General features: G+C 40.7%; 2 protein-coding genes and 1 long non-coding RNA gene across 15 annotated transcripts; 1 reads left to right on the top strand and 2 right to left on the bottom strand.

Moving 5' to 3' along the window:
* Window positions 1–7696: 7696 nt before the first annotated feature.
* Window positions 7697–20924, bottom strand: MSRB2 (methionine sulfoxide reductase B2). Its single transcript, XM_037509845.1, is given in 8 exon segments — window positions 7697–7879; window positions 9509–9635; window positions 9637–9654; window positions 15922–15945; window positions 15947–15996; window positions 16701–16801; window positions 17091–17143; window positions 20914–20924. Coding segments are annotated over 8 exon segments (549 nt in total). The 3' UTR covers window positions 7697–7714.
* Window positions 20925–25779: 4855 nt separating this feature from the next.
* Window positions 25780–36030, top strand: LOC129145784 (uncharacterized). Of its 4 annotated transcripts, none has more exons than XR_008551831.1 (4): window positions 25780–25821; window positions 30364–30563; window positions 32327–32824; window positions 33058–36030. It is a non-coding gene; the product is annotated as an uncharacterized LOC129145784 (long non-coding RNA). The 4 variants fall into 4 exon arrangements; XR_008551830.1 differs by lacking the exon at window positions 25780–25821 and adding an exon at window positions 26721–26859; XR_008551829.1 differs by lacking the exon at window positions 25780–25821 and having other exon boundaries at window positions 30228–30563.
* A 23807-nt stretch (window positions 36031–59837) lies between these two features.
* Window positions 59838–123466, bottom strand: LOC119244752 (armadillo repeat-containing protein 3-like). 10 transcript variants are annotated; one of them, XR_008551825.1, is made up of 23 exons: window positions 122217–122459; window positions 118486–118534; window positions 110898–111015; window positions 107320–107445; window positions 103998–104066; window positions 103407–103582; window positions 100891–101085; window positions 98938–99121; window positions 93456–93608; window positions 93254–93359; window positions 90296–90406; window positions 85013–85262; window positions 84559–84695; window positions 83356–83524; window positions 80456–80556; window positions 78068–78187; window positions 77254–77292; window positions 76779–76943; window positions 74731–74893; window positions 73287–73414; window positions 62915–62981; window positions 62505–62639; window positions 59838–59893 (listed from the first exon to the last, which is right to left on the bottom strand). XR_008551825.1 is itself a non-coding variant. In XM_054695139.1 (21 exons), the coding sequence occupies exons 2-21, from the start codon at window positions 118531–118533 to the stop codon at window positions 68992–68994; spliced, it is 2658 nt and encodes an 885-aa protein (XP_054551114.1). In that variant the 5' UTR covers window position 118534; window positions 123402–123466; the 3' UTR covers window positions 68637–68991. The 10 variants fall into 10 exon arrangements, 9 of the variants coding, with proteins under 9 accessions (XP_037366608.1, XP_054551116.1, XP_037366609.1 ...); XM_054695139.1 differs by lacking the exons at window positions 59838–59893; window positions 62505–62639; window positions 62915–62981; window positions 122217–122459 and adding exons at window positions 68637–69091; window positions 123402–123466; XM_037510707.2 differs by lacking the exons at window positions 59838–59893; window positions 62505–62639; window positions 62915–62981 and adding an exon at window positions 68637–69091.
* Between the last annotated feature and the right edge of the window lie 20713 nt (window positions 123467–144179).

The following is a 144179-nucleotide window of genomic DNA, read 5'->3' as shown; positions in this document are numbered from 1 at the left end:
GTGTCTGGCCTTCCTTTTTTTGTCAATAGACCAGTCGCATGCATGCCCCTCCCCCAGGTGAATAGGTAGCTAATCATGGTCTTAAATTCAAAGAGCATGCTTTTGCAGCCTCAACAATTAAAAGTTTTTGACAAGCATTGCCAACAAAAAGGGCTACATTGGCTCTTTAAGACAGATCCAGTTCTTAAAATGCACATCATCATTTTTGGAACTTAAATGGCTTACACTAATAATTCTATGTAGTCATCTACAGGTTAACAGTGTTACAAAACTAATGTATTAGATGACAAAAAAAAACAGCAAAATACTAAATAATGACAAGTAAAGGAGCTTTATTATCTCACCAGGGGCAACTATTATTAATAATTCTATATAAATCCACCCAGACCTTTTCTATATGCTCACACAGAGCTTTTGTTGTTGGAGTTTTAGAAAAATTGAAACTATAGCAACAAACATGCTGGGTTGTAACCCATTTCTCACCTGTTTTTAATTTCACAATAGATTTTGAACATTTTCCGCTGTTGTTATATACATTTATTCTAATTCTGTGGACATCCTATAATTTTTAAATCAATCTCCTGTTGTTGAATTTTCAGGCTTTCCCTAAAATTTTATCATTATAAAGCAACATTACACAAAAAAGATACTTGTGGATCTTTGTATATATTTCAGAATATTCTTTCAAGGAATTGTTGGTCAAAGACATTTTATATACAAAGCTTTCATGTATTTTCTGGAACAACAGTTCCTTGGTCTCCACAAGGACACCTGGGGTACTTTTTTCCCCAGACCCTTGCTAATATCCTTACACTCACTTTAAAATCCTTGCCGTTTGATCAAGGCATTTTTGTTTAATGAGCACTATTATTTAATGGCTCACTACTTTATTAGTAGTGAGCCAGAAACTTTTTTCTTATATATTTTGCCATTTTTTATCCCTGAATTTGAATTTCATATTTTGAAGAATTTCCTATTAGAAGTGTTTCACTCTATTGTAGACACTATTCTTATTGACCTTCAAGTTGCCCCATCTTTGGTCAGTGTGCACACTTTCATGTTAGATCCTGGGTGCGTTTGACATGGGCCAGGTGTTTAATAACATGTGTGCTGTCCTATTACAACAGGATGTTCAGGGCTCATTGTAGGGTAGGTAAATGATATCAGGCTTTTCTGCCCTCCCGCCATTAATATTGATGATGGATCCTTGTGGTCCTGAATGCATGCCTGATGGCAGACACCTGGAGTAGGGTGTGGGCATGCGCAAGTGGGTACACCTGGGCTAAGGCTGCGCTTATAAGGGTGGCGTCACGGGGACGCCAGCAGAACCACAAGAGAGAGCAGAGAAGCAGAGAGCCCAGAAATAGTGAAGACTTGTTGGGGGCTGGGAGGCTGGCAGGCCTCCCTGGCACCCCTTGCCATCTGTGTACCTGGTAAATCCCAATAAAAGCCTAAAAAGCCACTGAGGACTCTCTAGGACTCTCTCCTCCTTACCCTGTCTGCTCGGGTCATAGAGAACCTGCTCTGTGTCCTCCTGCTATTACACTCATCTTACACATTTCCTGCCCCACATCTGGAGTCATCCATTTCCCCAAGGAGCCCTGGTTCTTTCAATGGGAAATACTCAGACATTGAAAAATGTGTACTGCCACCGAATTGTTTTTGTTTTGGGGGCCTCTATATGAACAAAGTTAGGAAATAATTTTCTAAGATTTTTTTATAATATTTAAGATATTTTGAGATAAAATATGAAATGAATTTTATGGGATGACATACTTGTATTTCCAACTCAATTGGAAAACCATGAAGTCTTTACTTAAACGTACCTAGTTTCCATCTGTTTCTCCTTTCTTCCCTGCTAAAATCCCGGTTCCCAATGACACTACACAATATTGATATAATAAAAACATGCTACTGAAAACAGTTTAATCATTTTTTGCAGTTCTTTTTGTTCCTAGATAAGAGCCCACTATGAACTATGGAACACAGTCAAATCACCATGTTTAAAAATTGGTAGCTGTTAACGTGCTGTTGAGTTAAGCTCATTTTTTCATTTTGTTCTTGATTATTTTGCTATTGCTTTTTAATTTTAATTTTTTGTAATGATGTAAAATATGTTCATGATTCTGACACAAATCCACAAAAGAAGGTTAATTTGGAGCCATCTCCCTCGTTCTAGATGGATAGTCCCACACTCACACACTTTCTCCATTGTGCTTCATTTCACTGCACAACACATCCTGGGAATCAGGCTGCACTAATAGAGATGGTCCCATTTCTCTATTGTGTGGCTGCACTATGGTTTCATCCAGCCTTTACCCTGTGGATGGATATTTGGGTGGATATTTGTAGTCTTTTGCTTTATAAACAGTGCTGCGATGAATGTCCTTATATCATCTCCTTTTTGACACTGTGTCTTTGGAAGTAATTTCTAGAAGCAAATTACTGGGTAAAAGGGTAAATGTGTTTTGGGTAGATATTGCCAAATTTCCCTGTATAGAGGTTGTGCCATTGTGTGTTCTCAGACCTGTTTCTCCCTAGTCTCACACCGAGTATGTTAGCAAATTTAGAGACTTTTGTTAATTTCATAGATGAAAAATATGATCTCAGTGAAGTTTCAATTTGATAAACATATTTTTTACCATTAAAATGAGAGTGAAGAGGTAAGGAATGTTTTGTTTAAGTAAACGTGTCTTTAATTTAGCTTTATGCCCTGATGCACTAGAACTCCCACCAGCACGTCCCTGGTGAACTGGTTTCTTACTAAGTCACTAGTCCCAGAGTCGTGGAGACTTGAGGGCAGTGTTGGTGACCCGGAGAAGCATGTTCTCTGGAAAGGTGTCAGGTTCAGTTCTAATGTTAATGATGCGCTAATAGATTCACAATCTCGGGAGTGCATCTGAAGACTTAAGATGCCTCTGGTGATTCCAAAAGGAGCAGAATTGGTGAAGAGGCCACTTCCGATCAAAGCCAGGCCTGAGACTGTGCAATCAATCAAGCAGCCGTGTTGATATAGTAAAGGGTAGAAAATAGATTATTTTAATTGCTAATTGTTCTTGAGACCCCTACCAAGATATTTTTTTAAATGTGGCCTAAATGTTCTCCTTGACAGGCACAAGGAAGGAATTACAGTTTATTCAGATGCTGACATGCTGCTGATTGAAGTACAAAGAAGAGTAATCAAGGTGGGTTTTTTTTTTAATATGGCTTTTAACATTTACAAAGAAAATGATTTCAAGGAGTAGAGCTAGAAAGAAACAAGCTGTAAACAGTTACCAATCAGCCAAATACTCCTAGTTACTAAGAATATTCCCTCCACCCTCATCTCTCACCACCCCCTTCCACAATCAGCATCAGAAATGTAACAGGAATTATTCTTTTGTTCATAACTCTCAGGGAAGGGGATAAAGGGTCAAACCTAAGGGCATCTTGCCCTTTGGGAGTTCAGGATCTTGTCTTGGATAACCTCATAGACATAAACAGCCCGATGGGGCGGGGGTGGTTGGTGGAGGTGGTGGAGGTGGGCTGCTCCCAATTTTGATGAAATGGGCAATCTCCCATCCCTACTACCCAGGACTAGAGGAGGTGGAGCGGGCTCAATTACTGCATTTTAAGATGCAGAGAAAGGCCAGAGTGTAAGGAGAGGAAATCAGGTGGACAAACCTGGGAATTGCCCATTCTTTGAGGAATTCCTTGCTTATTGGTGTCTTGAGATGGCCTTCCCTGGAGTCCTGAAGCCCCAGTGCCTTCTCGTGGGTGACTTTACAATGTCAGTGGTTAACAGACAAGGAATTTCAAGGTCACTGGTAATGTGATGCATTCCGATCGCCCTTGTCTCACAGGGAATGGATAATGCTACTTACGGCTTCTGCCAGGGCAGAATCAAACCCTGATTACCCTTGAGAACATCCTCTCAGACCAATGGTGTGTCCAAAATACCTTTAGAGTCCTAAGTCTTAATCCAGGAGGTTGCCTCCTGGGTTGCATTCTAAGTTTGACATTAAAGCCAAGTCTAACTTTACAATTCAGAACAAGATGCAGACACTGGTGAGAGGTAGGTGTGAAAGTTCTGGATATCAGGTTAATCTACAAAGTAGCTAATACAATTAAAATGACTAAGGTTTTTTTATGTGGCCAAAGAAAATCATGCTTGGAGAGTAGATCAAAATAATCTTTTATTAAGTTGCTACCATTCCTCCACTAGATTACTCAACATGAGAGTGGCTGCACAGTTAGGACTTGGTTTGAATGGCAGAAGCCTCTGGAAATCTGGATAGACAAAGGCAGAAATAACTGTTTCTATTTTTAGGAAGGGTCCTTCTTAAATGAAAATAAGGTTGAAAACTTAACAGATGTGGCAAACACTCTCCAAGTCTGGCAAACCACCTTAGGAAAGAGTCATGTTGGCAAGAGGGAGCCTTTTCTAATGAGTCAGTATTTTCTGCATGGGTCTTCCCCCCATCCTTCCAGTCTAGAGGATTCCATCTGAGATTCTATGAGTGCCAAGGGCTTTTATTCATAATCTCTGACAATTAGATCAACTACAATTTCTTTTTTATAATTGTGGACGATGCAAAGAAGGGGTGGGAGAATGGAGCAATGACAGCAGGTTGCTGTGTGGAAAGAAACAAAAACAGGAGCCTCCCAGGTGTCGCAGGGGGTTAAGACGCAGCACTATGAGGCTACCTGCAGCCACTACAGCAAGAGTTCAATCCCTGGCCAGGGAGGTGACCCACATGGCACAGCAGACCCCTCCTGTCTCACCCGCTGCTCCCCACAGCAGTGTATTTCAGTGGATCTGCCTGTTCTGTTCCCCACTCTGGTCTCTAGTGAATCCTCTCACCTCCCCACTCTGCCCCTAACACCTCTGGCGTGTGCCCCAGTTCTTGTATGCATAAATAAATAAATCTTTTGTAAAAAAAAGAAACAAAAAGGGACAAAAATGGAAATCCACATTTAATGTCAAGGAAAAATGGCCACTATATAAGTACAGGACTATTCTTCCTGAGATTCCTTCTTTTCTAGAATAAAAATATTTCCTCAAGCTATTATACAGGGATAAAAGTAAAGCATTAGAATCTAACTGACAGGCAAATGAAATTGTCACCAGGGACTTTTAAAACTGATAGCATAACAGCTAGCAAATGGAATTTGCGGTCCCTAATAAAGATTTATATTTTTTATAATATGATGATGAATAACTTTTAATGATGATTTATATTTTTGTAACATGATCTCAACTGATCTAAATATATTACATGATCTAAATATATTACATTAAATATATTTTAAAACCCAATAAAATCTGAGAGCCAGAATATAGCACATAAATTGTATTCACAACCAACATCCAGCACAAAGTATCTTGATTTATCGAACACCACAGGAGGAGTCAAAACGCTATTAGGTCTTCATCTAGAACTGCCATCTTTCATTAATTTTCAAAAACAATGAACACAAAGGGAGAGGGGAGAGGAACCTATTCTAAGTTCTCTAGGTCATGTAGAAAGCATGGAGCTATTTGGCCACATACACAAGAATCTGCAAGAAAGATGACATTGTGGACATAACTAGGCACTATTCAAAAAGGGATGCCCCACACATCACCATGGCAAGACTGGCAGAATCTACAGTGCCACTGAGCATGCCCTCAGCATTGTGGTAAACAAACACGTTAAGAGCAAGGTTCTCACCAAGAGAATCAATGCACACATTAAGTCATCTAGAGCTGAGATTACTTCCCGAAATATATGAAATTCATCAGTAGAAATCAGGATCTAAAAGACAAATTAAAAAGAGTTCTTCAGGCCTCCCTGGTGGTGCAAGGGGTTAAGAAACAGCACTATGAAGCTATCTGCAACTACTTTAGCACATCCCTGGCGAGGGAAGCACCCATATGGCGCAGCAGACCTCTCCTGACTCACCTGCTGCTCCCCTCAGAAGTGTATTTCAGTCAATCCACCTGTTCTGCTCCCTGGTCTGTCTCTGGTGAATCCTCTCACCCCTGCACCTCTGCATGTATAAATAATGAAGAAGAGAAGGTATAAATATGAAGGTGGATATAAATGAATGTCAACATATACATTAATAATGATTTGTGGAGTTTAAAAAATACATGACAATAATAAAACAAAATATGGACAGGTATTAATGGAATTTGTGTTCTAAGGTTAGCATTGTTGGAGTAGAAAAATTAATAATTTTTTATATGACTATAGTTAAGGATGCATTCTGTGATTTCCAAGGTAAAATTTAAAAAAGAAACTTTAAGTAATGTATACCAATAAAGAGAAAAACAGAATAAGTTTCCTTTCTGTCCAAAAAAGTCTCAAAGAAAATGATTTAAAATTTTCAATAGCAAATTATTCAAGACTCAATTTTATTTTTATTTATTTATTTATTTATTTAAAGATTTATTTATTTATGCATACAAGAGCTGGGGTTCAGGCCAGAGATGCAGGGGGTGAGAGGACTCACCAGAGACAGAGTGGGGAACAGAACAGGCAGATCAACTGAAATACACTGCTGAGGGGAGCAGTGGGCGAGTCGGGAGGGGTCTGCTGTGCCATGTGGGTTGCTCCCTGGCTAGCTGGGGGATCGAATTCGTGCTGCAGAGGCTTTAGATTGCTTCATAGTGTGATGCTTAACCCCTTGCGCCACCAGGGAGGCCCCCCAAGACTCAATTTTAGAACACTACTTCCTCTTAGTGTTGGTCTAACCAAATGCCTACCACCATGTGATTTAATTACTTTTTGATTTAGAGCCATTTTTATGAAAGAACAAATTCACAGACTTAAAAGGAAAAAAATTTGATATTTTATTTGAGCATTTTAAAATTTAATAACCACTTTTATTTATTATCACTGAAATCTAACAGACTGTCATTGTAGTTTATCTATGAGTAAAAAGGTTGAAACTGGAATGTTCAATACATTTAAAATTTTAGGGGAGGGCCTCCCCGGTGCACAGCGGTTGAGCGCTGGGTTGAGAAGCTGCCCGCAGCCTCTGCAGTGCCGGTTCGATCCCTGGCTGCTCCCCGGCCCCCGGAGGAGGTTCCCACATGGCGCGCAGACCTCTCCTGCCGCCCGCTGCTCCCCTCAGCAGTGTACTTCAGTCCTTCTGCCTGCTCTGCTCCCCGCTCTGGCTCTGGTGGATTCTCTCACCCTCCCGTGCTTCTGACTGTACCCAGTGCTTGCATAAATAAATAAATAAATAAACAAACAAACAAATAAATCTTAAAAAAAATTTAAAAATAAAAAAATTTAAATATAAGGGGAAAAAAATCATACATCCTGTTGATCATCCTAGCTGCCTCCCAAAGCACAGCTCGTCCACATCCTTCTCCCGGGTGCCATTCTCAGTGCTGGTACGGCTGATGTCTTTAATCTGCTTTCTTTCCTCTTTCCATTTGATCCCTTAGCTATATTATCTACAAAGGACTTAACTTGCAATGGAAGTTCAGGGTAGTTTCGTAGGGATTTTTGGCTTATAATCCATCACCTCCTAGTGTCCCAACAGTGATGCCTTCTGGACCCAAGCAATGCCTGCACAAGTCTATTTGATGGAAATGGCTCTGTCATTCTGTGAAATTCTACAATCACTCCTAGACCAAGGTTGATTCCAGATAAATACATTAGGGAAATTGTGACTTGCCTGGTGCCAGCTGCAAACTTAAACTCCTTTGACAGTAAATAAAACAGGTCATTCCTGTGAGTTATGAAAACTGAGGGTGTAAATGAGGGAGTAGCAAGGGAAAAGGGTCTCTTGGACAGAGTCGGCTTTTCCTTGGCTTGAAGTTCAGTGCCACACTGTTGATGCAAAACCTCTGACCAGCAGGTCCAGGTCTACCAGGAAACATGTGGCCAAGGTGGGCGTCACACTGCAAAAGAGAGAAGCCAGGGTCATTTCTCAACTGAGCCAAAGATTTTTGTGTGAAACCAGATAGGTGAACCCAACAGGGCACACATCCCCTACCCATCTTCCCGTCCTCCACGCCCCCCCACTCCAGTGTCTGTCATCTGGTGGTGGAAATTCTACCCCAATGAATGTGGGAGTGCAGAAACAGAGGAGTGGCTCAAGAAGATGTAGTGTATATATACACAAAGGAATACTGCTCAGTGATCACAAAGGATAAACTCCTGCCATTTGTGGCAACATGGATGGAGCTAGAAGGGATTATACTAAATGAAATATGTCAGGAAGAGAGACAAATACCAGATGCTTATCACTTCTATATGGAATATAGAGAAACCGGACAAAGGGGCAGATAAAGCCAAACTAAAAAACTAGCCATAGAGGGCCTCCCCGGTGGCGCAGCGGTTGAGCGCTGGGTTGCGAAGCTGCCCACAGCCTCTGCAGCGCCGGTTCGATCCCTGGATGCTCCCCGGCCCCCGGAGGAGGGCCCCACATGGCACGCAGACCTCTCCTGCCGCCCAATGCTCCCCTCAGCAGTGTACTTCGGTCCTTCTGCCTGCTCTGCTCCCCGCTCTGGCTCTGGTGTATTCTCTCACTCTCCCGCGCTTCTGACTGTACCCAGTGCTTGTATAAATAAATAATAAAAAAAAATCTTCAAAAAAAAAAATCTAGCCATAGAAAGTCCACTATGGAACTGACACATGCAGACGTGAGGGGAAGGAGAAGGAACAAGCACAGTGGATTACGGTGGTGGATCATGGGTGCTCTGGTTCATGGGAGAGTTGTGATAACATCGCCAGAAGGGGAGATCCTGTGCTTCCAAAATACGATGTAAACCAATGTTATCTCAATCAAAAAACTAAAAAAAAAAAAAGGAATAAAAAAATGCAGAGTACATTAGTGCTAAGTAGCTCAACTTTATCAGTGAGACTGTAAGTTATTTAATGTAGACCTTGACTGGCTTATCTATAAAATGGGGATCATAATTATACCTACTATTTAACAGAGTTGTAATAATGGATAAGATGCATGTAAAGCATGAACACAATTCCTGGGTAAGTTCTCAATAATGCGTTAGCCAGTGTATTCTTAGTGTTTTTTCCTGAAGATAACACTGTGCTGTTTATCTGCTCACCTCTCGTGTGTCACCAAGCGAGGACACTGAGTACCCAAGGATATCAAAAGGAGTGTGCTGCCTGGAATGAATCCACTCTCTCTGCCAGGCTCACAGAGGGAAGAATGTGCTGATGTCACCGCAGTGTGGCTCTGTCTGGGCCACATGCTGCAGAAGGGGATGCAGGCAAGAGATGCTGCCTGTCCCTGTTCAAAATCATGTGAAGGGCTGTCTCTCCTTCTTCTGGAGCCTCCTTCTGCTCTCATCTCTGGAAGTGAGAACCAGGAAAAACTACTCAGTGAGTGGGGCAGGAAGGACTTACCCGCAGTGTCCAGGATGATGGGAAAGAGGGAGCAAAGGCAGCCCAAGTGGACCCCGATGTGTTTTAGTGACAACAGTCCCCCAGGGAATAACAGGACATGAGAATGCCCGTGCACCGGGGCAGTGTCAGGGAAAACAGCAGGTACAACGAACACCCACCTGCTTGCAGACCACCTCAGTGAACAGTAATCCCAGGAAGGTGTCCACTTGCTTCAGGATCCCCATGTTACTCTCGTCAGAGCCAGATTTACCCTGAGCCTCAGAAAATGAAGGCCATCCAGAGCCGGCAGTGCTTCTCCTCAGAACTGGAAAGACATTGACACGTGCAGTTGCTATAGAGACTCTTATTAACGTTCCAGCAGCATGTCAGGCCACATTCTCCTACTGAGCAGGACCCGACTTCCTCTCTCTCCTGCCAGATCCCAAGGCCAGTTACTTGAATCAGTGGATCCCTAGGAATTTTGCCCGCTGCACCGTCACTGTGAGAGACATGGCCTCATCACAGTGAAAGGATTGCTTGTGCCTTTGATGCTAACGGCTTCTCCTGCAATGTCTGAGGAGGACCTAAAAACACTGGCAGCTTTGTGAACTATGTGGCCCTTTAGAAAGCTCTAATCAAACCCATGTGCTCTAACTGTAGAAAAGGGGAAACACGAAATGAAAAAGCAGTCAAAGGGGCCACCAAGGATGGCACATCCCAGGAACAGGAGAGCTGATGAAGCGGCCATTTTGGGTGCAAGACACTGTGGACCACCTGAGACAGGAGCATGGCGGCCTGCAGGGATTCACAGCTGCCGCCAGGACTTCCTTGTCGTGGAGTCAGGCAAGCTGTGTGGCCTCTCCCAGATACTTCTCATCTGTAACATGGGAATAATATCTACTTTATGGAGATATTTGGGGGACTTAAGGAGATACTCTGTGGAGCACATGGTAAGTGCTCTTGAATGCTGGCTGTAATTAGTGTTGATGAGGAAGCATCCTGAGTGAAGACTCACCTTTTGGGGAACACCCAAAAGGAGGAGGGATGCTGAAGGCTGTGGAGGCTGGAGGAGGTGGAGCTGGAAGAAGGCAGCAAGCAGATCTACTCACCTAAGACCCACTCTCTAAGTGCTTTGAAAGAGGAGGCCCCTTAAATGGCAGCAGGAAAAGAGGTTTTTAAATTTTAAATAGTGGGGAGATGGCTGTCTGTATCTGAGGAAAAGAGAGAACTACAGATTACAATTCATTTCTTCTTAAGACAATCGAATCTTCTATGTGCTTCTGCATACACTCTGCTATGATGTAGTTTTGGCTTAAGTACCAGAAAAGGATGTGGTCTCTGAGATACGCTATTTAAAAAAGAAGAATCATGTAAAGACCTGAGACCATGCTCTGAAAATCAAAGGTCTAACTTTTAGGAGTAAGGGCCTCAACTTCTGAAAGACACGGGTGTGAGTCAAGGCTCAGTATGTTACATATAGGTGAACTTGGCAAATTATTGAATATTTTAAAGCCCCAATGCTCTAATTTATAAAATAGTAATGGAATTATTACATCACAGGATGGTTGAAAGGATTAATTTAGATACTTTCAATCTATATAGTGTATCAGCATAATGTTGAACAAATGGTACATACTTTAGTACTTATTTTTTTTATTTCATTATTACTGATTTTCCATGAAATATGAGGAGTCATGAGTCCAATTATAAGAGTCTTCACATTCAGTTTTGGTGCTTTGAAATCCTTTTATATGGTTTCAAAAATACTCATTTGAACTGGTCTGGCCTAGGACAAAACTTCTTAAGTATCTGTAATCATAGCCTTTAAACCCTCAACATTATATATAAACTAGTGATCATTAAAGGAATTTTGATGGAGAATTATGAAAATAGTCATTTTAAGATTAATAAAAATTCATTTAAAAGATTTTATGGGGTGGCCTCACTGGTGGTGCAGGCAGTTGAGCGCAGCGCTGTGAAGCTGTCTGCAGCCTCTGCAGTGCCGGTTTGATCCACCAGCCTCAGAGCAACCTACATGGCAAGCAGACCTCTCCTGTCTTGCCAGCTGCTCTCCTCAGCAGTGTATTTCGTCAGTTTGCCTGTTCTGTTCCCCACTCTGTCTCTGGTGAATCCTCTCACCCTCCCGTGCATCTGGACTGTACCTCGGCTCTTGTATAAATAAAATAAGTCTTTAAAAAATAAATAAAAGATATTATGGGAAATAATAAACCTTTATTGATGCAATTAACAGAATCCAGAGATTTTTCCAGGTAATGTGAGAAGCCCATGATACATAATTTAAGACTGGGAATCTAGATATTAAGGCCAATTAGTAAATCCAATATACATATTTAAATGATTAGCAGTTAAGGCCCATCCTTGAAAAATTAAAACCATTCTGGACCATCTCTTCTAGCATATACTTGGAGGTGATTTCTTTGTTTAGTTTGTTAATGTATTTATTTGCTTTTTTCACCTTTGTTTTGAAGCGAAAATATATTATTGAGCAAATGAATATAATAAAGATTCCAGCAGAACTTCCAGCCCAGGTGCAATGAACACTCCAATGCAGGCATAATCAACAAGTTTGTTTACTTACAGCTCCTTCCCTTTCAAGATTCATGGCCAGGGCCTCAGCACTCTTATCTACAAGGTCGGGCAGCTGACCAGCTGGTTTCTCTCTCCAAGGCCATCCCCGAATGCCTGCATCTTTCCCCCCTTGCGTTGCCCCCTTGTCTGGGGACTTTACCACAAATGGTTGTGTCTGCTGAAAAATGATGTTATCAATGTAACAGTTATGGACACAGTTGTGTATAAAAGGAACACTTGGTCTTTAAACCAGTGCTCAGAACTTACAGGCCTACCCAGGTCTGGGACCTCATACATGAGTAATAAAGTTTCTCCTGACCTCAACTTTCCTGAAGTACTGCTTGTTCTTCCTCTGCCTGGGTAAAAGGCTAGAACTTATTTCTACAACAGTTTCTGGAAATTCCACAGCCCCAAAACCAACAGTAGAGGCATTCAGTGATGACTGGCCCCCATAATACCTTGGAAGAACTTCCATATCCTTGAAATACTAGGAGTCAGCACACACACAGAATTTCAAACAATGTTGCCAAGCTACTTGTAACATGTAGGCTATCAGGATGTTATCTAAAAAGTGAACTAATTTCCTTCCATTCTAAGCTTTATGACCATGAAATATGTGATTCCACAATAGATTTTTTAAAAAGATATATTTATTTATGCATACAAGAGCTGGGGTACAGGCCAGAGATGCAGGGGGTGAGAGGATTCACCAGAGACAGAGTGGGGAACAGAACAGGCAGATTGACCAAAGTACACTGCTGAGGGGAGCAGCGGGCGAGACAGGAGCAGTCTTCTGCGTCATGTGGGTTTCTCCCTGGCTGGCCGGGGATTGAACTTGTGCTGCAGAGGCTGCGGATTGCTTCATGGTGCGTTGCTTAACCCCTTGCGCCACAAGGGAGGCCCCCACAATAGATTTTAATAAACACTTCCAGAATTGGCAAATGGGGACGGAGGAAGAAGGCGGCATACAGAGGAGCCAGGTGAGGGGGTAATGTTACACAATTCTGAGGCTAAGGAAGTGACAGTCTGAGATCCCCAGGGGAGTGACAATGTCTTCAGAGTGTTCTTGGCCTAGGTTTGAGGTCTGGTTCAGAAACCCAAGGTTAGCGGTCTCTGACGTAGAGTCAGCAGCTCTCCCAGAATACGTACCATATTGGCAGGCCCTGGAAGCAAGGCAGCAGGCAGGAAGAAGCTGCCAGGGAGCAGTGGCCCCACATCTAGTTGGCTCTATAACTTCCATTTTGGGTGACCGACTTTTCATTTCCTTTTGACTCTATGCATGCATTTGAAGGGATGTTTCTCTTTTTCTCTACCTGCCTCCCTATTATTAGGCCGGACACTGGAAAGAGACAGACAGAGGGAAAATAAGGACCAACAAATATATATTCCTGAGACTATCCTCTTTAATGGGAAGCTGGGTCAGGAATATAGTCTTCATGTATGAACTCTCATTAATTAGACTCTATTCTTAACAACTCCTCGTTATCAACATACATGCAAGTATAGAGCCCTCAGGATCTCCCTCTAGGGCTCTATCAACACTAACATACAACGTGAGTGCTTGTCAGGTATCACTCTGATACTTTTATAAGTGTTAACTCATAACAATGTTCGCATAACAAGTTTATGAATTCAGTGCTGCTATCATGCTCATTTTATAGGCAAAGATATCAGAGCAAAGAGACTAAGAAACTTGCCCCGGCTACACAGCAGTGGAGCCAGGATGCACATCCAGGCAACGTTAACCACTTGACTGCTCTGTCCTAAAAACAAATAAATGTTTAAGAAGAATACGTTCTAGAACAGAAAAGAATCTTGTGAACACATTCTTTTTGCTTAGTAGCTGCTGCTGCAGTGGGAAAACATAATAGGAAGAAGCCCAAAAAGAGTTTAAGAAAATGGAAATGTGTCAACTAAGACTAAGTGATGAGAAAAGAAACAAATAAGGTTAGTGAATTGACATTTCGATAAACTGGCCATGGGGCAAAATGGGATTTTGGAGAGAATCAGCTGGTTTTCCAATTAGTCTTGGTTGCTTTACTGCCTCTAGGCCCTGGGGTTAGTCACATAGTATCTTTAATTTGAACTAGCATTGTGCTAACACAGTAGCATGAAGTTTAAATTAATTAAAATTAAAAATTCAACTTTTAATCACATTTGGCGTGCTCAATAGCCACATGAGATTAGTGGCTACCATACTGGGTTGAACAAATATAGAACATTTACATTTACAGAAAGTTCTACTAGGAAGAACTTTCTGCTCCAGTCTCTCAGACTCCTTCCTGCTCCACCATTCTCTGATTTCACGAATGCACCTGCATATTGGCCATGGGGGTATGGTGGGCACTGTATAGGCAGGAGGGCTCATCATTACTAGTGCAGACACTGGAACACCAATAAAATACAAAAATTAAGAATATAATAGATGTAGGTGAGTGCTCCTACAAGACTGACTTATCATGTTTTGTCTTCGCAGTCCAGTGACAGAAAGAACTTCTGTCTGGTTTCTGCACATGGCAGTCCTTCACAATTTTACAACCTGGTTCTTGGGCTGCATACAGGTTGTGCCTAAATTCTCCTCCTCCTCCTCTTTAGCAGAATCAGAAGTGAAGGAAGAACTAATGTCTCAGAAATTTGAGTCCCACATTTTACTGTGGCCAAATAAACCATTTCTCCCAGTTTTTCCAGGTGTAGGGTAAGGAAAAAGTATCAGGTTTTTCTGCCCTCCCGCCATTAGGATAGATGAGGGAACCCTGTGGTCCTGAATGCATGCCTGATGGCGGGCACCTGAAGTGGGTACACCTGGGCTGAGAGACTGAGTTTATAGGGGCGGCGTCATAGGGACAGCAGCAGAAGCCAAGAATGAACAGAAGCTGAGAGAAGAAGAGAAGCAGAGAGAACGCCAGAGAGAGCCCCTATAGAGTGAAGACTTGCTAGGGGCTGGGAGGCCTGCCAGCCTCCCGGCCCCCCAGCGCCCCTGCCTGCCATGTGCCTGGTAAATCTAAATAAAAGACCTGCAAAAGCCACTGAGGACTCTGACTCCTCCTTTACCCGGTCTGCTGGATCAGAAAACCTGCACTGTGTCATTCCTGCCGCTACACCAGGCATTGTTGGGCTGGCTGCCATCTTGGATATCTCTTCATGAGCCAGCGAGTGAAGGGATCAGGCAAAGGCCTAACCTTCCCTGAATATGGAGGAAAATCAACCCTAATTGTTCCTCATCCTTGCACGTGGGCTCTGGCTTCCAAGTTCGGTCCACATTAGCAGCCAGGAAAGCCAGACCTGCTCACAGCCCAAAGGACATAATAAGGCGCTGCCCTAACAGAAGATTCACTGAGCTGAGCTGACTTGTATTTTATTCTAAACTCATTTAGGGTTGATTCAAAAGAAACGAAAACATCTTTGAAGTTCTGGAAAACAGGACTTCAAAGATGCTTTTCTTCCTTCTTCATCAAATCTACTTTTTAAAGACTGTTTGCTGCATGTCTAAACAGAAAAGGTTTTGTTGAGAGATTTCAGATCCTGATTGACTTAAAAGGGCTTTGAAATCAAGAGACAATTAAATTTACTTATAGCTACATAGAAAAGGGCATGGTATTCACTACTGTCAGGCATCGTGGGCAATCTATCCTCATAAAATTCTACATTGCCTAAATTAAGTTATAAACCCATTTTCTCTGGGAGAGAGCTTTAATCACATGGCCAACCAAATACTATTACAGTTTAGATTTCTTTAAAAACTTCCCCAGGAAAAATCCCTATTTCTCAGGGATATAGAAAAGAAGAATAAAGGCTAAAAAGTCTTGTTACCTTCTCTGAATGCCAGAAACAGCAAGACAGGCAAATATCTTATAATGGAAATCTCTCCTTATAGCAGCAATGTCAAATGAGAAGTGCAATTAAAAATAATACAAGTATGCATTTATCCAAGGTCTCAAATAAGATGGAGTTTATGAACCTGGAGTTTTCTTGTTCTTCAGTGCCTCCTGATGCCTCACCTCACCTGAACAGCGGGCTGTCACAGCACACAGTGATACATTCCTGATTCCTTGTTATCCAGGTAGATCCCACTGAAAGGCTAAAATAAATGAGACACATCATGTTTAGGTTTCTCACATCCGCTGGAGATGATCTGGCAGTTTTAAACCCAATATTAAGCACCTTAATAAAATAATTTTTGTACAAATTTGACAAAGTGCAAATGAGAGAAATTACAGTACACCCAATGAAGCAGCACACGGGCTGATTCAACCCAGTGCTTATTGTGCCGAATATTCAAATGATGACTTTAATTGTGCTTCGTATTTACATAGCACCTTTTATTCAAGAACATCAAAGTCTGAGAAAAAGGCCAGAGAATAGTCCTCTGGATTGCGTAAGATTTTGTTCTCCAATTCAAGAGTTAATACAGCAGGAATCAAGTTCACTGTCTGAAACTTTGAAATCTCCAATTAAAGGTAGAGTGTAAATATAGACAAAGCACAGCTCAGTGAGGTGGGTCTGTAGTTTTAATATAATATACTCCACGTGGTGGGGTATACAGACACTTATTAGCCTGTAGTCAGAACAGGTGAGGGATGGAGGGCGGAGCGGGATGTGTGCAGGGGAAGGCTACAGGCTTCTATAACTGGATGGTGCTGATGCCCGGAGCAGACAAGGGAGGGACCAGATTTGCAGAGTTGCCAACCAAGAATTAGGTTTTGTAGTCAGATCTGTTCCAATGCCCCCACCCCACACACCCCAAAACACCTAATCAGAAAATGGTAAATGAGTATCACTCACCGGTTCAGTTCCTTTTTCTCTGGTGACATAGAATTGCTCTGGAGTTAGCTTCTTTTGCCATTCACTCTTGGGGAGAGTTGGTTCACGCTTTGTAATAGACCCTGTATTGTTAAATAGAAATTTTTTTAAAGGCACATGGCCTTTTCTTCCTTAATTTTCCTCCTAGGGTGTGCTAACCCCAATAGAATAAGGCATTCCCTGCCTCTCTTTCCCTTCCTTCCTTCTTCACAGGGACAATAAAGCTCTGGTACAAAATGCTTTAATTGACTCATTATATTAAAAAGAAATGAGTAATAAGTAGAGAGGCAGTTTTCCAGTCCCCCCTGGGGCATAGAAGCTAAAGAAGTAGCTGAAAAATGAAACAACGCAGAATAAATTCTCCTCAGGTACCTAAGGGTAGAAATTGATCCTCTCTCCCAATTCTACTTTCAAAGGAGTAGTTCCTGTCAGGAGACAGCTGGGAGTAGCTGAGTGATTGCAGAGAAAAGATCGCTGAGCTGGCGGGTTATTAAACTCCTCTCCCTTGCTGGTTTATAAAAGATATCTCTGATTTTGTTTGTCAAGGGAGGTCTTATTAAAAATTCTTGTGTGGAAAAAAGAAGAGACTCCTATAACATACAGTCCTAAGGGGGAAACTGAGACCTGCTATAATCTCGGCTTCATGGTTTTGGTCGACATTTTGTCTGCCTTTTTTCTATTTCCTTTGGTCTCCATCTTACTAGTTTTATTCCAGTGAATGTAAGCAAAGTGACTAGAACAATACTGTTTAGCTAAAGGGGAGCTGGGAAACTTAATGCATATGCAGATGTTTTCATCATTCAACATTAAGAACTTGAAAGGGTCTTACAATCTGTTCAACTCTTCGATTTACAAATGAGAAGAAAAGAGGCCCCAGGGGTTTCATATCCTGCCCACAGCATTGAAGGTGAAATATTTAACACTGCTGATGTCACCACCCATATATCAAACACATCAGAAAATCATATTTGACATTCATTTTTGTTTACAACAAAAAAGTCCTAAATAATCTTTCAGCAAGAAAAGACTACCATCTTCCTCACCAGTTTTAATGCCACGCAATATGCTGTTTTCAGTAATACACATAGATTACTCATGGCTGTTTGCATTTTATTTATTTTTTATTTTTTATATTTTTTAAGATTTATTTTATTTATTTATTTGTACAAGTACAGGGTACAGTCAGAAGTGTGGGAGAGTGAGAGAGCCAGAGCCAGAGCGGGGAGCAGAGCAGGCAGACAGACCAAAGACACTGCTGAGGGGAGCAGCGGGCGGCAGGAGAGGTCTGCGCGCCATGTGGGACCCTCGCCAGCGGCCGCGGATTGAACCTGCACTGCAGAGGCTGCGGGCAGCTTCCTCGCAGCACTGTGCCACCAGCGGAGGCCCCTGTTTGCATTTTATTAAAGGAATCTTATCTGTTAAATACATTGAAAGTGTTCTTTCTTAGATACTTAAAATAGCGGCTGTTACTGCACGAGAAAGTGACAGTTGTCCTTTGAACTATGCTTCCATAACTCAGATGTCTTTGGGTTCCTTTTTCTCTGGATATCTGTGATTTGCACAGGCTCTCTCTCCTGTTGGTTGTATGGTCCTTGAGGTGGGCTTTGATTTTCTCTTCTTTAAGGGAACCAACTCTGGGTCATGTGGTCACTTACTGGTTGTCTCCGTCTGGTTTCACAACTTTTCTGACCAAAGTCAAACACTGCAAATTGCCACATGTGAGCCAGCCTCTTTTTAATAAATACCTGTTCAATCTTAGGGAAGCTTTTAAGAAGTGGGATGAGAAGGATTCACAGTCACTTTAATCTGCAGAGCCAGCCTCCTTTCCACCTGCTGCCTGGGCTGTTTACGTCTTATGCTCAGGACGGTTTCCTAGCAGAGTGTCTCTAGAAAGATAGCTCTTTGACTCAAAAGATTATTTTCTCCAGGATATTTTTTTTTTAAAGATTTATTTATTTATTTATTTATGCAAGCACTGGGTACAGTCAGAAGCGCGGGAGGGTGAGAAAATTCACCAGAGCCAGAGCAGGGAGCAGAGCAGGCAGAAGGACCGAAGTACACTGCTGAGGGGAGCAGCGGGCGGCAGGAGAGGTCTGCGCGCCATGTGGGACCCTCCTCCGGTGGCCAGGGAGCGGCCGGGGATCGAACCGACGCTGCAGAGGCCGCAGGCAGCTTCGCAAGCCAGCACTCAACCTCTGCGCCACCGGGGAGGCCCTTCTCCAGGATATTTTTTAAGATTACCAAGTTCAACATGTGCCAGACACTGTGGACAGTGTAGCCCTTCACCACAGATTACCTGTCATTTTTCACAGATGCCTAATTGCTCCTTGAGCTTTTATGGTTTCCTTGGCATTCCTTTACTGATGGATATCTGGGTGGTAGCCAGTTTCTGTTCTCAAGAATAGTCCTGTTAAAATCATCTTTGTACCTAGGGGCCTCCCTTGGTGGCGCAGGTAGGTGAGTGCCGTGCTGTGAAGCTGTCTGCAGCCTCTGCAGTGCCAGTTCGATCCCGGCCAGCTGGCAAGGGTCCCACATGATGCGGCAGACCTCTCCTGCCGCCCGCTGCTCTCCTCAGCAGTGTATTTCATCAGTTTACCTGTTCTGTTCCCCGCTCTGTCTCTGGTGAATCCTCTCACCCTCCCACGCATCTGGCCTGTACCCCGTTCTTGTAAAAATAAATAAATAAATCTTAAAAAAAATTTGTACCTATAGCTTTATCCTTTCTTTGATTTCTTTCCTTAGAATATATTCTCAGGAGAGTGTGTCTGGTAAGTTTCACACCTTCGCTTATGTATTGGTGGCTGGTCAAGTTTTAATATTACTGAAGAACTTCATTCCTGGGAATTCACAAGGTTGTTTCTGACAGCACCAAGTGCAAACCTGGAGACTTTTTTTTTTAAATAAATTTTATTTTTATATTCCCCATACAATTGCAACCCCCTTATTTTGATCCCAATCCCTCCCCTCCCCACGCCCCACCACCCATAGAGTGTCTCTGGTTCATAGTTGTTTGTTGATTTTGATTTTCACTTTCTTATAGTTATTCTTTTTCCTGGTCCCTTATTTAAGTTTTCTAGATTCCTGCTATGAGTGAGACCATCCGGTATTTTTCTTTTTCTTTCTGGCTTATTTTGCTGAGCATGATTCCTTCCAGCGCCATCCATGTTGCTGCAAATTGCATGTGTTTATCTTTTTTGAATGCTGAGTAATATTCCATGGTGTATATGTACCACATCTTCTTGATCCAGTCATCTATTTTTGGGCATTTGGGCTGTTTCCAAAGCTTAGCTATTGTAAATAGTGCAGCTATAAACATCGGGGTGCAGGTGCTCTTTGGAATTGATGTTTCTGTGTCCTTTAGGTAAATACCTAGGAGTGGAATTGCTGGATCATATGGAAGCTCTATGTTTAGTAGGTCCAGAAATCTCCACACAGCTCTCCATAGTGGTTGGACCAGTTTGCACTCCCACCAACATGGCAGGGGAGTTCCTTTTTCTCCACATCCTCGCCAACATTTGTTGTTGCTAGTTTTTTTAATATGTTGCCATTCTCACTGGTGTAAGATGGTATCTCATAAACCTGGAGACTTTTGTGCTGAAATCACTGTCCTGTGAAAGAGAAAGATGAGAGCTCTAGCCCATCAGGCAATAAATGTCATCAGGTTAGCTAAATAGAGACACCAAGAGATCCTGAAGGTCCAGACTGTAAGTTATTTTGGGTCAGGTACCACTCCACTTTACCACTTCTTTTATTTATTTAACACCACATTTTGAAAACTTCCAGGGATAAAAAGTTCCAAGCCGCTGGGTCCATGTTCAGAGGAGTGAGGTGTTTCTAAATGTCTTCAATGGACACCCAACAGAATCGGATTCAAAGACAAAATAGTGGGGCAGCTGCACATGAAATCCATCCCCGGAGGGCGGGTGCTACGTCACCCCAGGAGCATTAGAAATGATGCAGTCACAAACGTCTCTAAGATAGGCATTAACAAGTTTAACAAGTTTGTCTTTTTTTTATAGGGGCAGGGAGAGGGGCACCCCAGACCCCGCAATCCTGCCTGCTCTAAATAGATTCTGCCATCCACTGCATCAACACAAAACATATGAGACTTTAATGGGAAGGAACTTTAATACAATTAGGAAACAATACAGGAAAGGCAAAGAATATAGTTTCTAAATCAAGCACCCAAAGTTACCCGTCCCTCATGGGTAAACATCCACCCAAGCAGGATTGGTCCAGAGCAAGGCCACAAAGCCTGACACAAGTCTAAAGCCCCTTCCAGTGGGGACACACAGAAAAGGATCAGAAACAACCAGACAAGTCTGGGAGGAAAAGAGCAAAATCAAAATCAAGACAAAACCCGCCATTGTTATCCTCCCTACAGGTTTCTCACCAACATCTGTTTCAACCAGTCCATGACCAAAAGGCAAGCGCAGTTTCTTCAAGTGTCTCTCAGCTCCGTGTGCCTCCTCCAGACTTCCTTCTGGCTGTCCATCCTGCTCCCTTCCTTCCTCAGTCCCTTCTCCAGCTTCCTCTTCTCCCTGCTCAGCTCCACCCTCCCTAGGGCGGGGCAGGAAACCTGGAACCTCCCCCTTTCCTTGGGACCACCCTGTTACATTTCCCCTAATTCCTGACAGGTTTGTCTTCTTTATGACCAGTCCCTCAGATAAACTTTAACAAGTTTAAAAGTTTGTCTTTCCCCTATTTCTTGCAATTTCCCCCTTGCTTGACAGGTTTGTGTTTAGATAACAAGTCCTCCTGCATTTCAAAGAAGAGGGTGTTTGATGAAAAGCAAGGTGGTGTCCTCCTGTCTCCAGGCTAATGGATCCCTTCCCTCTCCCCTTTGCAGACTCTAGTTCATCTCCCAATATTTTTCCCTTTGTATAAATACCCCCGCACTCTGCCAAAGAGCAGGACAGTTATCTTTCAGACATGAGTCTGCTGCTGTCCTCATTTGTGGACAAATTAAACCACTTTTCTTTTCCTCAAACTCTGTTTTCTTTTATTGGCTGAAGGAAACTGAGTCCAGCGTTAGTTATAGGGAGACACCGAAAACCAAATGGAAAAGAATTTAAAATTCTACACAAAGTTGAAACACCTGATTTGGAAGAGAACCCTATTCTACATTGCAAAATAATTGAGTTCGCTGTTCTTTACTTCATTAAATTGGTAATCATGACTCGATAAGCTAAATCAGTGAATCCATCTTTAAACAGGAAACATGTCTCATTGGCAAGGAGAATCAACTCCTTTTATGTAAATGAAGAAGATATCATAAAGGTAAACTAAAGAATACATTGAACGCCACTTCTGAAAATTCAGTGAGCATGGATAAGAGTCGCGCCCTCGGGTGAGCTGAGCCCACAGGGGACTGGAAGGAGGTTCAGGCTGTGGGGTCAGGGGCCGTGGGTCTGCGAACCCCGAGTAGCCTGCTCGGCCGCCATCTTGCGACCTGCAGCGCTGCCTTCCCGCCCAAGGTTGGAGCCAGCTGGTCACTCAGTCAGAGGCCAAACTTAGAAGGTGCCTTTTGAATCCACCCAGAGGTCATGACCAGATCGCTCAGGGAAGGGCGAGCACCACAAAATGGGGCCGGGAATGCCCGCCCGCCCGCTGGGGTGGCAGGGCTGAAGACCAATGCATGACAAGGGACCTCAGAAGCTGCTCAGCACCCACCTTGTTGATAAGATGGAGAATGTGATTTCCATGACCACACCCCTTCATCCTGCTGCTGAGAAGTGCCTGGGGCCAGACTCCCCACCCCTGACGCTGCCCTTGATGGAGCACATTTTCTAGCTTCATCCCTCCTTTCTCTCTTTGTCAAAAGGGAAACTAAAGTGAGATCCACACAAACTTAAAAAGTGGGCCTCCCTAGTGGTGTTATAGAGCAACTCCGATATTAAACGGGTTCCTGGCTGTGGGTCCTCACCCGCGCGCTTTAAAGGGACTTATGAATACTCTACTACAGAGACTTATGAATACTCTACTACACACAAAAGGGTTAATAAAAGGTTTATTTACAAGAGAAAAAGAAATAAGGAAAATGTACAACTCAGGGAGAAAATAGGGAAATAAAGTCTTTAATGCGTCCTACCCGATCCGACGACCTGGAAACCCAAAGTCACTCTCAGAGCTGGCCGGACGCTGCGAGCTGGTGGAGAGCCAAAAATGGGGGATCCTCCAAAGCCCACATGTCTGCCTTTTATATCCACCTGGCTGCTTAACCCCACCCTCAGGTCCCAGCCACCTTCCCTTTGGTGGTGATGGGATTTGGAGTTCCCATTGTCTTTGACTTTGACCTAGGGTGGGGGTGGAGTCCACAAAGCCTGTATGGAATTAGCTTTGGGACATCCTTTTCCCCCCTAACAGTGGCACAGGGGCTAAAGAGTGCTGTGAAGTTTTCACCAGCCACTGCAGCAGGAGTTTCATCCCCCTGCTGCCAGGGAGCAACCCACATGGTGCAGCAGACCTCTCCTGTCTCGCCTGCTGCTCCCCTCAGCAGCGTATTTCAGTCAGTCTGCCTGTTCTGTTCTCTGCTCTGTCTCAGGTGAATCCTCTTGCCCCTCCCCCCCACCTCTGGTCTGCACCCCAGTTCTTGTATGCGTAAATAAATCTTAAAAAAAAAAAAAACAACAACCATCACACACAAAAAAGGTGACCAACAGAAAGGGATAAAGTGTTTGCACACCCTGCATCTGACAAACACTGACACAGATGCACACACCCAAGAGCAATGAAACCAATGACCCCGATACACAGCAGGCAAAGGAGTCCCGCAGTCACTTCTCAGAGAAGAGACCCCCATCGCTGTACACATGTGCAGACACTTTGAATAAAATGAACCGCAGGAGATGAGCCTGACTGCTGTGAGATGGTCCAAGAGGGAACATACCATGACTTCTGAAATGCAGCAGTGGGCCAACCCAATTGACAACACCTAAGCAGACCCCATGCACCTCCCGGTGCAAAGACAAGGCTGGGAAACAAGGATGCCCAGCCCAGAAGGACAGGAGGGGTTGCTGGATCGTTCATGGAGTGACCCCTGCCCCTGGGGCCCAAGGTGGGGAGTTCTAGCTCTTTTGGACCCTTTCCTGAGTTGGGGCAGCTCTCGAGACTCAGTGGCCCTGTTTTGGGCTAACCCTGTTGGGCTGGGCCTTTACCCATGAGGGGACGGGGAACTTTGGGTGCTGGATTTGGAAACTTTGTTCTTCCCCTTTTCATTGTTGCACACTAATTGTATTAAAGTTCCCCTCCATGAAAGGTCTCACGCACTAGAAGATGCCATGTCTTGGTGTGGTGGCTGGCAGAACCTATTTAGAACGGGCAGGTTTGGGGTGATGGGGTGTCCTCACCCTGCCCTGCAACACTTTGTAGTAAGTAAGTGAGAATGACAAAGACAAATATCCGCGTTGACATAGCAGGTGAGAAAAAAAAAAAGTAAAATTCCTAGAAAAACAACTGGACTCTAAGAAGCAAGTGAGGTGAGCCCCGTCAGGAGGGCCTATGTGCGCACGTTGGGGTGGGGGAGGGGCGGAGGGTGGCGTGGAAGCTGAAATACTGGCCTGTTTTTGTCATGGTTATTTGGTATCCCGCCATAGAAATGGTAATTTGATTTTCCCCTTGGTTGAACACCTCCTAAGTCTGGGGAAACAAACTGATCAGCAGCCATGAGGGCAATGGGAAATAAATAAATAAATAAAAATTGCACGAACATGAAATCCAAAGCAAAAGAGTCAAACAGAAAAGACCCCCACAGGGCCTTCCTGGGGGCGCAGGGGTGAAAGAAAGCGCAATCAAGCTCTTGCCAGCCACTGCAGCAAGAGATGGATCCCCTGTCGGCCAGGAGCAGCACATAAGGAAGCAGCAGACCTCTCCGGTCCCACCCGCTGCTCCCCTCAGCAGGGTATTTCAGTAGATCTGCCTGTTCTGCTCCCCACTCTCTCTGGTGCATCCTCTCACCCACCCCACCCCCACCTCCGGTCTACACCCCAGTGCTTATATACACAATAAATAAATCTTGAAAAAAAAAAGAAAAGACCCCCAAGGTGCAGGCAGGGGCACACACTAAACCCATCATGGTGTGAAAACGAGGAGCGGTGTCAGGAACAGATGCCAAACAGAAAAGTCCACCGGATGGAAGCAGATGCTCTCGCCCAGTGGGAGCAGGAATATTCTGGTTAAATGCAAAATGGAGGGTTGTGATGAGAACACGCGGGGTGCTGCAGGGAGGGTCACTATTCGGTGAGGCGGGCTCTGAGAGTGAGACGGGGGCACCTGAGCTGCTGGGAAAGTCTCCCGGGTTTGCAGTCACCTGAGCCTCAGTCACTTTCCCAAGGCCTCTCCCCAAACACAGACAAGACACCGCGACCCTTCATGGAGCGAAGCCCTGAGCAGATCCAGGGCCCGCGCCGTCGTGGGGCTGAGTGAGCAGGAGTCTAGGGTACAGGCAGCCGCTCCTGCTCGGGCGCCAGGGCCCCTGCGGCCATCACCTGGGCCCTGCCCGCGGGGGCGCTGGGGCAGGTGAGGGCGCACACCTGGGAGCGCGGGGGGCGGAGCAGATAAGGAGGCGTCCCCGCGGTCGGGCGGGCTCCGGCCCCTGCGAGAGGGGGCGCGCAGCGGCGGGCAGAGGGGGAGACCCCTCGGCAACGCCGCGGAGAGCCCAGACAGTCACGATCCCCCGGGGGCTGGGGGGTCTGCCCCGCCCTTCAGCCCCCGCACCTCAGCCGGGGATCCCGGCCCTTCAGCCCCCGCCCGCCCGCGCTGCGCCCGCCCAGAGAGCCGGGGAGTCTGGGTTCGCCGGAAGCCTCCCCCGCGCCCGCCTCCTGCCCGCCAGCCCCCGGGCGCCCCGCTGCGATGGGGGAGAGAAGGCGAAAGGCCCACGCCAGCCCCGGGAGCCCCAGGACCCTCCGCCCGTGTGCCCGGAGCCCTCCGGAGCCCCCCTCCTGGCGGCAGGGCCCGGCGCGGACCCGGACGCGGCCTCGGGAGAGCTCGGGCGCAAGCGGGGGGCGGGGGGCGCCTCCTCTCCGCGGGGCTCGCGACCCGGGCGGGGGACTGTGCGCACCGCGCGGCGATGGACCGACGTGGGGCCGCTCGGGGCGGGGCTGGGGTGAGCGGCCCAAGAAGCTCTGCCCGTGGCGGGAGGACGACCCCGGAGGCCCCGCGGCCCCGCAGGAGGCGGACGCGGCCGGGAGCTGCGGGAGGAGACCTCGGGGAGGGAGGGAGCTGCCGGCGGGACCCGCCCGGGACCCCGGGCCGCAGACGCCGCGGGGAGCCGGAGCCCGACGCCCCTTGCGCTCGCCCGGGCACCCGCCGCGGACGGACGGGGACTCAGGATCCCGACAGAGGCTGGGCACTGGGGCGGGTGGATGCCGGGTCTGCGGTGCCCTGGGGAGGAAGGAAGGAGGGGGTCATCTGTGCGCCCCCGGAGAGGAGAGTCGGGGTGCCCTTAGCGGCCCGGGGGGAGGTTCTCCGCAGCCGGCGGGAGAGTCTCAAAAAGCCGCTCAGCCCAGCCAGGCGGGCGCGGCCCGGCCCCTGAGTGTGGGGCGCGCAGCCGAGGACGCTCGCGGAGCAGCTGAGCCCCCGCGCGGCGCCCGTGGGTGAGGCCCGCCGGCTGCAGAGTGAGGGGGAGGTGCGGAGGAACCTCAGTGGGGCCCTGGCCTGTGGGGGAGCCCACGGCGGAGAGGGGCACAGGGGCGGCCCCGCGGGGAGCGCGGTCTCCACGGCCGGGCCGCCTCACCGGCGAAGGGCGGGCCTGGGCGCGGGGGCCGCCTGGCAGCCGTGGTGACGAGAGCCAGGGGCGGCGGGACGGCAGTGAGTACCCCTGGGGCTGGGCGGTCACCCCAAGAGAGCTGAGTGTCTCAGACCTCAGAGTGCGCGCAGCTGGGGGGTGCGAGGTGGGGTGTGGCCGGTGCCGAGGCCTGGAGACTGAGCAGTGGTTCCCCTGGGGGGAGCTGGGCTGTGGGGGACAGTCGAGAGCGATCATGGGGGGTGGGGGGGATTTGAAAACGCGCTCCTCCTTCTGCCCTCAGGGGTGCCCTGTCTGGAAGTGGCGGGTTTCTGCTGTGTCTGTCGTGGTGTTGGGCTCAGTTGCGCCGCTCTCCTGTGTGGGTCGTGGCTGCAGGGCTCAGTGGCCAAGAGAAACCAGGTGGAGACCGTCCAGAGTCAGCAGTGGCGGGGGGGGGGGGGGGGGGGTGTTGGGGGGGCAGGGACGGAGGGGTAACGGAGGATCACTGCCTTTTGGCGTTTGCGCTGAACGCCTTGGTGGCAAACCGGCGGCTGTGAAAATAAGGGGCCTTTGGGAGTGAGCACCAGGTGGGCACCTGGCGGAAGGTGTGGCATTGGTGCAAGGCAACCTGACCTCAGGGGCTGGAAAATAAAGGTGGCGACAGAGAGCAAGGAGCAGAAGATGACCAGAGCGGAAAATAAGGGGAGGGGGGAGGGGGAGGGGCGAGCACAGAGCTGAAAATAAGGGGGTGGGGGGGCGATCTGGGTAGGTGGGGGCAGGGTGTGTGTCCCCTGCTCTGCTTGGTGGACCCCCTGGTGTTTCATGGTCACCAGCCGGTGGCCTTGAGCAGCAGCTGCCTCTGCCAAGGGCTGTCAGCTGAGAGAATCCCTGGCCCCAGGCAGGTCTCCGACAGGCAGGCAGCCTGCTGCCCTGTGGTGGGAGAGAGTTGGCTAAAAGGAGCACCCGCATAGGCCCAGGTGGGCAGAAGGACTGATGCCTTGAACTTTTTGTTTTAATCATGATTTCAATGTTGGCTAAATCTCTTACACAACTCAGGTTTGCTAAGCTGAATAATCAAATCATCTTGTATGGGCCTCCCTGGTGGCGCAGGGGTTAAAAACAGTGCTATCAAGTTTTGGCCAGCCACTGCAGCAGGACTTAGATCCCCCACCGGCCAGGAGCAGCCCACAAGTCACAGCAGACCTCTCCTGACTAGCCTGCTGCTCCCCTCAGCAGTGTATTTCAGTCAGTCTGCCTGTTCTGCTCCCCACTCTGTCTCTGAGGAATCCTCTCACCACCATCTCCCCTCCCACCCCTAGGCTGCACCTCAGTTCTTGTATGCATCAATAAATAATTTTTTTTTTTTCAAAGAAAAGGGTTCCTCTGCGGGGCATCCTACAAAAGCCATGGCTAACACCTGTGGGCTCAGGGGTGGTCTGGAAGGGGGACTCCTGAGACAAGGTCGAGGCGTGAGCTGATGGCTTATGCTGTGTCACGCCTGGCATGGGACATTCTGGGCAGAACGATGGAGGGAAGAGATCCAAGATGTGCACGTGGGGCATGTGTGTTTGCAGAGCCTGGTGACAGCCTTTCCATGCAGGCCGCGCTGAAGAGTCGCCCGGAAGGGTGAAGAGAGTACACACAGGCCCATGTAAAACTCATCACTGCCCCCAAGTTGCCAGAGATAAGCTAAACTAGAGATAAACTGACAGCAGTGAATACTCCAGCATACCTGTTACAGTGCAGGGAGAGGGGCACCCCAGACCCAGGAAAACTACCTGCTGTAAATTGGTTCTGCCATCTGCTGCATCAACACAAAACATGTGAGGCTTTAATGACAAGGAACTTTAATACAATTAGTAAACAGTACAGGAAAGGCAAAGAATATAGTTTCTAAATCAAGCACCCAAAGTTAACCATCCCCTCCTGTGTAAAAGTCCACCCAGGCAGGATCGGCTCAGAGCAAAGCCCCAAAGCCTGCCACGAATCTAAAGCCCCTTCTAGTGGGGACCCACAGGAAAGGGTCAGAAACAACCAGACAAGTCTGGGAGGAAAAAGCAAAATCAACATAAAAGCTGCCATTGTCACTTCCCCATGAGTCTCACCCACATCTGTTTCAACCAGTCCAGGACCAAAAGACAAGTGCAGTTTCTTCACATGTCTCTCGGCTCCACGTGCCTCCTCGAGGTCTCCTTCTGGCTCCATCCTGCTTCCTTCTCCATCTGCTCTGCAGTTACTTCTCTTTAGCTCCACCCTCATTTTGTAACAGGGTGGTCCCCAGGAAAGGGGGAGGTTCCAGATTTCCTGCCCCACACAAAAGGAGGGGGGAGCTGAGCAGAGAGAAGAAGCTGCAGAGGTTGTGAACTGGGTGACACAGATGTGGGTGAGAGACCCGTGGGGAGGTGACAATGGCGGGTTTTGTTTTGATTTTGATTTTGCTCTTTTCCTCTCAGACTTGTCTGGTTGTTTCTGATCCTTTTCTGTGGGTCCCTACTGGAAAATGCTTTAGACTTGTGGCAGGCTTTGGGGCCTTGTTCTGGACCAATCCTGCTTGGGTGGACTTTTACCCATGAGGGGACAGGTAACTTTGGGTGCTTGATTTAGAAACTATATTCTTTGTATTTTCTGTATTGTTCACTAATTGTATTAAAGTTCCTTCCCATTAAAGTCTCATTTGTTTTGTGTTGATGCAGCGGATGGCAGAACCCATTTAGAGTAGGTAGGTTTGCCTGGTCTGGGGTGCCCCTCCCTCTTCCTGCCCTGTAACACTTTGGATGGGGCAGGGACTCTGGAACTTCCCCTTTTCCTGGGGACCACCTTGTTATAGACCCTCCTGTCTGGAGAGACCCCAGCCCCCCGGCAGGAAATCTAGCACATTGCCTCCAGGCAGGAGAGACCAGGCCACACTCAATGCTCAGGTGCCAAAAACTCTGGCAGCCTAACCTTTTAAAGACCTGCGCTCCGGTTTTGGAACGTGACTCTTGGCCTGCAGAGCGTCCTCACCTCATGGACTTTAAATAAAGCCCGATTTTGTCTGATACTCTTGGCCTCCTTTTTTTTTTTTTTAAGATTTATTTTTATTTATACAAGAACTGGGGTACAGGCCAGAGTCGCGGGAGGGTGAGAGGATTCACTACAGAGAGAGAGGGGAGCAGAACAGGCAGACGGACCAAAAGCACTGCTGAGGGGAGCAGCGGGCGAGACAGAGGAGGTCTGCCTCGCCATGTGGGATTCTCCCTGGCTGGCCGGGAATCGAATCAGCGAGGCAGAGGCTGTGGACAGCTTCATAACGCTGCGCTCACCCCGCTGCGCCACTGGGTAGCCCCCCTTTTTTTTAAAGATTTATTTATGCATATAAGAACTGGGGTACAGGCCAGAGGCGTGGGGGGTGACAGGAGTCACCAGAGACAGAGCGGGAGCAGGACAGGCGGACTGAGGGAAAACCCTGCCCAGGGGAGCGGCAGGGAGGCCTGGCCTGCGGGACTGAGCAGCGATGCCCACGCGCAGCGCGCGCTCAGCGAGTCTCCAGGAGCTGGATCCCAGAGAGGCCTTTTGGGAACCGGGTCCCAAGGCTTCCCGAGCTCCCCGTGGACTCTCTGTTTGGAGGAGACTGGGCTCTGGGGCTCCCCGCGGGTGTGCAGGTGGCCGCCAGCGGCCACGCGGGGCCGGCAGGACGAGGTCGGTATGGGCTGGGCGCTGCCACGAGAGGCCTCCGGGCTCCGGCCTGCCCGCCCCGCCCTCCCGGCCTGGCTCTCCCGCAGCCCCCATGGCCCCGCGGCACCGGCCCCTTAGGACCTCCCGGGAGGTGCTGGTCGTGCTCAGACCCGCGGTGCCATGGGGACAGGGGAGCCCCGAGAACAGTGATGATTTGCTGTTGGTAAATTTTGTCTACAAAATTTGTTTGGGGCACATTTTCCATTCCAGTTCTGGATTTGGTTGATTGCTGGTCTAAGACAAGATTCCAAGGCGGACTCCGTGGTGGCCTGAGCGTGGAGTCTCAGCCGATACCAGCCAGAAGGCCTGAGGCCCAGCCCTAGCCGGGGAGTGACCCACAGGGCGCAGCAAACCTCCCCTGTCTCCCCGCTGCAGTGGATCCGCCTGTGCTGCTCCCCACTCTGTCTCTGGTGAGACCTACCCCCCCACCTCTGGCCAGCACCCCAGTTCTTATATGCATAAATAAATCTTGAAATGAATGATTAAATATCGTTGTTGCTGCTGTTTTCTAATACTTATGACAAAGCTTCCCAACAATCTAAATTCAAGTAAAATTTGGTAGTCTGTCACTTGGTTGATCAGAGGAGATTTTGTGAAAGCTCAGTAGAGTTCCTGAGACACTTCCGGAGGTGCTCCCTCTCCTCCTGGGAAAGGCATTAGACAAGTTTGTCCTACTTGGTTTACCTATTTGGTTTACCTAAAAGGGAAGGGCCTCCCTGGTGGTGTGAGGCATGAAGACACAACCTATGAAGCTGTCTGCAGCCGCTGCAGTGGAAGTTTGATCCCTGGCTAGGGAGCTACCCACATGACGTAGCAGACCTGTCCTGTCGTGCCCGCTGCTCCCCTCAGCCGTGTATTTCAGTCAGTCTGCCTGTTCTGTTCCCCACTCTTGTCTCTGGTGAATCCTCCCCACCCCTCTGGCCTACACCCTAGTTCTTGTATGCATAAATAAATAAATCTTAAAAAAAAAAACTAAAAGGGAAGCATTTGGTTTTCTGAAACTTGTATAAAAGCTTTCAGTATCTGATCTGTATACAAATTGTCAATTTTTTATTTTTGTCCTGCAATATTATATACCTCTTGGTTTAATACCTGGAAAAATTGTTTCCAAAGGAAATTGTTTTTAGAAAAAGACCTCAAATGATTCCACTTGATGGACCTTTTTTAAAAAAATATTTATGTATGTATGTATGTATGTATGTATGTATGTATTTATACAAGAACCGGGGTATAGGTCAGATGCGCGGGAGGGTGAGAGGACTCACCAGAGACAGAGCGGGGAACAGAACAGGCAGATTGACGAAACACACTGCTGAGGGGAGTTGCGGGCAAGACAGGAGAGGTCTGCCGCACCATGTGGGACAATCACTGGCTGGGATCGATCCAGCGCTGCAGAGGCTGTGGACAGCCTCACAGCACAGTGCTCAGCGACCTGAGCTACCAGGGGAGGCCCTTGATGGACCTTTTGACAATGAAAATTTCCTGCAAAGGACTAAATAGACAGAGATAAACCTGATTTTTGACATGTTTTGCTTGACATAATACTGGTGACTTTTTTTTTTTGCATTTTGGTCTTGACTTAAAGTTTGTTTTAACTGACTAGGCTTCTGCAGCAATGTTACTTTTTTTTTTTTTTAAAGATTTATTTATTTATTTATTTATTTATTTATACAAGCACTGGGTACAGTCAGAAGCACGGGAGGGTGAGAGAATTCACCAGAGCCAGAGCAGGGAGCAGAACAGGCAGAGGGACCGAAGTACACTGCTGAGGGGAGCAGCGGGCGGCAGAAGAGGTCTGCGCGCCATGTGGGACCCTCCTCTGGTGGCCGGGGAGCAGCCAGGGATCGAACCGGTGCTGCACTGCGGGCAGCTTCGCAACCCAGTGCTCAACCGCTGCACCACTGGGGAGGCCCCAATGTTACATTTCTTTGATAAGCAGAGCTAATTTGTGTTTGCATTTTCCCTCCCCTTAATACCAACACAAATGAAAAAGTGGAAGTAATTTTTACTACTCATGGCAGTGTCTATTTTTGCATAAGTTCAATAGGGAGTTTTGTCTGCTTAACCTAGAAAATTGGGAACGTGTCTCATTGTGTGACTTTGATTGAAATTCTTCCATAAAGTTAAATTTGAGCTGAACCAAGAAGAGAAGAACCTGCTGCTTTGTTTGTAGGGCTCCAGAGACCTCCAAAAAAGGTGAGGAAGCTGCCTCCATGGGCAGGACTGGACAACCCAGAAAAAGAAAAAATCCTGGTAACCTTGAGAAAAGGAAACCCCGCGTGAGTCTGATGAAACCAACTTTGTTCCTGGAGCCTGCATGGACCCAATGTCAAGAGTTCACTCTGATCCTACATGAGTATTCCAGCAAAGCCATTTAAAATTGCTGTTTGGTTATTCTGCCCTGTGGTTTTATGCAAAAGTAGTCTGAAAGTAGATTTAGTTTACAAATATTTTGCTGTACTGTTTGATAAAATTGGGGGTCAGAATGGAGAGAATTTGTTTTTAGATAGGTTGAACCAGTTTTAAGATTTTTTTTTTCTTATGGTGATTTAGATATATTTGCTGTTTTGTTTTGGCTAATGCCTCCTGATGTTTTTCCTTTTGCCATAGACTGACAGACTAATTTCCAGGAATGAAGGACTGCCACACTGGACATTCATGGACAATACTGGTAAGTGGTTGTTGCTTCTCTAGCATACAATGAAACCCTGCAAAAAACTGTCTCCTAAGCCTACACCCTGGGATCTGCACTTAAGAAAACAACAAAGAAGGAGTCTAGAGGATAACTTGCCCCCATGGGTACTTTTTGCAAAGTTTTATTTACTTTTAGATTCTTGAATTGCAATTGCTTTGGCATAACAACTGCTGAGCAACATCTCATTCCTAATTTTTCTGGCCTCACAGCAGTGGAACAACTTTTTGTCCCAGAGGAACCAGGTCCTGGGCCCTGGGACGTAGACCATCCATTGTGAGGACCAACTTGGCTGGGACCTTAAAACATTTAACTTGGGGGAGAGGGTATGTTATCACCTACAGGACCACTTTGGGTTCCAGCAGAAAAGGACCAATCTTATTCCAGAGCTCCAGCCATCAGTCGTCCAGCCGCCACCCAGGATACCACCCATGAGTCAAAAAGGAGAAAGGAGGATCCTTCCCATAGACTGCACAGTCCTTGGGAACATCAGATCAAGACTTGATGTCCTTGAGGCTGCTGTGTGCTGACTTGGTGAACACCAGCAGGGCACCGGACTCAATTGTGATTTGTTGTGAGACCATTCTATCTAACTCCTATTGCTTTTGGTACAGTCCCTCCTGAGAAGCGGTTCAAAGACATCACGATGCATTCCATAGTAACCTTGGACTCCATGTCATGGACCTTGAAGAGAGACTACAGCAACAATTGACACGGTTGCAGCAGGAAGCACAAAATGCCACATTGGCACATTTGAATGACATTGCCTATTGGCTGAATCCAACAAAACTGTATTGAGATATTGGAGTTTAGATTTTGTTTGGTATAGGTTTATTGTTTTTGTTAATTTTTACTTATCATTTTAAAAGCCCTGTCTGCCTGTTGCAGAAAACTCTTTTTGCTGAGGCCAGGCTGATCTCCCTGTAAAAGGGAGCACCCCATCATTCATTATACTAACCCTTGTTTTTGCATACGTTACTCTGCATAGTCCTCTACAAAAGCTAATGAAGAAGCACGTGGGAGCAGAAACAACTAAACATTGCCACCATATTCACTGTCAAGACTGTATTAAAAAACAAAATTGGGGGAAATGTTGCAGACCTCTAAGGCATGAAATGCTAGGACAAGGAGAATGTTGGGATCGTGACTGGAAGACTGGTCAACACGGGCTGGAAGAATGGCCTGTGTCCAGAACATGATGTCCTTTCCTGTGTCAGCAAAGCTAAGCCTGAGAAGCAAGCAAGATTAGACAGGGAGTAGAATATACCCAATAACGCAGAGCCTGGGGCTGTGAATGTGTGCCTGAACAAGGCCAAACTCTAAGAAAATGATTCATTGTCTAGTAACTAATGGGGGAGGGGAGAAGGCGGTTTGTATCAATAAAAATGAGTTGCATTGGGCACTCGGGATGCTTGAGCTCAGAATGAGAGGTCTTGTGTCCCCTAGGTCCTGCTTCTCTTAAACCCTATTTTGTGTCTGTCATTTCTTTATTCCAAAGTTCTTTCAGGTTCTTCTCCTCAACCTTGCTCACTGGAGCTGGTCTCCATTAGTTAATGATAACAAATGCCTTGTAAAACCTTCACAAGGAAAGGAGAATATTTTTGTGGACGATTTGGTTTCTTTTGTGTGGCAGCTTTAAGTTATTCCTTGTTTAAATCAGTATTTTTTAGTGGAAACAACTTGACCCAAAACCTGTCAGAAGTTTGAGACCTATTAAAACAAATTTTAATGAGAACCCGTGTCTTCTCTTGGTCAACACTGTAGTCTAGGACTAAGATAAGATTTCAGTACGAGTTGCTCTGAGTCCTGATATTGCCTCCTGGGTAGGTATTTTTGGGGTTTTCTTCATCGTAAGGGAGTGAATCATCCATAGAGATAAAACTATGGGCTGGCTGTTTTGGTGGTAGCACATTAGGACAGAGGAGTCGAGTAACTTTGTTTTTATGTAAGCTCAGGAGAGGACCAACATCTATACTGTTAAACTCCACATGTTTCTTTTAACTTTTTTTTGTAGTTACATCAATGAGTAAATTTGTTGGTATAATATTCACGTTTAGTTTCTCAGTTACTAGAATGTGCATCCTCACAAATATGGAAATAGTTTATAAAGTGAGACTTAAATAGTGTTGAGTTAATTGCATCCAGGTTATAGGGAAAATAAAACATACTGGAAAATGAAAAAAATTCTCCAGAGAAAATATTTTATACAAATTTACACAGCCTGGTTCTCCTAATCACTAGGAATCATGGTCAGTGAGTTCACCAAGAGGTCAATCCTAATTGCTTTGAGGTCATGAAGAAGTCAGTGAGTTCACTGAGAAGTCAAAATAATTACTTGGGGTCATGCAGAGGTCAGTGAGTTCATGAAGAGGTCAGTGAGCTTGGTGTAGACTTCAGTGAATTCAGAGTTGGTTCTCCTAGTCACTTGGGGTCATGCAGAGGTCAGTGAGTTCACAGAGAGGTCAATCTTAATGACTTGGGGTCATGCAAAAGTCAGCAATGTCACAGAGAGGTCAATCCTAATTACCTGGGGTATTTTTTTTTAAGATTTATTTTATACAAGAACTGGGGTAGAGGTCAGAGGCATGGGAGGGTGAGAGAATTCACCAGAGACAGAGAAGGGAGCAGAACAGGCAGATGGATGAAAACACTGCTGAGGGGAGCAGGAGGGGTCTGCTGTGCCATGTGGATATCCCCCCGGCAGGCAGGGATGGAACCCCGAGCTGCAGAGGCTGCGGACACTTCACAGTGCTGTGTTCAAAGCCTGAGCCACCTAGGAGGCCCTACGTGGGGATCTTTATTTCACCAAGAGAGGGCGCTCCTAATGCATAGACTTATTTAGCCTTATTCTCCAGGGAAAACTCCAGCTATTTTTCTTCTGGAAAATTTAAAATAATGAAAAACTTCAAAGAGGAAGTCTTCATGTCAAATACATGATCTGTAGAATTTCCTTTTTTGTAATATGTAGTGTTCATATTTTTTAATTTAACAGGAAAACCGTACATACTTGCTTATTGAAATGATTCAATGCTATTTCTTAGAAATCTAACAATGACAAAAATTATACTTTGAATTTATTTTACATAGGAAATTAGTTAAAATGTTTTCAACATCAATGACACCATGATAGGACTATAAATCTATCAGGAAGCAGTTTAGAGTTTGTCTTAAATCCCATTAAGCTAATATATGCTAGTTAATAGATTGTTTAAAAAACAAAAATTAGTATTTGCAGAAATATTTGTAGGAAATTATAGGTATCAAACTGATTAAATTGTAGATAGGAACTTCAAATTCTTGTTTTATTTTAAAAGAAAGTAATATATAATGATATTTTTGAGTCCAGAGACCTAGACTTTTTATGACTAATATTAAGTGACATGAGCAGTCTGGGCCATGTAATTGTTAAAAAAAATTAAATTGTCTATTTTAATAAGATAGCTGTTTTAATAAGATACAAAGTTTATTTCTGAATCATTCGATGTCATTTTAAGATTTGTATTGGAAGCATAAACCAGTAGACGGTATAAAAGCTCTTGGTTTTATTGTATTCTATTCTAATGTTAACACTATATCGGGGTGAACATATCATGTTTATATAATCTACAGTCTCCATCTTTTCCGTAAGAGCAAATGTCTAAGTGAATATTGGCTTTTTAAAGAATTACACAGATTCACTTTTGGGTAACAATTTTTTATTATTCAAAATACATAAAAATTTACAATCTATTTAGTATAGTTCAATCGTGCTAAACAACTTCCATTTTATTTCCTTCTTCAATGAATTTGACTAGTCTAAACATTACATCTAAATGTAATAACAGTTTTTGGTGTTTTGTGGTTAGCTTATTTCACTTAGAATAATGTCCTCAAGTTTCATCCATATTGTAGCATGTGTCAGAATCATTTTTTTAAAGCTGAATAATATTCCATTGTATGTATATCCCATTTTGTTTATCCATTTATCTGTCAAGGGACATTTACATAGCTTTCACCTTTTGACTCTTGTGAATTACGTTGCTATAAACATGTACAACAAATACCTGTTTGATTCTGCTTTCCTTTGTGAACTGCTGTCATGTGATAATAGTTTTAGATATCATATGATCACATGACATCATATATAATATCATAGATAAATATCATATAATGGTTTTTAATATTTGAGAAACTGTTATACTTTTTTTCATAGTGTCTATGGGTAATACACTTTTTAAAAATATGAATATCCTTTCTTTTATCCTCTCATCTTCCCACCTAGGCTGTGATCTTAAGCTTCTGGTGGGGCTAAGTTAGGATACTCTGTGACTGTCACCAACTTACTGAAATACATTTTATAGGTTTGCTGGACTGCTTTCCCACATGGCCATTTTCATTTAATGATTTTTTCTCTTAACTGTGAAGCTTTAGTCTATGTACTTTTTGGACCCATTTTTAAAAAAATTTTCTTATGTTTGAAACTGTTATCAAAAAAACAGTTGAATGTGACCATGCCACACTCTGTCTTTGCTACATTTCTTTCAATGTTCATATTTTCTGCTGTCATTTTCACAAGCAGAGCCAAATTTTCTATTAAAACAACCATTTTTGTTTGTAGTTGCTTTTGTTTTTTGCAAACATGTATTTTTTACAACCATGTGTAAGTTGATATCAATTGTCTCTTTGCTGTTAATGAGGTCTAAGAACCTCTCTTAATAAAGTATTAATAAATATTACTTAATACTTCATGCATTTTCTTATTTGCAACATAGTGTTATGTTATTGACCACAGTTTTCTCATTGTACACTTGAGAAATATTTTTAAAGCCACTCAACTGTTTCATCACAATAGGCAACATCTAAGGCTTCATTACTACATCTATGAATTTATATAATTTTAACAGAATCAATTAATGGTTATATAATTTGGAATAATGTCTCCTTTATTTTTAATTTTTAAATTATTTAATATGAAACATCAGTCATCATTAACTGGACACCTCCATCCTTACTCCCAGCCAGCCTCCATACTCACCCTGTTTGATCACCTCAGTTCTGTTGACATCCATTGGCTTATTTTTATTTTGTTTTGTTCATTAATGTGTTTTGTCTCCTTATTAATCCCCTTGAGTTCCTTCCACTTGCCGCAAATGGCAATATCTCATCTACTTTTTATAGCTGAATAGTACTCTATTGTATGTATACATCACATCTTGGCCCACAATTCTGTCAATGGGTTGTTTCCATATCTTAGCAACTATAAATAACGCTATAACAAACACTGTGGTGGATATAACTCTTGAAAGTTAATAAATTCACATTTTTAAGAGATACCCAGAAGTGGGATTGCTCTATCATGTGGTTTTATTTTTATTTTTATTTTTTGGAGAACCTTACATACTTGGTCACACCAAGTTACATTCCCACCAATAGTGTATGGGGTTCCTTTTTCTCCGCATTCTTGTCTACACTCATTGTTATTGTTACTAATCTTTTTTTTTTTTTTTAAAGATTTGTTTATTTATTTATACAAGAGCTGGGTACAGTCAGAGACACGGGAGGGTGAGAGAATTCACCAGAGCCGGAGCAGAGAGTAGAACAGGCAGAGTGACGAAGTACACTGCTGAGGGGAACAGCGGGCAGCAGGAGAGGTCTGCGTGCCATGTGGGACCCTCACCCGGTGGCCGGTGCTGCAGAGGCTGTGGGCAGCTTCGCAACCCAGTGCTCAACGCTGCGCCACCGGGAGGCCCATTACTAATCTTTTTTATGTAAGTCAGTGTCACAAGTGTGAGATGATATTTAATTGTGGTTTTGATTTGCATTTCCCTAATTATAGGGATGATGAAAATTTTCTCTTGTTTCTGGTGGCCATCTGTGCGTCCTCTTTGGAGAAGTATCTATTCAGAACTTCTGTCCATTAAAAAAAATTGTTGTTGAACTGTAAGAGTTATTTACAAACCTTGAATATTAGCTCTTTATCAAATGTATGCTGTAGAAATATCCTCCCCCATTCAGCAGGCTGTCTTTATTTTGCATGTGTTGATATTTTGCTGTGTAAAAAGCTTTTTAATGTGATATAGTCCCAATTCATGGCGTTTTCACATCCTGCCTCATCTCTAAAAATGTCTACTTGTTGATTTGATCAGACAGTCCCAAATCAAGGACAAAGCAGTAGCTTTATTCATCATTGATAACTAGTAAAAGAATAGAGGGTAGTTTGCCCCTTATTTTCCAACTTAACTTCAAGCCCCGTGGGACCACTTACCACTAGGCATAGGGGTGGGTCCTGGAAATGGGGCATCTAGGTGGATCCCATCCCTGGTACCATGCCCAGTAGTTGGGGTGTGGGCCTATTCTTGTGTGTGGCACTGTCCTTTGGATATGGGGACAAGAGATGTGTGCTACTCCAAGGTCTGTGTCATCTCCCTTGGATCTTAATTCATCCACTGGATAAAATGGAGAGTACCCATAAGATACTGAGGAGGACAGAGCTGTAAGGTATTCCTGGGTCTTGGAAATCTTGTATAGACCATCTGTCAGTCACTAGTACTGTTATGTATATTAGGAAAAAACTATTGTGATAACTCAGATATTCTCAGACTCACTGTTAACCTAACCAAAATGAGAATTAGATGAGAATTAGGTCATTAGGAAAATCATCTAAAACAGTGGTCTCCTAGGGATGAGCAGGAGACTCTGTTGAGGATGTAATATTTACAATTTGTTCTTTATCATATGTTAAGTTGAAAGGAAAGCAATCTTACTGGTAGTATATACTTTTTAAATAAATTTACACATTTTGTTTGGGATAAAAGTGAAGAAAAATTTTAGTAAAGTAGTGGGACAAGATTAAATGTTTTAGATCTCTCTGATCAAAGATCAAGCTCCAGGTATAAAACAGATACCTTGGATCCCTCAGTGGAAGTCCTTATATGAGCAAGCTATCCCACCTGTGCACAGCCTATATTGTAAGCAAATACAAAACTGTGTTTTTAAGTCACTTTGCGATGATTTGCTATACTGCAAAAGACAATGCATAAAAATGGCTTTACAGAAGAAACCTACTACTTAGGTGAATGCACAAAGTTGATTATAGTTAAAGTGAAGATGTTTGAAGAATCATAAAAATCATGTTAATAGGGCCTCCCCTGGTAGCTCAGCTATTGAGCGCTGGGCTGCGAAGCTGCCTGCAGCCTCTGCAGCGCCAGTTCGATCCCTGGCTGCCGGCGAGGGTCCCACATGGTGCGTAGACCTCTCCTGCTGCACCTGCTGCTCCCCTCAGCAGTGTGTTTCATCAGTCTGCCTGTTCTGTTCGCAGCTCTGGCTCTGGTGAACTCTCTCACCCTCCCGCACTTCTGACTGTACCCAGTGCTTGTATAAATAAATAAATAAATCTTAAAAAAAAAATCATGTTAATAAAAAATGGTAATAAATGTCTTATAATTTCCAAACTATCTTTAAAGGGTAAAATTGCTTACCAAGTATGTGATAATTTGAGTTAATGATCCTACCTAATTTTACATCCCCTAGCAAGAGATCCCTCCACACCTCTGACCTGAACCCCAGCTCCTGTATGCATAAATAAAAAAATCTTTAAAAATAAAAAAAACAAAGAACACAAATGCACTAATCTGAAAGGAAACCTGGGCTTCTATGCTCACTGCAGCACTATTTCCGCTAGCTAAGATATGGAAACAACCTATATGCCCCAGAACAGACAAAGGAGGAGGCAGCAACTTCAGTCTGCACACCACCCACACCCTTGGTTGCTGGGTTTCCCTGGTGGCCCCCAGAACAGATACCCCTATCCTCTGTCCTTTGTCTGTAGTTGAAGATGTTATCTGAAGAGATGGCTGAGGCCATTTTGGCGGTTACTCAGGTTTCCTGGGTCTTCCCCAGGTATGCAAAGAGGTATCCATGTTTATTAAAATGTATTTTTCTCCAACTAATTGGCCTTTTATTACAGGAAGTTCTCAATCAAGAACCCTGCAGGATAGAGGGGAAATTACTTTTCCTCCCTTACAGGATCCTGACTCATACGCAGAGGAGTATACAAAATGGGAGACAGAAGGTGTTACAGGGCAAACCTGAAGGAAAGGGTTGACCCATGTTAGGAGTCCTCACCACATGCTTAAGAATCCAGGCAAGGCCCCCAACAAGCAAACAGAGATAAAAAAAAAAATTAAAGGAATTACCTAAGGAGTGAAAAGAGGGAAAGCTAAGTGAGAAAAGGAAAGGAAAATTTAGTGGTATGTAGCATGTAGCAGTGTTAGGGGGTAGACTAAGAGGCACCCTGAGACCACCAAACCTTGCACACCCTAAATCATTTCTGCCATCTGCCACATGAAGACAAAACATACTGTTAGTGTGAAAGACCTTCAATAGAAAATAATTTTAATAGGATTGGTGTGCAATAGAGAAGAGAAAGAATAGAGTTAAAATAGTTTCCCAGTGAAACACCCAAAGTTACCCTTCCCCTGTGGGTAAAGTTACCCTTCCCCTGAGGGCTGAAAGCTGCCATAGCCTAAGGCACCTTCTGGCAGGGGGCCCAGGAAAGGGACAGGTGGGGCCATGTTTGTTTGAAAGGAGCAAAATCAAGGTAAAGGCTGCCTTTACCTTGTCGGCCTCCCCATGGGTCCCTCACTCACATGTGCTGCAAATGTCTCCTTCCATGTCCCCAAGTCCCTGGTGCCACTCCCAGGCTGAGAAACAGCCGAGAAGTGCAGCTTCTTCTTCACTTCTGCTTGCTCTGTGTGCCTCCTCCTACTCTCCCAAGTTCCTTTTAACTTCCCCTCCTAGCTCAGCAACACCTTCAGTAGGTGGGGCAGAGAGCCTGGAACCTCCCCTTTGTAATCAGGGTGCTGTCTGTTCCCCCCCACCCCCAGTGCCCACAAGTGGCTGCCATCTCACCCTAGATACTGTCCAGTGTCCAGAAGTCCAAACAAAAGGCCACTCGTTCAAGATGGTGCTGTCCCACTAACACCAGCAAACAGCGGGCCAGGCTCCAACTCACCGCAGCTGGAAGTGCTCACAGAGGCCCGCTGAGATGATGCCAGGGCAGCCCCAGACCCAGTCTGAAGACCAGGCTGGACGGCCCTGGATACTGGACCAGACAGCAACAGAGGCAGCTGCACCAGGGGCAGCACTGGACAGTCAGAAACAATAGACAGCTCTCAGAGGAGACGTGGACACAGAGTGCTGGCCACCTGTCGACAGTGTTGGATGGCACTGGCCAGCAAAGCCCATCACCACCGGTCACCAGGAGGCAGCGTCACAGACACCAGTGTCAACTGCTCCTTGTGAGCTGTGGAACCACACCAACAGCAAACAGCTCTTTGAGCACCAGGCTGGAGCCTGCCATGTTAGACCAGGTCTCCACAGGCCTCACTGCCGTTTCCTCCTCTGCCAGAGGCTGCTGAGGCTCAGGGTGACCTGCCACTGTGGGCTCCAGCGGGGCTGCATGCCCTGGGCGGTGTAGCAGGGGGACCACTGACTCTCACTCTCTCAGGGGCTGCCTCAGCCACCATCTCTGCGGCAGCCTGACCCCTGAGGCCCACTGGTGGGGGAGGTACAGTGCTGCCTCCCTCCAGGCCACTCTGGGGCCCGGCAAGAACCCCAGGGGAGGTGGGGGCTGTGCTCAAACCTGCATAGTGGTGGAACCTGTCTGCTGAGGTGGCTTCTGAGTGTCCTGCTGTTTCCCACTGCAGCGCAGCAGCCTGGAAGCTGCCCAGAGGTGGTGTTTCTGGCCAGCCCCGCCAGGCCTGGGCTCCGGAGGGCCTCCCACAGGCAGCTCGGAAAGGCGCAGGGTGGGGAAGCTCACTCAGGAGCTGCTGCTTTACCATGGAGCGTAACCCCTTGTGTCACCAGTAAGGCCTCCTATCAGTTCTTTGTTTGTTTACAAACAATTTTAGATCACAACCTCAAAATCTGGTTTATTTTTTTTTAAATTAGAATTTATATAGGCACCATTTATAACACTTTTAACACAGCAACCCTCTGGAGATGCCAGACACAAAGGCAAAGACACAGACACAAAGAGATCTTTCATTTAGAATTTGGGCCATTTGCACTAATTTTTAGAGATATTTTACCAATATTTCTGACAACAACTATTAATTTACTTGTTTTAAATTTTACTTTATATAGTTTTTACATCATTTTTCATTTTTGCACAATGTATGCATTTTCATTTTGGTTATAGTCCCCATACAATTCCCACCCCCCTTGTTTTGATCCTACTCCCTCTCTCCCCCCATAGTGTGTCTCTGGTTTATAGTTGCTTGTTGGTTTTGATTTTTACTTTATTACAATTAGTCTTTTTCCTGGTCCCTTATTTAGGTTTTCTAAATTCCTGCTATGAGTGAGACCATCCAGTATTTTTTTTTTTTTTTCTGGCTTATTTCGTTGAGCATGATCCCTTCCAGCTCCATCCATGTTGCTGCAAATTGCATGAGTTTAGCTTTGTTGATTGCTGAGTAATAATTTACTTTTAAATATTCCTTTTTAACTAACTCCTTCAGATAGGAAAACATTTTTCAAGTTATATTTGTAAGAATGTCCCTTAGGTTCTAAAGAAAGTGGGGCAGAAAATTTCCTATCAGTTTTTTTTAGAGATTTATTTATTTATGCATACAAGAAATGGGGTACAGACCAGAGGTGTGGAGGGTGAGAGGATTCACCAGAGACAGAGTAGGGAACAGTGATTGAAATACACTGCTGAGGGGAGCAGCCAGTGAGACAGGAGAGGTCTGCTGAGCCATGTGGGTAGTTCCCTGGCTGGCTGGGGATTAACTCCTGCTGCAGAGGCTTCTGACTGCTTCCTAGTGTTGTGCTAAACCCCTTGCGCCACCGGGGAGGCCCTCAGCATTTTATCTTAAAGAGTTTCTTGAATTTTCCGTGAGAACAATTTTATCATTATATTATCTCTCTTCCTTTTCAGTCATGTCTTTAATTTCTTACTGTGTTTTCTTGGACCTCTAATAAATGTTGAATGTAAATAACAATGGCAGCCATCCTTTTGTTCCTCTAAAGGAAATGCTTTTAACATTTCTCTAGTACATAGGATGTTTATTGTAAATTTTTGGTAATCTTTGCCAGGATGTGTAAATTTCCTTCTATTCCTTATTTAGTAAGGGTTTTGGTCATGAATGTGTATTGAATTTTATTTGCAGGTCTGCTAATCCTGTTATAGAGCAACCCCGATATTAAACGGGTTCCTGGCTGTGGGTCCTCACCCGCGCGCTTTAAAGGGACTTATGAATACTCTACTACAGACACACGCAAAAGGGTTAATAAAAGGTTTATTTACAAGAGAAAAAGAAATAAGGAAAATGTACAACTCAGGGAGAAAATAGGGAAATAAAGTCTTTAATGCGTCCTACCCAATCCGACGACCTGGAAACCCCAAAGTCACTCTCAGAGCTAGACGGACGCCGCGAGCTGGCCGAGGGCCCCAAAATGGAGAGAGCCCCCAAAGCCCACGTGTCTGCCTTTTGTATCCACCTGGCTGCTTAACCCCACCCTCAGGTCCCAGCCACCTTCCCTTTGGTGGTGATGGGATTTGGAGTTCCCAGTGTCTTTGGCTTTGACCTGGGGTGGGGGTGGAGTCCACAAAGCCTGTATGGAATTTGCTTTGGGACTGCCTTTTCCCCCTAACAATCCTAGGCGGCCTGTTTGGCCACCATTTTGTTACCTACAGTTCTGCATTCCTATACAAGGTCAGAACTGCCCTGTCAATCGGTCAGAGCCAGACCTCACAAGGTGCCTTTCAAATCAATCAAGAGCACAAAGCTGGATCGTGCTGGGAAGGCTGTGCATCATGAGGTATGACTGGGAACGCCCAGGGGGCCAAGGACCAGATGTTTACATGGGACCCCAGAAGCTGATCAGTGGAACATCTTGTTGATAAGATTGAAACCATGGCTAGGGAACTAGGGCTTGATCTCAATTACAATACTTGATCTCAATTACAATCAAGCAGATGAGAAGTGCCTGGAGGGCAGACTCAACCCCTGACACTATAGATAACAGAGCACATTTTCTAGTTTCACCCTTCCTTTTCTCTTTTTCCTCCTTCCTCTCACAACTGATGCTGTATAATTCTTCTATCATTAAAAAGGCCAGGATCTTACTCTTCAGCAGCATCCTGCTTTATGTAGCCTGCTCCAGGACTCCCCATTTCTTTATCAGTGTGGTGTTGCCCACAGCAACACTTGTATCTAGTAAGATGAGCTTAAGGCCTTTCTCTTTTACTATGTTAATGTAGTATGCTACATTAATAGGTTATCTATTAATGTTAAATCATTGTGGAAATCAATCTTGCTATCAATCCAACTAGGTCATAATGTATATTTTTTAACTCATTTTGAGATTTGTGTTTCTGCAACAGGGTGGTCCCCAGGAAAGGGGGAGGTTCCCTGCCCCACCCAAGGGAGGGTGGAGCTGAGCAGGAAGAGGAGAAGCTGGAGAAGAGACTGAGGAAGGAAGGAAGCAGGATGGAGCCAGAAGGAGACCTGGAGGAGGCACATGGAGCCTAGAGACACGTGAAGAAACTGCGCTTGTCTTTTGGTTGTGGACTGGGTGACACAGATGTGGGTGAGACCCGTGGAGAGATGACAATGGCAGCTTTTATCTTGATGTTGATTTTGCTCTTTTCCTTCCGGGCTTGTCTGGTTGTTTCTGACCCTTTTCTGTGGGTCCCCACTGGAAGATGTTTTAGACTTGTGGTAGACTTTGGGGCCTTGTTCTGGGCCAATCCCATATGGATGGACTTTTACCCACGAGGGGATGGGTAACTTTGGGTGCTTCATTTAGAAACTAGACTCTTTGCCTTACCTGTATTGTTTCCTAGTTTAATTAAAGTTCCTTCCCATTAAAGTCTCCTATGTTTTGTGTTGATGCGGCGGATGGCAGAACCCATGTAGAATAGGCAGGTTTGCGGGGTTTGGGCTGCCCCTCTCCCTGTCCTATAACATTTCCAGTATTATATTTATGGGATTTTCACATTTATATTCAAAACTAAGCTTATTTTGTAATATTCCTTTCTCATAGTGCTATTGCCTGATTTTAATATCAAACTTAAGGCTAACCTTACTAAATGAATCTAGAAGTTCTATGTATATTGTTTAGAAGCAATGTGGCTATATACCATAATTTTAATGGTTTTGTTATAGGACAGGGAGAGGGGCAGCCCAAACCCCGCAACCTGCCTATTCTAAATGGGTTCTGCCATCCGCCGCATCAACACAAAACATAGGAGACTTTAATGGAAAGGAACTTTAATAAAACTAGGAAACAATACAGGAAAAGCAAATAATCTAGTTTCTAAATGAAACACCCAAAGTTACCCATCCCCTCGTGGGTAAAACTCCATCCAAATGGGATTGGCCCAGAACAAGGCCCCAAAGCCTGCCACAAGTCTAAAGCATCTTCCAGTGGGGACCCACAGAAAAGGGTCACAAACAACCAGACAAGCCCGAAAGGAAAAGAGCAAAATCAACATCAAGATAAAAGCTGCCATTGTCACCTCCCCATGGGTCTCACCCACATCTGTGTCACCCAGTCCACGACCAAAAGACAAGCGCAGTTTCTTCACGTGTCTCTAGGCTCCATGCGCCTCCTCCAGGTCTCCTGGCTCCATCCTGCTTCCTTCCTCAGTCTCTTCTCCAGCTTCTCCTCTTCCTGCTCAGCTCCACCCTCCCTTGGGTGGGGCAGGGAACCTCCCCCTTTCCTGGGGACCACCCTGTTACAGTTTCACTATTGTTTGGATGTATGGATGGTTTATTTACAAATTGAAGGAAATATGTATACAGTTCATTAGAAATATTAATTATGAAGATGATAGATATTTAATAAAAACCATTTTAAAATATTATTTTCCTGATCTGTCTGGTTCTGTCCCCATGTATCATGGCCAAATTGTTTAGTTGAGATTCAGTTTCGTCTCCAGAACACTATTTCAGATGATCTGGTTGATCCAGGAGCTTCGGGTTGGTCATCTTGTCTCTATCCCCAGACTCTGCTAGTTAATTTTCTTCCATTAAAACATGAAAGCTTTCTCTGCCTCAGTAATCCTCTGAGTCCTTTACTTTCTGAGGCAAATTTAAATTTGTGTCTATGTTCTTCACGGGAGCCAGTCTTTATCTGACATTCTAGAATGATCCAGAGAGCTGAATTCTAACTAATTATGATTTCCCTGATAGTTCCCTCCTCTCCCCCAACCCTCTTTCCTCTCATGAACCTTTCTGTGTACCTATGCAGGACAGTTTCCGTACACTTTCCACATTGACTTTTTATTCATATCTTTACAAGTGCTCAAGCCTGTCTTTGAATCCACATATTGCCCTACTGTGGCAGATGTCTAGATTTTCATCCTGCATTTTAATTTTACTGGGTTAGCTGAACAAAGAAACATCATTAATGTCTTTAAGCACCTTCAATAAGTTCTTCAAAATCATGGTGGCAAATCTCTGAACATATTTACAGGGCCTGGTGAATCTTCTTTCTCCAGATGGCTCACCACAACAAGTTAATCCCACTTTATGTTACTGGTAATTGAATTCTCCCCCGAGAAGGAAATTGCATGAAATCCATGAACATTTGATGTATGGATAGTTCGAAACAGCCTGACTTGGAAAAGATTAAAACAGCCCTGTATTCCCAATCCCTCAGACCTCCTCACCGGCAGGACCTAGATTTTAATCTGCTCCAGGTGGCTACACTCAGGAAGGCTTATAGCTCTCAGCGTCTTCAATTAATGCCAAGTGTAATCAAAGTTGGCAGAAAGCAGGGTGTTCTGGCACATTTAAGGAATGGGCATGGAACCTCTCTGCCAAGCCCTCAGAGTACTATCTTTTGGATTGCACTTTTCATAATCAAAAGCTACTATGATTAATGAGCTACAGGCAATGGGCAATCCTCTATACTTAAAAATCAGAACCATGGAAAAAAAAAAGTAAGAGAAAATTATTCCACATAGGCTTGGGTTTCTTAACCTCAAAGGCTTTGTGCAAAGTCTTTCTTTTAGGACCTTTGCCATCCAGACAGCCGAGTTTGATTGGGTGGTGGTATGTCTGAGTGTGAGAGAGGTTGCTTGCTGCTCTGCATTAGTCAGTTTATTTATTTTAATTTTGCTCATGAGCTCAGAGGCATTTGGAATTGGCCACATTTAAAAGTAAAACACAAAACAAAACATTCGATTTGGGAAATAAAGTGATCACTGGACTCATCATTGCTGTTTGGCCTCTGGTCAAAGGCAATATGAAGCAAGATGTTTCCAGAGCTTGTCTAGGCTTTGCTCTACAATGGAATCTGTGATCCTTTTGCCACTATCTTCAGAAAGTTAAAAGGTCAGTTTATACCCCAGACAAAAAAGGAAGTTCTATCTTGGAAAAAACTAGGAGTTGAATAATGATTATGTTTAGTTTGATGACTATTGGATTTAGAAAATCAAGTTTTCTAAATTCCAACAGGAAAGCAAGGGAATTGAGTTACAAAGCAGATGAAAAAGAAACTATCATTACATTTAATGTCTATTTAGAAATTCTACAAGGAATGTGGAGTAAAACTCAACTCTAGAAACAGTAAGTTTGACTTATAACTCTCTTGAGGTATGTAGCTTGGCTTTTTTTATTAAAAGATCCTAAAAGAACAAGAAACTGTTCATATGTTTTGACTACAGTTAAAACTTACCAAGTTTTTGGCTTTTCTCTCAATTTTATAAGTTACTAAAATTTATAAATTCCCAAGATTTTATTAGTCATTGTAAATGGTACCTTGATTTCATTACACCTTGTTTTTAAAAGCTGGAGAAAAGGAATCTTAATTCTGTTTTATCACACATGACATAAAACTCTTTGTAATGACTTTGTTTCATGAGAGTCAACATTAGTTGGGTGGATTCTAAATTTTCCACTGCACCGTTTATAGATGGTGATAACAAAGCACTTGGAATTTAAGGTGTGCGTATTCACTGCACAGAAGCAGCATTAGAATTAATCTGTGGAATTATCTATAAAGGAAGAATTTGCCACAATATATGAAAACCAGAACCCTCCAAGTGCTTTGGCAGAGAGGCCTGTAGGAGGGCTATTTCCCAATCTGCAGAGATCCACAGATGTGGCTCTCAATTCTGTCTCTGTTGTCTCCCTCTTTGGAGCTATCAGTCCCCAGTGTCCTGTTCCACTATAAACAGCAAGAAAAGAATAATATGGTGTTCCCTTTAGCATGGCTCAGGCAGATAAAAACATCTGAAAATATGAGTAAATGGGAAATCAAAAGGAAACCAACAGAATTAAGCCTCCTCCATTCACCTACCTGGACCTTAACCTAATAGAGCTGCACCTATATTCACTTTTCCCTCCAGGGCTTCCCTTCCACATCACCTTTTCCAAAGTGCCCTCTGGAACTCCAGGTTTGAGGCATATTTATGTCTACAATAGCTAGACATAGGTGATGCCAGTGTCTTTTGTTCTAATGAGATGACTCTGGGAGGACTCCGGGATGGAGGTTGGTAAATAGGCAGACCAAGCCATGGTAAGAAGCATGCCATTCCCAGCCCACCCGCATCCTCTGAGGATGGGAGAGAGGCTGGAAATGGAGTTAATATTACATCATGCCTGTGTGAGGGAGTCTCCAAAGAAATTCCAGTAGTATTGGTTTTGGAGAACTTTCAGGTTGGTAAAGAACGCCACTTACCAGGAGGACATCCCAACACCATGAGGGTAGAAACTTCTGTGTTCTGCACCTTCCTAGAGTTGGCCCTCTGCATCTCTTCATCTGGTTGTTCATCTGTGTCCTTTATCGTGTCCTTTAATAAATTGGTAAATGTAAGTAAATATTTTCCTGAGTTCTGACAGCTGTTCTAGCAAATAATTGAATCCAAGGGGGAGGAGGAAATGGATTTATTGCCAAATCAAACAGAAGTTATGGTTAACCTGGGGACCTACTACTGTGATTGGCATCTGAAGTGTGAGGCAGTCTTTGAACTAGGGGGATCTAATATTATTTCCAGATAGATAGTGTTAAAATTAAGTTGAATTATAAGACAGCCAGATGGTATTGCAAAATTACTTGGTTTGGAAAAAAAGAAAGACCCACACATCTGATGTCAGAAATGTTGTGTAGTTGTAGTATGAGAGTAAAAGGGAAACACAGGAGGGAAAGCCCAGGTAAACAATGCTTCCAGAACACTTGCTTGTCTTATTTTCTCCCTAGTTCCATACTTGTGTTCATTTGAACAGTCTTATTTCTTACTATTTAAGAATAGACTCAAACCCTGCCATTTCCTTGGAGAAGGTTAAAGGACTCCAATTCAAAATCCTTATTTTTCCTGAGCCTTTTTGTTCATTTTCTAGTCTAAATAAGTGCCTTAAAAGAGGGAGAGGGATCAGAAGGAGGGAGGGAGGAGCACAGGGGACTGAGGTGATGGTGCACGGGTGCACTGGTGGAGAAAATTCCATGGGGACTATACCTGAGGAGGGGGGAAGCAAATGTTGTTTAAAAATGAACAATGGAACATATTTTTATGTTCACTTTTTTTTTATAATGAATGCATACATTCTGTTTAAAAGTATCCATTCTACTGCATTTGGTAACACCTGAATAGGCATGTCATCGCAGTCTATTTTGATGGCATTCTACCTTACTTCTCTTTCCTTATCCAAATCTGTCTGGGCTTTTGGATGACTGAGTTACAAACTGAAAAGCAGAACATCACACGCCATTCTCTGAAAGCCAAGTTCATGTAAATCTAGTCATTATCCACACAGGGTATCATCTATTTTTATGCCTTTGTAAATAAATAATTTTCACTTGAATAAAAGTCATTTGCTTCTTGATTACTCATTATTTATAATTTTATAGCACCTTGTATTTTCAACTGATGAATCAAAGAGACATCATCCATAATCTCTCAATCTGCTACCTCATTTAAAAACTTAAGTCATCGGGTGGTTTCGTGAATATAAAGATCGAAAAAACAACTACATGGACACAATAGAAGACATAAAAATTTGAATGCAGAAAAAAGAATGTAATGGTTATGAGAGGGAATAGGGGAAAAGGTGAAGGGTAGAGAAGAGGGGCAGAGAGAGCATAGGCACACGTGGTTTGGTGGAAACTAAAAAAAAAAAGAAAAAAATTAATTTTAAAATGAGAAAATTTTGAACAAAATTTGAATCAATTTACAATGTATTTGTACTTATTTGCAAAAAAATGAAAGACTTGTCAGACTGACTTAAGTCAGTGTTTAGTAAGTGCTTGTGAAAGGTTATAAAACAATGGATATGATATTCTTTCATTCTTCATGATGTCACTAACCAAGTTGGCCAGTCAAGGTGTAGACTTGCCTGAATGAAAACATAATTTTGGATAAGATGGGCGTGTCAGGGCCAGTTTTATAGAAGTGCTATTGGAGGTAGGTATGGAAGGAGAATTTACAAAGCCGAAAGGAAAGTGTTCAAAGCAAGAGTAGCAGAACAAACAGAAATAGAGAGAGCAAACAGACTATCAGCGTGGACTACATTAAGTGGGAAATAAATAAGAAACAATAATATCTAACGTACCTAAATGCCAAGCACTTTACTGACCCCGACGCCTACATATTTAATTTCTTTAACAGTGAGGCAGTGGTTATTTGACTTCAGTAGGAAATAGATATTATTCTTTTCCCTGTTTCATAGCTGACAAAACTGAAGTCCACAGAGGTAAGTGACTTGCTCCGGGTTCCATAGCTCACAGTGGCGGTGGTGATTACAGTTTGATAGTCCAGCAATCTGGCTCCACTTCATGTATTCTTAATCATCATGCTCTAACGCTGCTTCTCTAAGTGGGATCAGATATGATAGGAGGCAAAGGTTTCCATCTCTTCTTATTAACTGAGTGAAACTATGGGGCTGAAGCCAATTTAGCACTTTGCAAATAGCACTAGATTGTGCTTTCAGCTGCTTTACAAACCAGAAGGCTGTGAATACGTCTACCCATTTATTTTACATTTCAGTTTTCAATCAACATGGAGCTCCTTCAGTGTGACCTCATTCCAAGTTCTAGCTTCAGGTCTGGCTCCTGACCTATATTATTTTAAAGTTGCTATTTAGTTGTGGGTGCATTTCATCACTGAGATAAATGTAACTTCTCATTTGGAATTTCTATCTTCTACTTTTTAGAAAATGTGAGATTTGAAATAGGACTTGCTTTAGAGGCATGAAGGAAAACAGCAGTGGATACTGGATTTCTGCTTGAAAAGTACTTTCATTGGCATAAATGTCTAGCTTAACATACTTACATCTAAGTTAATATGGGCTCATAATCATTTCTGCTAGGTGACTAGGTGACCAGAGCTCCTTGCAACCAATGTAAAATGTGGTTTTAGCAGAACTCTACTGTCCAATTTTATTCCGTTTTGACAAATGTAGATATTTGAGATATCTACATCTGAGAGGATAAAGCATACATTGTAGAAGAATGATGTAAAATATATATATATAATTTAAAAATTTTAAAAAAACCTGAGATATGAATACATCTGAATTTTTACCTATCATTTACAGGTATGTCAATTAAATATAAACAAAAAAAATGTGACCCTTCAGGTAAGAAATCTGAGGATAACGAGATTCTCAACAAACAATATCACTATAGTAACCAGTATTTAATTAGTCTCAGAAATGCAATAAATTTAAATACTTTAATCCACCAAAATTGTAGACACTCATTTCTAGAACTAACATTTTTTCCAGGACCTATATATTATATGCAAGAGTAAGAAGACCCTTCCTGTTAGAAAGCAAAAGACAAGGGTGTACTTGAAAAATAACAAACAAAACCAAAAGCTAGTAGAGAGAAAGTAGTAATAAACATTGGAGGAAGTCAATAAAATAGAAACCAAAAAGAACACAAAATAGCAATTAACAAAGAGCTGGTTCTCCAAAAAAGATAAACATTTCTTTAAAATTGACAAACTTCTAGCTTTACTCACAAAGAAGAGAGAAAATCTAGTAAATAGAACCAGAAACAAAAGGAAAAAAATTACCACAGATACCACAGAAATATAAAGACTACTGTGGACAACTATATGCCAATAAATTTGACAATCTAGAAGAAATGGACGGAACTTTAGAATAATATAACCTACCAAGACTGAAATTCAAACTTCAATAGACTGATCAAAAGTATGGAAATTTAAATAGTAATAAAAAATCTCCCAAAACACAGACATCCAGGAACAGATGGCTTTTAGTGAATTCTGCCAAACCTTCCAAGAACTTACATGTATTCTTTTCAAACTCTTCCAAAAGTTTGAAGAGGGAATACTTCCAAACACATTTCATGAAGCCAATATTATCCTGCTACCAAAAGCAGATAGGAACATCACAAAAAATAAAATTACAAACCTATATTTTGATGAACATAGATGCAAAAATTCTCAACAACATACTAACAAACCAATTGCAATAATACATTAAAAAGATCATATAACACGACCAAGTGGGATTTATTCCAGGGAGCTGGGATTAATGTTTTTAATATACACACATCAACTTATGATTTTTTTTTTTTGCTTTCAACTTCCAGTGTATTGGTAAAGCCAACATCAGAGAATAAGCAGTTCTATCTAAATAAGCTAAAGAATTGATAGTTAATGCTTTCAAAGATTGTTGTGAATTATTAACCACTTCTTTTATATTTGCCATAGTTTGGTAAACTTTAGGGTTTGATGGCAGGAGGGATGACTACTCACGGAAGGATTTGCAAACTGATATGTTAGATGATTTTCTAGCACAGTACGTCATCTGGCTTTACATTCTCTCACTTCACACTTCCAGTAAGTTTCATCACCATATTTTCTACCAAGTACATATATGTTATCATCTACTATTTTAGGACCACCATGTCTACCACATAAATAATTATGAGTCAGTTGAAACCAAACTTGTCAGTTGAAACAAGACTTTCAAACCATCTTCAAATTATTTGTGGAGTGAGGTGGGATATAAATATGGAAATAAAAAAAAGCAAATATGTGACATTTGACAGCCTTCATTTTCCAGCCCTATCATTCTGAGTTCTAGAAAACAGCATCTAACTATCCATCTTTTCATCTGTGCTTGGATGAATAGCCAGCTATATATAGTAAATTGCAAAGCATCTAAGCCTCAGTTTCTGACAAACAATTCATTGTCACAGCTGCTTTTTGTTGATACAATGAACACAGGACTGCTGAGAGATGGACTCACTTCTCCAGTTTTGAGCAGGAAGCATCATTCTCTTCAATACTGAGGGGATTCTTACTGAGAAGAGGTGTAAGTTCAGGTCTCCAAATATCCTTCCTACCCACCCATGAAGGGAGTGAACTAGCAGTTCATTCAGAGTTGCTTCCTCAGTGGGTTCTCATTCACGTGCATACTTCTTGTTCCTGCTACATCTGGGCTCAGTTGGAAAGGCCAGTTCAGAGCTTCATCTGCTTCCTTCCTGAAATCCTAAAATAACTTTCTTCCCCTCCCACCTCTCAATTTTGAAAAGTCAAGACCCTCTACTACATAATCTCATTAGACCACAACATACATAGTCTTGACACTCTAGGAAAACATGGCCACTACTCTCTAAAAATCCAATCTCACCATAACATATAAAACACATGATCTAAGTTAAACAGTTGAACAATAGAAAGTTTAATTGAAAGAGTGTGGCATAATCTGTAACAGATCCAGAATTTATACCTCCACCAAATTTGAATGTGTTCATTCTATCTTTTTTTTGTGTCTTTTTTTTTTTTAAACAATCCAATCACTAAGAGCCCCACCTAGGCAGTTAACGGGGTGGGTCTTGATATATGGCCACCATTGTTAACTACAACCATGGAAAGTTATCATTGAGTGAGTATGGGGCCAAGTTCTTTATTGATGTGGTCAAACCTTCGAAACCCTGACTGTAGAGCTTGTCGTTGAGGGCATTTTCCAAACAAAAAGTTCTCTGCTACAGCCATATCTTTTTTTTCTTTAAATAAGGAAAGGGAGAGATTTTTTTACCCCCCCAAATTTTTATTTATTTATTTATACAAGCACCAGGAACAGTCAGAAGCGCGGGAGGGTGAGAGAATTCACCAGAGCCAGAGCGGGGAGCAGAGCAGGCAGACTGACGAAATACACTGCTGAGGGGAGCTGCGGACTGCAGGAGAGGTCTGTCGCGCCATGTTGGACCATCTCCCGGCGGCCGGGGATCGAACAGGTGCCGCAGAGGCTGAGGGCAGCTTCACAGCTCAGCGCTCAACAGCTTCACCACCAGGGGAGGCCCTACAGCCATATCTTAAGCATATAACTACAGTCTACAAATCTGCAGGGCTAAGGACCAATGAATGTATGGAGAGTCACTGTAATGCAGATACAGATAGAATTGGCTACCTTGTTAAATTTAAAAATCCTGTACTAAAATGGCAAGTTAGACTAATAATGCTTCATGGGCTTTGAAGTATCTTCCCTTACTTTTGAATGTTACATGTAGGTCATACGTTTTTACTTCTGTTCTTTGTCTCAGAGAAGTTAGAGATGCCACTGATTTTGGATATATATTCAGTGTGGGTAATGAGAGGGAAAGTGCCCAAGTGTGCATTTGTTTGCCTCAAAATGCCTTCAATGTGGTGACATCTTTCACTGGAAGGTGACCCATTTCTCAACTGAGTATTTTTCCTGTTTTTACTGGCAATTCTTTTAGGGGACAAAGAAGGCTAACATGGAATTTTTTTTTATATAAATTTTATTGTTATATTCCCCATACAATTGCAGCCCCCCCATTCTGACCCCAATCCCTCCCCTCCCGCCCCCGCCCCCCTAAAAGTGTCTCTGGTTCATAGTTTTTTGTTGATTTTGATTTTCACTTTCTTATAGTTATTCATTTTCCTGGTCCCTTATTTAAGTTTTCTAGATTCCTGCTATGAGTGAGACCATCCGGTATTTTTCTTTTTCTTTTTGGCTTATTTCGCTGAGCATGATCCCTTCCAGCGCCATCCACTAACATGGAATTTTTTTTAAAAAAATTATTTATTTATACAGAACTGGGGTATAGTCAGAGGCATGGGAGGGTGAGAGGATTCACCAGAGACAGAGTGGGGAGCAGAACAGGCAGATTGACTGAAACACACTGCTGAGGGGAGCAGCAGGTGAGTCAGGAGAGGTCTGCCGCACCATGTGATTGCTCCCTGGCCAGCCGGGAATCGAACCGGTGCTGCCAAGGCTGCGGACAGCTTCACAGCGCTGTGCTCAACCCTCTGTGCCACCGGGGAGGCCATAACATGAAATTTTGTGGATTATTAATGAAGGGACTTTAATTTAGAAATTCTTAAAACTGCGTATGTCTTTCAGTTATGATGGTAGTTGACTTAGGAATGAGTACTATCCTGTGCTTCTTGGCTCACAAATACTGGAAGGCAAAGTCGGGCTTAATATAAGTAGGTGATTTTTAAAAAAAATTTATTTATTTATGCATACAAGAGCTGGGGCATAGGCCAGAGATGCGGGGGGTGAGAGAATCCACCAGAGACAGAGTGGGGAACAGAACAGGCAGCTTGACTGAAATACACTGATAAGGGGAGCAGTGGGCGAGACAGGTGAGGTCTGCCTCACCATGTGGGTTTCTCCCTGGCCAGCCAGGGATTGAACTCATGTTGCAGAGGCTGCGGATTGCTTCATAGTGCGGTGCCTAACCCCTTGCACCACCAGGGAGGCCAAGTAGGTGATTTTTTTTTTCCTACCTTCTAGGTCAGCTGTTTTCAAAGTGTGGCCCCAGACCAGCCATCATTAGAACCTGGAAACTTGTTGGCATTACATATTCTCATTTATATCCCAGACCTACTGAATCAGGAACTCTTGAGAGTGGGACTCAGTAATAACTAGGATTCTAATGGTCATTAAAGTTTGAGAATCACTGATCTATCAGTCTAGTATGGAAGGAATTATGTTACAGACAGTGAACACTCTTTGGCTTCTGATACCAGGTATATCCTTGTTCAGCTAATGCAACCTTTAAAGTGGTTTGTGGTTTTAGGGGCACAACCCCATGGTCTTTGTTCATGGTGTCAGTAATGACTTGACTATTCACAACTAGACAATGGCATCAACAAATTAGGTGGTTAGTAGCCAGTTTTCTTGGAGACATGCCTGAATGTGGGCACAGCAAATAGCTCATTACCCAACCATGACCAAAGGGATTTTGGAAACAAACAGCAGATATCGTTTCTCTAACTCCTGAAGACTCCACACTGCAGACAGAAAACTTTAGCACTTGACTCATCTGTGATTGTGATTTATAAGAAATATATATATTTAGGGGCCTCCCTGGTGGTGCAAGGGGTTAAGACGCAACCTATGAAGTTAACCGCAGCCATTGAAGCACGAGTTCAATCCCAGGCCAGCCAGGGAGCAATTCACATGGTACAGCAGACCTCTCCTGACTCACCCACTGCTCCCCTCAGCAGTGTATTTCGGTCAATCTGCCTGTTCTGTTCCCCACTCTGTCTCTGGTGAATCCTCTAACCCCCCACACCTCTGGCCAGTACCCCAGTTCTTATATGCATAAATATTTTTTTTAAAAAAGAAATATATACATTTAGATGACCAAAGTGTCATCTATTACATCATATAAAACATGAAGATATTTTACCTTCATTCACAACTCCTGGCTCATAGCTCTCAAAACCCTTGACATTTCCTAAGCCATCAGAACAATGGGCATGTCTTGTATCTTGATATTTGGTCTCTTATTTTCCGTTCCTGAGATAACTTCTGTGAGCTTCCAGGTTGATGAACATGTGGAAATTTGGTGAAAGTTCTTAAAGTTGGCATGGAAGCTGTGTGCTTTTTGCCCAAACCTTACCCTCTGTATCTCTTCTGTCTACATGTTCCTGAATAGGGTCCTTTGTAATAAATTGGTGATCTGGTGAGTAAATGGGCTTCCTGAAAACTTAATTTTTCAACTTAACCAGGTTTGAAAATCAATCAAACCTGAGTGAGGGGGAATCTTGGGAATCACTAAGCTCTAGCTGATTGGTCTGCAGCACGGGGACAGCCTGGCCTTTAGCTGGTGTCTGAAATGGAAAGCAGTCTTGGAAGTCTGAGCTTTTTACCTGTTGACTCTGATGCGGTCTCTGGATAGATAGGCTGAGAATTGAGTTGAATTGTGTTGAATTCTCAACAGACTGCTGGTGTCTGAGAATTGTGTTGAAGTGGGGAAGCCTTCACACAGCCCTTTTGCAACTGAGTTGCAGGACACCTACTTATCACCTAATTTCTCCCTCTTCTGTACTTTCTCACATTTTTAGACACCATGTCCATGGCCTTTGTTTTGAATGTGTGTCGGTGCGTGTTCACCCTACCCCTACCTGTTAACATATGTGGAATTTTTTTTTCTCAGTAAATGTCATCATTTCTCTTAATTTTCTTGCTGTCACTATGAGATCGGGGCGGGGGGTGCCTCAAATTGAATCAATTTGAACAGGTAAGAATTAGCAAGTTTCAAATAAGACCAAGGAGTAGTTACTACTTGCACAAATTTGTTAAAAAACAGTCACACTGCTTACATATTTATGCCCTGCCATTTGCCAGGAATTTTCAAGCCTCTACCAATGTTAGCATAAAATACTATCCCTAACCTGACCTAACCTGAGTTTGTAGCTGAGTAGATATGTCCCCAGCTTCCCAGAGCGAGCAGCCAGTTATGAAGGGGGAGGTACTCTACCAGCTTATTAACATCTGTTAACACGGCATTTATACAGGATTGCCTGAGTGACTGACACACCATCCCTTTGGGCAAACAAAAGTTTAAAATTTCATGATGATATTCCCCAGAGTTCTAGGTGATGATGACCTGACTTTGATGTTACAAGAGAAAATAATCTGCTTTCATCCTGGGCCGATGGCACAAGAGAGATTTTTAGCTGGAATAGCTGCCATTTAATGTGAATGGGGTCTCTGACCCTGGAGGGAGACAGAGTCTGCTCCTGGGATCCATTTGGGGTTTCCTGTGTGGCCCAGCACAGATGGTTTTTCAGAGGGAGGGCAGTATGCTGAGAATGTAGACATTTGGGGACATAACTGGAGGGGGGCAGGGTGTGGCACTAACTCTGAGCATCCAGTTTGCACAGCCTTTCAAAGGCCATTCTTAATGCTCCTGAACTTATCTGTTGCTCTTCAACTTATATTTAAGGATCAACCTGCAGGCTTAAAACACCAGAGCTGAGTCAGGCCTCAGCTGTTGCTGATCCACACCTCTCCTGCCCTTTGCACTACTACTTGCTAAGTAGTCCATTTCATTGTGTTGGGGAATCTTCCTAAGATCTCTAAACAATTAAATACTGGGACGTGCACAATAACAGCTTTGCTTAACAGCTTTCTCTTTACGCTATTTACCTTTCCAGGACAATATTTTAGAGAGTGAGGTAGCAGGAGGTGGCTGGAGGAGGTGACTTTGTTGTATCATTGGAGCAGAATCATTATTTTGTGAACCTTCTTTCTCCTAACTAAAGGCATCGCCTCTGGATGCAGTTGATTGTGTCCTAGGGATTTGGCACCAAGGAGGGCCACTAGGGGGCGCCGAGCACCACGGAATAGTTCAAAGCTAAGGGGCTGCCAGTCCTGGTGTTGGGAGGCCTCAAATCAGGGAGGTTCAAGAATTGTTCCTGAAAGGAGGTGGTCCCTCTGTTAATGGGTTAGACAGAGAAGAGCGTCTCCAGTTCCGAGATGAGAGGACAGAGAGGAGATAGGAGGGAGGGAAGGGGTAGAAAAAATTCATAAAAGGAGGCAGAGAGGGAGGAAGGGAAGAGAAGCCATCTGGAGGATGGGGGTGAAGGAGAGGGAAGGAAATGCTGCCTTTGGCGTTGGGAGATGGTGTTTCTGTGGACCATGTGCTGTGACGGGACCCAGAGGCAAGGAGCCAGATTTGACCTGAGGGGACTGGGAGGTCTCCTGGGTCTAGAGGATCTTAGCAATCCCATGGGTGTGGTCTTGAGAGTCACAACTTGCCTTGCTGACGTCCTCCTTCTGGGAAGTAACAACCATCCATTTAGACTTGAGTATCCACCTCCTGTAAATGGGAGATGAAGATGGAGGCCGGTTTTATAAGACCTTTCAGCCCTTTAGAATCACATGTGATTATGATGGACAATTTTGAACCATAAGATAACAAAAAGGGGAAGAGCTTTTTCCTATTTAAAAATGGCTCAAACTAGTAATAGTAGCTATATTTACTGAGCTCTTGCTATGCTCTAGGAAAAGCTGTATGCCTTTAAGAGCTAAAAAGAAACTTCTCTGAAGAGGAAATGCAAATGGCCGACAGGCATATGAAAAAATGTTCAACATCAGTTGTAATCAGGGAAATGCAAATCAAAACTACCATGAGATACCATCTTACACCAGTGAGAATGGCACATATTAAAAAAACTAGCAACAACAAATGTTGGCGAGGGTGTGGAGAAAAAGGAACTCTTCTGCACTGTTGGTGGGAGTGCAAACTGGTCCAACCACTATGGAGAGCTGTGTGGAGATTTCTGGACCTACTAAACATAGAGCTTCCATAGGATCCAACAATTCCACTCCTAGGTATTTACCCAAAGGACATAGAAACATCAATTCCAAGAGCACCTGCACCCCTATGTTTATAGCAGCACTATTTACAATAGCTAAGCTTTGGAAACAGCCCAAATGTCCAAAAATAGATGACTGGATCGAGAAGATGTGGTCCATATACACCATGGAATATTACTCAGCATTCAAAAAAGATAAACACATGCAATTTGCAGCAACATGGATGGAGCTGGAAGGGATCATGCTCAGCGAAATAAGCCAGAAAGAAAAAGAAAAATACCGGATGGTCTCACTCATAGCAGGAATCTAGAAAACTTAAATAAGGGACCAGGAAAATGAATAACTATAAGAAAGAAAATATCAAAATCAACAAACAACTATGAACCAGAGATACTCTATGGGGGGTGCAGATGGGGAAAGGAGGAATTCGGGTCAAAATAAGGGGTTTGCAATTGTATGGGGAATATAAAAAAAAAAACCAAACATTAAAAAAAAAAACTGTATGCCTTTAAAAAAAAGAAATTGCCATTTAATCCTATGGCCACTTAAGCCATGCTATAGTACCTGGTCAGTTGGTACTATAGTTATTCTTGTTTACAGAGGTATAGCTCACATCACAGCAGGGGTGAAGCCAGATTATGACTCCAGACATTCTGACGTACCTTGACCAGAAAGAATGAGGTGCACGTGAGAGGGTATGCCCTGAACCTAGTTAAGGAAGCTCATGGATTTTCATCTGCTCTCCTAGGATCCAGCCCTTTCCTTGAGAAGAGCATGGCTCAGGAAGGCCCTGTGACCCAAGGAAGGGAAAGAGAAACACAGAAAGAGAAGCAGCCATCCGGGTGAGGTCCAGCCTAGACCAGCCAACCTCCAGCATACCCACCCACACACGAGCTAAATAAATGCTCACCAATTCTGTGTCACTCTGATATTATAGTCGCTTGTTACACAGAAATGGCTGCTAGAAGGAATTTAGAAAACCTAAATAAGGGACCAGGAAAAAGACTAATTAATACAAAGTAAAAATCAAAATCAACAAGCAACTATAAACCAGAGACACACTATGGTGGGGGGGGAGAGGCAGGGAGAGGAAGGATTAGGGTCAAAATAAGGGGGGGGTGCAATTGTATGGGGAATATAACCAAAATGAAAATGCATACATTGTGCAAAAATGAAAAATGATGTAAGAATTATATAAAATATTTAAAAAAATGCTAGATGTCCCCATCATGAGCCTGGAGGAAGGAGAAAGGCAGATAGGATAGTAAAAGAAAAGCCCATTCCCTGCATTTGGAGAGGAAGTGTGATAGGGGTACAGGGTCTGAGATGCCAAGCTTCTTAGCTCCTCACTTTTGATTGTGAGGTGTCAGGAAAGCAAGAAATATCCTACAGATTTGGGGAAACCAGAGAACACCAGGAACCAGTGGTCCACTTCTGGCTATAGCAGGTGGACGCTGTGAGCCCTGATACACCTGTTCTTCGCCCAGCACCATTTGGGCCAGATTAAATAGCAATTGTTGCCCCTGCCTCTCCCCAGTGTTCTTATGCTTGGTGGGGGATCTAATACTCACTGTCAGCCCCAGCAAGAAGGGCTGAAAGAGTCAGCAGACTGACAGGACTGGGGTTAGATCAGAGTTGCCTGAGAACACAGGGACTGTGAGGCCAGAGACAAGGAGCCCCAACCTGGCATCTGCATGCTGCCCTCTCCCCTTACAAATGCCCAGATGCCAGTGGTCTCCCCACAGAGCCCGGGACTCTGCAGGCCCATGAGCACCCCAATGCCATCCTGCGGGCAACTGGCGTGGGAGGTGATGAAGGAGAGAAATCGCCACATCAAGTATTTTTATCTGAAAGATGCTGGGTTCAGCCCCCAAAGATATATCAAATGTCAAGAGGCAAATCTCAGTTCCTCCCTTTCTACCCTGGCTAACGGCGAGGGCTCTTAAGTTTAAACCAATTCTGAAGAGTGGTTTGTTGTTTCTTAGAAACTCATTCCTTATAACACTGGTTTCTGTTTTCTTCAAACCCAAAGGTGTTAGTTTCCAGAAAACCTGAAATGCTTAACCCATCGAAGACTTCAGTGCACACACATCTGCTCACCACACACACACCTGCTCACTGCTACCAGCTAAACCATCTCACTTCAGCTCGGGCTGTCGGCGCCTCTCCACAGGCTGGTTGAAGGTGGGCAGGAACGATTCTGAGGCAGGGCTGTGTGGTATTATCCATATGCTCTGTAACCCAGACTGCATTTTTTTCATGGCAGAGGGAACAGAGGCAGCATCAGTTCGTGATTCTGGTATCCTATATCCCGTTTTTTCCCACCCTCGTTCTGCATTTCAATGAAAGGCAGGGCCTCACAGCCCCTGTGTTTATTTGGCCAATGTCATTGGAGACTGCCACGGGGTGATTTGTGGTGGGAGAGATGTGCTAACTGGACCCACTCTGCCATTCAATACCCCAAAATAGAAACCTCTTCCTGCAGGGTTGAAAAAGGAGCTGAGTCTTTTGGAAAGTTTACCTCTTTTCCGGAGGCCTCACAATTTCTTGGTTGCAGCTGGTAGAGCTCTCAGAGCAGAGGAGGGACCCTGGGAAGAAAAGGGGTGCTTGTTATCCAGCTTAGCAGAGTGCGGGTGCCTTTCTGGGACAGCCAGTCCCCTGCCTGGCTCTGCTCTTCCGCAGCAGCTCGGGGTGGAGGGGTTGGGGAGCAGAAGTGGGGGGTGCAAGTTCAAGACAGAAGAATTCCCAGATTCACTGAAATCTCTAGGAATAGCCTCAGATAAAATTACCTTTCCGTTCCTATACATTTTATCTTCCTACATGCCAACATCTTCTCACGAGTATTAAGTGCCTCCCACCATGTTTGGAACTTAATATCCATTGGCCAAATCTTTCCTCAGAATTCATTTTCCAGGTAAAATGAGATGTTGAGGATTAGCAACATCCCTACTCATTGCTCTGGCCTTACGATCAGCTTTTGTTGGAAAATGCTTCGTTTTGTGACTTAGTGTTTATGTATGATGGAAAGAGTTCTTGTGATTTGTTCCAAATGAAGTTGAGAGCTGAAGGGATATATGAGAAACGTCACATCTAGTTCCAAGGCTTCCCTTCGCTAACGGGGAAGGAGTTCTAACTGGCAAATTATAGTCTCTCCAAGTGTGAAACAAGTTGATGGGGTGAGGGCAAGACTCAGTCCTGGTGCCTGGCCTTCCTGGGAGGCGCTGGGTGACTTACAGCAGGGAGATATTTAGGCCCCTGCTCGCCTGCAGATGTATCTCCGTGAACTACGGCCTCCCCATCTGTCCCAGCTTCTAATTACAAATGCAAAGATAGAGCTCATTGACAAGGCCATCATAAAAGGGAAAATATAAGTGATTTAAATGCTGCTCTAAGCCATGTTGTTCGTGTTTCACACACTCCAGGCAAGGAGATTGCTCTGTCCCTCTGCTGAGAGTTCTGGCGTAAGCCAGTTTCTGACTTGGCCAGTCTGTGGGAGAATCCCTACAGCATCGCAGAGGAGGAGGGCTTCACTTCCATCACAGAGATCCTCCCAAATGATTCTGCCCAGGAGAAGAGGTCCCCACTGTGGTTTCTGCTCAATCCTACAGTCTGCCATGATTTGTGGATTACTTGAACTCCTTGGGGAAATAGATCATGTGGACACAGGACTGTGAATCTGACTATGATGACGATAAATTATTTTCTTTTACACAGCACCACTGATGAAACAGGGGGGTTTATCGTGAATCGTCATAGTAAGGAGATGGAAAAAGGTACCTGCACACACACAAAGTATAAATTCAACTTCCTTTTCTTTCTCTCCTCCTTCCTCATTTCCTCCTTTTTGTTGCAGCTCTAACTACAGAAGACTTTAAAAGTTACCTGGAGTGACAGAAGCATGGGATGGAGGCAGGAGCTGCCTGGAGACACCTGTTGTGCTCTCCTAGCTGTCAGTGATTACATAAAAACAGGAGCCTCACGCCTCTTAGGTGTCCCTGGGGATGGCCCCCACCTGCTCTGCCTCCCAGATCTGTGGAAACTTCCTGTGGATTTGGACATGACAGTGGTTGGTAAACTGGAAAGCAGTTGCAGGAGCCTGTGCTCTCTGACCAGTCCTTTCATCACAGGAGAGTAACTGAGCCCCTGTCGTGCTGAGGGGAGAGAGCCACACCCTGCACTAGGCCCCAGAGCTCACCTGCTCACTTGGCTGCCACGCTCTTGGCTCCAGGGTTCTGGTGATCTCTGGAGGAGGGGGTTGGGGCTCAGTACAGCTCTGGTGAAGGCCACAAAAGAGAAGGCTCTTTCTTTTTTTTTTTTTTTTATTTTTTTTTTATAGAGGCATGTTTTATTTATTTATTTGTTTGTTTGTTTGTTTTGTTTATACATGCACTGGGTACAGTCAGAAGCGCGGGAGGGTGAGAGAATTCACCAGAGCCAGAGCGGGGAGCAGAGCAGGCAGAAGGACCGAAGTACACTGCTGAGGGGAGCAGCGGGCGGCAGGAGAGGTCTGCGCGCCATGTGGGACCCTCCTCCGGTGGCCGGGGAGCAGCCGGGGATCAAACTGGCGCTGTAGAGGCCGCGGGCAGCTTCGCAACCCAGCGCTCAACCACTGCGCCACCAGGGAGGCCCGAGAAGGCTCTTTCTTAGCTCATAAGAAACTAGTTTGTCTGGTTTCACACCTCCCTCCCTACGAAGTGGAAAGAATTTTCCTGGGAGTGCAGAGACCTGTACTCAGAACCAGCATGGCCAGGAACTTGTTATAAACCTTGGGCGAATCACAGCAGGAAAGGGCCGAGGAGGGATGACACTCGAGAGAGGGGCTGCTGTGCCTGATATGGGTTTGACTGTTTTATATTTATTCATCCATTTAATTCTCACAACAACCTTATGAGGAGGGAGAGATTTTCACTGCTATTTTCTGGGGAGTCACTGGCCCCAGACCGCTGGGCAATGAGTAGCAGGGCCTGCAAATCCTGCTGTCCTGTCCCACGTCTTCGTCCATTGCCAGACGCTGTCTCCCACCGTGTGGAAGTGGATGATCATTTAAAATTTGCTTACATCTCCTGTAGAAGTTTTAGAAACTAATCATAATGAAATACTTCCCAGGCATTCTGTGAATTACGTGTTAACAATTTACATCTGTGGCTAGGAGACTAGGGAGTGAGTGATTCTGTTGCTTGAAAGAGTACAAGTATTGCTCACTGTGGAAACCATATTCCAGTCTTGAGATTAAAAATAGCGTAGCGTGGGTACCCGGCCTCTATGGGAGCCCCTCACTGAAATATCTCTTAGACCCAAGAATGTGAGTGATTAAATATCCAATGTCAGGAGTATGTAAAGACTAAGGGGTAAATCAACTTCATCAAGTCAACCCTTCTTCAGAGCAGGGGAGGAAAGGCCTTTTTTCTATTACCACCCCAGGTTTTGCGCCTGCGACTCTATGGATTGGGCCAGTAAAATTCAAATTAACAGGAGAAAAGCATAGGAATTTATTTATATACATTTTACATGACACAGGAGCCTTTATTAAAATATGAAGACCCCAAGAAAGGTGAAACCTGAGCATTTTAAAAAATATTTAGTGAAGTAACAGCGTTATGACATTGGGTAAGTTGCAGGTGTGCTTAATTATAAATCAACATCTGTATAATCTACTTTAAGTTCACCACTAAAAGTCCAATTTTACGCTTCACTATACGATTAACCCCTTTTACCCAGCTGACCCAGCCCCACTTCCCCCTTCCTTTCTGCTAAGCACTAAATTGGCTTTTTAGTTTAAAATTTTGTTTTATTTAGTTCATTGGTTTGTGCATCATATGTGAGTGAAATCATGTAGTGTTTGCCTTTCCCTGCCTCACTTAATTTACTAAACACAATGCCCTTTATGTCCTCCCATGTTGCTGCAAATGGCAGGATTTCGTCTTTATTTTTATAGCTCAGTAGTACTTCAGTGTGTGTGTGTGTATGTGTGTGTGTGAATCTGTATCACATAATCTTTATCCAAACATCTATCAATGAGCACTTAGGTGGTCTCCAGCTTTTGGCTCTTACATATAATGCAGCAACGAACTTGGCAGTGTGTATATATATATATATATATATATATATATATATATATATATCTTTGAATTAGTGGGTTTTTTAAATATATTCATTCATTGGATAATTAGCCAGAAGCAGAATAATTGGATTATATGGAATTCTGTTTTTAATTTTTTGAGGAATCTCCATACTGCTTTCCATAATGGCTGCACTAATTTACTATCTCACAGTGTACAAGTGTTCTCTTCTTGCCACATCTTCTCCAGTCTTGCTGAAACCTGAGTATTTTCATAGTACTTTGCTAGAGAGTGGAAAGTTGTGGAAAACATAAGGACAGAAGAGTATAAACAAATCGTAGTAGTAATGGGACTGGGGGAAACATAAGCATTCAGATTCCTTTCGGAATCCCTCAGGCTGTGGAGATAAAGCACCTTTCCTTGGAGTACAATGAGGGCACCAGTCACAGGAGGATCTCTTGACCTCTTTCAAGGGAGACAAGATGTCAGGGGGACCTATCTGAACCTTTTTTTCTAACTCTTCTTGCTAAAAGTATGCATTATGCCAACACACTATATTTTAGCTCTGTCATTGGTTGACAACAAAATAAGACTAACAGACTTTAAAGCTTGTGGCAAATTGCAACTAAGACTTTCAGTATGATATGGGCCTCAGATTTCAATTTATTTCATATAGTTTTAAAATCTTTGTCTAAAAATGAATATAATTTTTTAGAAGTTTGGTTTCAAGTTTAAAAAAAATATTGAAGGGCAGTAACTTGCAAATCTCTGCAGACTGTCTTTAAAAATACTTTCTAATTAAAAATGTTACTAACATTGGTCTACAACACTGTATACATAGGAGCCCAACTCTTCAGGTGATTAATGTCTTAATAACCACACATGGGCATGGAAATATGAGCTGAAGGAACACTGGATTCACTAAGGCTTCTTTGTGGACATTTCTAGTTCATAGTGGCACTTGGTGGGTTTTTGAGTTTTCTCCATGTCATCTCTTTGACAGAGATGACAGATGACAACTGCATGAAAAACAACAGAACGTGTTCCGGGGTGAGATGCCCTCCTAGGCCTCAGATTCAGGGCTCTGTAGCTCAGGCCAGTGAAAGGCTGATGGCAAAGGTTTGGGTTCTCTCCTGGGTGGTTTATGGTAAGACTCTGGGCTTGATTCCCAGCTGGACACCATCTTTCTCCCCGGCTCAGGCAGGTTTCAAGATTATTCACTGCCATGCTGGAGCCTGAAAACAAGCTTGCAAGGAAACAGGTGGTGGGCATTAAGAGATTTACCAATGCCTTTTTTATTTCTTCATTTCCTTTCTGTGGAATTTCATATTTGTGAACATATTCTCTGAATGCAATGGTGTAGCTGTGTCAGAGCCAGCAATCCCGAATCTCAGGGCACTCATTTCCTGAAGAACATGCATGAGAAGTGAGCATTTGCACTCTCTTATAAATGTTTTTAATTCACCAATAATGTGTATATAGCCAGCAAGCATGATTCTCAGCCTGGAGAGGGCTGTTGCTAAATTTTGTGTTGCTCCTTAAAACCAGCTAGGATGGGTTCCCTGTTATTACCTTTGAGAGGGGCTCTGAAGTCCTTTTCTGGTGATTCTTGGCTCACTTTTTGTTTTTTATTTTATTATTGCCTTAGTTAGCTAGGGAAAATAATAATGGCATGAGGAAAATCTCATCTCATACAACAGTTCATTTTTTTTCCTTTCATCCTAGTTCTCATAGGAATAAATAAATAGCATGGAAAGGACACAAGTTGTGCTTTCTATTCTGTTAGAGTCTAAGGAACCAGGATTTCTTTCTCTCTCTCTTTTATAAAATAAGATTAGTTTTTTCCTGGAAAGCTAAATAAATGAACTCACACAGCTAGAAAATTGTGTATACAGGATAATGATGATCAGCGATTTAGCAGATAAATTACTTGCTAATACAGACATAAACACATTCATTGGGTTTTAAATTTTTTTCTTTTTAAAATTTTTCCTAATTTTTTTTCTAAAAGTAAAGTCTATCTATCAAATGAAAAGAAAAGATAGACACCAATTCAGATTTCTCAAAGAAAGGCTCCTATAAATAAACTAATTGGACTATCACTTGATTTGTCTGTCAGATATGTAAGTATTTAGAACACTGTTTCAGCTGCTCTCATCTGTAAGATTAATGACTGCTTAAGAGTGCTTGATTCCATTTGTATGCCGGCTGTTCTTGTATAAAACAAACTGGGACTGTCTCAAGATAATCGGAGTACACTGTCTGCAGGATTTGGTGCCTGATACCTGGGAACTAGAAAAGGCAATTGAGGCTCTTAACTCATGGTTGAGACACTCATGACTGAAACACACTTAGAGCAGTTGCTGATTCCTGGGGACTTGTAAAAACAAGCACCTCCCCTTTTGCAGGTTCTGATTGGTGGAAAGATCTGAGCCAATATGGAGCCTTATGCATTGTTAACAAATTAACAAGAACCTAGGTGGTTTTAACTATGCAAACTAACAGTACTTCAGCGTTAACTACACAAATTAGTAATGCATTAAAAGATACAAATGCAAGATGAGTTATTCACAATCATAGACAAGCTGGAAATAATGTAATGTCCTTTCTCAGTGAAGTAGTCACTCACAGGCAAGGTGCTGGTGATAGGGGAATGAAAAAGAACGTAAAAGGGGATGATTTCACATACAAGTCCCAAAGACAGTGAACATTTCTGTATTTTCACTTCCTGTTGCACAAGTTCAAAAACAACTCTGCGATCATTATATCCTCTACATTGAAAAACAAAAGAAAATCAGTACCTAATGAGAGATGTGCATGGTTTTCTTAACCACACAACTGCTATCAAACGTATCTAAATGAAAATGAAAACTGATGAAAATCCCATTTTAGTATTTAAGATCAGCTAGTTGAAGGCAGAAGGACAGTCAACAAACATTGCTCAAGCTCTCGCTGCATTAGTAACTGCCAGTAAGGTATACGCCAGATCTGAAATAGTTTTCTGTTTCAAAATATAGCTGTTACCAGTTGCATATAATCACAGGAATGCTGGGTAGGGTAAGTTCACATAACCATGTATCCATCATCTCTATTTTATAGATGAGAAATTCCATAAAACCTTGTATATTGCAAGAATCAGTGATGTTACAGAGGGACAATTCTCCATGAGTCTGTCACATTTCTGCATGTTTTACAAAGATTCTTGATTGCCTTTTATTCTAGGCTATCTTTTCAAGGGTGTTAGGGAACAACCTTGGGAGATAGAGAGAATGTCTTCCTCTGGTGAAGGGTAGGAATGTTTACTGTCCATTATAAAGATTGGATTCTCTAAGCTCAGGGTCTCTCCTGAAACACAGCCCACTGTATTTGCAGGCATCCTTTAGAGTATACCAATGTTACCCCCATGAGACTTGGGAACAAGGAGATCTGACACTATACTGGTTCATGATGCATAAAAAATACATGTAAATATTTGTTATTATTTATCTTCACTTTCTAGAAGAGTAAACTGAGGAACACAGTTTGAGTAATTTCCTCAAGGTCACACAGGTAGAAAAGTGCAGATGTGGAAATTAATCTTAACTCGGACTCCAAAACCTGTGCTTTTAACCACTGCTGTTATCTCCAATAATAAAGGTTTACTGGATTTATAAGTAAAATCTTCACTATACAATTTCTTTACCTTTTACAACAGTGCTTTTTAATTTTTCAGTTCAGATTTGTGGTTTATTTATTGGCCATTCCTACAGAGCTCTTCGTACGAGTTCCACAAGAGCCTTATTTAAATTCACTCTGCTAATATTTTCACACCTGACATTTTGATGGTTGTCCTTTGAAATTGTATTCTTAAAATAATTATATTCATGGCTTTAAAAGTATAAGCCTAAACAAAGCTTCTGCTAGTGATAATAACAGACAGGTAATTTAAAATAAATAGTACTTCTAAAATACTAAACTCTAGATAATATGATTTGTTACTATTGCATTGCTCTAAGTATATACCAAAAACAGTGATTTTTTTCCATATAGTTTTCATTGTCAGTTCATCCTTCTCTTAGTCTTTAGTTACGTTAACAACATCAACAATTACCCTCAGTATATGGATTACAGCTTTTCTGTGAATGATAATAAGGGAAAATACAGCACTTTCTGAAACCCCCTATGTCTTATCTCTAGATTGTTACCTTTGACAGAGGAAAACTCTAGTGAATGCTTGTGAATAAAGAAATTACTATTTAAAGAACTCTGTGTCAATAAAAAGGTCAGTATTCATTTGATTTTACATATTATTTTGAGCTTCTAGAAAAGTATTTTTCATGTATGACAATGCTGCTTCTTTGACAAAGGAAAAAAATCAATGTAAGTTTGCAGTGCAAACTTAAATCCTGATTTATGATACCTGCTCAAAGGCTGGAAGCCTGTGAAAAGGGTTCTCTTTAGTTGTTCATAGCTATTTTTAAAATGTGAGATATTAATTTTAATGTCAATGTCTGGATTTCCAGAAGAGAAACTGTAGATTTTTTTCTTAATATAATAACACGATATCTTATATAAGTAGTTTGTGACAACACAAGAGAAGAGTTGCCAGAATTTCCACAGATTTAAGGATTCTAACTCAGCTCTCCCTGGTTGCAGATATACCCCATTTTTCCTTGGTCTGGTTCTGACCATATTATTCAAACCCAAAGCATATAATTATTGAAAGACTTCCTTAGTGTTTGACAGGTAATGTGATACAAGATTTGTCTTAAGCTACTTAAGATTTGTTTTAAGTAAGATCTGGGTATCACTTGTTACCACTATTCAAATACCCTTATCTTTGCCCATTTTCCTACTGTATTGTCTTTTTTTCTCATTGATTTATAGGAACTCTTTTTTTTTTAAGATTTTTTTTTGTTTTTAAGATTGATTTATTTATTTATACAAGCACTGGGTACAGTCAGAAGTGCGGGAGGGTGAGAGAATTCACCAGAGCCAGAGTGGGGAACAGAACAGGCAGACCGACGAAATAAACTGCTGAGGGGAGCAGCAGGTGCGGCAGGAGAGGTCTGCATGCCATGTGGGACCCTCGCCGGTGGCTGGGGATCGAACTGGTGCTGCAGAGTCTGTGGGCAGCTTCGCAACCCAGCGCTCAACCACTGCGCTACCAGGGGAGGCCCAGATTTATAGAAACTCTTTATTAAAGATATGAATATATATGTTGCAATTATTTTCTCCTTGCCTGTAATTTTGCTTACATTCCATTTTACTGAAGAGAAATCTTTTTGATAATGCTGTATTTTTCTAAGCAGGAATTTAAAAATTTTATTTAGCCAAATTAGTCAAATATGTTCTATGGCTTCTAGTTTTTTTTGGTCATGAATAATCTCCCTCTTGCCAAGATTTTAATTTTCTCGTTGACATTTACACATTTACTGAAATAGGCTATCATTTCCCCTTTGAAAAGAAAAACTATTTTTGGCAACACTAAATTCACATTGTAAATGTGGATATGTGTTATTCCTGTACCAGACTACTTTACATATTATAGCTTTTTGATACATATTCCGATATATAATGGAAACAATTCCTATTTATTTTTCTATTTCAAAATATTATTAGTATTCATAGTTTTCTTTTTCCAGATAAATTATACTATCTGTTAAGTTCCAGAAAAGAAAATGAGTTGTGATTCTAATTGAAATGGTACAAAATGTGTATATTAACATTGGGAGCACTGAAATCTTTACATTGCTGAATTTTCCATCAAGGAAAAATGAGATAATGTTCATTTATTCAGATTCCATTAAAATATTATAGTTTTTTATTTTATGTGCTTTCTTTTTATAATAGAATGGCTTATTGTTATAACTGCACTTAGCTGGTAACACAGAATAAATAAACTTCAAAGATCTGTCTGAGAACAGAATTTAAACTCATTCCTGTTCAATAATTATCTAGAACCTAATTGAAAGAGACACAATACTTAATTGTTTAAAAACTAGAACAGCAAAAAAAAAAAAAAATGTGGTTTTGGCCTGCACCAGGCTAAATAATGTGGTGTTTATTATTATTATACTGTATTATACTGTATTATTATTATACTGTATTATACTGTGTCATAGTGGCTGTGCATGGAACTTTTGCCTCATTCCTTTTATTAGGCCATCGGACTATGAAAACTCTTTTCAGAACTTACTAGGAGGTTGTTTTTCAAAGATGTATTTTCTGTGTTACATTTATCATGTGTATGAAGCTCTCAAAGAGGAATTCCTCTGGTCTTTGTTCCTTCTGAGGAACTGCTCTGTGATTTTAGCTAGTAGACCCTATCATACATCATGTAACTGATAGCATTTTCCTCTGCACTGGCAGCTTGAAGCGCAGAGTCAAATTTTCACTCACCTGTAACAAACCATAGGTTTTTCATGGATGTATTTGAATTCTAGGCTTATTACTTGCCTTTAAACTAATCACAGTTATGGCTGCTATTATTTTATTTTTATTTTGTTGTATCATATATATCTTTATAATCCACTTAAAATACTTTCTGGATCAAATCAGACTTGAAAGTGCTTAGACATGTTTATATCCCATAATCCATGCTCTAACTAATTCATGAATATGCATGATCAATTTAAGTGCCACACTATTTCATATAAAGAACACTTCTAAATCTTTTATTTAAAGAAAGAAAATAAAATAAAATGGTCAACTTCATATAAAGTGTATAAATAAAATTTTTGCTTGAATCCCTTTTGTGTTCATTTGATAGTTCAGAAATTTCGGTAAAGTTCTGCCTCTCTACTTCTTAACTTTATCAGTCCGCCTGGAGAAAACATGAGGTCAACTATGTACCTTTCAAGGGGTGGGACACCCCCAATCACTCCCTTACGAGTTTCACTCAATAGCTTAACTTCATTCCAGGCTCTGCCATACTCCCCTCGAGCCAGAGAGCAACCTACGCCAATTTTGTCAGCCAGAGCCTGTGGGAGAAAACATGAGAGCAACCAAGAGTGAGAAGGAAGAGAAGCAAAGAAAAATCCTTTGTTGTAAGGCCTACCTTGGGTGAAGGTGAAATAGGCAACTCTTGCAAAGAAGTGCTTAGAAGGGAGGCTGAAAAAATGTGGAGTATTGTGATAAGAAGCAATAAAATGTACGAAGATATATTTATAGAGCAGGAAATCCAAGGAAATAGCAAAGACTGGTAGTTAGATTCCAAATAGAATTGACTTGTAACTGGAGACAAGATACATAAGGATGAAGTGAGGTGTTTGGGAGAGGGTGGGAATTTTATATATTCATTCTACAGTTCAGAAAGCATTTTCTCAGGTCCATTATATATCAGACATTGGATATGATGGAGCAAAAGATCAACCCCTCTCTGAAATGTAATCTTTTTCTAGTGGCCTCCATCTCAGTGAATGCTGGCAGCATAACCACTTGCTTACCCAAATGAATTGAAATAATTTTGCTCTTCTCATGCAATACCTCACTCCACACTCAGGCAATCACTAAGTCTTAGTTCTAAAACTCCCTCTAAATTCATGACCTCTTCTGCCTCCTCACAATCATGGCTTTGGTAGATCTGAGCAGAATCTCACTCTTTTAGGTCCAGAGTAACCTTCTAGTTGCTCTTCCTGTCTCCAGTCTTGCCCCTGCTCTATGTCATTCCCCATTCTGTGCCTGATTCACCTTTCAAAATTATGTTGCCCCTCTCCCCTATTCAGATTTTCAGTGGTTTACCTGGTGGTATCCTTTAGTCTTATGTAACTCTTCATTCAAATTCCTCTAGATTCCACAAATGGATGATGGACTCTCAAATCTGTTATTCTGTATAAAATGTTTACTCTGCTTAGAATGCTTTTGTCTTACTTCTTTACCTGATGAAATTCTAGGTAGTCTCTAATACTCAAGCAATGTTTCACTTTTTCTCCAGAAGCCTCTCCTGATATCTCTCTGGAGTCCACAAAGTTCTGGATAAGATACACCTGGTGTGCAGCTTAGTATCTGCATACTCTCAGGCCCTAAAAAAGGCCTGACCTACAGTAGGTGAATGACAAATATTGAATGAAAATACTTCTAATAGTTTGGTGAATACATATGTATATATGTATATATATATGTATATATATGTATATATGTATGTGTGTATATATATATATGTAGAGCTATATACTATATGTATGTCAAATGTAAGCACATCTAAATGATAGGATATTTATCCAGCAAAATGTTACCATCTAGCTCACTCCATTATGATAAAGACAAAACATTTTTCTCATAATGACAAATTAAATACCTTGAAAAGCAAAGCTCGATGGTAGAAGATTCCTTTTTTGATGAGCCCAATTGGTATAACATTGGATTTAAGTTGAAATTTTAGTTCACTTATATGATGTTCCCAGTTGAATTCGTTAAGTTTCTCTTTTGAAACTTTACCACCCATTTTTTCTGCCACATACCTGTGTCAATCAAAATAAGATCAGACCAATCAAGTTTAATATCTCACTTTGGATGCTTTCAACGTAGTTACATGTATAAAAACTATTCCCTCTGACTTTGTTTGCTATGCTTTTTAAAATGTATTTAATACAATGGGGTTAGCGTTATAATTAAAATATTTAAACTGTCACATATAAAAATAAAATTCTAACAATTCCACTCAACACAAAGTATTGTTAATATTCCCCAATACCTATGACAAGAAACAAATCATATTATATGAAATTTGTAATCAATGCAGTTTTTAAATGTCATCTTTCCCTTGCAAAGTATTTTTAAATGTTTAAATATAAAACCCAAGGCTTGTACAAATATATGGTCCTTCTTTTAAGAAGGTTAAAAGACCTTTTAACAAAGGTCCTTGACTTTTTAGAAAGTCAATCTCAGAGAAAAAACAGATAATTTTTAATTACATTCAAATACTTTCAAGTTTAATAATTTTTTTGTTTTAATTTTTTCTTTTAATTTAGAGAAAGACAAAGTATCTTAACACTGAAGTTAGAAGAGAGAAGAAAAGGCAAAAAGGAAAAATAAGTAACTTAGGTGGGGCGTGGGAAGGGGTATATACTTAGCCTGTGGGTTTCTCCTAGTATTAGGCTGTCACTCAAGAAGTCAGTCAACACACTTGCAAAAACCCTATCAACTAAGGCTACTACACTCTTGGGGCAAAGACTGAGATGCAGATTTTAGAGAAAGAATTTCCACTTACTGTATGTGGAACTAAGTGAGAAAAGTGATGTTAAAAAGAGAGAGAAAATGAACAAGAGAAAGGTTGGGCAGAGGGCAGCTGTGCTGACCCTCTGCTCCGCCCAGTCAGCGTGCCTATGGTGCTGAGGAACCAAAAGCTTGGGGGCAGATCTCTGTCTCTCTTGCCTGGTGTGGGGTCAGGGTAAAATACAGTGATTATTTGGAAATGATGGAAAGTGTTTCTGGCAGGAACAAAGCCTGAGGAAATTTGACTCATGGTGAAATGAGCTGAATGAGAGCTCGGATGAGTCATCACTCCTCAAGGACATCAGGAAAACTTCAATAGCCAAAAATGTTCTCTCCCACTTCTGACTGAGAAGTCAATAATCTGGTGGCTGTTTCTTACAGATGTCACATCCAGGTTGCTGATAGGAACCCACTGCTATTTGCAGTAGTACAAGGCCCCACAGAGATGGCAGCTGTTATATCATGCAGCAGCAGCTCCTCCCCAGTTAGTGTCAATCACGATGCTATCATCCATTTCTAGTGATTCCTAACCCCTCACACCTCTCATGGGAAGTTTGCAGCCTCTTCTTAGTGGCATCAGATTAAGTGCTGTAATGAAGAAGGCCATGTCGCTGCCTTACCCAGAGCTCTGAGTGTGCCCAAACAGTAAAACCCCCCTTCAGAGCAATGCCAAGCACAAAATATCTGACTTATAACAATAGGGTAGGAATGACTATTTTTGTTAGAGATTAAATTGTGAATTTATAAATAATTTACAATAGGGTTTTTTTTTAAATGTGAGACCCCTCCCCCCATTTAAGGAATAATTTAATTTTCAGACTTTTAATTCATTCACAAGAACTCAGGATTACACTGAAAGATGTTTTTAATGGTTTAGCTTGAGAAAATAACATAAGCATTTTTTCTATAACCAATTTCCAGCTCCTTGCTCTGATTTTTGTTGCCTAAAATAGAAATTAAGATTTTTTTGGTCAATTATTTGTATTTCTACTTCAGAATCAGAGGTGAGGTGCTACAATGTTCTATTTTGTTATGGTATAGCTGCCTGAAAATTAGCTAAAAAATGCAAGCCATTAAAGTAAATTTTTTTTTCAAAAATTAAAAATGTTTATGTACTTATAGACAACTTACTTTGCAAGAGTCTCAATCTGTTCCTTAATATTCGTTATGGGAAGTATTGATTTGGTCACTTCATGCACATAAACACAGAAGTCAGGGTCACAGGGAGGGTAACATTCTTTTTCAGGGCTTCCTTCTCCAGTATATTTTTCTTCTTCTTTCTCTCCTTTGGCTTTCCTTTGAGAGTAAACAGCAGCAATCCAAATCACAAAACAAACAAATATTAAATGTTCTGTGAGTTAATCTCAAGAGCACTACAGAAATACAGTATTTTATGACTCAACAATCATATCATATATAGTTTTCAGATTTTCAATGGTAGTTTTATACTTTATATATTATATAGGAGCCATTAATTTTCAAGATGGCTACATGATAGTTACATATTATAAAAACCATATACTGGTTTTCTGCACAATTGCTATGATGACTGATTACACAGTGAGTATATAATAAACATGCACTGAATTGAAAAAAAATAGATTACCTTTCCAAGGCAGTTACATCTTGCTTTGGTTGTGACTTTCTGCAAGCAGAATTTGTATTATAAATTTTAAAGAAAATTATCAAAAACGTGGAAAAAATCCAAAAGAAAATAATGATGGTACATAATTTTTATGTCATTTGGAGGGGCAAAGACTTCTGATGTTTATGGAGGCAAATGTACTTAGTTTAATATATGGTAAAATTGGAATGTACTTTAAACAGTAAAACTATTATTTAATTAAAAGGTAATATTAATAAAAAATTCCTGACTTAGAGAAGGTATAGTTAACAACATAATTTTTTTTTGTAGTCAAGATACCAATCTTTAGAGAAAAGATTCTCCCCAAAAGTTATATAGAGCATTGTCCTGTAGAATGTTAACCATTTTTTATGTAAGTCATCAATCTTTTTCTAACATTCCTTAATTAAATTGGTTATAAATATCTAGTTCCTTAAATGTTCTTAGAACCAGTGTTGATATTTCACTGATCCTATCATTAAACACACTTTACCCTGTCTCTCTTACCGAATAAAGGCATAGAACATGAACAAGATGCACGCAAAAGGTATTTGAAGATTCTGAAAAGTAAGTAGTGACTGGAAGAGTAGTGCAGGCCATCAACTGATGGTGGATTTAAAGAGTAAAGGAGAGACAAAGCTACTTTTTTAACGTATCTTATGAGTCCTGCCACTTCAACATACTGATACCATAAGGGAAACTTACCATTTAAAAACTAACCCATCCTTTCACTGACTTTGTTATATAATTAAAATATAATGTGATTATAATTAGAATATAATAATACATTTCCTACCTTAATGCTCTTTCTTTGATGGCACTTTTGCTGCTAAGAGCTGTATTTCGTCCTGAAGTCGGTTCTGATTTCTCTTCGGTGGGAGATCCAGTTCCAGCACTATAATGGTAATTGTTTTTCCTTATCATTTGAAGGAGAAACCACAGTTTCAAATAGATGAAAAATAACGACATGTTACATTTACAAGGCATTTAATAAACTACAAGGCATTCACATTTTTTTAATATGCTTTAATTCCTTTCACCATTATGAAGCAGACTCCAGGCAAGAGTCCATCTACAGCCAAGGGAACCAAGCCTGCTCCTGGACACGAGGTGCTGTTGTCAGGTCTCTCTGTAGGTTCACAGCAGACACAGTGTGAACCTAGGTTTTTTGACTCCCTTTTCAAAGCCTTTTCCACAGCAATTTTAAAAGCATCTGTGAAATCATATCACTGGAAGAATAAGAATCAAGTTGCCAAAATCCAAAACCTACATTTTTTTTTTTTTGTTCCTAAGTTTAACAGGAGAAATATTTGAGTATAGACAAAACTTCATTCTTTTACATGGGCTTTTCTTTACTGATGCTCCTTAAAGAAACTGAAGAAATACTTCATCCATAACCAATGACTAGATGGAGGTGGGTAATTAAAATTTTACATATTTGAATTTATGTTCAATTAGATTAATTTGTCAGCTTTGGCTTTGTCCTATAAAAGATTTTTTAAATCATGTTTGGATCTGATTTTTTTTTTACAGTAAATATTTTATTTATTTTTTAAAAGATTTATTTATTTATGCATACAAGAACTGGGGTATAGGCCAGAGATGCGGGGGGTGACAGGATTTATCAGAGACAGAGTGGCGAACAGAACAGGCAGACTGACTGAAATACACTGCTGCGGGGAGCAGCGGGTAAGTCAGGAGAAGTGTGCTGCACCGCGTGGGCAGCTCCCTGGGCGGGGATCAAACTCGTGCTGCAGAGGCTGCAGATTGCTTCATAGGTTGTCTTAAGCCCTTGCGCCACCAGGGAGGCCCAACAGTAAAAATTTAAAGCATAAAGGAGAGGTTAAGAAAAGGCAAATAGAATATTATAGAGCTCTTTGTGAGCCGAAAAGGGAATATTTTTATAAAATATACAGATACAATAGCATATATGACATCTTAATATCTTTTGAGGTCTTTGATCTGCTTATGTCTTCAGTCAGAAGGCTTCAGGTCCTGACTTTGTGTGTGTCTGCACAGGAAGCATTGAGTGTCCTCACAACATGGCAGCTAGCTTTCCCTTGGCTACAACTATGAGAAAAATAACAAGTGTGGGCACTGCAAAGTCTCTTGTGATGTAAGCTTGGAAGTCATATTGTCATTCCCTGTTGGTTTCACAATTCAGCCCTGTTCAATGTAGGACAGGACTACATCACAGTAGCAAGATGTAGGAAAGTTCAGGAACTATTTTGAGGTCTTTTTACTACAACCATGATGCTTAAGTCTACTTGTGAGAACAGTTGATGTGGAAACAGCAAGAGTCTGAGAGTGGAACTGTGGAGGGGCCACAAAATGTTTTTGGGGTGAAATTGATTAAAAGGTATAAATTCAAGGTCATAATTTCATAGAACACCCATGTATTGAGCAGATTTTTTTCCTTAGAAATCAGAAGACTACGTCCTCTGGTTTTCTGCTCACAATCATACACTATTTGTCATGGTGAAAAATGTAGGTCACTGAACAGTCACTTGAATTAGCTATTATTGGCAGTGATAGTACATTCTCTCTTTTTAAGTTTTGAGTGTAGTTATTATCTGGCTTTTTTTTACTGATATGATGTCAATTTACATCATCATTTGTGTCTTAGAGGTATAGGGTCTCCCCCTTCAAGTGCTGGTGCTACATCACACCCACCACCAAAGCACACACAGTCCAGCCCTATAGACTGTTGTGCTCCTTTCCCACTTTGTTCTCACCCCTCCTATTCAGTATATGACCATATTAAAGAAGAGTGTTGAAGTTTTCTTAGTTCAACTATTTATTTCTTATTTTAACAAGAAATAGTAGTGTAGTTGTACACCTGCATATATTCTGGAGACTTGTAAACATGTTTCATCTTATTTTGTCCCAATCAACTTATACCTTCTTCATTTACTTCATGTTACCAGGGATTAAGATGTCTTGACTGCAGAAATACATATAAAATCGACTGATAACATGGGGGTTAAAGGAAAAATGATGGTGGCAGTTCAATTCTATGGTCTTTGTTATGGCGGGTTATGGGTTTATGGACCAGTGTTTACTTTCATGGTAGTGCTATATTTAGGAAAAAGGAGATACACATGCTGGTATCTTTATTCACGTGATGATGGGCAAACAAAAAATTACATGCTTCCCTGCATCCCTCTTCCCTCCAAATACTCACACATCAGAAGGTTTACTGTTAATTAGGAGTATAGTACGCAGACCACTTGGTTCTTGCAAGCAGAGTTCCTTCAAAGGCAATAGTTTGGTGCCACGATTTATCTGTAGATAATTTAAGGACTTATAAGCAATATCTGCATGGGCATATTTTAAAAAATAAATATTGATAGCATATGTTTTCAACGGTTTATGTTGTTTAAGTTTTTTTTTTCTCTCTCTCTCTTCTTCACACACACACACACACACACACACACACACAGGCTTATATATACACACAATTAGAATAGGAGCTTGAAATGTGTGGAACTCTTGCCTTTGGGCAGGATATATATCTTTAGTTTCCTACAACCACTATTGCTTATACTCAGTTGTTTCTCACCACAATTACCACCTTGACACCTGAAAATAGTTGAGTTTGTAAATCCATCTATATACAAAAGGAAGAACATACTGTCTGTAAAAAATAAAATATTAGTTGACAAATATCAGGATGTCTAAAAATGGGCCAAAGTCCTGCACTGATAATTCTACCAGCCTGATGAACAGAGTTAGATCAGAACACAGTCTGAGGTCTTTTTCCAGTCAAGTTACAGTTGGATCCCTTTTTCATCCAAGATAGTTATCCTAATCATTTTAAAGTAAAATCGATGATGACACTGAGCCCAGAATTCTGCCATAGTTTCCAACTTCATTCAGAGTAAAGGCCAAAATCCTTCCCATGTTCTAGAAGACTTCTCTCTCCTTCTCTGATAGAGTCTCAAGTCTCCTGCCCTTCGGTTCATTCAGCTCTAGCTACACTGAATTTGCTGTTGCTTCCATATGCCAAACATGTTTATATCTTACATCTGCTGCACTAGTTGTTTCCTCTGCTATAAAGCTCTTCCCCCTAAGTATTTTATTTCCTTTAGGATTTTGCTCAGATATTATCCTCTCAGTGAGGTCTAACTGACCACAATGTCTAAAATTACAACCACCAACCCCATCACTGTAAAGTTCCTTTACAGTGCTTCTGCTGTACTGCTTCCATCCACAGATCTTATTTCAACCCTGTGATATAATCATGTATCTCCCTTCACTAGTACCATAGGATAAGAGATATTTGTCTTTTTTGTTCACTGCAATTTTAAAAAAATGAAAAGCACAACAATGAGAAAAATCCAGTGGGAGGATAAAGATCTCCATTTAGGAATTAAATTGGAATTATAATTTGCCATTCTCCATAATCCAAATATCCAAATCATAATTCTTCAAAAGCTCTGGTCTGCTTCAGGCCAGGCAGGCAGATTTGAGATTTTCCTCTTGCCTCCTTGCCAATGGACCTGCCAATAAAACACTCTTTTTCAAAATCTGGTGCCACAACATTGGCTTTTATGCCTACTGGGCAATGAAAACTGGTTCAGTAACATAGATGTTTTTCATTTTTCACAATAACTCTAATTCTGTTACGAAGATAGAGTTTTCCCTGCAAATATGAAGCTATATATTTCTTTTATAGGACTGTCTCTTCTGATTTTTTGAACAAATTGTTCGCGGTGAGCTTCCATTGCCAGACTTACCACTTTCTCTCAATCCTACACCACCTGACTGACAAAGCACATAACCTTTCTACCTCTGAATTTTCTCATCATCTCAGGAAGTACGGTTGATCCTTGAACAACACAGGTTTGAACTACTGCAGATCCAGACATTTTTTTTTCCTAGTCACTGGATTCTACATTTGGGGTTTGGTATTCATGGGTTCAATCATCCGCAATGATGGTTATCTAAACCTACCCAATTAGAAGCCACAGATACGGAGTGCTAAGTCATAACTGAATTTTCCACTAAGCATGGCAGTGAGCATACCTTACTCTCTTGTTGTTCAAGAATCAACTGAAGGTATTTTTGATTGTGCTTTCTGAGATCTGTCTATTCCCTCTATCATTCTTTTGAACTATTTTTTCCCTTTACATTCATTCTCCTGCAGTTTCTCCCTGATCTTAGGCGCTTTTAGTAAACCTTAATTTTTTTTTGAAGGTTGTGTTTTTGCCTAAAATGGGATTTGTGGGTCTTAAAAATTTCCCCAATTCTCTTTGCTGCTTTTGTTTTCCAGAAGAAGTAGAAAACATTGTCTTTAATAGCACTGTGGAAAAGTCCTCAAGATTCAAATTTTGAGTTTCCTATTTCTCAACACTAATATTGAATTACACTATATGTTTTTAAAACCATAATTGGAAAGTCAGCTGAGCAAAATACTATTCTTCTATATTACATTTTTAAATCCAGTATTATAATTTGATTAATTTCACCAAGACTATAATTAACAAAATGAAAAAAATACACTTCTAATCTCTGAACCAGAACACTTAAGATAACAGAATCCTAACACTGAAAATGCCCCTTCTTTTTTATTTTCTCTGAAACTTGAGAATAGCATTAGTAAGTTGATTTAAGTATAAGTATTCAGATTCCAGCTTAAACTATGTACAGAAGGGCCTCCCTGGTGATACAAAGGTTAAGCATAGCACTGTGAAGCTATCCGCAGCCTCTGCAGCATGAGTTCAAGTTCGATCCCCACATGGCGCAGCAGACCTCTGCTGTCTCGCCCCCTGTTTCCCTCAGCAGTGTATTTCAGTCCATTTGCCTGTTCTGCTCCCCACTCTGTCTCTGGTGAATCTTCTTATCCCCTGCACCACTGGCCTGTATCCCAGTTCTTGTATGCATAAATAAATCTTAAAAAAAAAAATGAACCATATACAGAAGTAAAATGTTACAGCTGGACAAAGTGAAGGATAAAATTCTGTCAATTTCCTGTCTAAAAAAAGATAAATTGTTAGTTGGTGATAAAATTGCAATGTAGTTGCATTGTGATTAAAGAAGAAATTATCACACATTAAAATATAATTTAGTGCTGCCACTTACCCGACCATAATCATAGAATCCATCACTAATTATATTACTTGATGACAAATAGCCCGTCTGGCTATATTTCAGAGACAGGTTGTTGTTGAGCAGTTTGTTATAAGCTGCCTCACTGAATTTATTTTGTCGAGTTACTGAAAGATTAATCTCTTCAAGGATATCTAAAGTTCTGTCAATTAAAGAAAAAGCACTAATTGTTTTATACAAGCAACCCAACCTTAAGTTTTTATTTATGCACTTGGCTAAAAATCTCAAAGAAGAACTGAGATGAAAGTTGTAAAGCCATCCCTAAACCTTTTAGATAAAGTAATAATGACAGAATTATGAAAACAAATCAATCCTTTTTGGGAACAATATGCCATGTAGTAACAAACATTAAAACAGTTGAAAGGGATAGTTTCAGGAGAAAAAAATTTTCATTTAAAGCAGAAGCCACATTAGATCCAACTTTTTCAGTCAAACAGGCAGTCTATACAAAGAATACAAATGGTTAGAAATAGAGTGAACCTTAAAAACCTTAAAACCTGTGAAACCTTAAAACCCTTTTTTCTGACATGCTGGAGGCAACTTGCTCATCTGCTGATAGGAAAGAGTTTGGTCAGGGAGCTAAATGCTGCTGAAATTCTGATGGAAAGGTTCGGGTGGGGAGGAGAAAAATGGAGATGGCAGTCATGGATCATCCCTTTGATTTTAGCTTTGAAAGTCAAGACACAAACAGGATTGTGTTTCGCAACAGCAAAGGGAAGTGAAAGAGAAACATTTATCAAGATGAAAAACGTGGAGGGGTGGGTCAAGCAGGTAAACTGAGTCAGTCGTGTGCTGGAGGATGGAAACTGGTCTTTGGGTGGTGAACACAGTGTCCTATGAACAGATGCTGAATTGTAATGCTGTACAATGAACACCTATAGAATATTATAAATCAGGTTACTTCAATATTTTTCATTATTTTTTTAGTAAAAATAAATTTAAAGATGAAAAGGTGTAAAAAGAAATACTGAATATGATTCTGCAAAGGTGGTGCGGTAGCTCTGGGGCATTTGGGGTGGGGCATGGGTGCCTTTTCCCCAGGCAGTCCTTCCAGAGGGAAGAATTATGCTTCCGAGTAGGAGCAGACCCTTTTTGACTTTCTGTGAGCCAGCAGCATGAGTTGCTACATTGTCTGCTCTTCATCTGCGCCAGAAACTTGACACAGCACCCACTCACCCAAGCCGGAAAAATTCAGTGGCCATCAATTCATCGCCGGCGCAGACCATCACAGCCCAGCTGGCGTGCCTTCGGACCTCGCTATTCTTGGAGCGCAGGAGCTCTACCAGGGGTTGCAGCCCCCCTAAATTTCTTAACTGAAAGTAGACACCAAAATGCGATGCATTAAGTGTACAGAATGTAAACCTTTGTGCTTTAAACTATCTCATTATTTGATTGTGAAAGGATTTCTCTATGGAGAAAAGAGCCACAGCAGCAAGAGACTTGCTGGATTGCAGGGTTACAGGGTAGACTCTTGTTTGCCAGATAACGCCAGTTGGTCTTGTAAAAGGCTGCACCAATCTTAAAAAACTTGAAAGACGGGTTGGTTCAAACACTTGAAACTGTTTCTAAGTGGTCCACCCATAAGCGTGGCCTGGGAACATGAGAGAATCCATGTTCCTAGAACTCTCACCTCTGTCCGGGCCTCAAAGTCGGAGGCTGTGGCAGCAACAGCCAGAGCCGCCTTGCTCTGCACGACGGTGTTGGCGGAATGCAGAGGGCCGAGGAGGGCCTGCATGATCCCCCGGGTCTGCATGTGCACGCGCAGAGGCTCCAGCGTGGCCATGTTGGTTAAGGCGGTGGCCGCGTAGGCAATGGCTCCATCTCGTTTGCTGGCTAGGATGTTTATTAATGGGCCAATTCCATCAGCTTCTGCAACAGCGCTGGGCACACGAAGGAGAGGTGAAACTATCTTGGTGCATATGACAAAGTTTATAAAGAAATGAGTACATAAATTAATTTTAGAAGTAAATTAAATTAGTTTCAATGAGATGGATCCAGAATTAAAAGGAATCTGGGAGCATGGCAGGCATGAAAGAATTTTCAAAATTCTTTTTGTACTTTTATAGCTGGGGTTATGGAAAAACGTATAGACTGCTTCTTAGAAACCCTACTATTTCTGTTCATTTGTAAACTTAGTGATAGTTACATGAAATAGAGCATTATATTTAATGGAGCATGAAAGTCTACTAAAATACTCCTAACCAAAGAAAACAAAACTTTAAATAGGAAGAATGAGTCAGCATGAGAACTTAAAATTCTTTAGCCCATGATCCTTTTTCAACTGTGGTCATCAAGTGCAGGCAGGTTAACACATTTGAAACCAGAAAATCATTTTGGTGATGGTGTTGTTTTTACAAATCAAACATCAAAGATTAATATCATAATATTGATATAAACAGATAATTTAGTAACACAGGCATATCGGTTGTTACATTTCCTATTTCCAGCATAAAGAGTACAGTCACCCATTGCTATAGTAATAATTTTCACAATTATAAAATCTAGAGTTTTAAGAGTAACACATGTGCCATATCCTTGCTTTGTAATACCTTAACTACTTTGTAATAACTTAAATACATTTTACTTGAAAAAATAGTAAAAATTTTTAAAAGATCACTTTAACAAATGTAGATAATTACATTCTGTAATGTTTGGAGCTACTATATGCAAATAAGAGATGTTCCAAGCAATAAAATACAGATAGCATGCTGTTTTTACAAGAATATCTCAAGTTATGTGTTAAAAATCCATTTAAATCAACATGGTAATAGAGGTAATCAAGACAATAAAAACTTGAGACTCCAGTAATTTGAACATCTTTACATATTTGCATTTAGGATCATATTAACAACCAAAATTGAAAAAATTGGTGCTGTTTGATTTAGACCATCCCCTGGATTCTGATGAAGTTAGATTGAATTTCATACTATGCTGACATTTTCTGTTTGTGAATAAGAATTGGCAACGTCAAGAACAGAAGTTATCACGGCTATCCATCAGAGAGCAGACCACAAATAAAATCTCTATCAGGAGATTGTTAGCTATAGGTGAAAGGAAGCTGTAATTATACAACTAACCAGGTCTTGAAGGAGCCAGAACAGCAGGGATTGGGTAGGCCAGAGCTGCCTTGCCTCTGCACGATGGTGTTGGTGGAATGCAGAGGGCCGAAGAGGGCCTGCATGACACCCCCCCCCCCCGACTCTGGATGTGCATGCGCAGAGGCTCCAGCATGGCCATGTTGGTTACCAAAGATTAGAGTGGGCAGCTCTGGAATGAGGGGCTCAGATGGTGTTAGCTTTAAATGAAACGTCCACCCTGGCTTATATGACTGCTCCCAGAAATACACCATGTCTTGATACCAGGCAAAATTGGTACCCAGTTCCATTTCTCCCATATTTCAGTCCTTGGCATGTACTTAGTCCTTCCTGTGGCATTCCCATTTTCTCTCTGGAAAGGCATCCCTTAAAACTAAAATTCAGTTAGATAGCTTGTATATAAAAATAATGGAAGGTCCTATATCTCAATGTGATAAGGGGCCCGCATTAAATTTCCTTTCCTGGGGGATAAAATAAACACTCAAGATAATTTTACTTTTAATTTCTCTTACATTATAAATTGACTTGAAGGTCACTTGATTTTATGAATAAGGGAACATTTGGAGGTTTTAACATAACAGTTTATAAAAAATTCTCAAATTTTTAAAGAGTTGAAACACTGAATTTTAAAATACTTGCCAGCAAGAATTTAAGTTATGCTTTCTTATAATTACTATGCCCTTAACTCTTTAGTTAAAAAATCTTGTTTTCCTTTCACTTGCTATTCAATCATTAATGCAATCAGTACCTTAAACCAAACACTTGGTAGATTTTCATCATTATAAACAATGCACAGTTCCTTTATTACTTAGTGGTTTTTTTCTTTGATAATGTTCACTTGTAAAAATGTCTTGGATGGTAAATTAAGAGTATACAATGGAGGTAATTCAAGGGCATGTTTGACAGAAGCCAGAGTATTTTAGGTAAATGCATACTTAAATATCAGAGACTTAGTGTTTTTGTGAATCAGGAAGTTTTGGGGAAATTTCAGTGCATAGGATCACACTCCATCATTTGCGCTTCTCTATTAAAATTGAGTCATGAGATCCAGGAATTTTCATCAGGTGTATCTCTACATACAGCCTTTTTACTGGGGTTGTGTCTGGCCTTGGTTCATTTCTGTATCTTCTGCTCTTTTCTTTGCTCTTTATGGAGGCAGTAAAGGGATTTACTTAAAGAATATAGCTGTTTAAAAATCCAGAGTTTCTAGTACACAGTGGAATAGAGCTTTTACTAGATTGAACATAACTGCCATCATCAAAAGACAAACACTACATGCACAGCTGGGAGCACAACTTGCGTCATATATATGTCTGCTGTGAGTCCCTGCGTGCAGCTCTGATTAAGTGTAAAAAGCACAACTGAGGTTAAGTTAACATAGTGAAAAAAATCAAGCTACTGCTCATAGTTTTAAAAAAACTAATTTCATATCTAGAATTAGAGTGTAGACTCTGTATTTTTTCCAAAGAATTGCATTAATTTTTCTTCAAACCCAAGACATACTGTTTTACTTTTCCCTGGTTAGTGTAGCATTACCCATATGAATGGGACGGAAGTCAAACTGCTTTGTTACAAAATGAGAATTAGAGGGACATATGTCATCACAATAATCTGAAAATATTTTCTAATATTTACTATGATTAACTTCCATCCAGATGGAGTTAAATCAAATAAGAATTTAACATGTAAACTGAAAAAGACTAAACACCAAATACAGGCATGTATAAAAACATCTGCTTATACCATTTGATACATGTAAACAGAAGTGAGGTTTGACATGTCATGTGTATCCAATTTATCACAGAGTCCTATTTTCCTCCTTCATACTTCTTCTATTTCCCCTTTTCTCCATATCCATTTCACCCACCAAATCCAAACCAGCACCCTCTCTTGTGGACTGATACACTCTCCTAACAGGTCTCTCCTCTCCTCTTTTAATCCTTTCTCCATCTCACAACAAAACTGAGTTTTAAAATAATGAATGTAATCATGTTTACCTCCTATTTGAAACTTCCATGGTTTCCCATTGCTCAGGATGAAACCCCAAATTTCCCCCATGGCGTCCAAGGCCCTGTGAGAGTGGACCCGCCTTCCTCACCAGCCCCACACCAGCCCCACCACTACCTCCTTCCTGTCTCAGTGTTGAGGCCTCGCTGGTGGCCTCGCTGGTGACCTCGCTGTCTCACCTCAGTGCCTCTCCTGTGCTGTTCCACTTCCTGACACCTCTTCCCCTTGGATAAATTCCATTCAGCTTTCAAGGTCTGGTATAAATATCTCTCCCTCAAGGAAGCATACTTTCACCCCAAAACTGAGTCAGGGTTCTACTTTACATGAGCTCAGAGCAGTCCTTTACTAAACATATGTTTTTTTCTTTTTCTTTCTTTTTTTTTTTTAAATGTTTTGGCACAAATGTTCAGACAACAGTAATAAACTTGAAGGAATATTTCAGAGAACTTGGCTGGAAAGAAATTCAACATAATTTTTATGTTAGTCCCCTAACTCCACAGTGCAAAAGCATTCACATCTTGGGCACTAGAATATTGTTAAGTAGAAATCAATTACACACAGTGTCTATTTCCAAATCACTGAAAATACTCTGCGATTTCATGTCTGTGTGCTTTGGCACTCATGTTCCTCTTGCTCGAAACCCCCTTCCCTTCCCCTATCCACACCTCTGCCTGAGGAACTCTAGTTTGCCTTCCAAACCGGCTCAACTGTCCTCTTTGTGAAGTCACCCACATCCTTCATGCCCCCCCCGAGTTCACCACTCACACCTGCATGATATGTCTGCACCTGGCACCTGCTCTCTGAGGCATTATTTGAGTCTTATTTATTGCCCTGGTGCTGAGAAAATCAATACACGGTTGTTTCTTGAACATGGGCTTGAACTGTGCGGGACACTAATAGATGAGTAGAAACCCCACCAGAGGAATTAGCAGAAGATGACTTAATGGAGATGAGCACTTCTGAATCAGTGCCAGTCGATAAGGAAGCTGTAGAAGAGGCAGTGCCAGAAAATATACTGACATTAGACAGTGTGCAGGGGATTCAGATTATTCAACTGCTTTAGACTTCTTTTAAAACATGGATATTTCAGAGTTTCAGGCATTGAAACTAAAGCAAACCCTGGAAGGAGGATTGTTATCATATAGAAACACTTGTAGAGAAATGAAAAAGCAAAACCGTAAGATAAAAATCACCAGGTAGCTCCATAAATTTACACCAAAAGTGTCTGCCTCTTCCTGCTTCCCCTGCCACCTCTTCAACCAACCTTTGCCTCTCCCTTCCTCCTCAGCCTTCTCAATGTGAAGGCCTTTATGATGATCCTCACTTATTTAAAAAAAATAGCTGCTCTTGAATCAGTTCAACCCCCCCTTGCCTAATTATGTAGGGAATTAATTTCCATATGGAACTGAAGAAATGGAAGTTTGCACTGTAAACCTCTTAGCAATATGAATGTCATACCGGTTGTACCTGTCAGAATTTGGTCCTTGCTGCAGTTTGGAGATTCACATTTAGCTCATCTGTAGAGCTGGTTACATGACTCAAGGGTGACCTTGGGCAGCACATCAATCTGTTTAACGGAGCTCACACACAGGGTAATATGTGGGACTCGGGGGAGCAGATGGCAATGTTGGCAACCAGAACCTGGTTCTGGTGATTACAACCATTCCCCCCAGCAGGACTTTTCATGTCTTCATGAGGTCTGTCACACTAAAGAAGGCATGTTGATGGCAGGCGCCCTGCAAGTGGTTAGGGAGGTACAATCAGCTGACTCAGGGTTGGCCAGCCTTAGAATTACCTAGGCTTAGAATTACCTGTGTGCGGGGAGCAGAGGACCTTGTCCTTTATGATAAACAGGCTGGTTACCACAGCCAGATTTGGGACACTGGAAACAGGATTCCCGACTCTCATTCCACTCACTTTTTCTACAAAGGTAATGATCCAAGAAGTCAAGTGTGCTCATTAAATTGATCCCTTTCTGAGTCTAAAATTACTACCCCACTGTTGCCCCACAGCTGCATAAGCCTGGGATACGTAGCCCCGAACTCTGGATGAACTCCAGGACTGACAAAAATAGCCAAGGGAATTTTCTTTTTTTAAGGAAATATTATTTAAAGGAGCATTTTAGTAGTAAGGGAGAGAGCTGCAATTAATTTCAGGCAAATGATTAGAATAAGGGTTCAATGCACATAATGATGAAAATAAATTGCAAACTTTAAAGAAGTCTTTAAAATTATGTGAAACCTCGTTGTTGTTGCCATATTGATGTTCCTTAGAAGGCTTGATTTTGAGACTTTCAGAATATGCTTTTATGCTACAATTACTGTGACATCATATTCCTATTCACCTAGCCTCACAAAACGGATAGCTAGTAGAATGACACTGTTTGTAAAGGCAAACTAGCTACCAATGGACACAAAATCAAGATGTAGAATCAACTTGATTAACTGCAAAATCCATTCAATATATTTCTCTATTTCTTCAAATTCACTCTGATGTTTTCCAATCCAGTAAAATCTATGTTTATAACAACAACATTTCATCAGGCAGAGAAGGAACTAAGGCTCTAACAATTGAATAATGTTTTAAAATATTATTTTAGACTCACTGGAGAGAGTTTAACATTAAATTAGTGAGTGTTTCATTCATAAACACTGCAATCCTTCCCTTACCTGTCAGCCCCTCCCCCAACTTCCATCTTAAAGGGCCACTAGGGGGCAGTAAAAAGACACAGTTCTTCTTACTGTTATAAGGGAAAATGAAAAGCTCCAAAAACATTTTCCCGGTGAAAAAACTTCATACAACAAAGACAATTATACCACTTCAGCAGTATTACATCCAATGGATATATCAAGTCTATAACATGAGTTTGGACTTCTCAGGAGACTGCCTTTGGTTGTATTTCTTTACATATTCTAAGTGACAGGTAAATCTGTCATATCAGATCTATCAAGTAAATCAAGTAAAAGTCCTACTTTATCCAGTAAATCTGTGCATATCAGACCTAGAACAGATGTTAAAATTTATTTTCAAAGAGTGATAGTACACATCTCTGGTAATCACAAGGTATATAGCCATCTGTTCTCAGACAGAGAGTGTCCTAGTACTTTGCCAACTTTAAGAGGTGTTTTATTTTTTCCCTCTTTCAAAATGATTAACTCTCCAGAAAACTTGAATATAGATAGGTTGGTATTCCAGAAAATACTAACTAGGTAAGACCTTTAGACACTACTTAAGGTGACATTTATCATTGAAGTTGAAAATCTTCCACAAAAACTATAAGGGTGGCCTGGGGGTTACATTCTAACAAGCAAAATTAATATTCAAAATACATAACTGCATTTAAAAAAATCAGACTAGCAATTTCAGGTATCCAAACGGGTATCAAATATACTTGGAAGGCATTAGTGCTAGGTTTTTGCCTTCTTCCCTTATTTCTTCTGTAAGATGAAAAAGCAACATTCTGATTTTCTAACACCCACCTCAGGCCGAAGTAGATTGTCATAGAAGAAAAGTCAGGCATCATTTAGTCTTAATTGACCTTTCTATGATGCTAAAATGGATTTCAGATGAGAAAAATCTGTGAAATAGATAATTAACTTGAAAGAGAATTTAAAGGTAGACTCCTTTGGAACTTATCATCCTTTTCCTATGAGTTTATATATAACTGTGAAACCATATACAGGAAATTTCACATCAAATCAAAACATCAATATATTCTGGAGGCCTATTAAAATATTCTAGATACTATATAAATTTAGATGCACTGAGATAGATGTGTTTTAGATAAGATCTTTGCACTGGCATTACTATACTGGAAAAATCACTGAATGTGCTATTTTTAAAAATGCTACTTACTATAACTCAATATTCTAAAATGTGTGTGTTTTCATAGGGATTATGATCATCCTGGATTTAGAAAATTACTGTGTCAAAGATTGTAGTTATTAAAGGAAAATAATTTTGTTTTGGTGCTTGTATATTTCAACTATGTTTTTATTTTGCATTGTTAAGATTTTTAGTCATTCCTTTAAGGAAAACCTCTAAAATATTTGTATGGAAGTAAAGGAAGGAAAGAAGTCAAAAAATGGAATATGTGATGGGCCACAATTCCATAAAATAACATGAAATTTGTTAACGTATTGTGATGGTTAATGTTTTTATTTAAATATTTTATTTTATATAATTCTTACATCTTTTTTCATCTTTGCACAATGTATGCATTTTCATTTTGGTTATATTCCTCATACAATTGCACCACCACCCCCTTATTTTGACTCTAGTTCTTTCTCTCCCCGCCCCTCCCACCCCCACCCGTAGTGTGTCTCTGGTTTATAGTTGCTTGTTGATTTTGATTTTTACTTTGTATTGATTAGTCTTTTTCCTGGTCTCTTATTTAGGTTTTCTAAATTCCTGCTACGAGTGAGACCATCCGGTATTTTTCTTTTTCTTTCTGACTTATTTCGCTGAGCATGATCCCTTCTAGCTCCATGTGATGGTTAATTTTATGTGTTAACTTGACTGGGAAAGTTGACCCAGGCAGCAGGTAAAACATTATTTTTGAGTATCTCTGAGGGTGTTTCTGGGGAGTTTAGCATTTGAATGCTGGTTGACACTAGGGAGGTGATCATCTCCTGCCCTCCCCTAAAGGACAGTGGCCTTGCCATAAACAGTTCACTTTTTTCTAGTATAACTTCCTGTTCCTGTGGATAAGAACATTTTGGTCTCTTGGTCTGTGGTCAACCCATAGCAAGTCAGTACTTGGCACTTACTTTGCATTAGCAGGGCTGCAGGTGGTCAGGTTAGCCAGGGCAAGAGCTGCAGCTTCTCCGACCTCTTCATTGTCACTTTTCAGCAACTGAATTAGCTGTGGAATCCCTTTGGAAAAAATTAAAGGTGACTTTACAAACATCCATGTAAACAAGAAAATGGTAACTTAAAAATGTTCAAAATAGGGTTTTCTGGCTTGCTTACCCTGGGTATTGAAAACCTTTTTGCTATCCGTATTCTCACACATTGCTGAAATTGCTTGGGAAGCAGCAATTTTAGTTCCATCGTTTTCAGAACCCAAAAGGGCTATAAGGCACTTTTCAACCTCTTGTTCATGAAAAAACTTCCTATTTTCAGCTTTCAACATCCAAAAGAAAAAATATTAGAATTTTTCTGTAAAAATTATGGAGTATACCTCCTCCTCAATCAAAATACGATGGGAATTCAAACTATTTTCTAACTTAGTGACAAGTAAACTAATATATATATATATATATATACGTATTTAACCTTTAGAGCATAGCAACTGTGCAAAACAAATATGCATATTGAATTTTTTTATTCCTATATATGATACCAATACTACAGCAAAGAAAATATTATAGGAAAGTGGCAAGTCTCAGGTTTACAAGAACTTATTTAACACTAATCATTATTTCCTGAATGGTGGTGTAGTCACACATGCTATCTTCTCATGAAGGCTAAAAATCCTGTTTATCTGACGTTTATTTAAAATACAAAACCCAAAATTTGAAGAACTACTTAGAGTAAGAACTGGTAAGCTGGATACTCAAGAGGAGAAAGTGAAAATGAATATGATTCTGTCTTAAGGAATTTATAATCTTACATCAAAGAAACCACAATTACCTCCTAAATTACATTATATGCTGACAGAGCAGAAGTTGAAATAAATTTTTTAACTGTTGAATTACCATAAGCATAATCTAAATACACTTTAACATTATTTTTTGAGAATATAATTTAATACATACCATGCTATTCACCTCATTATAAAACACTAAATTAAGAATCAAAATATTTTTAGTTTTCTTTTTGTTACCTAAATTATTTTCTTTTAATTTGGTATTTTTTTAATAAATGACAATCTTGCTACTAAAGCAAAGATTGCATTAAGCTAAACTAGAACATTAAAACCTAATTTTTTGTCTTGTGTCCTATAGTTAATTACAAATAAGTTATTATTTATTAAAAGAATGTATTGGAAAAAATTAAGCAAACAGTTTTAATGTTATAAAAGATGACAAAGACTAGTCTGACAAGCTTACAAATAATTCCTTACTAATTTATTTATAAATAAAAAACTTTTATTTATTTATATTTTAATTTTACATCATTGTTCATTTTTAAACAATATTTGCATCCCCCCCACCCCCTCAGGTGTCGTCCCCATAGAGTTTCCTTCACCAATGCACCCGTGCACCATCACCTCAGTCCCCTGGGCTCCTCCCTCCTTCACCTCCTGCTCCTCCTCCTCCCCTGCAGGATGTCTCTGGTTTGTAATTGTCCGTTTTTGCTTTGTTGTGTTTTGTACTTTTATTTTTTTACACAGCTGTCTTATTGGGTTCCCCTATATTCCTGCTGTAAGTGAAACCATCTGATATTTTACTTTTTCCTTCTGGCTTATTTCACTGAGCATAATTCCTTCTAGTTCCATCCATGTTGCTGTGAATGGCATGAGTTTATCTTTTTTGATTGCTGAATAATATTCCATTGTGTATATCTGCCACATCTTATTGATCCAGTCACCTATTTTTGAGCAATTGTGTTGCTTCCAGGTTTTACCTATTGTAAATAATGCTGCAATAAACATAGGTGTACAGGTGTTCTTTTGAATCAATGTTTTTGTGTCCTTTGGGTAGATCCCTAGTAATGGAATTTTTAGTAGACTGAAATGGTAACTCCATTTTTTGTAGACTGAGGAACCTCCAGACAGCTTTCCATAGTGGTTGGACCAGTTTGCACTCCTACCAGCAATGAAGGAGAGCTCCTTTTTCACCACATCCTTGCCAACATTTGTTGTTGTTTTTTTTTTATATGTGCCATTCTTACTGGTATAAGGTGGTATCTCAATGTGGTTTTAATTTGCATATCATTCAAAAAACTGTCATAGGTTTGATTTTTCCATTAACTTACCTTCATAAAGTCAATTTACATAATTAAAAAAGATGAGTGTGATATATGTTCTTAGGATATTTATATAAGAATACTTTGTAGCATTAAAATTTGCAAAAACATTGATACTAATTTAGATAACATCTTCATGTGAAAACAATTCATTACTTAAACATTTTTTTTTTTATAGAGGCATTTTTTTTTTATTATTTATTTGTTTGTTTTGTTTATACATGCACTGGGTACAGTCAGAGGAGGGTGAGAGAATTCACCAGAGTCAGAGCGGGGAGCAGAGCAGGCAGAAGGACAGAAGCACACTGCTGAGAGGAGCAGCGGGCAGCAGGAGGGGTCTGCGCACCATGTGGGACCCTCCTCTGGTGGCCGGGGAGCAGCCGGGGATCGAACCGGCGCCGCAGAGGTCGCAGGCAGCTTCACAACCCAGCACTCAACCGCTGCGCCACCGGGGAGGCCCCCATTACTTAAACATTTTTAAGCTAATTTTTTTCTCAGAATTATGTACAGGATTTATTGCACTAGGTATCTATTTTAAATTTAACATCTGACTTCTGTCTTCTTTTAACAATGTTTTTTAAAAAATCTCTCTTTGATAGAGGTAGTAGCAAGTTCAGATTTCACCATATTTGCAAATGCTGTTGGCCTTTGTTCATCTGATACACAGATGTATGCCAAGAGATCTGGTCATAACTAACACTGGCTAAGTTACTCAAGATTTATAAAAATAACTTAAATACTACAGGCAATTAGTTACTCAGCTCTTCTGGGAGTGTTCTCAAAAGTCCAGCTGTGTTCACCAAACCTCAAAAGCGCTGACTGCTGAGTGGTTATAAGAGATTTATAAGATGAATTAACATATTAACCATGTACCTTCACTGAACTGCTACACCAAGAAGTATTTATGTTTTAATTACACAGATAATGAAGATGGCAAGGTAATTATGTTACTAAGAGAGTAATGTTCTCTAAAAATAACATTTATTCAGCATCACAAAAATAAAAAAAGTGTTAGGTTTTATAACTGAAAATAAATCTGCATGCAATGATGCATTTCTTCACTCATTCTAGGAAGTTGCTATTGTGCTACCTTTGCTCCTGCTGAGATGTTAATGCCAGTTCATAAACCTCATGGCAACATGGTAATTAACACCTTCCTTCTTTCAATGTCAAAGGCACTCTGATTTGGGATTTCCACAATGGGGAGGCATGTTAAAACTTTACTCAACAAAGAAAATTAAAGACTGTGTAGTATGTGTTTTTTCCACCGCATTTTTGACACAATGACATGCATTATAAAGGATATTAAAATGTCTGATGATGAAGGAAAGTAAAGAGAAAACGTTGTAAATGAATACTGATGACTATATTGTTCTTAACAGTACAATGAGCAATATATTAAAACCCTAAAACTTCTGAATGGAGTTTTCTGTGGAAAGTTATTTCAAAACTTCTTCAAGATTATTTGCTTCCCATACAGAAATACTTAGTTAAACCTCACTAAGTTTTTAGAGTTTATTGATTGTTGCTAATATATAAACTAAGGCCGTCTCGTTATGTTGACCAGGCTTGTTCCCCAGTCAAGGTCAGGTCAAGCAACGGTTACTATAAAATGGATTAGATGAAAAAAATACAGGTAAGATCTGAAAAGAAAGCAAGTCTAAAGAAAGATGGGACTAGTTGGGGTCTGTCTAGGTAAATTTATCATTATGAGGAAAAGAAAACAAAATTGGAAAGTAATCATGTAGATGGGTACATGCCAATATATTGTAGGGGAGGAAAGGAATTTCCCCCTACTCTTCTGGGTTCTTCCTGGGTCTGTCAAACAATTGTCCTAACCACCCTTTAGTTGTTTCAGGATATCTTCACCTCTCACCTAGATTACTGCAGCAAGCCCCCTCCAGATCCTTTTGTGTCTAGTCTCTACGTTTCCAATCTCTACACTTTGCAATTAGGAAACCTTCTACTTTCCATCCCTCCTCTGGCCTTTATACACAGTTTCTTCTTGGAGCATTGCTGACCCTCCCGGATTCCACCAGGACCTTTTTTGCAAACTCAGTTTCTATGATTTCCTCTCAGCCCTCACTTGTAAATCACCTTATCCAAAAAAACTTATCTGACCCAAGTCCGTATTAGGTGGCCCTAATAACCCTAATAACAGGGTGATCCTGTTCTTCCATCATCAAGCCCATTAACACCATCTTGTGATTGCCTGTATATTTACCTGTTTATTGACATAAACCGGGGGCTTACTAAATTATTAACAAATGAATTAATAAATAGGTCCACAGAAGTTATAACTCACTCATAGTCACATGCCTAGGTCATTGCAGTGCTAGCAGTAGAACTTGAACACCAGAAACTACCCAGTGCTCTTTCTACTCTTGAGTCCTATCATAGATAACAGGGCTGAACAATATGAAAATGGCTCAGAAACACTAGACCAAAGAGAAGCTGAGATATGCAAAATATTTAGGTTTGACCTTGTCACATGTTTTCCCATTGTCTTGTCTTTTGAGTTAAAATAGCTGAAAGGATCTGGAGCTAGATGGCAAATAGGACAGTATAAGGTTTAAGTTAGTAGGCTGTTGGAAAAGTCATGACATATTTGATTAGCAAAATGGGTCATGACTTTTCCGACAACCCAATATTTGATAGAATAATATAAGCAACTTTTTCCAATATTAAAAATCTTAATTTTATAGCCTATGAATTTGGCATAAATTATAACTTATAAGATCCTTGTATACTAGTTTTGTATGAGACTGAAATTTGGCTTACTGCATTCAAACTTAGCCTTGAGGAAATCCACTAGGGGTTGCAAAGGAAATGTTTCCTATAATACACACATAGACATATATACAGATGTGAGTATATATGTTTAGAATATAAAGTAATTTAGACTAGTAAAATCTATAAGATTTTACTATAAAATTTAATCTATAAATTTATAAGAGGAGTTATTGGAAGAGGGAACACAATCATGTCTTTTTTTAAATAAAATACTCCAAATATAAATAAAAACTATGATTTCATCTTCAGTGCTTATGATGTAATTGATTTCTCACATTTTACAGATTCATGTCAACATATCTTGCCATTGAAATGAAACTGTGTTATGTATGTAGTATGAACATATTTTTCAAAGTTATATAACATGGAACTGCTAGTCTCTAGCTGAAACTTGAAATTACTATATAGATATCATTCCAAATGTGGATTTATTGAAATAACTCTTTGAGACTCACAAACAGCACATACCATCTGTGTAACTGCAAGATCAAAAGAAATAAGGGCTTAAAAAATAACTTAGGAATAAATTTTTTAAAATGATAGGATTATAGTTAAATAAAATAGAAATAATTATATCCTTGACAAAACAATCTCTACATTAACCCATCAGCATTGAGATGAATTTGGCCTTAATATGTATAGTACTGCTCTCAAATGGTCATATAAACGCAGACAAATACTCTACTGTTTAATAATACCAATCAAAATCAAGAACATGTATGCTTAGTTTGTATAAAATGAGACATACAATTATATGCAGCTTTAGTGATTGCTTTTGCTGCATTCTTCTGAATATCAGGAATTGCAGAGTTTTCTGCAAATGTCAGGAGCTTCTTAAGACCCCCCGTCTGCTGAATCAGCGCCATGGTATCCATATCATCAAGGCAGTTGGCTATCACTAACAGTGCTTCTATATGAAGGTCATTCAAGTCCTAATAATAAAAGTAAACACAACTGTAGAGAATTGCACTAAAAGAAATTTATACCCTCAAAATTTACCACAGGAGGAACTGAGGTCAGTCAGAATATAATGTAAGTAATTTTGTTGTGACAGAGGCCCAAGAAAGCAGTTGTGTTTATTAAAGTGACATCACTGTCCCTAACCATTTGTCTCATCTTTTCTCATTTCCCCCAACCACAAAATGTTTTATAGGTAGGAAATAATTACTGGAAACTTCCAGTGAGGATAGCCAAATGAAGTTGTTTAGACAACTACAACAATGTGATCTAGACTACACTGTCCCAATAACCTTCAGGAATAAAGGTTTGGGTCACCCTACAGATAAAGAATGAAGATAAGTCGAAATACTTGCTCAGGCAAAGGGAATATGGAATGGGTATAGGAAGAAGAGAACTGTAATTGTATAATTGTAAATGTATAGACGAGAGAACTGTAATTGCCATGAGTATTTCTTCTTAATTTTGTTATGAATGTACATGTGTGGATAGGAACTCCTTTTTTCTCCCTCTCTTATCCTCTTATGCAACAGAAGATGTACTGATGCTATAAAATAGTATTTTTATTAATTTTACATCATGGTATATAAGTTACAAGATATCAAGGTGAAGAGTATATCTGATTCAAGCACATTGCATCCTCCTCTGGGGAAAGGTCAGGTGGACATGGGGTCTCGCTACTGTCTTTGTTGTATGGGTGTCAAGTTGACAAGGAACAAACTTGCGATAGTTAATTTTTATGTTTTAACCTGGCTAGACCATGGTATCTAGATATTTCATCAAATACATTTTAGATGTTTCTGAAAAGGTATTTTTAGATAATACATTTAAATCAATACAGTAAAGCAGATCACTGCTTTTCTAAACCAGAAGATTTTAAAAGTTGAGGTGTAGTTCACATACATATATTAGTTTTATGTATACAACATAATGAATTTTGTATTTATATATATATATATATTGCAAAATGAACACCACAAAAACTCTAGTTAACATCTGTCATGGTACATAGTTATAAAACTTTTTTTCTGCTGATGAGAACTTTTAATATCTACTCTCTCAGTTACTCAGAACCTATTTAATTGGAAATGTGTACCTTCTGACAGCCTTCAACCATTTTGTCCAACCTACACCTCTCTGCACTGCCTCTGGCGATTAACAATCTATTCTCAATATTCAGAAACTTGGTTGCTGCTGCTGCTATTGTTTTAGTTCCAAAATATATGTTCGATCATACCATATTTGTCTCTTTCCGTCTTATTTCACTTAGCATAATATCCTCAAAGACCATCCATATTGTATAAATGACAAGATGTCCTTTGTTACCATGGATTAATATTACAATTATCTATCTATCTATCTATCTATCTATCTATCAATCTATCTATAACATTTTCTTTGTCCATTCACCCATCAAAAGACATGTGCACATAAGTTTCTGATATTTGGTGCTCTCATTTCATTCAGATAAATACCTAGAAGTCAAATTGCTGGATTATATTCCAGTTCTATTTTTAACTTTTTAGAGAAACCTAGATGATTTAAATAATTATTCTATAATGATCTCTATCATTCATTAGACTTAATCATGCTGATAAACAATGCCACAATAAGCAAAATCATTCACTATACCTAATACCATACTTAAATAGAACACAATTTCATTAAAAATATTTTACAAGTTATATTCTATCACAACCTTTAGGAGATACAATTCCTCATAGTTGAATGAATAACTCAATACCTTAGTTTCTAGGATCTTAATAAGTTGGTCCACTCCTTGATTGTCTCTTAGCATTACTCGTGACTCCTTATCATTTGTAACAATACCTAATGTTTTGAGAGCCAACAGCTGAATAATTGGATATTCTGAATTCAAGAGTTCTAATATAGGAGGGATTGCATTTAGCTCTGGAAGTGTAGCTCGACACTGAAAATCCTGCCATGAAATACAAATGATCAAGAAAGTAATTTTTAAGGCAATATACCATGTCAAGAATGAAGAAAATTTTTTCTCTAACAAAAGACATTATAAAATAATTTTCTCATCTTTTTATTTCAGATGCTCTTCCAAAGTAACTCATAAATATAAGCAAACCTGCAAGTGATAATACACAGTATTCACTCTAACTATGTAGACATTGTCAATAATAAGAAGCTGATATGATGTATGACTTTGGTAGTATCTATTGTTTAATACACAGCAAATTCCTATTACTCTAAGCAGCATTACAATAAAATCTATGAATGATACAATACTTTTCACATTCTATATCCTATTTTAATTATTATTTGATAATATTAACTGATGACATTAATTCCTTATTCTCTTCATCCAAATGAAGCATGCATGCCAACTGAGCATGCAAACTGATATCAGGTTTATCTCTGATGCTAACCTTTATTTAAAAAATATACAGTATGAAGGGGTCTTTAGTCTAGACAAGCTGTTCTGCATCTTTTTTTTTTTTTTTAAAGATTTATTTATTTATTTAATACAAGCACTGGGTACAGTCAGAAGCCTGGGAGGGTGAGAGAATTCACCAGAGCCAGAGCGGGGAACAGAACAGGCAGACTGACGAAATACACTGCTGAGGAGAGCAGCAGGCATGGCAGGAGAGGTCTGCTGCGCCATATGGGATCCTGCTGGAGGCCGGGGATCGAACCGGCGCTGCAGAGGCTGCGGGCAGCTTCAGCAGGCCAGCACTCAACCACTGTGCCCCCAGGGGAGGCCCCTGTTCTGCATCTTGTGTCTGTAATTATGAGTGACTGGTGGGGAGAGGGCTTGGGTGGAGTGAGCAATGGAGAAAACAAGGCAAAAAGCCAGGAAAAGTCCCAAACTCTGGCTGCTAAACATATTAAATGGAAGCATGTAAAAGAGTACCAACGGTGGAAAAGGCCCCGCTTAAGGCTTACCTTTCCTGTTTCCACCCTTCCATTTACCTCTATTGTCGGCTTCCTTCAGACATAATAATTGAAAGTCACTGTTTGTCAGGGATTGACTTGTGTGAAAAGTAACATAACTGGAGCCATATTAAAATAGGGCCATAGAAATCAATTAAGGAAAAAGCTGTTTCGCTATTGTCTTTAAACTGGAAGATGACCCTGGGACTGGATCAACCCCCAACATCCCAACAATAAGGAGAATGTCCTGTTTGAAAGGACTGATAAAGAAAACATTTCCCTTTTTTTTTTTTTTTTTACTATTACCCCTTCCACCTGTCCATTTAACTTGTGTCTCCTTCATGTGACCATTAATTGACCCATGACCTCATCCTCCATGACCTCTCTCTTCTTTCTCTCTCCGTAAACCCCCCCCCCGGATCCCTCTTCTGGACATATTTCAGGTTTTTGACTAAATCTGTGTACCTCAAACTTCAGTTCTTTGCTATTCTCAAATAAACATATTTCAGCTTGCCCATTCACCTTGCCATTCTCCGATTTGTGAACAATAATGAGTTCTATTCAGCATACTCAATCCACTAGGTTTTCACCAATAAATAAGCCGAATCCAAGATCTTATTCACTGAATAAGGTATATATAGTAAAGTTGACCTTTAAACACACAGATTTAACTGCTCGGGTCCACTTATTCATGGATGTGCTTATAAATAGATTAGGTACATAAACTGTGGGTATCATTAAATATAATAAAGCATTTCCTTGTGATTTTCTTAATAGTGTTTTTTCCTCTAGCTTACTCTATTGTGAGAACACAGCATATAACACATATAATTGCAAAATTTGTGCTAATCAACGACTTAGGTTATCAACAAGGCTTCCTGTCAACAGCAGGCTATCAGTAGTTTTCAGAGTAGTGAAAATTTGTACTTGGGCTTTTGACGGGAGGAAATGACACCCATATCCCTCATGTAGTTCAAGGATCACCTAGTTAGACAAATATACAGTAACCCAGGTTAAACTTAGTTCAATACAAAAATTAGATTTCCTGATTTAGATGAAATACATTTTATCTAGTATAACTCTGCCTTAATTTGCAAGCCATTCTTATCCCCTTAAAATTTAAATATGTTTCTCAAATGCCCTTTAATGGGAGATAATTAATTATAATATGTAAAAAATGAAAGGTCTCTACACTAACATTCTATTACCTTTTCTCTGAATATCTACTGAATAAGTACCAAGAAGAACTGATTAATCAAAACTGATGAGTTTTAAAAAGATTTTTCCCTTTTTTATGCAAAAAATAAATTCTGTAATCAGCTCTTGTCAAAACACATTCTCAGAACTTGCTCTTACCTGGACCAAGTTGTAAATGCACTCAATAGAATTCTTCTTCACATCAGGGTCAGGGCTGCTCAGCAGTCTGACGAGAGGCTCTAATCCGCCACATTCAAATATTTGCACTTTGCTGGTGTACTCAGCAGACATGTTTGCTAGGCAAAGACTAGCAAACTCATGGATAATCACTTCTTCTGTATATCAAAAATAAAGAGCACGAGTATGCTAAGTCCTCATTCAACCACTCCTCTACAGCATGCTTAGAAAGCCAAAGCTCCACAAATTATACCTTGGTTGGAGCCCAACTTGGTTTGAGAATTTTTTTTAATATTTTATTTTATATAATTCTTACATCATTTTTCATTTTTGCACAATGTATGCATTTTCAATTTTGGTTATATTCCTCATACAATTGCACCCCCCCTTATTTTGATCCTAATCCTTCCTCCCCCCCCCCCCCCCCCTTCTCCTTCCCCCCCAGTGAGAAATTTTAATGACAATTCATAACTGGTATTTCATGAACTATTTTCAAAAAGTAGTTTAATTAAATGTAAAAAAAAAAAAAAAAAACAGTTCCAGGTCTTAAACAGAAGTAAGATGCAAAGTTACCTTCTGGAGCCAGCTGAGCAATGACAGAATTCAGGATATCCAACTCCCTTAACAATTTTTTAACATCACCTACAAAAAATGAAACAATATCAACGTTAGTTAATACTAATAATGACTGTGTGTTGAATGGCCCTTATGAGAGAGGTACTATTATTACCTAATTTTACAGATCAGGGTAAAAACCACACAGGAAGAAAGCAGTGATGCCTGGGTCTGTCTGATTCCACATGGACTCCAGCCCATGTTCCTTGATCAGTGAGCACACCACCCCCGAGACAGGAGAAAACACAACCTCAGCAGGGCCAGGCGGGCCTCCAGAGCCCATCTGTACAGCTGACTGACTGGCCCCACACTTGATCACTGTATGATAGTAATTCTTACTTCTGTTGTGGGGAGGGAATTCAAAATTTCGATTTTAACAAAATTTGTATAGAATGCAAATATGAATTATCCTGAGTCCTTTTTCATTAACAGAGCTGGTTTACATTTTATATGATTAGCAGAATTACCAAAAATGCTCAAAGATGAGTATGTTGATTTTTTAAAAGTTAATTTTTGTATTATTTAATTTGGTCTAATTAAGGTTAGACAGTCATGGCCCTACTTCTTGCCTGTTATTCCTTGTCCCCTTTTTCTGAGAAGACATAGCTGTTCCTTCTGTTTGCAATTTTTCTTCTTGATCAATTATCTTCATATATAAGCCAATATTAGCATCACCAGAGTTTTGGAAAAGTTCACTTAGCCACAGCTGAAGCAGATGGTGTCTGGGTGATTTGTTCCTCATTAACCACTGGGTAGACAGCACTTGGCTTTTATCAGGCAAGTTATCCTGTGGGATCCAGGGGATGTGGCTGTTCTTCACCCTGTCAAAACCCCTCTGCTGTCTCTTTCTGTTTAATGTGGCTAAAAGAGGGTTAGCTGTAATTCTGAGAATACACCTGAAAAGAATAATTAAACTTCTGGGAATCCTAGTATCCTAAAGTGAAGGACAACCTTTTACAGTAAACACTCATTTAAAAAAGCAAAAGTACACTAACTCAGGCATAATAGTCAGATCTTTCCACACATTCTGGTAAATGATATAGAAGTGAATCCTTTGCAAAAATGTGCTGTTATTCCTCTTCTCATTTGTAGGGGTTCACTTTGTATTTTTTGGAATGGATTTCATGAAGGTCATTCCGAAGTCTATGCCTGCATGCTTGAAGAGAAATATTCATGGGTTTTCAGATCTCCAAGTACTTTCTCCACTTGGTATTCAAAATCACCCTCCATATACTTCAAAGTTTCTGGGGTGACATAGACTATGAGGCAAGAAGACTCATATTCTCTCTGTGCCTTCTTCTTTCTCTACAGATCCACCCCCACAGGGAGAGACCACCCTGCTGCATCTGTGTATGATACTTTCCCTCAGTCCCCAGAACAAATTAAATGTTTTCTTCAGAGGGTTCTCTGCCTTAAAATCACCCTCTGGATATGAATTCAGTCCAAATAGCAAGTGATAATCAACAATAACCTAGTAATCTACCCACTAAGGCTTTAAAAGATTCACTCACAGTTGATCAATTTGTTTTTCTGTTTTGTTTTTTTTTTTTTGACACCAGATTGTTCAACGTATCTTTTCTTTTTTTGAGGCTAAATCAGTCAAAATAATGGATACATCACTACTTCCATTAAACATCTGTGATCTCTGTCCCTGTGTTTCTCAACAGAGACCACTCTCAGAAATGGCACTAAGTAGGAACTCTGACTTGTGGTTGAGCCACACGAACACGCTCTAGCTCAACAGTGTGACACAGTTTAGGTTGTTGCAGAATGGCTAGCACCTTCACTTCCTGGGGGAACGTCATGCACTTTGTTTTAATTTCATTCTTATTCAGAACTTTTTGGTTTCATAATATCAACCATATAATTTGTTCCTGACCTCTTACATTCTTTTACATTTGTTCCTGACCTCTTACATTCTTTTCCTAAAAATGCAAGGTCTTCAGATTGCCTTAAGTGATGTTAAGTCTGGGCTTCAAAGCCTGCTTCTCCTCACAAGTCTCCTGATGTGCTGTCTCTTTAGCTGACTTCATCATATAAGTCTCTGGTTAAATGACCTTATCGAATGAAATATAAACTGGTAGGTAAAAGAAGACAGCAGTTTGGTTTGGGAGAAAAGATTTTAAAAAGTAAATTAAATTCCTGTTATGTATGACTCAGGTTTAGCACGGGCACATAACTCAATCACACTAGCAAATGAAAAAAAAAATAATTAAAAAAATAAAGCAGCAGCAAAAATTTGTAACTGCAAAAGGGAAAGACTGCTCTTGTACAAATCCTTTTAGTACCTGGCATTCTGTGGTTGATCCATAATAAACATAATGATATCACTGAACACATGAAGACCATAGAAAATAGAAATTTCAGAAAAAAGCATGAGTTATTTAAGACTACCTGAAGTTGATGACTTGACTTTTTGACTGAAGAGGTGCATTTATTTACATAAGCATCTGGAAGCAATATTTTTCATGTGCCCATCAAATGAGTAGTTGTTCATTTTTTATACCAAGTTTCCTTGAATGAGGTGTTCTAGCTGAGAATATGTAAGGTGAAAAGTAGGATGACTCTAGTGATTTCCCATGACAGAGAAAGAGACCAGTTTATTCCTACCAGTCTGCATTTCATGTTGGAGCTCATTCTCCACTGAGAATGTAATTATGAATTATAAGTATTTACTCAGCTAACTGAAAAAACCCACCATCTTAACATGAAAATGACCTACAAATGGAAACCATCCTGTTCATTAATCAGGAACTGCCTTTATTAGCATGGCTTGGTCACACTGATATTCTCATGGATATAACAGCATGATTTCCTAATACTGTTACTTTAGTATATTAAAAATAAAAATATTCAAGCAAGTAATGGGGCTGATTTAAGAAGTAAATACATGTAGTTTACAGTTTCAGAAAAAATAAATGTATTAAAACTCTTCTAGGCTTCATTTAGTATAAAATACATATGAAGTATAACTTACACATAAGCATACACATGACATTACACTAACTCAAGGGGAAAACTTTTAAGAGACAGTGATTGATTTACCAGCATTGTAAGACTGGAACATAGTACCTCATCGACTTTGAAAGTTGTCACATGGATATATTTAAATACATTTTTATACTTAATTGTTTTCTTAACATATGAAATCATACTTCCTTAACTTTTCATTATCATTGAAGTCAGTTTGAATAAATTTAAACAAGTCTGTTAAAGTTAAATGTACAAGGATAATACATTACATGAGATTATTTTAGTAATTTTTAAAGTTGATACTTACTGTTAGAAGTCAGGATTCCAAATATCATATTAGCATTTCTTCTGACTATTTTGTCTTCATGGGTGAGCAGTTTCGTTAAAGGTTCCACAGCTCCAAGTTCAAGGAGGGTTGTTTTATTTTCCTCACCTGATATTATAGATGAAAGAAAATCATACATGGGCACCAAGATCATCAAATCTGTGTCTTTCCAATATCTTACTTGCCATTTGCCTTTCACATTCCTTTGCCTCCACATTTATTCCTCTCAGAATAAACTTTAGAGTACAGGCACGAGGACATGTGCTGCTCCCTGCCCCTCCCTGATGTCTACAAAGCCAAATGAGGAGTTCTTAGCTCACACTGATCTTCAGAGGGTTTTGCCCTGGCCACACCAATGTTAACTTCTCATTCCAGTTATCTTATCCCTCTCTGCCCTAACTTATTTTCTTCATACAAGTTTATGAACTTCCATGCTTTGTTTGTCTACTCTACAGAAACTTCACTTTCCAAGAGTGCTGATACTTACGCTGTTCTGTGCTCTCCTATCCTCAGCATAGGACAGCACAGTGCCCGCTATTTGTGCAATGGCAACATCAATTGCATAACTGCATAACTAATTTTAATAATTAACACACATAAACCCCACTTTAATTTCAAGAGTATGTGATGGAGTTGGGGGCCCACTTTTCATCAGTGTGATTACAGATGCTATGACGTAATGCAAGGTGTGCCTGTAGGCAGCCACAGATGCATGCACAGAAGTGAAATACCAGGTAAGTGAGGACTCCTTTTCTGTGGCAAGAGGTCCCAGAAACAGAAGGTTTTAGGGTCAGAGTCCAGTCTAACTGTAGAAGCAGTTTGTCTGCACCCTAGTGAGTTGGGTATCATTCTACAAAGTTTAGAATAACATGTAGGTCCTGGTTAATTACAGCTTTTCAATTTCACTGGAATATGAAAATAGAGGTTTCACTCTCAAAATTAAATTGATAGTATAAGAAAGTCATTCTAATTCCCTTCACCTTATTTTTCTCATAAAATTGCTTTATACTTTAAACTATAGGTTCACATTCCAGTAACATAGTTCTTAGACACAGACTAGATGTTCCTATAGCCCATGGAATTTCCCTGTAACTAAATGCTCAAATGTGTCACTGAATAAGAACAGGCTGAAATATGCATTATTAACTATTTTAAATTTCCTTTTCAAAACTTCCACAATATTTGAATTTTAACAGTTTTAAAAGTAACCTTATAATCTGGGAGTAAATTTCATTCTGTCGTGATATAGCAGTCTTTTTATAAATTGTTGAATTTTATTTGTCAATATTTTGTTTAAAATTCTTAAACTGTATTTATGAGGCATACTGATCTGTAGGTTTCTTCTCTTGGAATACTTTGTCAGTTATGGGTCTCATGGTAATTGCAGTTTCATGGAATGAATTGGAAAGTAGTCCATCTTTTTTCAATTTTAGGAAAGCACTTACATGTATAATTAATTAGTATCGTTTCTTCAAGTGTTTGATAGAATCCATGAATGAAAACACCTGGACCATGACTTTTCTTTGTGAAAAATTTAACCAGAAGTTTCAATTTCTGTTACTTTTCTGGTATTAATACAATCACTCCACCTTTCTTTTGACTAGTGCGGGAATAGCATTTATCTACATTTTATTTTTTTTGTTGTTTGTATCATATTCTAAAACATTGCTTTAAGGTGGCATGTACTTTGATCTTGTTTTTTTTTTCCCCCAATATAACAGTCTCTCCCTGTTAATTGTGGACCTAGATCATTTACAATTATTTTTTTTTAAAGATTTATTTAATTATACAAGCACTGGGCACAGTCAGAAGTGCAGGAGGGTGAGAGAATTCACCAGAGCCAGAGCGGGTTGTGGAGCAGGCACAAGAACCGAAGTACACTGCTGAGGGGAGCAGTGGGCGGCAGGAGAGGTCTGTGCGCCATGTGGGACCCTCCTTGGTGGCCAGGGAGCAGCCGGGGATTGAACAGACTCTGCAGTGGCTGCGGGCAGCTTCGCAACCCAGTGCTCAACCCCTGCGCCATCGGGGAGGCCCTCATTTACAATTAATTTGATTATTGATATTGTTAGGTTTAAAATATACCATCTTATAATTTTTTATACATCCCATAATATTCTATGCTTTCTTTTTCTTCATTTCTACCTTCTTTGCATAAATTGACTATTTCTCCTGACTCCATTTCCATGGATGGCTTATGTCATATTATTCTTTGTTTTGGTATTTTATTGGTTGTATTATTGAAATCCATCCTTAATTTATTGCAGTCTATTTCCAAGTGGTAGTTACCACAACCACATACTTTTACCACTTGGCCATTGTTCTTGCACATATAGTATAAGAACCATATGAAAGTATACTTCCTCAACTCTCCTCCTTTTGGTACAAATGTTTTCCCAGATTGTACTTACACATTTATTTCAGATTGCAAATATATGACTATTATTTTTGTTTACAACAATCATTTTGCCTTTTCAGTGATTTGAATAAGAAAAATCTTATATGTTATTCTTAGTGTTCTATTTTTATTCTTTTGTATAGAACCATATTAGCATTTGGTTGGTGTTATTTTTCTTCTACCTGAATAACCTGCAGTACCATAATTAGCACTGTGCATCTATTTGTAATAAAATCCTTTGCTTTTGAATGTCTGATACTTTAATATATGCTTTTTTGAAAGAATTTTCACTAGGTATAAAATTCTAGGTTGAAAGTTTTCATTTTTCTTTCAATACCTTAAAGATGTTCCTCTGACTTCTTGCTTGCATCATCTGTGATGATAACACTCTTGTCATCCTTATCTTTGTTCCTCTAAATGTAACATTTTTCCTCTAGTTTCTTTTAAGATTTTATCACTGGTTTCAAGCAATTTTTTGGGCAAAAGAGTCTTGAAATTTGTTCTGGGACACAACTGTCTGGAAATCATTTGATCCTTTCAGCACTTGCTTTTAATGTTTGTGTTTGGTACTGGAGCAGCGCTCAATGTATAGCTAATTATTTTTACCTATTGAGGTATGACCTTTCAGTGTTATCTACAAAATGATTGTGTTCTTGGGAATAAGTCACTTGCCCAGCCCACATCTAAAAATAGGGAGTTATATTCTGCCTATTTGAAGACAAAATATTAAGAAATTATTTAAATTCTTCTAAATGGGAGATTTGTCTTTTCTCTCCCATCTATTTACTTACATAAATATTTATTTACATCAGAATAAACTTATACTTATTTTCTACTTTGAGTCTATACGCTAATAGTACTTTATATTTTTTGTTGCTTAAATCCTTCCAGCTTGAACTAGTGGGAGTTCTTCAGCTCTTATGACACAATTTTTTAAGCTACAATAAAACTGTCAAAGTGCCTGTTGTACCCAGTCACTAAATTACTCCTTAAGATTAAGTTAAGCACTCAGTGAGATACATTACTTTTAGGTAGTACACTAAGTGGTAAGTCTGGCTGTCAGAAAGAATATTTCTGATAGGATGTAAGTTAAAGACTAGGGAGACAGTGCCCATTATGCAGTAAATATTTTAAGAAATTAATGAAACAAACTGAAAACTCAAACCTTTTAAAGCAAATCTATAAATTCCTTCACAAGCTTTTGCCAAAATTTCCTCTTCTGGAGAATTAAGCATTAACACCACAGTCGCTACATTTCTGCTTTCAACTGTTAATGGATCGAACTGAAATGCAGGAAGAAAAATATTAGGTTCACAATTGAGCCTTAAAAAATCCCATGAAAAAAATAAGTGTCTTGAATGTTAAACAAAACATAATCATACCAAAAGGATGTGGTCACTGCCCACTAAGTTCATTGCAAAGTTTATTTTAAAAAGCATCACTGGTAGGGAGGTAGTTGTTAACATTGGTGACTGTGGAATTCCTGGAGTCTGGCATGAAGAGCAAAGAATTTTGGAACCTGACAGATGAGTCTCTCAATTTAACCACACAGAATCAAACAAGTCACTTAGGTTGCTAGAATTTCAGTTTCCCTTTCTGTACAATAGACATAATAATACCTATCTCAAAGCATTAAGGGGAGCATTGAAGAACACATGTAGGTAAAACACTGGGCACATTATCTGACAAACAATAGATGCTTATAAAATAACTTCTGTAATTCTTAGTTGTTACACAAGAATCCTTGAGTACCTGAATGTACTACATGCCCTGACAGTGTCAATAGCCAGTACCTACTTTCTAACCATTACACTCTTTCTAGAAAAGCAGGAACTACATATGTAAAAAACAAAACAGCATGGAATAAAATAGAAAACTGGATAATTTCTGGAATGGGGAATTTGCAATATATTGATAGTATAAAGAAAATATATAGGAATCTAAAAAGATCTGTTTCCAGCTGTGAGATCTTGGGAATTCATGTGTGTCTGAAATTAGCAACAACATTACTCACCACCCCCCACCACAGGTACAAGACTATCTCTCCTTCCCTTTCCTAGTCAAAAAAATCTTATAAACTGTTTACTTTTCTCCATTTTCTCACTCTCATTTCCTGCTGAACATCTCCAGTCTGAATTTTCCCCTCATCAAGTCACTTAAATAGTTCCCACTAAATTCATCATCTGTGATCACCATTCACCTCCCACTTCTTGAAAGTTTTATTTGATTTCCAGAGATGAAAACAATGAAATAATACTTGAAACTATAGAAACTTATAGATTATTTTTCTGGGTAAATATTCAAAAATTTTTAAAGATTTATTTATTCAAGAACCAGGTACAGGTCAGATGTGCGGGAGGGTGAGAGAATCCACCAGAGACAGAGAGGGGAACAGAACAGGCAGAAGGACTGAAATACACTGCTGAGGGGAGCAGCGGGTGAGACAGGAGAGCTCTGCCCTGCCATGTGGGTATCTCCACAGCTGGCAGGGATCAAACCGGTACTGTAGAGGCTGTGGACAGCTTCACAGTGCTGCACTCAACCACCTGTGCCACCAGGGAGGCCCTAAATATTCAAATTTTTTATTCATGGTAGTTGGGTGTTGAAAATACTTGGGCTTTCTATTTCTGTTTTTGCACAGCTATATGCTGCTATGAATTTCTCTATGATAATACTAAGTGCAGAAAAATGTTTCTTAATTTAACGTCTATTCAGTCTGTTGTACCATCATTTAGTCAAGTTGCTCAGTCCAAAAACCTTGAAACATCTCAACTCCCCCCTTTCCTATACCCACACAGAACCCATCAGCAAATCCTGTCGACTCTACCTTTCACATGTGTGCTCACTCTAGCCACATTGCACCTTCTCAACAGTTACTACCTGGTCCACCTGCATACCTTACTGCACAACTGTACTAAGCAGCTTCCACTTTTCTAGTTTTCACTCTCCTTCCACATTGTAGCTAGAGTGATTTTTTTTAAATATAAATCAGATGTTACTAGTCCTCTACATCAGATCCTTGCATAGCACCTTCTCTCAATACTGTTTTGTTGTAACATTGATGAGAAAAATAAAACAAATTCCCAGATGGGTCACTGTGTGGAATATTCACCTTGTCCTCATATCTGTATGGGTTTTATCTGGGTACTCTAGTTTCTTCCCATCCCAAATGTCCACTGGGGTCCACTGACCTGTGTAAATTGTCTCAATCTGAATGACAGTAAGTATGGGAGTGAGTATACCCTATGATGGAAGAGCTTCCTGTCCAGGGTTGGGTCCCACCTCCCACCCCAGCTGTCATCGCTGCAACTTTGAATTAGAATAAATGAGCTGAAAAATGAGTGAATGAGAATGTTACCAACCTGCCTTCACAAAGCCCTGAAACCTCACTGATCTTTTGAGAATCATAGCCTTAGACCATCTTTACATTTAAGACAGTTTCCCTAGCATTCTCCTCCATCAATCCCCATTGAGAACAGATTTCTCTTCCATTTTAGAACTTTACTTCACACCTTTGACATTTCAATATTTCTAAAGCTGATTGTATAAGCATGTGAATAAGCATACCACATTGAAATATGGCATGTCATGGTCGCTACAGAATTCTCAGAGAAGCAAAAATGAAAATATGTTTAAACAAAAACTATAGTAAGTATCCTTAAATTATTCTTTAACAGCTTAGAAAGCTTAGAAAACATCAGTGTTTTACCAGATCTTCTGGTCATCATTTTGAAAAGGTGATATGGAGTATGGCGAGCTTAAGGGGAAGACCAAGCCTGTGGAAGTTACCAAAGGAGGAGAAATACCAATGTTTGGCAGGGAAAGAAGAAACTTGGCAGGACATTTGTTTCTCCTACAGAGCCTACAGCATTTTAGTAATTTTTTATTAAAAGGCACTGAGAATAAAATGATAGTTATCACAGAATGCCACATGACTAAATAAATAACACCGTGCTGTAATTACATATCCCATCTGCTTTCCCGTGAGCTCACAGTAAGTCACCAACAAGCTGGTTGTGAAATTATCATTTCACAGTCTTTACAAAATAAACAATGAATCAAAATTATTTATAAAAAGAATGAAAGAAAAGAAGCATTTTTGACTAAGCTTTGAATATTAAGTTCAGTCAATTAGAGATAACATAGACTTGAGAAATTATTTTTGTGTCTCTAAGAAAATAAGAATTTGAGCATAGTTCTGTTCAAAGAACTTCAAGGATGAAAATATTTGCATTCTGCATTGTCCAATGTGGCAGTCACAAGTCCCATGTGGTTCTTAAAAACCTGAAGTGTAACTGATACAACTGAATTTTTAATTTTATTTTCTAACTACTAATTAATATAACTTTAATTATACATTCTAACTAAAATGACCACATGTGGTTAATGGCTACTGTATTAGAAGACACATTAAAAAGACAAAATTGTAGACTTGAACTCAAAAATAGATGTGTAATTTTTATGGAGTAAAATTTTATGAGTAATTTTTATGGAGCCAATAAGTGCAAATTAAAGCCTTTTAAAATCTGTATTAAAATGTATTTATCACATAAGTGGTACTAGATCATGAAGATCCAATTTCACAAGAAAAGACAGATAAACATAAGAAAACACACTATATCCCTCTAATATGAACATTTAGTAGACGATCTAGACTTCATTTAGAGTGCATTAAACAATGTCTTTAGTGTCTTTTTTTTTATTTTTTTTTTTGAGATTAAATGGGTTGAGTGCATACATTTCCTTGCTTAAGACAATAACCTCCACTTTTCTTTTCAACTGAAAGCAACAAACTTTTATCACAGAAAGGTAAGCAAGGTGATAATTATTTATAAGTTCTGTATTCTCTTCATGAATTTATATTTTGTTTTATTAGTTCATGATGGTTTGTTTATCTGTGATGAAAGAGAAGATGTGAAAATAAGTCCTTATGATTCATCACTACTAGAAAATTGTCTCTGAAGTTTGGGGAGTACATGGCCATGAGTTAAAGGAAGACTTCTGAGGCTGATGAAGAGCACGTGGGAAAAGCAAGCCCAGAACACATTCCACTCTCCCAAGAAACCAGGTTTGGTTGCCCTGGTGAGGGGGCAGGTTCTGCTAGTATCCAATGCTTTGATTTGATGTTCCCCACACTTGGCTCCCCACGTGCCCAGGTGAGGGGGAGAAGGTGCTGACCCGTTAACATAAAATCTTCAGTTAACCTGACACTTAATCACTGAGGTTATCGAGCCAGGTCAGTCTCTTGTGAGTCTAGTTACTCACAAGTCAAGTTCACTCACTCCTGAAGTAGTAAGAGAACAAAGCGTCTATGCTCCCAGATTTGAAGTTCTGATCAGGAGTCACAACAGCCTCCCACCAGGCCTCTGGGAACTCTAGTGGCAGCTGATCTTCCAAAGCTGATGCCCTGCCTCCGCTGACAGTTTACACCAAATTTTAGTTTTGTAGAATGATGAACGCATCCTTCATTAAGTCAGTAATAACAACATTTGCTAAGCTCTTACCTAGCTCCAGGCACTGCTCTAAGCCTCTTACATTTACCTTAATTTGCGCTTCACCACTGTAAGTGGATGTGGATCTCATTACATCCTCAATGGGATATATAGAGAATAGCCAATTTGCTCCAGATCATGGGTGGTGAGTGACGGAGTAAGGATTCAGACTCTGGCAAAATAACTCTAGAGCCCATCCTCTTATTTACTAAATATCTTGATTTATACTAAATATTCTCTATTATGATCCTTTTGTAACAGGACCACTGTGGCACCAAAGACTGCAGGGCATGCTGGCTTTGTTGGGGCTGAGTTGAGCTGCTTCAGCCCACTTTCTCCTTGGCGCCCCTCTGTGCCAGCAGCACTGTGGGGTTTGAGTGTTGGAGCCCCGCATGTGGAATCATTGTTCTCAGGGCTATTGGTGCTCAGAGTTCCTGCTGGCCAAGCAAAATGTATAGTCAGGCCGGGGGCTTCTTACCAAGGCCAAACGTCTTGGTATGAGGAACATACTGGGAAACCAGTATCTGCTGAGAACAGCAAGAAGATATTATGGCCAGATTAGCAAGATCGGCTAGAATACCTTACTTATGAAGCTTAGCAGGAAGCTAGGTAAGAATAGGGACTAGAGAGAGCATGCTTTGATTAGCAGGAACTATGGAGCCCCTCAAGCCATAACCCTGGCCACTCCAGCCCAGCTTGCACCATACAATCTCTCATCCCCATGCCTGTAGTTGCCCATCTTCCCTGAACATGGTTCGAAATAAATACGAGACTGCCCTCGGATCAGGACTGAACATGCCTTCCTGGTGTAGCCCTCTAGGCTTCTCATTGCTCCACATGAACTTTGAGTAATCTCTCAACCCCCAATGCTGCTGCCCCATGAGGTGACACCCCCAGGGCGAGGCAGCATACCTTGGGCAGCAGGGCCTGGATTTCCCTGACCCTGCTAATCAAGCACTGCCTATCAGTCAGCCAACCCAGTTCACTCTAAAAATGGCAGAAGTGCTGGGTGTTTCACTGTTTACAGCCTCCAGTGTGAGCAGGTCTCCCTGGGACCCTCCCTGGTCTGGTGCTGTCTGGCCTTCAGACCATTGCTGCGTGTTGCTACAGTGTCACTTCAGGTGGGGACCTGCAAGCACCTCCAGTTGCCACCCTGAGTTGGATCCTGCCCTACTGTTTTGTACCAGCTCCAGGCCGTTGTTAATGAGACAGTGCCATCTAGCAAAAGTGGCCCTTTTTGGGGGCAACTAAACACTGCAGGCACTATCTGGGGTGATACAGTCAGCCACTTGTGGCTTTAGAAACTCTAGTTTTCTCCAACCTCCTATTTGCTAAATAAACAGCATTATTGTTGTTTTCAACCGAGTGCATGGATGAGAACCCATTGACAATGACTTTCCTTGGCACTGTCCTTTAACCCTGCTTTACCACTATAATAATCCTTCTGTTAGTAGTTCTTTCATACAGTTATTCTATGGGAAGCTGAATTTTATTAAAGCATCAGCATCAACTTTTAGCCAGACATGGAAATGACCTGTGAAGATCATTAAAGAGAAAGCTAGAAACATTAAAACCTTTGCAAACAGGGGCCTCCCCGGTGGCACAGCGGTTGAGCGCTGGGTTGCGAAGATGCCCGCAGCCTCTGCAGCGCTGGTTCGATCCCCAGCTGCTCCCCGGCCACCGGAGGAGGGTCCCACATGGCGTGCAGACCTCTCCTGCCGCCCGCTGCTCCCCTCAGCAGTGTACCTCGGTCCTTCTGCCTGCTCTGCTCCCCGCTCTGGCTCTGGTGAATTCTCTCACCCTCCCGCACTTCTGACTGTACCCAATGCTTGTATAAATAAATAAATAAATACATCTTTAAAAAAAAAAAAAAAAAACCTTTGCAAACAATGTTTTTATGAAATATTTAAGAAGCAAATCACTATTAGTTGACACAGAAAAGTTTATGTTCTCAAGCAATTATAAATCCCCTCTTTTAAATCTAGTTTAAATCTAGTTGTACAACAATCCTTTATAGGATGAAAAGAATCATCTATAAGTAGTTACTTTGGGTGTGTGTGTTGGGGGTGGAATTCCCATGAAAATAAATCTTATTTATTGAGTTCTCAGTAAATCTTTATGTGCTGATCTTTATGTGCTGCTTTAACTCGTATAACAAGCAAAATGAGTTGAACAATACAAATCCCATTTTAGAGATTAAGAAAAACTGAAATAACTTGTACAAATTTGCAGCTTCAGTACCACAAGTCTGTGAGAGGCAGAGCTGTGACCAAGCTCACAGTGTAACCACCATGGTCCAGAACTCTCAGGGAGATTCCAACAGTCGGCTCAGGCTCCTTCAAGCTGTAAAGCCCTCGAGTCTGTTGACTATACTTATCGGTCCCCATTCACATTTATGTGATGAAAACATGCCACATGTCTGTTTCAAAATAATTTTCTGAAATGAAAATTTTTCAAGGTCATATTCTATTTGTGTTGTGGGGAAGGCATTACTTAAGCCTCTGGCAGAGATAAAGATGATGAGCCCAGAGATCTGGAAAACACAGGACTTCTGATGTCCAGCTGGCCTTCTTCAGACACCCTTATATACATCTAATACTATAGCACGACTTCCAGTATTTTTGAAAACTCATTTGGATAATTAACACTAATGAGGGTCTGGCAAATGTAAACGTAAAGTATTTAAGAGAATAATCGAAACTATTTATTCATTGACACGGCTTATAAACATGTCAACCACATAGTGGAAAAGCTAATAATTACTCCCTAATTGTGCTAATTCTGTAACGACAATGCTGTAACTGTGTATTTATATAAAGTTAGATTTCTCTGAGTAATGTTACCATTACTCAGACTTTGGACTTCTGCCACCATACACTCATATTTATACTGGTACATGCCAAACTATTTGAACTATTTATTTATTTATTTATTTATTTTTAAAGATTTATTTATTTATTTATACAAGCACTGGGTACAGTCAGAAGCAAGAGAGGGTGAGAGGATTCACCAGAGCCAGAGCGGGGAGCAGAGCAGGCAGAAGGACCGAAGTACACTGCTGAGGGGAGCAGCGGGCGGCAGGAGAGGTCTGCGCGCCATGTGGGACCCTCGCCTGTGGCCAGGGATCGAACCTGCGCTGCAGAAGTTGCGAGCAGCTTCGCAGCCCAGCGCTCAACCGCTGCGCCACAAGGGGAGGCCCTGAACAATTTATTTTTAAAACTGATTGTTAATGTGCGACTAGTATTCAAATCCGAAACTTACCACATCCTTATGAGGAGGTTCTGCTTCCTTCTTTATCTTTTTACCCATTCTGGAAAGAGATGCAATCAGTGGTTAAAGTGTTAGAAGTACATTACATTTGTACTAGTTTCTCAGCTACCTAGTCTTCAGGAGGAGATTAATATCTTCCCTTAAAGTTTACCTTAAAAATAATATAAGCAGGGACTCCCTGGTGGTGCAAGGGGTTAACCAACACTCTATGAAGAAGTCCGCAGCCTCTGCAGCATGATTTCTTTTTTTTTTTTTTAAGGATTTATTTTTTTATTTATACAAGCACTGGGTACAGTCAGAAGGGTGGGAGGGTGAGAGAATTCACCAGAGCCAGAGCGGGGAGCAGAGCAGGCAGAAGGACCGAAGTACACTGCTGAGGGGAGCGGCGGGCTGCAGGGAGGTCTGCGCGCCATGTGGGACCCTTCTCTGGTGGCCAGGGAGCAGCCGGGGATCGAACCGGTACTGCAGAGGCTGTGGGCAGCTTCGCAACCCAGCGCTCAACCGCTGTGTCACCGGGGAGGCCCTGCAGCATGATTTCTATCCCGGGCTGGCCAGGGAGCAACGCACATGGCGAGGCAGATCTCTCCTGTCTCACCCGCTGCTCCCTTCAGCAGTGTGTTTCAGTCAGTCTGCCTGTTCTGTTCCCCACCTATCTCTGGTGAATCCTCTCACCCCCCACATCTCTGGCCTGTACCCCAGCTGTTGTGTGCATAAATAAATCTTAAAAAATACTATAAGCTAATATATAGAAATTATTACACATGCGCAAAAATGTTTCCTAAACCCTATTTCAAGCTCTATTATTTTAAAGAATTGATAAAATTGTTGAACATTAATCCTGGATTCCAGTTTGAAAAGAGGAAATATATTACTGACATAACTTTTACTTACATATAGGAAATAGTTTACCATGCTTATAGATAATTTACATAGGGCTTAGGAGACAAAATCTGAGTGATTCCTGAAATCTGCAAGAATGTTTTCTCATGAAGGAAGGAATTTTCATCTTCTTTCTTCCATTAATCTATTCTAAGCACCTAGAACAGTGTTTGGTACATGGCAGGCATTTGATATTTATAATAATCATCATCTTTGTATTTCCTAAGAGTAACGATTTTCTGAAAAAACTCCAAATCTATAAACTCCAAATTAACAATTGTGTTATTTTCCCAGATAACAAGGTCTTCTTTAATATCATCCACATCTCATAGGGAATCTAAAGAGATATATTCTCAGGGAATTGGGGGTATTCCTTGAAAGAACCTCTTTCACGTACCCAAAAGTCAAAGAAGGAATATACACTCATACACTGTCAATTTGCCAGGGAAGTATCTCCACCTGGGTACAGAGAACCTTCCAAGATGTTGCTGACTATAACAGACTAACTCCAGATATCTTTCAAGTTTTCTTAATGAGAGTTTGGGGGATATGTTTGGCATTAGGACAATCTCAGATGGCATATCTAGTCTCAAGGAAATTACTGTCTCAAGAGAAATCTTGGGAAGTAGAAAACCATCGAAGAGAATCTGCAAGGTCAGGGTTAGTTTAGATGGTCTGTCAAGGAACAAAAGCAACTCCTAGCATGGGAGATGCATACCAGAATTTATCACATACTTTAAAAATCCGCATGTTCATTAACACTCACACGGACTTCCAAAAGATATCTATTCGAAGTCCCTACCTTCAGGTTTATTAAATTTCAAGATCTTTTGAGGTGCCAGGCAAGCTCACTCTGTGCTGCACCACTTCATACTATAGTGAATATGTTAAAGAGACCCATATACCTCATTAAAATCGATTTTCATCCTAAAATTATTGAAATTTTGTGTATGAAATTACCTAGCCTTCAGTTTGAGTACCTGAAAACTCCTGAAAAATGAGATTATTTTCAAATGTAATGAAATTTTGATATTAATAAAACATTGGATTCAACTTTTTTTCCCATTTTTTCTCCCTATTTTTGATCAAATTTTTTCTTCAAATCTCAAGCATCTTACATAGGTGCTTGAAAAGCACACACCTTAGAATTGTGCCTATAATCTTTTGAGGCAGACACACAGGAACTAGCACAAATGAAAATCTATTCTTTGACTAAACACCAGGGAAAAAAAGATTTCTTGGCTCTTTATAACCAGTTCCAAAGTAAAGCACCCTTGGATTTACAAAACGATTCCGTAGGAATAATATTCAAGAAGTAATTAAATTATACATGCATAAATATGCTTTAAGTTATCTGATTTTCACTCAAAAACTTATTTCAGGAGGATGGTTTTGAGTAATTGCATATTGAAGACCACAGATGCTGAAACAGCCTAAACTCAGGGAATTATAGTGATGGAGCTAGTCGTGGGTACTGCTGAACGGCAGTAAGTGCTTAGTTTGCGCTGACATAGGCAGGAAGCAATGAGCCTCAGAGATGATCCTAAGGGCTTAAAAAAAGCTTAGCAAACTACCTTTCACTTAAATTCAACATGATACAGTAAATGACCTCTCTATTCTTTCAAGGTTTGTTTTCCTTTAAAGCAAAATATGTCAATACATGAAAACAAATCTCTAACTTTTTGAAGCAAACTAGCTGTTTGCCTTGACTATTTTATACCTGCCAAAATTTACATAAATTTGACCTCTTTATCCATTTTAATTGTACAGTTCTGTACAATATAAGTCCAGGTTCTTTTTCAGTGAAAATACAGTATAGAAAATTTGGAAAGCAGAGAAGGGAAAATGGAATAAAATAAAAATCGACAAGAAATAAGCTTAGGGAAATCAGCACACTTCAAAACAGTTCCTTGTGTGTTGTTTCCTAGAGGGATTTTATCCTCACACCTAGATTTTTATCCCCTATTTTCAACTTCCTTTCCTGGGACCGTTTTCTACTAAATTTTTAAATTTTTGAGCTAGTTCATGAAATATCAGTCTCCATATAGTGCTCCAAATAATTCAATTGGATCAGCATATCATTTAAAATATTTTACAATCCAACCTCCATTGTAGACCTTGTTTCCAATAAGCTGGATCATGGACAAGGTTGCAATAAAGAAACATCCTTAGACATAACATTTTCACCCATATCTGCAACTGTTTCTTTAAGATAAATCCCTACTAGTGAAATAATTGAGTGAAAATGTATGAACTTCATGGCATTGAGGATGGAAACAAATCTTCTTTCAATATGCATTATCTTGAAATTGGAGTTGCCTTTTTTCCATGAACTTCATGATCATTTTATTTCTTTGTGAATTTTCAGTCTATATGTTCTTCAATGTCTTCTATGGGGAAAGACTATTTTGAGAAGACTATCTTGCAAAGAGGATGGCTAGAACAAGTGGAAATCCTCTTCTTGAGTTGCTCACAGTTAAATAACAGAATCTTGGAGGCACAGATCTCCTCTGGAGCCTCAGTTAAATGAGAGGTGGCCTGTAAAAATTCAGTTGTACAAGAAGAAATAAAGCCTTTCTTTTTAAATGCAGTTATAATGCCACATTTCTATCAAGTTCCTAAAAATGTCAGAAAAGTCCATAAACATTTATTGTCCTCCACATGAAATGGATGTTTGTAATTTTGTTGGAATGTTTTTAAAACTGTACATCATGAAACTTACTGTTTATTACATTTTCCCACTAAAATGGTCTATTAGCTGAGGTTTTATTAGACAAACTTCTATGGGTCTAACCAAAAAAAAAAAAAAAAAAGGAGGTGGCCGCAAAGCTGATGAAACATACCTTAATCCCTGACTAACTCCTAATAAGAGGTTGGTTCCCTCAGTTTTCTGGGAGGTTCCCACTAGCGGGGCACCTTCTCCTTCCCCAGGTTTTGCTGGGGCCTCTACCCTGGGCCTCTCCAAACCGCGTGGATAGACAGGCAACCTCCAGTCTGCCTTTACCTGCCAGAAGATGCAGCCAAGCAACCGCTCTTCAGAATGCACCAAGCGCCCCTGCAACTGCCTGAGCACAGCTCCGGATCCTCAGCGGTCCCTGGTTGCTATGCAACACCAGGCGGCGCCTGCGCACAACCCGAGGGAGAGCTAACCCGCATACGGTGCATCACATGAGGCGTCCTTTATTCACTCTGGGAAACAGCAATGTGTCTTCACTTCTCCAAGTCTTGTGCTTTGGAGCCGGTTAGACACTGGGAAGCCTCCTATTCCTAGTTGTGGACCAACCAAGGTGAACATGGTAAATCAGCTGACGCTGCAGCTTCAGCAGAGGACTGGCTGTGGAGTCACATACTGAGATGCTATTGTGTATTCTCCCAAAGACTGGCCTCCGCAGCAATGTTTGTGTAGATGACTTCCAAATCGCCACAGCCCTAAGCTGCCACCTTCATTGCCAACTTCCTATGCACGAGGGTGCCGAGTCTGTTCCCATGGGCTTTATCATTTCCCTTCAGAACTCCCCAAAATGTCTTTCTCTGACTTTAACTCATATGTATATTCCCCTATTGGAATCCAATGCTTTGGCTTATTTATCCTTCCTCCTACTGGAAAGCTCTACTTGAATGTCCACAGTCACCTCAAACGTCAACATTACCCTCCTAAACTTACCATTTCCCCACATAAATATGTTTTCTATTTATCAAGAGGTACTACTGTTATCCCAACCCAGCCACCTCAGTGGTGGGAGCTGGCAGTAGCGGTGGAGTTCTTTCACCCTGCTGCTCCACCACAAGTCATTGTGGCAGTTGCTCCTCAGAGACCTTTTATGTAACTGTACTTCCTGGATCATGGAATGGGTCAATCAGATGTTCCCCTGTTTCACCACCACCACCCAGTTATCCAAGCATGAAGTCTGACAGTTGTTCTAGATCCATTCTACTGCATATACAGCTACTGCATCCCCCTCCATACCTTGTAATTATCCTACCTTTTCATTCCCATAGCCCAAGTACAGAATGTCACTTTCTTTTACCTGCTTTCATTTATCTCATCCTCTAGATTCTATCCATCTTCTCTAGGATGACCAAAGTAATCCTTGTAATTGGCCTCTTTCCTTACTGACACCCAATTATTCCATCACATACATGATGTGATGCAGCAAGATTCTTAAATTAGCATTCAAGATCTTATTCTGGCTGACCCCTCTGCATTAGCTTCTGTAATTATTCAAAGAAAAAAGAAAATGCTGATAATTCTTCAAATATGTCATGACATTTAATGCCCTGTCTTCCCCAATCAGTCTAAAAACTATTCATTCACCTTTCAGAATTTATTTTTGTCATGATTTCCCCCAGAAACTTGTATTTTCTTTAGACACAGTGAAACACTTTTCATTTTGTGCCCAACTGCACCTTCTACTTGCTCTATTTCTTCTACTTTCATGGACATTGTGAATTTTTTTTTTGTTTATATGTGTCTACCCCCACATATAAACTGGCTGTTTCTTTAATTAACTAACATTTGTTGACTGCTCACTGTGAGGTCAGGCAATTATAAAGTGGTTAAAATGCATCATTAAGTTCCCACCATGACCCTACGAGAATGAATGATGTAATTGCCATAAGGTCACTCCACTTAAATTGAGGTCAACTTGACTCATAGTCATGTGTTGAACCAACATGATGTTAGTAAATCATGAAAATACAATGTCATAATAAATTTGTAAAGTTTATGAAATAATTCAAACTCTCAATTATTTTTTCACACTCCCTCTTTACTACACAGGATAATTTTGGATGGTTCTAATTTACAATGGGATGGGTTTTGATAAGTGCTCACAGTAATTTAGCCATTACCATAATGAAGACAGAAACATTGTCATCATCCCAATTCCACTCATGCTCCTTTGCAGTCAAACCTCTTTATCCCATTACTTGGGAACTACCGATCTGTTTTCTCTCCCATAATTTTGCCTCTTACAGACTGTCTTATTAATGGAACTGCACAATTTGTTGTGCTTTTTGTCTGGTTTCTTTAGTTTTTCACAGTACTTTTGAGACTTGCCCATGTCATTGCATGTGTCGGCAACTTGTCTCCACATATTGCCGAGTAGTATTGTACTGCCTGGAACTACAGCATCCTTTCACTGGTTGATGGATATTTGGGTTCTTTCCAGTTTTGGACTATTATGAATAAATCTGCTCTAAACATTTATACATGGGTTTTTGTGTGAGCATATGTTTCTCCTTCCTTGGGAAAATACCCAAGAATGAAGTTTCTGGGTCGTATGCCATGTGTATATTTGATAATATGAGAATGTGCCAAACTGTTTTTCAAGGGAGCTATACTATATTTACATTCCCACCAGAAGTGAGTAAGAGATCCATTTGCTTCATATGCTCTACAACACTTGCTATTGTCAGTCCTTTTAGTTTTAACCATTCTAGTGGGTGCGTAGTGGTCTCCTTCTGTTATAAATCTTCATTTCCATCATGACTAATGATGATAAACTCATTATCTATACTTGCTAATCATTTACATATCTTCTTTTGTTACATTAGTTACATACCTAATATTTTCCTACTTTTAACTGTCTTATAACTATATTGAGTTCTAAGAGTTCTCCCTATATTTTGACCACAAGTTACACATAATTTGGAAATATTTTCTTCCCAGGTTTATTACATTGGAAAATGAAACTCTAAGACTATTGCCTAGCCAATGACATGGTTTCTTATTGCTACTGAGATAGTCATTGCTTTTCAGGGCTAGTGAAGCTATGAATTCAGCACACATAATAAATCAGATCACCTTATGGTTACAAGAGAGAGAGATTTCATTATGTGGCAGTTATAGGAAAGCCATAGTTCTTTGGATAAGTATAACTTCCTAAGTATAACTAAGTATAAATTCGTAAGTATAACTAGAAGTAATTCACATATCCCACAGATTTTTGTTCACCACATTGAGCTACAGCAGTAGACACTTGGTGTGCCAAAACTATTTCCATTAGGTAATTCTTTGTAGGAGACCACAGGTCTTCAATAAGAAATCCTCTGAAATAAGAGATCTTTGGGCTTGTGGATACTATAAGAAGTTCAAATCTTATGAAATATTTTCATATTCAACCAGGTCAAATTGTGCATGTACAGCCCTTTCTTTCAATCACATGTGTTTAATGATACATTATTCACATCACCTGGAATATGGTTCTGCTTCACAAAGACAATCAGGTAGAGCCATTCTAGTAGGTGAAACAGGTATTTATCTCCAGATATTACTGTGTTGTGTTATAATTATCTATACTTTTGTGGATTTTCCAATGTGAGCATGTATTGCTCTGACAACCTGAAAAAATTGATTAAAGAACTGAACAAGGCAAAAATGAACACAGTTGTCCCCACCTTTGTAAAAGCATCATTACTTGAGTGTGACTTTCCCCTGTCCCTTATCATTGAGTCAAACTATGTCAGTCAAGTTGTGTGTATCAAAGGCAACATGACAAGGTTCTTTTTTTTTTCCTGAAGTAGAACATATACTGTTTTACTTTAGTTTCATAGATTTTTCCAGTTCTGATTATTCTGGCATCTCATAAACATCTGGAGAGAAAAAGAGTCACAGAATAACCTGTATTTAAAATGCCTGAGTATTTCCCATTATTAGAACAGATATTTTATTTTCAAACTCTGTTCATAACTTTGGGGAAATAATATTAAAAGACAGGATGGGACCTGACTGAGAGATCTCAATCCGAAGGTAAAGGATATGAGTATTAAATTTGGTTATACAAATACTACACAAAAATGAACAATGATGTAAGGAAATTAATTTGAAAAAGGGGGAAAATAGTGAATTAACATAAAAAAAGTAATTTAGTTGTGGTATTTTCTTCCCCCAACTTTAAGTAACTAAACCATTCAAAATTAACTTACAACCTTCCATCTCATGAATAGCAACCTTTTTCTGATTTATATCCACAATTTTAGAATGAAAATTGAGACATTAAAGTTAAATGAATCAGATCAAATATAATTCTAGGTAGCCTCACCTATTGTCAGTCATTATCTGGAATCAGAACTTAATTGGGCAAAAAGAAAAAGATTTCTAGAAGAATTCCCTGTAACTTAAATACCACCAATCACCTGTGCTTGAGATACAAAGATTTTAAGAAACAGTCTCTGCCTTCAAGAACTTCTAAGTCCAGCAGGAGCAGAATGAGGCAGGTGAACAGACCCTCTTCATACTGACCAAGCAAATCTTTTGCACTCTCCCACAATGTCTCAACCATGCTATGAAAATCAGGTCCCTAGTTTTTTTGCATACTTGATTCAGACTAAGGTAAGAGTCAAGTCTCCCAGAAATCATCACAGTGGGGCAGAAATATTGAGTATTAGAATTCAGGGTCAAATGTTCCTTCTCTCAGCAGTAATTCCCCACCAGTATACACCTTGGGTATGACAGACTTGTCCTTTACCTCTTTGATTCCAGAACTTCTGCCATGCTCAAAATAGAGTCTTATGGAAGGGAATGGGGGTCCAGAGAACAAAAAAAGACATTAGTAGATTTGTCTGAAGTCTATATAGTTTTTCCAAACTTGAAGGTTTATTCATTGGCTCAACTCTTGATGACCTTGCTTAGATGTTAATAGGTTACACAAAGTGTAGATTCTGCATGATACAGTCAGTCTTCATCTCCCTACTTTCTTCAGAGCTCAATGAGGTAATTTAAGCTTCTACTTCTAGTAAGTATTGAAACAGAGCAAACCTGTGGAACTTGGGTTGACCCAATTGGTGTGTCCACACTCACATGCTTAAGAACACAGAAAAATGGGGAGAACCACAATAAAAGGAATTATTTACTATAAGTTTATGTCATCTACTTACAAGAAAATACACATACAAGTGAATGTGTGTAATTCAAGCTTCAAAGCCCTTCTAAATCTCCCCTTCATTCACAGTGGAAGATTGATTGTCAGCTTCCTGTTATATGACCAGGCTGGGGCTTGGATTTCCAGGGCTAGAATCCTCTGAGGCCCAGGACAACTCAACTGTGGAGAATAGACAACCTAAAAGCTTAGCAGACAAAAGCAGGGACCAAGGCTAGATTTTGAGAGCCTCAGGTTTAGAATAGCAGAGTACACAAAAGCCAACATAATCTGGGCAGGTCACAGAAAGTCTAGTCCTTCATGCCAGGGGCCAGAGATATGTGAGGAAAAGAGGATGAGTCAAATTAGATCCAAGGGTTTGGGTGAGAAAATAAGGTATTTTCTAGATTTAAACATTTCACTATAACTTATACCTTGTAGGGTTTTTGCTGTCTTTGAAATAGGCATTGTGTATCTTCTCTCTTGCTGTTACCTACCTCGACCTTATCCATGATCACCCATCTTGAGCTTTTGTTCATAATTTGTCTTACATTTAGATGTTAAATGTTATTTATTTATAAAAGTTTTTTGCTTTATTCATCTTTCATTATTATTTCGGATTCATTTGCTGTACTTGCTTTTTAAGAATAACAATAGCTTATAGTTTGATGGCTCTCCATAATCTTATTCCATATTTATGATATCTACCTCGTTATACAAATTATTTGCTTCAGAAGGAAACACAGGAGAATATTTTTGTGGCTCTGAGTTAGACAAAGATTTCTTAGATGAGGCCATAAAAAGGATAAATTATAAAGGACAAAGACTGATCTATCATACTCTATTAAAATTCTAATTCTTGAAAAATACCACAAAAAAAGAAAAGACAAGAAACAGGATCGGAGGAAAAAAAGTGTTTAATGCGCTTCTGACTGTACCCAGTGCTTGTATAAATAAATAAATAAATCTTTAAAAAAAAAAAAATGTTTATGAACTTATATCGGAAGAAAAAAAACCCATAATGTAAAATATTATATAATATAGTATAAAAAAGGCCTTTTAAACCTCAACCTCAATATTAAGAGAAATGATCTAGAAAATAGGCACAAATTGGACATTAACAAAAGAAAACTAAATAAATGGCCAATAAGTACATGGAACTATGTTTAGCAACATTGGTCAATAGGGAATTTGAATTAAATCCATAATTAGCTGGGTTAGAAGAATGACTAAAAAGACAATTACTGATAAAACCTAGTGTTGATGAGAATGTGGTGCAACTGGAATCCTCTTATATTGTCAGTACAATGTAAAATGGTACAACCCATTCAAAGAGTTTGACAGTTTCTTTGCAAGTAAAATATACATGTATCATATTGTATACAAAATTACTACTTTGTGTACCAACATTTTCATCCTACCTGAAATTTAAGAAAAATAAAACCTAAGAAAAAAGGGAGCATGCCCATAGAATAGAACATGAATGCTTTTAGTAGCATTATACAAATAATACCCCAAAGAGAAACAACCCAAAGGCTCGTCTATTGACAAACAAAATGGGGTAGGGATATACCACATACGGACCAGGTATGAAAAGAAAAGAAGTACTGAAATACGAAGACTGAAAGAATCTCACAAATGTTCTGTAGAATGAAAGCAAGACGCACAGGAGTATATACTATGGGATCCCACACATCTGTAAAAGGCAAAAGCAGAGCAGTGAAAGCTAGCTCTGGGACAAGGTGCGGAGGCAGGGGTAGGGGGTTGAGTACCACGGGCCCAAGGAAGGACTTAGGGTGAGAGTGTTGTAAAACTCCACTGTGGTTGCACAACTGTGTACATTCACCAAAGCACATCAGACTATAGACCGAAAGTGGGAAAATTATTGTGTGTAAATTCTACTTGAATCACACTATTTAAAAATGCTTTCTTTCACATTTTAAGTAATTACCTCAAGTTAGTTTTCTACACATAATTCAACTTTCATAATATTAGGTTTGGAATAATACTTTTTTGTTTTTATTCCTCTCTGTATGTATATGTTTATAGCAAATATCCTTTTATTGAAGAATAAGCCGATATACCTCTTGTTCTGTCTCTTAGAAAAATCTATTTTATAATGGGTGGTGATTTTTCTCTAAGCATTCATAAAATTACTGGGGAATGTGCTGACAGATCCATTTGTTTCCTACCTGCTCATTTTAGAGCATGATTTGCTGCTCCTTGGTGCATATGTTGGGAAGCTGTTTTCCAAGCCTGAAGGACTAAATGGGAAAGCTCAAGGTATGTGAAGGTGAAAGCCTGTGGGACTTGGGACATAAGCCCACAGAGCAGAAAGCAGGAGCAAGCAGGAACTGTGTACATCATCCTGGAGTGTGGCAAGCAGGACTCCCCATGCGCCCCGTGCACAGGAAGGCAGGGCGGCACTGTCCAGGCCCCGAGCAGCAGACTGGAGACCAGCAGGAGAGAGCTCAGGCCAGGGCTGGTGAAGATGCCATATCAGGGAAGCTGCCTCTCATCCTCCTGTGAGGGCTGAGAATTGGAGAAATGCTGGAAGAAATCTGAGCCAGTTTCAGCCCTCTGATCTTCACAGTGGCTTCTGCAAGTTCTCCCCTTCTGGATGGGGGCCTGGGAGGAAGCTCAGGGTTCTATGGCCTCATCAACCTCATCTGAGACCTCCCTGTGGTGACTCCTGAAATGTCTAAGCAGCATTGTTCCTCCTTGAGCTCTCAGGATGTAGATGTGCTTAAGAGCTTTGCTTTTCAAAGGAAAAGAAGGAGGTGAAAGGTTCCTCAGTCTTAAAAGTAAATTTGTCAGGCCCCAAGGCTCTGACAGAGGGCAGTAGCACCTTGACTAAGGCAAACCAAGCTCTGGCTTCTCGGGCTAGCTTCCGCTCTGCTGCAGAGCCCCAGTGGCTGGCCCACAGGCTGCACACTGAGCTTAGGGACACAAAGTGCCATGGGCCTCATTCCCCATGCCAGCTCAGGGCCTGCCATCAAGCTGGCCGCTGAAGCAAAGCAGGTTATGCCTCCTAGAATCAGGAAACGTTGGGAAAGCTGCATTGTTCCTTCTTGAGCTCTCAGGATGCAAATATGCGGGAGGGCTATTTTTCAAGGAGGGAAAAAAAGATGAAAGCTTGTTCAGGTCTTTAAAGTAAATGTGCTTTTGTTCTTTTAAGGTCAGCTCTATATCCTGACAGATAATGAAATAATTAATTTTCCAAGTTGTACCATAGGGTTTACTGTGATTAGAAAAAGCTTTGAACATTCAATTCTTCTCTTCTAAATTTGATCCTCACCTCCCCCACCCCATCACCTTCTATCTCATTTCTTGAAGCAAACAATGGCAAGCTGCACTCAATACATCTGTCCATGGAAATGCTCCACTGTGCAGAATGGGGATGAAGAGTATCTTTGTATTTCCTCAAGGAGCTTCTAGGCTTTAGCAACTGTTCAGGAGCTATTAAGTGGCACTAAATTGAGTCAGAATAACCATTTGGGAGAGGCAGCAGGACAACAAGAATGCAGACCCTTTCAATAGACCTTCAAATGTAGGGAGGAGAAATAGAAAGGTATTAGGATAATTCCAGAAAGTCAGAGGGAACAAAGGACTTGGAGAAGCAATAGGCTCTGGGAGACTCTTATAAAAGCAGCTACATGTGCTGATGACTGCAGAAGAGAAGAGATGGGTATTATCTGGACTCAAGACTGGCACGTTGTTCTGGCCCAGTGCCAGGCACACATGACAACCTGGCGAAGATTATCAGGGCTCTTCTGTTACAGCAGGGATCACATGTGTGCTGAAAATGTGTTCTTTCTCTGGGTTGGAGGTGACAGACAGTCACATCACGCACCATCCCTTTTCCACCCTGGTTCCAGCCAGGCAGCAAACCCAATCGACACCCAGTCTGTCTCAACCATGTGGTTTTCCCAGCCAGCTGAACAAAATATTTTCAGAATGTGGAATGTAAACAAGGTCCCCACTGTTAACTATTCGCTGTCATTTACTTGTGTTGTATTTTATTTTACTTTAACTCACATTTAAATTCAAAAGGTTGCCAGCCTGCTTGATGCATGTAAACAAATCAGAAATATAGATTAGAATTGCAACTGATTAGTTAGCTGTGAAAGTGTTTGTGTAAATGGAAGGGAGGGACCATCTATTATGCTCCTGGGATATTGCTTCTCCACAGGAAATTCAACTGTGAAAGGGCTTTAAAAGCAATGACTTTTGTTTTCTACGCACTGGTTATAGTCAATGTTAATAGAATACCTAGGTAGACCCTCTGCTAGTTCTCACATGAAACAGCTTCTCAAAGAAAAACACGGGATGGTGTGACTCTGAGATTGGAAAAAAATCCTACAAATATGTGTTAGCAGACAAAAATGTGTGATTCTCACACTATTAAAGATGTTTTTCAGGGAAACATAATTTTCCAGGTCCATTAGTTCCTATTGTTTGAAAGTATATGTCCACAGTGCATGTTGCTAAGCAATGAAGATTGTATTGTATTCACCGATAATCCTCAAGACTTGCCTTTCATTTATAAATTTCCTCTGAAACAGTCTGTCTTCCAAATTAATAGGGAGCTAAATAAACATAACTATTTCATTATTTATACATGGGCCTAAAGTATTGTTTTCCTGGCACATTGCCATGAATTATACATTTTTCTGAAGTTTTACTGAAGTTTTAAGGCTTTATTACCCACATTTTCTATAATATTTAGAGCCTGGTATTGTAACATGAAAATTCACTAAGTTATTCATTTGATTTTTTTTATCACCTGAATTGTGTTCAAGTAGCAGTGTTAAGCTCACAGAAGAGTCAGGCAGAGGCAGATGTACCTTATGAGCTCAAGACACTCTGTTTCCAGTTGCTTTTTCCTCCTTTACTCAAAAAGCAAATGGTTTCCAGGTCATCCAATTAGCCTCATCACACTTTCTCAAGTGATACCAGCTGTATCAGACTCAGAAGACTGAGTCAAGATTAGGCACCCGTAGGGCTGGAGGAACAACTGTCTTGAACCAAAATTATTTGAATAATTTAGTAAAGTGAAATGTGACACTCTCTAAAAGCTGAAAAAGTTTTCATTTGATAAGGAGAAATGGACAGCTCAAGAATGGAGACTTAAGCCAGGATGGGAGATACCAGGAGAAAACAATTGTGTTTCAGTCTGTGCGTTCTACAAGTTGATCCTGTTTTCAGACCTGAACACTTTCATAAATAAAAATGAAACTTCATTGTTATCAAGTAGTCTTGAACCTGCCTCTGGTATGACAGGAAGAAATTTAATCTTTCTATACACTTTTGGTTTCTTTTATAAATACTAATCTTGACTCAAGCTCTCATTAGCTTGTTTTGAAAACACATTATGATCAATTACGAAGGAATTATTGTTAATCTTGTTGGATTACTATACTACACTTTTCTATGTTTTCTTTGTTCAGCGCTCCCTTTTTTTTAAATTAATTTATTTATTTATACAAGCACTAGGTACAGTCAGAAGCGCGGGAGGGTGAGGGAATTCACCAGAGCCAGAGTGGGGAACAGAACAGGCAGACCAACGAAATACACAGCTGAGGGGAGCAGCAGACGAGACAGGAGAGGTCTGTCGTGCCATGTGGGACCCTTGCAGGCAGCTGGGGATTGAACTGGCGCTGCAGAGGCTGAGGGCAGCCCAGCGCTCAACCACTGCGCCACCAGGGGAGGCCCCAGACCTCCCTTTTTCCACTGAATATGCTTCTTTTAATTTCTCAAAGTACATGCACGAACAATATAGAAAGCTGATTTTAAGTAGGAATTGCATGAATACCACATCTTGAACATTTCAGTGAGAACTGTTTTGATTGTGGATAATTCTTACTGAGAATCTTTCTTGATCTCACACGATAATCCTTAATCTAAATTAAACCAATGGTTTCCTTCCCCTCGCTCTTTTTTTCCTGGTGATTCCAAATCGCATCTAGGAAGCTAGATTTAGCCTAGATTTTCTTGAATCTGTTTTTGCTTTCAACCTGTAAAATGATTACAGCAATATTTGCCTCTGATGGATGGTATAAGGATTAAGCAATAATGGTTAGTCCATAAAACTTTGTTTCTTTCAACAGCAAAGGTACATTTTAGTGAAATTTAGATAAACTGCAAAGGAAAAAAATCATTCCTAGACAGAATTTTTTACAGAATTGTCTGAATGTCAAAACACTTAAGGTTTAATATAGATGACTAAAATTCTGGAATGGTAACTTCTATTTTCAATCCACCTGTTAACTTTAGAAATTCATTAATTCCATGTTCTTGAACTTGTCTTTTCTCGCCAAAGGAATTAAGATGACTCTACTAACACCATAGTATGACGTAGTGGAATGTTAGGACAGTAACTACTAAGAGTTATTATGACAGGTGAAATTTTTTTCTTTTTTATTTTTTTATTGCACTTATATGACAATGTGGATGTTAGCTGGATTTAATGTGGTAATCATTTCACAATATATGGAAGTCAATCCTTCTTGAGAATAGAAAATAGGAATGTAAATGGGGTTAGGAATTAGACCAGTGCATGAAATATACTGTACTTTCTTAATAATTAGCTAAAATTAGTTAAATATATACTATGTACCAAATAATGCATTAGATACTTTGCACCCTCGAATAGAGGCCTTGATATCGCATTTTACAGAAAAGACTGGGAAGAAGTGTATAGTAAGTGATCAGGTCTGCCTGACTCCATACCCTGCTGGCTCAGCCTATATACTGCTGCATCTTTCTCTCCTCAGTACACAATGTTACTCTCCTCAGTAACATTTTTCAAGGTACAAGTGCAACATTTGATGTTACTAATTTTGAAGTATTTTTCTGTTGTCCAACTCATATTCAAAGAAACATTTACAGATTTACTAAATGCTATTTAAATTTCTGTTTAGTCTAACAAAGTACCAGAGGCTGAACAGGCATATGAAAAAATGTTCATCATCACTTGTAATCAGGGAAATGCAAATCAAAAGTACAATGAGATACCATCTTACACCAGTGAGAATGACACATATTAAAAAAACTAGCAACAACAAATGTTGGTGAGGATGTGGAGAAAAAGGAATTCTCCTGCACTGCTGGTGGGACTTCAAAATGGTCCAACCACTATGGAAAGCTGTATGGCGATTCCTCAGCCTGCTAAAGATAGAGCTTCCACATGATCCAGCAATTCCACTCCTAGGTATTTACCTAAAGGACACAGAAACATTAATTCAAAAGGGCACCTGCACCCCTATGTTTATAGCAGCACTATTTACAATAGCTAAGCTATGTAAACAACACAAATGCCCAAAAATAGATGACTGGATCAAGAAGATGTGGCATATATACACAATGGAATATTACTCAGCAATCAAACAAGATAAACTCATGCAATTTGCAGCAACATGGATGGAGCTGGAAGGAATAATGCTCAGCGAAATAAGCCAGAAAGAAAAAGAAAAATACCGGATGGTCTCACTCATAGCAGGAATTTAGAAAACCTAAATAAGGGACCAGGAAAAAGACTAATTATAATAAAGAAAAAAATCAAAATCAACAAGCAACTATAAACCAGAGACACACTATGGGGGTGGGGGAGAGGACAGGAGGGAGTAGGGTCAAAATAAGGGGGTGGGAATTGTATGGGAAATATAACCAAAATGAAAATGTATACATTGTGCAAAAATGAAAAATGATGTAAGAATTATATAAAATAAATTTTAAAAAAACCCAAAGTACCAGAGGCTGTATGGCTTATAAATAACAGAAATTCACTTCTCACAGTTCTGGAGGTTAGATGTCCAAGGTCAAGATGCCAGCAAATTCAGTGTCTGATCAAAGCCTACTTCCTAGTTTAGAGACAGTCATCTTCTGGGGTGTCTTCACAGGACTGAGGGCGCCAACAAGCTCCCTGGGTCTTCTTTTTGACGAATATTAATTACATTCATGAAAGCTTCACCCTCATAACTTCATCATCTCCCAAAGCACCTCCTCTTATCCCCAGGAATTAAATGTATTAGTTTGTCTATTCTTTAAAAAGAATGAAGTTATTAAAGAAATAGGGACTTCACCATCAACCACCATCTCCTTCCTGCAAAAAGTGAGAGGCAGCCCAAAGGGGGGTAATGCAAAAATGTATAAACAAAGGGAGCATATTAAGAAAGTAAAAAAGTAACAACCACAATAATTTTAAAAAACAGGGATGGTGCTAGTAAGGCAGAAGATGTTAACTTACTCACCAGGCACATTCTTAGGTTAGAAAAACTGCCAGAAATCATGTGTATTTCATTTTCCTCAATAACTGGTCAATGTATACCCACTATCAATATATGATAGACAATTATGTAATTTAAAGCCAGGTTCCTGTCCAGAGTTTAAATTTCATTAAAATAAGTGACAGATAATATGTGTAGCGGCAGGAATGACACAGGCAGGTTTTCTGATCCATCAGACTGGGTAAAGGAGGAGTCCTGGAGCCCTTGGTGGCTTTTGCAGGCTTTTATTGGGTATTACCAGGTACACAGCAGGCAGGGGTGCTGGGGGGCCAGGAGGCTGGCAGACCTCCCTGCCCCCAGCAAATACTCACTCTATTTGGGCTCTCTGGCGTTCTCTCTGCTTCTCTTCTTCTTCTCTCAGCTTCTGCTGGCGTCCCCGTGATGCCGCCCTTATAAACTCGGTCTCTCAGCCCAGGTGTACCCACTTCAGGTGCCCGCCATCAGGCATGCATTCAGGATCACAGGGTTCCCTCATCTATCCTAATGGCGGGAGGGCAGAAAAGCCTGATACTTTTTACCTTACCCTGCAATATGAAACAAAAATTACCTTCAAAGTATAAAATGGTTTTACGATTTGAATAAATGCTTTGGCGTGTAGATTTTTATGCTTGAAATACATTACAGATAATAAATACATTACAGATAACTTACATAGAGTTTACCACATGCCAAGAATTATTCAAAGTGATTTTTTTCATTTTCTCCTCCAGATAAATGCTAAGAATGAATCCTAAGATGCAAGTACTATTATTATCCCCATTTTACAGATGAGATTATTGAAGCATAAAGAGGTTAAGTGACCTGCCCAAGGACACACAGTCAGTAAGGATAGAGTTGGGGTTCAAAACCAAGGAGCCTGGGTTCTGCATTCATATTAATATTCATTAAATACCTAAGTCTAGATTTAAGATGCAGAAAAATTCAGAGACCACAAAGCAGTTGGTTTTAATTGAAATTACTATAATGGTGGTGTGAAGATGGTTATGACACATAACTGAAAATTTTGAATACAGTGCCTGAAACTCAGAGATGAACTTTATGTTTTAGAAGTGTTTCACTGTGACTAAAATAAATTGGAGACTTGAAAGTAATCATACACACACACACACACATTGAAATGTATGCATTTTTGAAATAAAATCCTTAGGATAATAAAGACAGAAAAGTTGCATTTTCAGTAAACTCAATGTTTCTGAGCTTATTCACAAAATACAATGTGACAATGGATGTGAAATGGAAGAACAACTGTCAATATATGTAATACACACCCAGAAAATAACCCAGGCCACTTGCAATAAAGTGCAGCCCTTAGGAGCATCACAATGTGACTGCCTCATGGGCTTTAACTCCTCTATAGCAAATCAGACTTGATTCGAATTACAACAGATGGCCAGCCTAATGAAGGCAAAGCCAACAGGAGGGAACATTTTAAGAATTAAAAGTGCAAGGAAGAAGAGCCAAGAATTTTAAATGAACGTTGTTAAGCACATACTTTGGCCCTAATGATGGTAAGGATTTGTGTGAATACCTTAAAACTTAAAAATATATTCAATATTATTGATTCCATATACAATGTTCACACATATACAGAGAAATTGCCAAGGGTTTAAGATAATTAGATGTGAAGCTTAGGTATAAATTGCCATATAATTTAGTAACAACATATTGGACACTACACCATTATGTTTTATTAGCTGTGACTGAGAAGTTTCCAGAGGTTATTAAAACACTGGGAATTGTGTTATGCAGTTCCTCGCACAGGTGTGCAGTGAATCCAGTGGTTTGCTTTTAATTTCCTTCCAGATTTGGATTTTTCCTTTGTTTCCAATTATTTATTATATACTAATGTTACAGAAATTCTTCCTAAAAACCTTCAATATGAAAGCAAAGACACTTTTCTTTGTCTTCAAAACTTGAAGCATTATTTTGCTTATCATCTGAGAAAAATGAATATTTTTATACCATTTGGAACAGATGAATAATGCCAAAAACTGTCTTGAAAAATTTGAAAGCAAAAATTTCCTTCCTTTCACATGAAAAAAAAAAACCCAAGAAAAAAACATAATGGCTATTTGTATGAAATATTTTCAATACTTCATAAGAAGAATGAAATAAAATTAATAGTCATAACTAAGAAAAATGAGCACTATTACAAAGAATATAGTTTAGAGAACAATTATAGCAACATGAAATAAATTTTATGTTCACCATTTAAAAAGAATGAGCCATTTAACAAAATGATAATCAAACATGCATAGCAATTTTTATATGAATGAGGCAAATGATTCTAGAATTTCAATCTGAGTGCTGCTACTAAATGCTCAGTTCACCTACTGTCATAGTAACTTAAGCACCCTCAGCCATTTATTTATATATGATCTTTCTAGTAGTGCTTTTGTGCCTGTTCTAGGAGTTATTGCTTTGATTTGGTCAATCACTAAGTTGTGCAAGTTGTTTTATATGCTTTTTTCCTAAAACCCTATTTTATGGTATCATAGTACGGTCAAGAAAATGAAAGTAGTAAGAGTTCTGCAGGGATAGGGGGAGTCAGTGGCAAGATGTAGGCTTGAAAAGTTCGTGACTTTAGGCCAGAAATCTTTTGAAAGTTCTCACCAAGTTTGGCCTTTATCCTGAGTACTTAAGGATAGTAGTATGGTCAGATTTTTTTTAAGTACTAGATAGCTCTGTGTGTGTATGTGTGTGTAAATTGTATTGGGGCAAAATAAAACTAGTGGCAAAGAGGCAAATGAAAAGATTGGAACTAGATCAAGACAAACATGATGAGGGAATAGGTTATATTACAGAGAAGTCCAACTGTTAGGATCTGTCACACACTCGATTGGAGATATAAGACGACGGAGAAATAACTCCTAATATTTTAAAGGTACCATTGTAAGGAAATACAAAAGTGGTTGTTTTGGTATATCTCCCAATTCCACTCAGATGAATGGCATTCAATCAGGTGGTTTCAACATAAAGCACCCGTTTTTATTGTTTCTTTGGGATTAAATAACCTGCAAAGGCGATAATAGCCCACCTCTGGTCAGAAAGATGAGATAATGTGTGGGCCTCAGACTGAGAAATAATTACTGGGAACGAATTTCCCAAGAGCTCAGTGACTATCTGTAAAGCATTAGGAGCTCTGAGCCAATAACTAAAACCTGGTGAGATTCTCTTTTGAAGATATTTCTTTGCACCCCATATACAGAGATGACTCAAAAATGATTCCAACCAGACCTCTCACCTGAGTTCCAGCCCCATCTACTTAACGACCAAGTTGGATACCTTCTGGAAAATCTCAAAGACACTTCAAAATCAACATGTCTAAATTCAAAGGTATGTTCATTTCCCCCAAGACTTGATCTTTCATTGATCTCCTTCTCAATGATTGGTAGCATCCACCAAGAAAGAACTCTAGCAATAACCCTTAACATGTCCCTAGAAATCTGCCATTTTTAATATCGTATCAATCACCATTGACTGTTATCTTACTTACCAATTAACTTGATTCCATTTAAATCTCTCCATTCCCAGCTCCCACAAATTCAGGGACCATTTTCACAAACCATAGTTGAGTGGCAAAGCCTACTGATTGGCAAGATTGTGATTGTGTCACCATCACCATCCTAGTGTACATGACAATGCCTGACTATTGCAATTCTGTCTGTTTCTATTCTGACCTTGCTGAACCTGTTCTTATATTTCATACAAATTTCAAACCCCACAAAGAGCTGTGCATGAAACCTGTGTGTGAACTCCCACTGCTCTCAGAAACAAGACTCAAATTTTTAACGTGATCTACCAGGACTTACAGAGTCCTGTGCCCCCCATCCACTCAGCCTCAGCTCACGTCATTTCCCTGTGTTGTCTATGATCCATCCACATGGATTTCGATTTTGGGAACCTGCCATGTTTCCTCCTCATACAGGGATTTCCACTGTGTATAAATCAAGAAGCACTGAGTTTGGCTAGAAGATCTATGGGTCAGCTGGATGATTCAGTGCTCTGAGCTGGGGTTGCTGATCTCAGCAGGCTTGCTCATTGGTCTGTGCTCCCTTAGCAGGTCAGCTGAGGCCTGACTAGTCTTGAGTGGCCTCATTCACATGTCTGTCAGTTGATTGCTAGCTAAGATGTTAGAGGGGCCACTGGATTATGTATCTCACTCAACCAGTCACCTACCCCAGCTCACTCACATGGCCCTGACAGGAGTTTCAAACTGAATGGTCATACACAAAGCCTCTAAGTGAGCCTCTAAGTTCAGAACTAACTCAACATCACTTGTTTCACATCTTTTGGCTAAAGTAAGTCATGAAATAGACTCGCCTGATGGGAGGAGTTGTAAAGTCATCTTCTAAAAGAACAGAAATCATTGAGACAGTTTTTGCCACAATTCTACCACAATATCATTTAGATATTTGCTCCAGATAAGCTTCCTTAGGAGATGCTCTCACAGGTGTCCTACCTAGATCAAATCACACTATTACAGACACACTCGAGGAACCACTCTTTCATTGCACTAGTCACAGTTGAAATTTCACATGTATTTGTGTGATTGTTTGCTTAAACTCTATTTTTCCCACTCCACACACCCCTTCTTCCCAGACTTAGGTCAATAAAAAAGCCAGTGTCCCTTTGTGCTCACCATGATACTCCCAGCACCTGGTACAGAGTAGGAAATCAATAAATATGTTTCATACATTATTTTCCTTTCCTCTGTGGTGTTTTCAGAATATACTCTCTGTATGATAATAAAATGTTTTTTAAAAAGTGACCTTTTGCTTATTTGGAAGAGGTAGCTAGAGGATATGAGTCCCCAAGAGATAAAGTGAGTATAATTACTTCTTTAGGACCCATGGCAAAGAAAGAACCACATGGGGAGCTACAGGGGGTTGTCAAGTAACTTCAGAACTTAATGTACAAAGACTGGAGTGGGATATTCTCATTAACTAAGGTGGAACAAAACTATCCCTCCTCCTTCTCCCCTTGCCCCCTCACCAGAGGTCTAACTTCCAAAAGCCCCAGTAATTTAACTGCCAAAAGACTGAGATCCACCCCTTTTCCCATCAACTCCCCTCAAGATGGGAGTCTGGGGTGGAGTCTGAAAGCTCCACCTTCTACCATGGATTTGGCTATGTGCCAAGACTGGCTCAGCGGTCACTCCTCACTCTTCCTCTTACAATCTGATTTACTCAAATAAATGGGGGAACTATAAAACCCCATGTTTTCTCTCCACAAATTTAGTTTTTATTTTTAACTATCAAGAGTGGTGATAGCTGATGCTGAGGAAACATTTCATTTTATATCATAGTATGAAGCAAGAAGGAAAGAACAAGACGACTTTGGAGCCTACTTCTATGCTTAAAGAACAGTCAAAAAAAGAGTAAATGAAAGTAATCATATATCTTGTCCCTTCTAAGGAGTCTATCATCCTTCGTCTCCCTCACAGAACCAGATTCTCAAGAACTCAGTTGTATCCACCACATTTGAGTGGACTAAAAATGAATATAAGTAGCTTGAGTCAGGTAAGCACATAGAATAGGATGACGATTCTGGGGAAGATGCAGGGACACAGGTGTTTAGACATACCTGGAAGGCAGCTTCTTGTGGTGTCAGGTATTACAGCATTAAGGACTAAATTTAGATGTACGTGGATGAAGGCAGTGAACAGATTTCCGTGGGAAAGGACGAGTAGATGGAAAACAGGAAGGGATTTAGGTATAACCTGTGGAAGATTTGAAACACAAATTACAAGTTAGGACATAATTCTCCAAACCCAAGGCTCTCCATGAGGAATATATTACCAGGCCCAGAGAAGTCTCTAAAATGACATTTGTGATTATCTCTCAGAGAGATTAATTGATTTGCTCAGGTAAGTGGGAGGAAGCCAGGGTCCTGTCTGGGGCGTGGCAGGTAGGGGAGGTGGGAGCGGTGGGAATGCCATTCACTGTGTAGGTGGGAGTCTCAGACTGTGGGAAGGTTCAAGTACAGGCTCCCAAAGGATTAAAGACCCTAAGGAATAAAAAAAATTCATTTCATGGGCACTCTGGGAGGCAGCCAGCAAGGTGTCCAGGTACTTTCCCTCCGCGCTAGGGAAGCCCGGGTCTCCGCGCAGCTCTGCAGGGCTCACTAGCTCTGACTTGGCTCCAGTAAGTGGGGAGGCTCCCTGAGCCTCCTTCCTTCCCTACCATTTCTGGGGCCACCTCTCCGATCTTCCCACTCTCCTCATTTCCCCCTCTCCCTCTGGGAGAATAAGGGGATGCCCTTAGGGAGTCTTCACGCTCCCTGCGGGGCCCACCCCCTCCGCGGCTTTCTCGGCGGTTCTGAGGGGTCCTTCCGAGCGCCCCTGCGCACCCGGGGTGGGCTTAGCACTGGGGAGACAGAGCCCGAGCCAGGGCTGGAGCGGGCTCCCCGCACCTCAGCAGCGGCCCGCCCGCGTCACGCCCCCCGCGCCACACCGCCCGCGCCACGCCCCCGCGCCACACCGCCCGCGCCACGCCCCCCGCGTCACGCCGCCCGCGCCCAACCCGGAAGCCGCTCGCGGCGCGTGGTCCCGCTGCAGGCCGCGCGCCGAGCGGAGGGCGGGGCCCTTGCCCCGCGCGATCTGAGCTCCCTCCCTCTCCATCCCCGCGGAGCCCTCAGAGCCCGCGAAGCAGTCGGGCGCGCGGGTGGGTGGGACGGGACACGGCGCCCCGGGGCGGCCGCGGGGGCGCGCGGCTGCCTCCCTGGCCGGCGTGTAGAGCGGGCGGGTCCCCGGCCTCGGGAGTGCGGCGGTTTGAGGTGAGCGAGGCGGCGGCCAAGGCGACCCCCCCTAGCAACCTGGGGTCCTCCGTCCCAGCCTGCGAGACCTTCCCGAGGAAAAGCCAGTCGTTGCGCGGAAAGTGAGGCGCTTTCCTGCCCGCGATCCGCGGTTCAGCGTGCGCGTGGGGAGTAAACCTGCCGGTGAGGGGTTCCTCCCCCTTCCTTTCCCTGGAGCCCCCCCTGCGCTGCAGCGGCGGGGCGGGAAGCACGGGGGGGGGAGTCCGGGCCTCGGCTGCACCCCCAGAGGAGCGGCCCGCCCGCCGCGGTGTTGCGGTACCCCAGCCCCCAGCGTCCATTCCTCCCGGCCACCTTGGGGCTACTTGGATCCCTCCGAACCTGGTGCAGGACGGCGGGGTGTATGGGGGAGTAGTCTTATCCGCAACCGGGCCCTGCGGCCGGGGCCAGTGCACCCATTCCCAGCCCCTCCTCCGCCGGTCGGCCGTTGTGTCCCCGCAGCCCGGGAACCGGGAGGTGTGTGGGGTGCCCGGCTTCATCTGGGCTGTCAGCCCTGGAGGGGGCTGTGGCGTCAAAATCCTGGCAATTGCTTCTTTCTGCTGGGGTCCCGGGACGGCCCGGTTCCCCACCCACCTGCAGATGTGCTTGTCTGAGTCTCGGATCATCAGGAGTCTCCCCGCGGAAGACTAGAGATGAAAATACTGGAGATGCGAGAGATTTGGCCAGTAACTTTAGTGCTTAGCTTCTTTTTGTTGCTTTCAAGGCGGCATTATTGGCGACTAGAGATCTTTTTGGCAAAGAAAAAGTCTATGGCTGTATGGCACTGGTGCTTAGCATCTTCCTCTGCTTTTTGGTAGTGGAAGATGAGCCACTGCCGGCAATGCTGACTGAGGTTTGAGGGTATGAAATAGCTTCCTGCTGTTCTTACAGCAAGAAACTCCTGCAATTTTAATTCTTTTAGGGTCTGAAAACATGATAGGCGCTGTTGACTGAGCCATGAAGTCTGGGAATATACCTCCATTCTTTTTTGTGATTCCATATAAATTTCAGCAGTATTTCTTCTATTCTTTGACGAATGCCATTGAAATATTTATTGGAATTGCACTGAATCTGTAAATTGCTTTTGGTAGGATGGTCATTTTGATGTTACTTCTTCCCATCCATGAGCAGGGAATGTCTTTCCATTTCTGTGTATCTTCTATTTTTTTTATCAATGTTTCATAATTTTCTTTGTATAGGTCTTTCACCTTTTTTAGGCTTATTCCCAGGTATTTAATTTTGGGGGATACAATTGTAAATGGGATGGTTTTCTTAATTGCTTCTTTTACAGATTGCATATAAAAAGGCTACTGATTTTTGTGTGATTTTGTAACCAACTTTATGAAACTAGTTTATTGTTTTAATTAGTGTTTCTGTGGAGTTTTTAGGGTTCTCTGTCATATCATTTGCAAATAGTGATAGTTCTACTTCTTTCCCTATTTGGATTCCTTGTATATCTTTCCCTTGCCTAGTTGCTCTAGCTAAGACTTCCAGGATTATATTGAAGACCAGTGGTGAGAGAGGCTTCTCTAGCACTGTGATGCTGTGGGCAGGCTGATGGACATTAGTCCTGAGGTCTCAGAGTGTTTGTGTGCTGATGTTATTTTCTTTTTTTTTTTTTTTTTTTTTTTTTTTTGCGGGGCCCTCACCGGTGTCTGGGGATCGAACTGCGCTGCAGGGGCTGTGGGCAGCCTCGCAACCCGGTGCTCAACCGCTGTGCTTTCTACTTTACAGTTATCTTCTGAATGAAGCTCTCAAAGAGGAATTCCCTTGGTCTTTGTTCCTTCTGAGGAGCTGCTCTGTGCTTTTAGTAGAGCCTATTATACACCATATAACTGATAGCATTTCCTTCTGCATTGGCTGCTTG

The sequence above is a fragment of the Talpa occidentalis genome, unplaced genomic scaffold (assembly GCF_014898055.3).
Source record: "Talpa occidentalis isolate TD23 unplaced genomic scaffold, MPIMG_talOcc4v2.1 talOcc4.14, whole genome shotgun sequence".
In the NCBI taxonomy this organism is placed as follows: Eukaryota; Metazoa; Chordata; class Mammalia; order Eulipotyphla; family Talpidae; genus Talpa; species Talpa occidentalis.
This window is presented reverse-complemented; position numbering and strand designations above follow the sequence as displayed.

Bases quoted from the DNA above. Each gene is read 5' to 3' on its own strand.
- LOC119244752 (XM_054695139.1), bottom strand. From the start codon at position 118,533: ATGGGTAAAAAGATAAAGAAGGAAGCAGAACCTCCTCATAAGGATGTG. The intron at 84,696-85,012 runs GTGAGAGTTCTA...GTCTACTTTCAG, and splicing joins ACTTTGAGGCCCGGACAGAG to TTAAGAAATTTAGGGGGGCT. The intron at 76,944-77,253 runs GTAATCTATTTT...TTACTCTCAAAG, and splicing joins GATGTAACTGCCTTGGAAAG to GAAAGCCAAAGGAGAGAAAG.